At 50.5% G+C, this 144179-nt stretch overlaps 1 protein-coding gene and 1 non-coding gene across 4 annotated transcripts; one reads left to right on the top strand and one right to left on the bottom strand.

Annotated features, from left to right (window-relative positions):
- The first annotated feature begins 28850 nt into the window (after positions 1-28850).
- On the top strand, positions 28851-140870 carry prkag3a (protein kinase, AMP-activated, gamma 3a non-catalytic subunit). 3 transcript variants are annotated; one of them, XM_072469427.1, is made up of 13 exons: positions 28851-29117; positions 42048-42099; positions 44081-44187; positions 79098-79179; positions 93701-93759; positions 95358-95403; positions 101436-101490; positions 109814-109940; positions 113722-113887; positions 116308-116345; positions 121596-121742; positions 136890-136983; positions 140474-140653. In XM_072469427.1, the coding sequence occupies exons 1-13, from the start codon at positions 29085-29087 to the stop codon at positions 140497-140499; spliced, it is 1032 nt and encodes a 343-aa protein (XP_072325528.1). In that variant the 5' UTR covers positions 28851-29084; the 3' UTR covers positions 140500-140653. The 3 variants fall into 3 exon arrangements, with proteins under 3 accessions (XP_072325528.1, XP_072325538.1, XP_072325518.1); XM_072469437.1 differs by having other exon boundaries at positions 136890-137052; positions 140474-140631; XM_072469417.1 differs by lacking the exon at positions 136890-136983 and having other exon boundaries at positions 140474-140870.
- On the bottom strand, positions 123010-123120 carry LOC140408139 (U6atac minor spliceosomal RNA). Its single transcript, XR_011940056.1, has one exon. It is a non-coding gene; the product is annotated as a U6atac minor spliceosomal RNA (small nuclear RNA).
- Positions 140871-144179: the final 3309 nt, after the last annotated feature.

The raw sequence follows: 144179 nt of genomic DNA, 5'->3' as shown, positions 1-144179 counted from the left end.
CTGTACCCCAGTGTTACACAGTGACAGACAGGTCTCCACCAGTACTGTACCCCAGTGATTCACCGTTAACCGACCCGTCCCCACCAGTACTGTACCCCAGTGTTACACAGTTAACAGACCAATCTCCACCAGTACTGTACCCCAGTGTTACACAGTGACAGACAGGTCTCCACCAGTACTGTACCCCAGTGTTACACAGTTAACAGACCCATCTCCACCAGTACTGTACCTCAGTGTTATACAGTGACAGACCCGTCCCCACCAGTACTGTACCGCAGTGTTACACAGTGACAGACTGATCTCCACCAGTACTGTACCCCAGTGTCACACAGTGACAGACAGGTCTCCACCAGTACTGTACCCCAGTGTTACACAGTGACAGACAGGTCTCCACCAGTACTGTACCCCAGTGATTCACAGTTAACCGACCCGTCCCCACCAGTACTGTACCCCAGAGTTACACAGTGACAGACCCATCCCCACCAGTACTGTACCCCAGTGTTACACAGTGACAGACAGGTCTCCACCAGTACTGTACCCCAGTGATTCACAGTTAACCGACCCGTCCCCACCAGTACTGTACCCCAGAGTTACACAGTGACAGACCCATCCCCACCAGTACCGTACCCCAGTGTTACACAGTGACAGACCCATCCCCACCAGTACTGTACCGCAGTGTTACACAGTGACAGACTGATCTCCACCAGTACTGTACGCCAGTGTTACACAGTGACAGACTGATCTCCACCAGTACTGTACCCCAGTGTCACACAGTGACAGACAGGTCTCCACCAGTACTGTACCCCAGTGTTACACAGTGACAGACAGGTCTCCACCAGTACTGTACCCCAGTGATTCACAGTTAACCGACCCGTCCCCACCAGTACTGTACCCCAGTGTTACACAGTGACAGACAGGTCTCCACCAGTACTGTACCCCAGTGTTACACAGTGACAGACAGGTCTCCACCAGTACTGTACCCCAGTGATTCACAGTTAACCGACCCGTCCCCACCAGTACTGTACCCCAGAGTTACACAGTGACAGACCCATCCCCACCAGTACTGTACCCCAGTGTTACACAGTGACAGACAGGTCTCCACCAGTACTGTACCCCAGTGATTCACAGTTAACCGACCCGTCCCCACCAGTACTGTACCCCAGAGTTACACAGTGACAGACCCATCCCCACCAGTACCGTACCCCAGTGTTACACAGTGACAGACCCATCTCCGCCAGTACTGTACCCCAGTGTTACACAGTGACAGACCCATCCCCACCAGTACTGTACCCCAGTGTTACACAGTGACAGACCCATCTCCGCCAGTACTGTACGCCAGTGTTACACAGTGACAGACCCATCTCCGCCAGTACTGTACCCCAGTGTTACACAGTGACAGACTGATCTCCACCAGTACTGTACCCCAGTGTTACACAGTGACAGACAGGTCTCCACCAGTACCGTACCCCAGTGTTACACAGTGACAGACCCATCCCCACCAGTACTGTACCCCAGTGTTACACAGTGACAGACTGATCTCCACCAGTACTGTACCCCAGTGTCACACAATGACAGACTGGTCTCCACCAGTACTGTACCCCAGTGTTACACAGTTAACAGACCCATCTCCACCAGTACCGTACCCCAGTGTTATACAGTGACAGACCCGTCCACCAGTACTGTACCCCAGTGTTATACAGTGACAGACCCGTCCCCACCAGTACTGTACCCCAGTGTTACACAGTGACAGACTGATCTCCACCAATACTGTACCCCAGTGTTACACAATGACAGACTGGTCTCCACCAGTACTGTACCCCAGTGTTACACAGTGACAGACAGGTCTCCACCAGTACTGTACCCCAGTGATTCACAGTTAACCGACCCGTCCCCACCAGTACTGTACCCCAGTGTTACACAGTGACAGACCCATCCCCACCAGTACTGTACCCCAGTGTTACACAGTGACAGACTGGTCTCCACCAGTACTGTACCCCAGTGTTACACAGTGACAGACCCGTCCCTACCAGTACTGTACCCCAGTGTTACACAGTGACAGACCCGTCCCTACCAGTACTGTACCCCAGTGTTACACAGTGACAGACAGGTCTCCACCAGTACTGTACCCCAGTGTTACACAGTGACAGACAGGTCTCCACCAGTACTGTACCCCAGTGATTCACAGTTAACCGACCCGTCCCCACCAGTACTGTACCCCAGTGTTACACAGTGACAGACCCATCCCCACCAGTACTGTACCCCAGTGTTACACAGTGACAGACCCATCTCCACCAGTACTGTACCCCAGTGTTACACAGTGACAGACTGGTCTCCACCAGTACTGTACCCCAGTGTTACACTGTGACAGACCCGTCCCCACCAGTACTGTACCCCAGTGTTACACAGTGACAGACCCATCCCCACCAGTACTGTACCCCAGTGTTACACAGTGACAGACCCATCTCCGCCAGTACTGTACCCCAGTGTTACACAGTGACAGACTGGTCTCCACCAGTACTGTACCCCAGTGTTACACAGTGACAGACCCATCTCGACCAGTACTGTACCCCAGTGTTACACAGTGACAGACCCGTCCCCACCAGTACTGTACCCCAGTGATTCACAGTTAACAGTGCAAACCACTGCTCCGCCGTGTTGCCTGGGTGTTAGTACTGTTCGAGAATGCCAGACTGGACTGTGTGGAAGTGAAGAAAATCGTTCCCGATGTAAGATTTATTTTTAAAATTGTAAGCATTTGTAATGTGCTGTTTAAAAAATGTCTGCTACAAATCACATTACGAGTTGTGTTATTCTGTTGCACACCTGCTGTAACATGTAATAGTAACGTCGCAATCATTGAGTTGAATTGCAAGGTCCAAGTTATATATAGTTTGGAGGGGGGGAATGGGCGGTGGTGGGGCTGGGCGGGGGGGAGACTCTGCTAATTATAGCAGTACTGGGCTGGTAGGCATGCAGAACATGTTGGCTGACGGTGACTGGTTGTACTTTGTATCATTCCCTCAGCCACATGCGTTGCACGGCACAGGCACTCTACAGTCATTGGTCATTGATTCAGATTCATATATCCTCAGCCCAGTTTGTTCTGGACATTGTCGATCAAGACTATTTTCTTGATACCCTGTATTAGTGGCAACAGCAACATACATTTATAAATTGCCCCTTAGTGTCCAAAATTGCCCTTCGTGTTGGATGGGGTTGCTGGGTTATGGGGATAGGGTGGAGGTGTGGGCTAGGGGAGGGTGCTCTTTTCAAGGGCCGGTGCAGACTCGATGGGCCGAATGGCCTCCTTCTGCACTGTAAATTCTATGACGAACTGGAAAAAATTAATTGGGTACTCTAAATTTATTTGTTAAGAAAGGGAATGCGCAAGATGGCAGGTTTGAGGTGCACAGATATCGTGTAGGGCTGAAGGGGATTGCAAAGATGGGGTGCGGGGGTTGGGGGGGGGTGGTAAGGTCACGGACGGATTTGAAAACGGACAGAAAGTTTAAAACCAGGGTGCTGCTTAACTGGGCGCCAACGTGGGTTAGCAAACAAAAATTGATACCGAAACACAAATAATTGGGTCTGGTAATCACTACCTTGGTTTGGGCAGGTTTTGGGGAGTGGAAGTTTGGAAACGTGACCAACCACAAACAGATATGTTTTAAAATGGGGGGAAGGGGAGGTGGCAGATGCGTGACGTTGGTATGTCGTGGGTCTAACTGGATTGGTGTTGACACTGGCCTGAATGTAAGGCTTGGCACGTGCCCAAAGTTGGCGCAGTTAAGGCGATATTATGCTGGCAGGCCAACGAGTGGCTAACCAGTCTGAAATGGGCTCTGTGAAAGGCTGCCGGAGAGGGTGGGAGGAGGGTGGCCGCTGAGGACAGAGAACGTGCGGACTGGCGCTTCCGATGTGCTCCCTCGGGAGGAGAACCGCTTTGCCGAGATGTCTGAGGCCGCTGCTGATTTGCAAGAAAATAAATATCAGTGGGAAAAACTATGCCACGAGTACCTAGGGGACACAATCACACACAGACCTCAGTCCCCAGCTCATTTTATTTGAGCCCTGAACTTCATCCCACCCTGGATTGATGTTGCAGCTGAAACTTAAAGGCCGCCTGTCCGATCGACCAACCTTAAAGGCAGACGGGTCACGTAAAGTCACACTTTACGTGACCAATTGCTGCTTGATGAATTGAAATTGGCTCCTTGATTGTTGGCGGGCACGCCTGCCAACCAAAGTATCGCACGAGGGGGCAATGACAACGGCCAGATGGCGGCATCGTAGCACAGTGGTTAGCACCGTTGCTTCACAGCACCAGGGTCCCAGGTTCGGTTCCAGCCTTGGGTTACTTTCAGTGCAGAGTCTGCACGTTTCCCCCCGTGTCTGCGTGGGTTTCCTCTAGGTGCTCCGGTTTACTCCCACAAGTCCCAAAAGACGTGCTGTTTGGTGAATTTTGAAAAAAACTTTAGAGTACCCAATTCATTTTTCCAATTAAGGGGCAATTTAGCATGGCCAATCCACCTACCTTGATTAGAGATAGTCAACACGGTTTTGTGAAGGGTAGGTCGTGCCTCACAAACCTTATTGAGTTCTTTGAGAAGGTGACCAAACAGGTGGATGAGGGTAAAGCAGTTGATGTGGTGTATATGGATTTCAGTAAAGCGTTTGATCAGGTTCCCCATGGTAGGCTACTGCAGAAAATACAGAGGCATGGGATTCAGGGTGATTTAGCAGTTTGGATCAGAAATTGGCTAGCTGGAAGAAGACAAAGGGCGGTGGTTGATGGGAAACGTTCAGAATGGAGTCCAGTTACTAGTGGTGTACCACACGGATCTGTTTTGGGGCCACTGCTGTTTGCCATTTTTATAAATGACCTGGAGGAGGGTGTAGAAGGATGGGTGAGTAAATTTACAGATGACACTAAAGTTGGTGGAGTTGTGGACAGTGCGGAAGGATGTTACAAGTTACAGAGGGACATAGATAAGCTGCAGCGCTGGGCTGAGAGGTGGCAAATGGAGTTTAATGCAGAAAAGTGTGAGGTGATTCATTTTGGAAGGAATAACAGGAAGGCAGAGTACTGGGCTAATGGTAAGATTCTTGGCAGTGTGGATGAGCAGAGAGATCTCGGTGTCCATGTACATAGATCCCTGAAAGTTGCCACCCATTTGAGAGGGTTGTTAAGAAGGCGTACGGTGTGTTAGCTTTTATTGGTAGAGGGATTGAGTTTCAGAGCCATGAGGTCATGTTGCAGCTGTACAAAACTCTGGTGCGGCCGCATTTGGAGTATTGCGTGCAATTCTGGTCGCCGCATTCTAGGAAGGATGTGGAAGCATTGGAAAGGGTGCAGAGGAGATTTACCAGAATGTTGCCTGGTATGGAGGGAAGATCTTATGAGGAAAGGCTGAGGGACTTGAGGCTGTTTTCGTTAGAGAGAAGAAGGTTAAGAGGTGACTTATCATAGATCATCATAGAATTTACAGTGCAGAAGGAGGCCATTCGGCCCGTCAAGTCTGCACTGGCTCTTGGAACGAGCACCCTACCCAAGGTCAACACTTCCGCCCTATCCCCATAACCCAGCAACGCCACCCAACACTAAGGGAAATTTTGGACACTAAGGGCAATGTATCATGGCCAATCCACCTAACCTGCACATCTTTGGACTGTGGGAGGAAACCGGAGCACCCGGAGGAAACCCACGCAGACACGGGGAGAACGTGCAGACTCCGCACAGACAGTGACCCAAGCCGGATTCGAACCTGGGACCCTGGAGCTGTGAAGCAATTGTGCTATCCACAATGCTACCGTGCTGCCCGCATGGTACGCCCGCCCGCACGGTAATCAACCGACTTAATTGAGGCATACAAGATAGAATCATAGAATCATAGACGTTTACAGCATGGAAACAGGCCCTTCGGCCCAACCAGTCCATGCCGCCCAGTTTTTTACCATTAAAGCTAGTCCCAGTTGCCCGCACTTGGCCCATAACCCTCTATACCCATCTTACCCATGTAACCATCTAAATGCTTTTTGAAAGTCACAATTGTACCCGCTTCTACTACTACCTCTGGCAGCCCATTCCAGACACTCACTACCCTCTGAGTGAAGAAATTGCCCCTCTGGGCCCTTCTGAATCTCTCCCCTCTCACCTTAAACCTATGCCCTCTAGTTTTAGACTCCCCTACCTTTGGGAAAAGATGTTGACTATCTACCTTATCTATGCCCCTCATTATTTTATAGACCTCTATAAGATCACCCCTAAGCCTCCTACGCTCCAGGGAAAAAAGTCCCAGTCTATCCAGCCTCTCCTTATAACTCAAACCATCAAGTCCCGGCAACATCCTAGTAAATCTTTTCTGCACTCTTTCTAGTTTAATAATATCCTTTCTATAATAGGGTGACCAGAACTGCACACAGTATTCCAAGTGTGGCCGTACCAATGTCTTGTACAACTTCAACAAGACGTCCCAACTCCTATATTCAATGTTCTGACCAATGAAACCAAGCATGCCGAATGCCTTCTTCACCACCCTGTCCACCTGCGACTCCACCTTCAAGGAGCTATGAACCTGTACTCCTAGATCTCTTTGTTCTATAACTCTCCCCAACGCCATACCATTAACTGAGTAGGTCCTGGCCTGATTCGATCTGCCAAAATGCATCACCTCACATTTATGAGGTGATTTACAAGATGATCACAGGATTGGATAGGGTGGACAGTGAGAGCCTTTCTCCTCAGATGGTGATGTCTAGCACGAGGGGACATAGCTTTAAATTGAGGGGAGATAGATATAGGACAGATGTCAGAGGTAGGTTCTTTACTCAGAGAGTAGTAAGGGCGTGGAATGCCCTGCCTGCAACAGTAGTGGACTCGCCAACACTAAGGGTATTCAAATGGTCATTGGATAGACATATGGACGATAAGGGAATAGTGTAGATGGGCTTTAGAGTGGTTTCACAGGTCGGCGCAACATCGAGGGCCGAAGGGCCTGTACTGCATTGTAATGTTCTATGTTCTATGTTCTACCCTGCACATCTTTGGGTTGTGGGGGCGAAACCCACGCAAACACGGGGAGAATGTGCAAACTCCACTCGGACAGTGACCCAGAGCCGGGATCGAACCTGGGACCTCGGCACTGTGAGGCAGCAGAGCTAACCCACTGCGCCACCATGCTTCCCCCTGTTAGGTGAATTTGACATTCTGAATTCTCCCTCTGCGTACCCGAACAGGCGCCGGAGTGAGGCGACTCGGGGCTTTTCACAGTAACTTCATTGCAGTGTTAATGTAAGCCTACTTGTGACAATAAAGATTATTATTATTAATTTACACGCTTCTGGGTTAGGCACCCGTCCGCTCGAGCCAAGTCAAATTCTGGCCACTGTGTAACTGGACCTGAAGTAATAAACGGGATTTTGTCAAAACACATTTGAAAATGGAATTTTTTCCTGAGTTCTCTGTAAGGTGCAGAACATCACCAAAGTTGAAAAACATGGCAGAAAATTAGGAAGTGATGCGGAAAACACATTGCAGTTTCAGCTACACCTGAATCGAATCCTTAATGCCCAATTCAGCAAAGTGGGCAGGGCCTCCATTTGTCATTGCAGTGAAAGATCATCTCAATTTTTCCAAAAATTGCCCATACCGAATTGCCCTTGAGAAGGTGGCGGGGAACCACTTCCTTGAGCGACTGGAATGACAGGACCTGGGAGCAGTACCCCGGGTAGTGTGGACCTGGGGGCCGAAGTGTACAGACCTGATGCAGAATATTCTGTGCCTATTTAACTGCCTTTGCCTTGCAACTACAAACCCCTTTTCGTTACTGCTGGAGGCCTCCAGTGTCTGGCTCGAACCACCACAGGCGGACGCTTCATATGTTGTCCAATCCTGCTAGACTCTTCAAATTGATCCTTCCACTTTATCTGCCTTGTGTGATGGTTTAGCTTTGGGTATTCACACATCACACACGTCAAATTCACTAGTCAATCCCTTGGACATTCTGAATTCTCCCTCTGCGTACCCGAACAGGTGCCGGAGTGTGGCGACGAGGGGATTTTCACAGCAACTTCATTGCCGTGTTAATATAAGCCTACTTGTGACAATAATAAAGATTATTGTATTATGATTAAATGGGTTCCCCTATGAAGGTGAATGGACCTACTCAATATTAGGGTAAAGGCGATGACGATTAGGTTTGACTGGAGAACGATAATCAAAGTAGCCTTCGCTGGGTTTTGCCACCACATGATCTTGACTGTAGAAAGGCAGGATAAAGTTTCTATCAGACCACATCACTAGTATATAAAGCCATGATGTGGAGATGCTGGTGTTGGACTGGGGTGAGCACAGTAAGAAGTCTGACAACACCAGGCTAAAGTCCAGTATATAAAGCAACTGGTGAATTCATTAAACGTTAAATGAGCAGTTCTTAATATAGCCAGTATAACATAGAACATATAGAACAATACAGTGCAGTACAGGCCCTTCGGCCCACGATGTTGCACCGAAACAAAAGCCATCTAACCTACACTATGCCATTATCATCCATATGTTTATCCAATAAACTTTTAAATGCCCTCATATTGAAAATGTTGAGTCATTTTCAGCTAAAATTCCACTCCATCAAAACAACATTTCCTTCATTAACCCTCTGTATAAAATTGATATTTGAAATGAAATGAAAATCGCTTATTGTCACAAGGAGGCTCCAAATGAAGTTACTGTGAAAAGCCCCTAGTCGCCACATTCCGGCGCCTGTTCGGGGAGGCTGGTACGGGAATTGAACCGCGCTGCTGGCCTGTCTTGGTCTGCTTTAAAAGCCAGCTATTTAGCCCTGTGCTAAACCAGCCCCTTAGAACAATATCGCTGATCTCCGAAAAGGAAGCGTGCTAATAAAGAGTCTTCTGATCAGGCCTGAGACGTCTGTCTGCCTGTAGTGAAGCCCAAATGCAGAACTCACATCTCTGTTGAAGATATCACAGCACAAAAATAATTCAAAGCTACTTATGTTTGACGGCCTTGGGTGCGTAACAATTCACAGGTTTCCACAATGTGCCGATTTACACACACAGAAATCATTCACAGTTAGAAATGAAAGACAGCGGGCTGGATTCTCCGATTGCCGACGCCGAAATTGTGTTCGGCGATTGGCCGGAGATTCCGTTTTCACGCCGAAATCGGCGGTGGCGCCGTTTTTCGGAAGCTCTGCCCCCCTCCTCCCCGCAAAAGGCGTAATCGCTGAGTATGCCGCACACTGTTGGGACATCCTCAGGACAACACCTGAGGCCCTCCCCCGATGCTCCGCCCTCGATGGGCCGAGTCCCCGATGCCGTCGGCCGCGTGTCCTCACAGTTTTCGGGGACCTCGGGTGGGAGATGTTCTGCTGGGCGGGGGGGGGGGGGGCTTTTGCTGGGGTTGGGGGACTGGTGGGGCGGTGGTTCAGGGGCGGTGAGGAGGGTTACAGGAAGGCACTATCTAGCAGGTTGGGTCTGTCCGTGGCTGGCGCCATGTTGTATGGCACAGGCCAGCACGGTGGTTAAGTGGTTAGCATTGCTGCCTCACGCCACCGAGGTCCCAGGTTCGATCCTGGCTCTGGGTCACTGTCCGTGTGGAGTTTGCACATTCTCCCCGTGTTTGCGTGGGTTTCACCCCCACAACCCAAAGATTGTGCAGGCTAGGCGGATTGGCCACGCTAAATTGACCCTAAATTGGAAAAAAGGAATTGGGTTCTCTAAATTTTTGTTTTAACATTGTACGGCACGCCCGCTGCAGGTCGCTGTTATGCGCCTGCGCGGCCACGAACCTGGCCATTCTCCATCCGTACCTGCAGGTAAAGCCGGGGGCTTTAGTGGTGAGCCTGCTAGCCCCTCACCAGGCGGAGCATTGGTGCGGGGGTGCCGCCAACTTTTTTGTTGTAAAACTAGACACTTCCTCTGGACAGAGCCTTAAAATCGGAGAATCCAGCCCTATGGTCTCCTGCTGGGGTAGAATTGGAACCGGTTTACGAGCCCCCTGGAGTGAATTCAGTATTCCATGTCATGCAAATTTATGCAATGACATGGAATATGAGGGATTCCCAGGGAATCCCGCTATTCGGCTGCCGTCCTGAGTGAATGGCCGTTAGTGAGGTCCCACGACCACTCCCCTCCCCCACATCACAAATGAGAAAGAATTAAAGCAGCTTGAACACGAAAGAGAGAGGGAGGAAGAAGAAAGAGAAAGGGAAAGAGAGAGAGAGGAAAAAGAGAGAGAAGAAAGGAAAACGGAAAGAATAGCCTGAGCAGGACAAAACGAAAGAGAAAGGGAGATACTGATCAAGGAAAAAGATAAAGCGAGAGAGTTTGAACTTCAGAAAATGGCCATGAAACATGACAGCCAGTTAAAATTGGCAGACGTAAAGAGACATGTACAGTTGGATGATAGTGATGAGGATAGTGAGAAAGAGCATCAAAGTCGAAGGCTTGGTGGGAATCTATTTAAATATGTCCAAGCATTGCCAAGGTTTGACGAGAAGGAGGTAGAAGCCTTTTTCATTTCATTTGAGAAGGTGGCTAAACAAATGAAATGGCCACAGGACATGTGGGTATTTCTGATTCAAACAAAGCTGGTAGGTAGGGCTAGTGAAGTGTTTGCAGGAGGTATCTGGGACGTATGAGGAGGTGAAAAAATCCATCTTAGGTACATATGAACTAGTGCCTGAAGCCTACAGACAAAGGTTTAGAAATGTAAGGAAAGAATTTGGTCAAACATACATGGAGTTTGAAAGGCTCAAACAGAGTAATTTTGATAGGTGGATAAGGGCTTTGAAAATAGACCAAACGTATGAAGCTCTCAGAGAAATTATACTTTTGGAGGAGTTTAAAAATTCAATTCCTGATGTAGTGAGAACTCATGTGGAAGAACAGAGGGATAAAACTGTGAGATTAGCAGCAGAAATGGCAGATTATTATGAATTAGTTCATAAATCAAAGCTTGGTTTCCGACATCAGTTTCAGCCTGTGAGTGATAGAAACTGGGGACATGAGAAATACTCAAGTGGTAAAAGTAAAGGTGATCTGATGGGAGACAATAAAGAGAGTGTACCTCAGATTAAAAAAGAAATCCAGGAGGGTGGAAAAGAAATGAAAAGTTTCAGATGTTTTCACTGTAATAAACTAGGCCATGTAAAGTCACAGTGTTGGTGGTTGAAGAAAAGCACTGGGAAGGCTGATGTGGTAAAACAGGATAAGACAGTGGGGTTTGTTAGAGTGGTAAAGGAAAGCCCAAGGGAAGCGAAGGTGATGCAAACAATTGTACAGCCTGCTCAAGAAGTAATTGTTAAGAAGGTGCCAGATCTCTTTAAAGAATTTACTTGTGTGGGTAAAGTTTACTCATGTGTATCAGGAGGAGCAGGTAAAGAAGTCACAATTTTAAGAGACATGGGAGCCAGTCAATCTTTAATGGTATGAGATGAGAAATTATGTAGTTTGGGAAGAATGTTGCCAGAAAAGGTGGTGACATGTGGAATTCAGGGTGAGAGGACTAGTGGATAAAAGGAAATTACTGCGGATGCTGGAACCTGAAACGAAAGAGAAAATGCTGGAAAATCTCAACAAGTCTGGCAGCATCTGTAGGGAGAGAAAAGAGCGAACTTTTCGAGTCTGATGACTCTTTGTCAAAACGTTAGCTCTTTTCTCTCCCTACAGATGCTGCCAGACTTGGTGAGATTTTCCAGCATTTTCTCTTTCGTGAGAGGAGTAGTGTTCAATTATATAAGGTAAGGTAGGAAAGTCCAGTGAAGAGTGGTGAAGTGGTAGTAGGAGTAATAGAGAAACTATCTTGTCCAGAAATACAGTTTATCTTGGGTAATGATAAACTGGATCGCAGATGGGAGTGATGCCTACCGTGGTTGAGAGGTCAGTGGAAAATCAGACAACTGAAGTGTTGAAGGACAAATATCCTGGGATTTTTTCTGGATTGTTTAGTAACAAGGTCGCAAAGTCACAGGTCAAGACAATTATCAGAAACGATTTCTGATCAGGTGGTTGAAAAAGAACAAGAACAGGTGGAGGATGAGGTGGATAATTTTAGTTCAAGAAAATTGGCGGAGTTACAACAAAAAGATATAGAAATAAAACGGATGTATCAGAAAGCATACACGGAAGAGGAATCTGAGTGTATACCAGAGTGTTGTTACCGTAAAAGTGATGTCTTGATGAGAAAATGGTGACCTTTACGTATGCAGGCAGATAAAAAGTGAGCAGAACGTCATCAAGTAGTATTGCCGGTAGGGTATAGAAAGGAGGTATTGCGAGTTGCACATGAGGTACCAGTGGATGGTCATTTGGGAGTAAGGAAAACTCAAGCTAAAATCCAAAAACATTTTTTATTGGCCTGGACTACATAAAGATGTAGTTAAATTTTGTCAATCATGTCACACATGCCAAGTGATAGGGAAACCTCAAGCAGTGATAAAACCCTTAATACCCTTAATACCCTTTCCAGCATTTGAGGAACCTTTTACAAGGGTCCTGATTGATTGCGTAGGACCGCTTCCTAAAACAAAATGTGGGAATCAATATCTTTTGACTGTAATGGATGTGTCTACTAGGTTTCCAGAGGCCAGTCCAGTATGTAATATTACAGCTAAAATGATTGTGGAGGAGTTACTTAAATTCTTTACTAGATATGGACTACCCACAGAAATACAACCGGATCAAGGATCAAATTTTACCTCAAGGCTATTCAAAGAAGTTATGGATAGCTTAGGAATAAAACAATTTAAATCAACTGCATACCATCCAGCATCACAGGGAGTGTTAGAAAGATGGCATCAGACATTAAAGACAATGTTGAGGGCTTATTGTCACGATTATCCAGAGGATTGGGATAAAGGAATTCCATTCGTACTGTTTGTCATTAGGAATGCTGTTATGGGCCAGGATTTAGAGAACCCCAAAGTGTATCATGGAGTTCACCTGACCCACAACTTTTTCTAGATTGTGGTATGGGGAGCACGGCCCACCCTTCAGGTGTGGTAGAGCAGAAATGGAAAAGTATTTTTAAAAACAAAACACTGTTTATTCTATGAACTCAAGTCAACCTTTTTAAAACATACAGTGAACATCTTAGCAACCATTAATTCAAATACAACCCCCAAAAGACTACAACACCAAGTAAACCTTTAAGCTTTCCTTTTTAACATCCATACGACTTAAAAACCTTTATCGAAGCACATCAGGTTAAAGTCACGACTGAAAACATTTATAATTCTGAATTCACCAAATGATCAAGAGATAGTCTTTTGATGGCAGAGAGAACAGCAGTACACCTGCTTGACCTGGCTTCAGCTCCAACACTGAAAACGAAACTAAAACACACCCTGCAGCCTGCTCAAAAACGAAAGTAAAAAGCTGACAGACAGCCCAGCTCCACCCACACCCTGACATCACTGCAGTAGTAAACACCTATTTCTTAAAGGTACTCTCACTACAGATATTTATACACACACCCATTTGTAAACACCCATTTCTTAAAGTTGCTCTCACATGACACCTCCCCCCAGGAAAGAAAAATAAACCATCAACTTCAAGATGTTTTCATTTTTCACCTTTTCACTATCCTTTAAGAAATGCACACAGTAAATATACTTTTTCGTTTCAAAAAACAACACACACAAACAGGTATAATAATATAGTCCATTTTTTCCCGCTTTTCTTCCTCCAACTGAAATCCTTCTCGATTGACAGTCCTTTGAACAAGAAGGTCTCTGCACGATCCATCCATTTCTCTACGCCTCGGCATTTCTCTTTAAAGTCATATACTTTAGTTCAGTCTGATCACAGAGTCCCTTGCCCTTAATGATCCAACACAGGATCATTGGTTATCACAGCTTTCAGGCCGTCAAATGCCTGTTGAAAGTCCGCTGTCCACTGAAATTTTCGATGTTGCTTCAGCAAGTCCATCAGTGGAGCAACCACGCTACAAAACATTTGCACAAATGTTCGATCAAATCCACTCATGCCAAGAAATCCCATTATTTCCCTTCGTCTTGAGGGTATCGGAAACTCCTCAAGGAAAGTGACTTGGGCTTTTCCAAATTCACTTTCGGCTAGGTTTATCACCAAACCCGCCTCCTGAAGTCGATCGAATAACTCCATCAGATGTTTCAAATGTTCTGTCCATGTCTGGCTGAAAATTACCAGATCGTCGCTGTACACCGCACAATTGGATAATCCTGAAACAACTTTGTTAGTTAAACGTTGAAATGTGGCTGGTGCGTTTTTCATGCCAAATGGCATAACTTTGAATTGGTATATACCATCTGGAATCACAAAAGCTGAAATCTCCTTCGCCCTTTCGGATAAAGGTACCTGCCAGTAACCTTTAAGTAAATCCAGTTTGGAAATAAAAGTTGATTGTCCCACTTTCTCAATGCAATCCTCCAAACGTGGAATAGGATAAGAATCCGTTCTTGTAACTGCATTAACCTTTCTATAGTCCACACACAACCATTGGGTACCATCTGGTTTTGGTACCATCACTATGGGTGAGCTCCATTGGCTGCAACCCACTTCATTTATGCCATTTTTAAGTATACTCTCAATCTCTTTGTTAATCTGTGCCAATTTTAAAGGATTAAGTCTATATGGATGTTGTTTAATAGGAACAGCATTTCCTACATCTACATCACGTATAGCCATTTTAGTACTTCCCAATTTATCTCTACAAACTTGCCCATGTGATATTAATAACTCTTTCAGGTACATAGAACATAGAACATAGAAAATACAGCACAGAACAGGCCCTTCGGCCCACGATGTTGTGCCGAACCTTTGTCCTAGATTAATCATAGATTATCATTGAATTTACAGTGCAGAAGGAGGCCATTCGGCCCTTTGAGTCTGCACCGGCTCTTGGAAAGAGCACCCTACCCAAACTCAACACCTTCACCCAACACCAAGGGCAATTTGGACATTAAGGGCAATTTATCATTGGCCAATTCACCTAACCCGCACATCTTTGGATTGTGGGAGGAAACCGGAGCACCCGGAGGAAACCCACGCAGACACGGGGAGGACGTGCAGACTCCGCACAGACAGTGACCCAAGCCGGAATCGAACCTGGGACCCTGGAGCTGTGAAGCAATTGTGCTATCCACAATGCTACCATGCTGCCCTTGAGAACAATTAAATCTACACTATATCATTTAACCGTAATCCATGTACCTATCCAATAGCTGCTTGAAGGTCCCTAATGTTTCCGACTCAACTACTTCCACAGGCAGTGCATTCCATGCCCCCACTACTCTCTGGGTAAAGAACCTACCTCTGATATCCCTCCTATATCTTCCACCTTTCACCTTAAATTTATGTCCCCTTGTAATGGTTTGTTCCACCCGGGGAAAAAGTCTCTGACTGTCTACTCTATCTATTCCCCTGATCATCTTATAAACCTCTATTAAGTCGCCCCTCATCCTTCTCCGATCTAATGAGAAAAGGCCTAGCACCCTCAACCTTTCCTCGTAAGACCTACTCTCCATTCCAGGCAACATCCTGGTAAATCTTCTTTGCACCTTTTCCAATGCTTCCACATCCTTCCTAAAATGAGACGACCAGAACTGTACACAGTACTCCAAATGTGGCCTTACCAAAGTTTTGTACAGCTGCATCATCACCTCACGGCTCTTAAATTCAATCCCTCTGTTAATGAACGCGAGCACACCATAGGCCTTCTTCACAGCTCTATCCACTTGACTGGCAACTTTCAAAGATGTATGAACATAGACCCCAAGATCTCTCTGCTCCTCCACATTGCCAAGAACTCTACCGTTAACCCTGTATTCCGCATTCATATTTGTCCTTCCAAAATGGACAACCTCACACTTTTCAGGGTTAAACTCCATCTGCCACTTCTCAGCCCAGCTCTGCATCCTATCTATGTCTCTTTGCAGCCGACAACAGCCCTCCTTACTATCCACAACTCCACCAATCTTCGTATCGTCTGCAAATTTACTGACCCACCCTTCAACTCCCTCATCCAAGTCATTAATGAAAATCACAAACAGCAGAGGACCCAGAACTGATCCCTGCGGTACGCCACTGGTAACTGGGATCCAGGCTGAATATTTGCCATCCACCACCACTCTCTGACATCTATCGGTTAGCCAGTTTGTTATCCAACTGGCCAAATTTCCCACTATCCCATGCCTCCTTACTTTCTGCATAAGCCTACCATGGGGAACTTTATCAAATGCCTTACTAAAATCCATGTACACTACATCCACTGCTTTACCTTCATCCACATACTTGGTCACCTCCTCAAAGAATTCAATAAGATTTGTAAGGCAAGACCTACCCCTCACAAATCCGTGCTGACTATCCCTAATCAAGCAGTGTCTTTCCAGATGCTCAGAAATCCTATCCTTCAGTACCCTTTCCATGACTTTGCCTACCACCGAAGTAAGACTAACTGGCCTGTAATTCCCAGGGTTATCCCTAGTCCCTTTTTTGAACAGGGGCACGACATTCGCCACTCTCCAATCCCCTGGTACCACCCCTGTTGACAGTGAGGACGAAAAGATCATTGCCAACGGCTCTGCAATTTCATCTCTTGCTTCCCATAGAATCCTTGGATATATCCCGTCAGGCCCGGGGGACTTGTCTATCCTCAAGTTTTTCAAAATGCCCAACACATCTACCTTCCTAACAAGTATTTCCTCGAGCTTACCAATCTGTTTCACACTGTCCTCTCCAACAATATCGCCCCTCTCATTTGTAAATACAGAAGAAAAGTACTCGTTCAAGACCTCTCCTATCTCTTCAGACTCAATACACAATCTCCCGCTACTGTCCTTGATCGGACCTACCCTCGCTCTAGTCATTCTCATATTTCTCACATATGTGTAAAAGGCCTTGGGGTTTTCCTTGATCCTACCCACTAAAGATTGTTCATGCCCTCTCTTAGCTCTCCTAATTCCTTTCTTCAGTTCCCTCCTGGCTATCTTGTATCCCTCCAATGCCCTGTCTGAACCTTGTTTCCTCAGCCTTACATAAGTCACCTTTTTCCTCTTAACAAGACATTCAACCTCTCTTGTCAACCATGGTTCCCTCACTCGACCATCTCTTCCCTGCCTGACAGGGACATACATATCAAGGACACGTAGCACCTGTTCCTTGAACAAGTTCCACATTTCACTTGTATCCTTCCCTGCCAGCCTATGTTCCCAACTTATGCACTTCAATTCTTGTCTGACAACATCGTATTTACCCTTCCCCCAATTGTAAACCTTGCCCTGTTGCACGTACCAATCCCTCTCCATTACTAAAGTGAAAGTCACAGAATTGTGGTCACTATCTCCAAAATGCTCCCCCACTAACAAATCTATCACTTGCCCTGGCTCATTACCCAGTACTAAATCCAATATTGCCCCTCCTCTGGTCGGACAATCTACATACTGCGTTAGAAAAGCTTCCTGGACACACTGCACAAACGCCACCCCATCCAAACTATTTGATCTAAAGAGTTTCCACTCAATATTTGGGAAGTTAAAGTCGCCCATGACTACTACCCTATGACTTCTGCACCTTTCCAAAATCTGTTTGCCAATCTGTTCCTCCACATCTCTGCTACTATTGGGGGGCCTATAGAAAACTCCTAACAAGGTGACTGCTCCTTTCCTATTTCTGACTTCAACCCATACTACCTCAGTAGGCTGATACTCCTCGAACTGCCTTTCTGCAGCTGTTATACTATCTCTAATTAATAATGCCATTCCCCCACCTCTTTTACCACCCTCCCTAATCTTATTGAAACATCTATAACCAGCGACCTCCAACAACCATTTCTGCCCCTCTTCTATCCAAGTTTCCGTGATGGCCACCACATCGTAGTCCCAAGTGCCGATCCATGCCTTAAGTTCACCCACCTTATTCCTGATGCTTCTTGCGTTGAAGTATACACACTTCAACCCCTCTCCGTGCCTGCAAGTACTCTCCTTTGTGTAGGAGAGTACTTGCAGGTCAGTTCATTTTTCCTCTGGAAGGTAACTCAACAATTTATCCCAATTTTTAAGAACATCCTCATTTTCCAATTTAATTTGAGGTATGTCAAAATCACAGTCATCTGGATTTGGTTCATCACTTTGAGTTAGAATCATTAAAACCTCCTCCTTTTTCTCTCCTTCGCTTTCAAAGTACCTTTTAAGCATATTCACATGACACACTCGGTCAGTTTTCCTTCTATCTGGAGTTTTTACCACATAATTCACCTCACTTAATTTCCTTTCAACCTGATAAGGTCCACAAAGCCTCGCATTTAAAGGTTCACCTCCCACTGGTTACAACATTAAAACTTTATCTCCACTGGCAAAACTACGAACTTTGGATTTCCTGTCCGCTACCCATTTCATCACATTTTGAGCAACTTTTAAATGTTGTCTAGACAATTCACCTGCTCTATTTAATTGTTCCCTAAAATTTGACACATAATCCAATAGTGTAATTTCTGATTTCTCACTCACCAATTTTTCCTTCATCAATTTAAGTGGTCCTCTTACCTCATGACCAAAAATTAGTTCAAAAGGACTAAATTTGGTTGACTCATTAGGTGCATCCCTAATTGCAAACAATACGAATGGAATTTCTTGATCCCAATCCTCTGGATAATCTTGACAATAAGCCCTCAACATTGTCTTTAATGTCTGATGCCATCTTTCTAACGCTCCCTGTGATTCTGGATGGTAAGCAGTTGATTTAAATTGTTTTATTCCTCAGCTATACATAACTTGTTTGAATAACCTGGAGGTAAAAGTGATCCTTGATCCGATTGTATTTCTGTAGGTTGTCCATATCTCGTAAAGAATTTAAGTAACTCCTCCACAATCATTTTAGCTGTAATATTACATACGGGAATGGCCTCTGGAAACCTAGTAGACACATCCGTTATAATCAAAAGATATTGATACCCACTTTTTGTTTTAGGAAGCGGTCCTACGCAATCAATTAGGACCCTTGTAAAAGGTTCCTCAAATGCTGGAATGGGTTTAAGGGCGCTGGTTTTATCACTGCTTGAGGTTTCCCTATCACTTGACATGATTGACAAAATTTAACTACATCTTTATGCAGCCCAGGCCAATAAAAATGTTTCTGGATTTTAGCTTGAGTTTTCCTTATTCCCAAATGACCTCCCACTGGTACCTCTACCGGCAATACTACTTGATGAACTTCTGCCCACTTTTCATCCGCCTGCATATGTAAAGGTCTCCATTTTCTCATCAAGACATCACTTTTACGGTAATAACACTCTGGTATCCACTCAGATTCCTCTTCTGTGTATGCTTTCTGACACATCCGTTTTATTTCTATATCTTTTTGTTGTAACTCCGCCAATTTTCCTGAACTAAAAATATCCGTCTCATCCTCCACCTGTTCTTGTTCTTTTTCAACCATCCGATCAAAAATCGTTTCTGATAATTGCACTTCAACTTCATCTTCACTCTTTGATTTCTCCTCTTGTCTTAACCTGTGACTTTGCGACCTTGTTACTACACAATCCGGAAAAATCCCAGGATATTCGTCCTTCAACACTTCAGTTGTCTGATTTTCTACTGGCTTATCCACCACAGTAGGCATCACTCCCACTTGCGATCCAGCTATATCATTACCCAAGATAAACTGTATTCCTGGACAAGATAGTTTATCTATTACTCCTACTACCACTTCACCACTCTTCACTGGACTTTCCAACCTTACCTTATATAATGGAACGCTACTCCTCTCACCCTAAAATCCACATATTACCACCTTTTCTGGCAACATTCTTCCCAGACTACATAACTCCTCATCTCTTACCATTAAAGATTGACTGGCTCCCATATCTCTTAAAATTGTGACTTATTTATCTGCTCCTTCTGATACACATGAGTAAACTTTAACCCACACAAGTAAATTCTTTAAAGAGATCTGACACCTTCTTATCAATCACCTCTTGATCAGGCTGTACAATCTTTTGCACCTCCTTCGCTTCCCTTGGGCTTTCCTTTGCCACTCTAACAAACCCCACTGTCTTATCCTGTTTTACCACATCAGCCTTCCCAATGCTTTTCTTCAACCACCAACACTGTGACTTTACATGGCCTAGTTTATTACAGTGAAAACATCTGAAACTTTTCATTTCTTTTCCACCCTCCTGGATTTCTTTTTTAATCTGAGGTACACTCTCTTTATTGTCTCCCATCAGATCACCTTTACCTTTACCACTTGAGTATTTCTCATGTCCCCAGTTTCTATCCCTCACAGGCTGAAACTGATGTCGGAAACCAAGCTTTGATTTATGAACTAATTCATAATGATCTGCCATTTCTGCTGCTAATCTCACAGTTTTAACCCTCTGCTCTTCCACATGAGTTCTCACTACATCAGGAATTGAATTTTTAAACTCCTCCAAAAGTATAATTTCTCTGAGAGCATCAGGCACTAGTTCATATGCACCTGAGATGGATTTTTTCATCTCCTCATACGCCCCAGTTACCTCCTCCGGTAGTGACGCAAACACTTCACTAGCTCTACCTACCAGCTTTGTTTGAATCAGTGATACCCACATGTCCTGTGGCCATTTCATTTGTTTAGCCACCTTCTCAAATGAAATGAAAAAGGCTTCTACCTCCTTCCTGTCAAAACTTGGCAATGCTTGGACATATTTAAATAGATTCCCACCAAGCCTTTGACTTTGATGCTCTTTCTCACTATCCTCATCACTATCCTCCAACTGTACATTTCCCTTTCCGTCTGCCATTTTTAACTGATTGTCATGTTTCATGGCCATTTTCTGAAGTTCAAACTCTCTCTTTATCTTTTTCCCTGATCTGTATCTCCCTTTCTCTTTCTTTTTGTTCTGCTAGGGCTATTCTTTCTGTTTTCTGTTCTTCTCTCTCTTTTTCCTCTCTCTCTCTTTCTCTTTCTCTTTCTCTTTCCTCTCTCTCTCTTTCTCTTTCTCTTTCTTTTTCCGCTCTCTGGGGGCGATTCTCCGATATGGAGGCCAAGTGTTCGCACCGTCATGAACACTGTCGTGTTTCACGACGGCGCGAACAGGACCTGGGCACGACCTATTCTGGCCCCACGCCAACCCGCGCATGTGCAGTTCGGGCAGCCCAATTCTGCGCAAGCGCAGTTGGGCCGTGCCATCCTGCGCATGCGCGGGGAACATCTTACGCACGCCGGCCCCTCACCAACATGGCTCCGGTGTTTTGGGGCCGCACGTGGAAGGGGGTAGGCCTGGGGGGGGAGAGGCCGGCCCGCTGATCGGTGGGCCCCAATCGCAGGCCAGATCCCATCGAAGGCCACCCTGGTGAAGCAGCCCCCCTCCCTCCCCCACAGGCCGTCCCCCCCAGCGTTCCCGTAGAGTTCCCGCCGGCAGCGACCAGGGGTGGACGGCACCAGCGGAAACCTGTCGTGTAGTAGCGGCCGCTCGGCCCATCCGGGCCAGAGAATCGCCGCTCGCAGGTTCTCCGAACGACGCGGTGCGATTTGCGCGCCGCTGGTTTCCGGAGGGTGGGACAATCACATGCGGGGGTTGGGGCGGCGTGGCACGATTTGTGCGGCACCCTGGCGATTCTCCCACCCGGTGTGGGGGGGGGGGGGGTGAATAGCGCCCACTGTCTTTCATTTTCAAGCCGCTTTAAATCTTTCTCCTGTTCCATTTGTTTAATTTGCAACTGAATTTTTGCTATTTCCAATGAGTCAAACTGTATCTCAGGCTTAGCCACCGCCATAATGACCTCATCTTTTCGCATTTTGTCAGGTAATGTTAACTGCAATGATTTTGCCAAATCTAACAGTCTTCTTTTAGTCTTTGTCCGTAAGGTACTGCGTGTGACCGTCGCCACCACCAATAACTTCTGAGCCTCTGAAAGAGCCATTGTCCACAACCCTCCCCCTGCCCCCCAGTTAAACTAAAATACCACACCTGAAAAGCACCCACAATATGCTCAGCCCTCACTGTCTTTAAGTTCACGAAGCCAATCCAATAGATAGACTTTTATCCCCTCGAGCCCCCAATTTGTTATGGTCCAGGGTTTAGAGAACCCAAAGTGTATCACGGAGTTCACCTGACCCACAACTTGTAATAGATTGTGGTATGGGCAGCACATGGCCCACTCTACAGGTGTGGTACAGCAGAAATGGAAAAGTATTTTTTAAAGCAAAACAATGTTTATTCTATGAACTGAAGTTAACCTTGTTGAAACATACAGTGAACATCTTAGCAACCATTAATTCAAATACAACCCCCAAAGACTACAACACCAAGTAAACCCTTATGCTTTCCTTTTTAACATTCATACGACTTAAAACATCTTTTACCAGAAGCACATCAGGTTAAAGTCATTACTGTTATTAGTTTTAAATCACCAGGATCGATTTACAGTCTTTAGTTTACAGAGAGAGATTCATACACCTTCTGGCTGTGCCTGCAGCAATCCAGCTCTGAAAACGAAATTAAAACACACCCTGCAGCCTGCTCAAAAACGAAAGTAAAAAGCTGACAGACAGCCCAGCTCCACCAACTCTCTGACATCACTGCAGTAATAAACACCCATTTCTTAAAGATACTCTCACTACAGATATTTATATACACACCCATTTATAAACACCCAGTTACAGAGAACATAGAACATAGAAAAATATAGCACAGAACAGGCCCTTCGGCCCACGATGTTGTGCCGAACCTTTGTCCTAGATTAATCATAGATTATCATTGAATTTACAGTGCAGAAGGAGGCCATTCAGCCCATTGAATCTGCACCGGCTCTTGGAACGAGCACCCTACCCAAAGTCAACACCTCCACCCAACACTAAGGGCAATTTTGGACACTAAGGGCAATTTATCATGGCCAATCCACCTAACCTGCACATCTTTGGACTGTGGGAGGAAACCGGAGCACCCGGAGGAAACCTACGCAGACACAGGGAGGATGTGCAGACTCCGCACAGACAGTGACCCAAGCCAGAATCGAACCTGGGACCCTGGAGCTGTGAAGCAATTGTGCTATCCACAATGCTACCGTGCTGCCCTTAAGAACAAATACATCTGCACTATCATTTTACCATAATCCATGTACCTATCCAATAGCTGCTTGAAGGTCCCTAATGTTTCCGACTCAACTACTTCCACAGGCAGTGCATTCCATGCCCCCACTACTCTCTGGGTAAAGAACATACCTCTGACATGCCCCCTATATCTTCCACCATTCACCTTAAATTTATGTCCCCTTGTAATGGTTTGTTCCACCCGGGGAAAAAGTCTCTGACTGTCTACTCTATCTATTCCCCTGATCATTTTATAAACCGCTATCAAGTCGCCCCTCACCATTCTCCGTTCTAATGAGAAAAGGCCTAGCACCCTCAACCTTTCCTCGTAACACCTACTCTCCCTTCCAGGCAACATCCTGGTAAATCTCCTTTGCACCTTTTCCAGAGCTTCCACATCCTTCCTAAAATGAGGTGACCAGAACTGTACACAGTACTCCAAATGTGGCCTTGCCAAAGTTTTGTACAGCTGCATCATCACCTCACGGCTCTTAAATTCAATCCCTCTGTTAATGAACGTGAGCACACCATAGGCCTTCTTCACAGCTCTATCCACTTGAGTGGCAACTTTCAAAGATGTATGAACATAGACCCCAAGATCTCTCTGCTCCTCCACATTGCCAAGAACTCTACCGTTAACCCTGTATTCCGCATTCATATTTGTCCTTCCAAAATGGACAACCTCACACTTTTCAGGGTTAAACTCCATCTGCCACTTCTCAGCCCAGCTCTGCATCCCATCTATGTCTCTTTGCAGCCGACAACAGCCTTCCTCACTATCGACAACTCCACCAATCTTCGTGTCGTCTGCAAATTTACTGACCCACCCTTCAACTCCCTCATCCAAGTCATTAATGAAAATCACAAACAGCAGAGGACCCAGAACTGATCCCTGCAGTACGCCACTGGTAACTGGGATCCAGGCTGAATATTTGCCATCCACCACCACTCTCTGACTTCTATCGGTTAGCCAGTTCGTTATCCAACTGGCCAAGTTTCCCACTATCCCATGCCTCCTTACTTTCTGCATAAGCCTACCATGGGGAACCTTATCAAATGCCTTACTAAAACCCATGCACACTACATCCACATGCTTCATCACTTCCTCATATAATTCAATAAGACTTGTAAGGCAAGACCTACCCCTCACAAATCCATGCTGGCTATCCCTAATCAAGCAGTGTCTTTCCAGATGCTCAGAAATCCTATCCTTCAGTACCCTTTCCATGACTTTGCCTACCACCGAAGTAAGACTAACTGGCCTGTAATTCCCAGGGTTATCCCTAGTCCCTTTTTTGAACAGGGGCACGACATTCGCCACTCTCCAATCCCCTGGTACCACCCCTGCTAACAGTGAGGACGAAAAGATCATTGCCAATGGCTCTGCAATTTCATCTCTTGCTTCCCATAGAATCCTTGGATATATCCCAACAGGCCCAGGGGACTTGTCTATCCTCAAGTTTTTCAAAATGCCCAACACATCTTCCTTCCTAACAAGTATTTCCTCGAGCTTACTAGTCTGTTTCACACTGTCCTCTCCAACAATATGGCCCCTCTCATATGTAAATACAGAAGAAAAGTACTCGTTCAAGACCTCTCCTATCTCTTCAGACTCAATACACAATCTGCCGCTACTGTCCTTGATCGGACCTCGCTCTAGTCATTCTCATATTTCTCACATATGTGTAAAAGGCCTTGGGGTTTTCCTTGATCCTACCCACTAAAGATTGTTCATGCCCTCTCTTAGCTCTCCTAATCCCTTTCTTCAGTTCCCTCCTGGCTACCTTGTATCCCTCCAACGCCCTGTCTGAACCTTGTTTCCTCAGCCTTACATAAGTCTCCTTTTTCCTCTTAACAAGACATTCAACCTCTCTTGTCAACCATGGTTCCCTCACTCGACCATCTCTTCCCTGCCTGACAGGGACATACATATCAAGGACACATAGTACCTGTTCCTTGAACAAGTTCCACATTTCACTTGTGTCCTTCCCTGACAGCCTATGGTCCCAACTTATGCACTTCAATTCTTGTCTGACAACATTGTATTTACCCTTTCCCCAATTGTAAACCTTGCCCTGTTGCACACACCTATCCCTCTCCATTACTAAAGTGAAAGTCACAGAATTGTGGTCACTATCTCCAAAATGCTCCCCCACTAACAAGTCTATCACTTGCCCTGGTTCATTACCAAGTACTAAATCCAATATTGCCCCTCCTCTGGTCAGACAATCTACATACTGTGTTGGAAAAGCTTCCTGGACAAACTGCACAAACACCACCCCATCCAAACTATTTGATCTAAAGAGTTTCCACTCAGTGTTTGGTAAGTTAAAGTCACCCATGACTACTACCCTGTGACTTCTGCACCTTTCCAATTTCTGACTTCAACCCATACTACCTCATTAGGGTGATACTCCTCGAACTGCCTTTCTGCAGCTGTTATACTATCTCTAATTAACAATGCCACCCCTCCCCCACCTCTTTTACCACCCTCCCTAATCTTATTGAAACATCTATAACCAGCGACCTCCAACAACCATTTCTGCCCCTCTTCTATCCAAGTTTCCGTGATGGCCACCACATCGTAGTCCCAAGTACCGATCCATGCCTTAAGTTCACCCACCTTATTCCTGATGCTTCTTGCGTTGAAGTATACACACTTCAACCCATCTCCGTGCCTGCAAGTACTCTCCTTTGTCAGTGTTCCCTTCCCCACTGCCTCATTACACGCTTTGGCGTCCTGAATATCGGCTACCTTAGTTGTTGGACCACAAATGCGGTTCCCATTCCCCTGTTTAAACCCTCCCGAAGAGTACTAGAAAACCTCCCTCCCAGGATATTGGTGCCCCTCTGGTTCAGATGCAACCCATCCTGCTTGTACAGGTCCCACCTTCCCCAGAATGCGCTCCAATTATCCAAATACCTGAAGCCCTCCCTCCTACACCATTCCTGCAGCCGCATGTTCAGCTGCACTCTCTCCCTATTCCTAGCCTCGCTATCACGTGGCACCAGCAACAAACCAGAGATGACAACTCTGTCTGTCCTGGCTTTTAACTTCCAGCCGAACTCCCTAAACTCGTTTATTACCTCCACACCTTTTCCTAGCTACGTCGTTGGTACCAATGTGCACCACGACTTCTGGCTGCTCCCCCTCCCCCTTAAGGATCCTGAAGACACGATCCGAGACATCCCTGGCCCTGGCACCCGGGAGGCAACATACCTTCCGGGAGTCTCGCTCGCGACTACAGAATCTCCTATCTATTCCGCTAACCATTGCATCTCCTACAACTATTGCTTTTCTAATTCTCCCACCTTCCCTTCTGAGCCCCAGAGCCAGTCTCAGTGCCAGAGACCTGGCCACTAGGGCCTTCCCCCAGTAGGTCATCCCCCCCAACAGCATCCAAAATGGTATACTTGTTTTGAAGGGGAACGGCCACGAGGGACCTGCTAACCATCTCCACCTCGGCCCCGTTGATGTAGACAGGGATGTGTACAGTACTTTGCTTCCTGAAATCAATGACCAGCTCTTTAGTTTTGCTGGCATTGAGGGAGAGGTTGTTGTCGCTACACCACTCCACTAGGTTCTCTATCTCCCTCCTGTATTCTGACTCGTCGTTATTCGAGGTCCGACCCGCTATGGTCGAGTCGTCAACAAACTTGTAGATGGAGTTGGAACCAAGTTTTGCCACGCAGTCGTGTGTGTACAGGGAGTAGAGTAAGGGGCTAAGTACACAGCCTTGCGTGGCGCCGGTGTTGAGGACTATTGTGGAGGAGGTGTTGTTGTTCATTCTTACTTATTGTGGTGTGTTGGTCAGAAAATCTAGGATCCAGTTGCAGAGTGAGGAGCCAAGCCCTAGGTTTTGGAGCTTTGCTATGAGCTTGGATGGATTATGGTGTTGAAGGCAGAGCTGTAGTCAATAAATAGGAGTCTGATGTAGAAGTCCTTGTTGTCGAGATGCTCTAGGGATGAGTGTAGGGTCAGGGAGATGGCGTCTGCTGTGGACCGGTTGCGGCAGTATGCGAATTGCAGTGGATCAAGGCGTTTTGGGAGTATAGAGGTGATGCGCTTCATGACCAACCCCTCGAAGCACTTCATTACGACTGAAGTCAGGCCCCGGATGGTAGTCATTGAGGCACGCTACCTGGTTCTTCTTTGGTACCGGTATGATGGTGGTCTTCTTGAAGCAGGTGGGGGCCTCGGAGCAGAGTAGGGACAGGTTAAAGATGTCCGCGAACACCTCTGCCAGCTGGTCCGTGCAGGCTCTGAGTGAACAACCAAGAATCCCGTCCGGACCTGTCGCCTTCCGAGGGTTGACTTTCAGGAAGGCCAATCTGACTTCGGAAGCTGTGATGGTGGGTATGGATGAGTTCTGGGCTGCTGGCGGTCTCGACAGCGGATCGTTGGTGTCCTGCTCGAACCAAGCATAGAATGCATTGAGTTCATCGGGGAGGGGTGCGCTGCTGCCAGAGATACTGTTCGGCTTCGCTTTGTAGCCCGTTCTGTTGTTTAGTCCTTGCCACAGTCTGTAACACTAGTCTGTGACTCTAGCTTGGTCTGATACTCTCTCTTGGCATCTCGGATGGCTTTGCGGAGGTCGTACCTGGATTTCTTGTCTAGGTCAGGGTCGTCTGACTTGAACGCCTCAGATCTGTCCTTCAGTAGGGAGTCAATCTCGTGATTGAGCCATGGTTTCCGGTTGGGGAACGCACGTACTGCTTTCTTTGGCACGCAGTCGTCCACACATTTGCTGATGAAGTCTGTGACGGAGGTGGCATACTCATTTAAGTTTGTCGCTGAGTTCTTAAATATGGACCAGTCCACTATCTCTATGCAGTCACGTAGGAGCTCTTCTGTCTCCTCGGACCAGCACTGCACAACCTTCTTAGCTGGATTCTCTCGCTTGAGTTTCTGCTTGTATGCTGGGAGAAGGAGCACCGTCTTATGGTCTGATTTCCCAAAGTACGGTCGGGGGGATGGTACGGTAGGCGCCCTTGATTGTTGAGTAGCAGTGGTCAAGAGTGTTGTCGCCCTGGTGGGCTTTTAAGGAGGAGTTAGACAGATTTTTAATCAGTAATGGGTTGAAGCGTTATGGAGAACGGGCAGGACGGTAGAGGTGAGGCCGAGATGTGATCAGCCATTGAATGGCCGAGCAGGCTCGAGAGGCTAAATTGCCAACTCCTGTTCCTAGTTCTTGTTTTGCTATGAGGATGGACAGCTAAGAATAAATAGAAAGGCAACTGCAATGGGGTGGGATCAGCTTGTTTTTAATTCTGCAAGGTAGCAGAGCGATTAGCACAGTTGCTTCACAGCTCCAGGGTCCCAGGTTCGATTCCCGGCTGGGTCACTGTCTGTGCGGAGTCTGCACGTTCTCCCCGTGTGTGCGTGGGTTTCCTCCGGGTGCTCCGGTTTCCTCCCACAGTCCAAAGATGTGCGGGTTAGATAGATTGGCCATGATAAATTGCCCTTAGTGTCCAAAAGGGGTAAGTGGGGGTTACGGGGATAGGGTAGATACGTGGGCTTGAGTAGGGTGCTCTTTGTAAGGCCCGGTGCAGACTATGGGCCGAATGGCCTTATTCTGCACTGTAAATTCTATAATTCTGTAAATTCTATAATATAGAAACCATCTGAACACCTCAATTATATTTCAGCCTGTAATTCACTCCCGGGTATCCATTATTCCAAGGATGCCCCATCTGAACCCCTGGTCGAGAGTAACCTCTTGTAATCCTAAACTCTTCACTCTCGTATGCAACTTGAGCCTGGCCATTCAGTCACCGAGCAGTGTGCAGCAGGGTGCTCAGTGAAGCTCTGGCATGTATGTATATATCTAGCTACAAGCAGCTCAGTCCCAGCAAGGCGAACTCCCCAACACGTCTGCCAAAACAAGTGTGACAGATTTAGACAGTGAAGCAAGCTGTTTGCATTCCCGGTCAGGAATGGAAGTGCGATAGTATTTGGAGACACGCACATACTCTGAAGTTGAAACTCTGTCTCCACCAAGAAAGCCAGGAGCAGAATGCAAGAAACTAGTGAGGAGCCAATAGAAAAGGTACTGGTAATGTACAATGGAGGGTCAGTGGGGGCAGGGTCTTGTGATTTTGCCCCCGTATGTACTGTATTTAACTGTCTGTGAGGCACTCTCTGTTCCTCTCACTTCGCTTCTTCTCATCTGCCTCTCTTGTACGCACGCTTCTGATTTATGCCCGACTTGAATCTGCATCTTCCCCCCCCGCCCCCTCTCTTCCGAATTTTCCCCACCAAAAGTCTTTTTCTCACTGTTTCTGTCACTCTCTGCAATACGCTTCCAGTCTCCCTTCCCCTACTCTGCCTGCCTCTCTCTCACTCACTCTCAACTTCTCTGGAGTGGTCAGTCATTTGCTCCCAAGGCGCAGATCAATGCCTAAAAGCTTGTTTCGAAGACCAATTACCGACGTGATTTTCCTGACCTGTGCTTGCACAATGGGAAGTGGCGTAAATGGTCAGGGGGTAAACTGAGCCACGCAGTCTGCGATTTAAATGGGACTCATGTGAAGTTCACTGAAAATGAAACCTGTTCCCCATTCTCCACCACACATTGATTGCGGCTTGGGAACATTTTCCACAATGCTTTCTCTCTCTGATCCCGCTCCTTTCCCTCCAGCTCATAAACACACACACACACCTTCTGTCTTTATTCCTTCCTGATCCCCAGAAAAGGTGGAACTAATATCTGTCAGCCCAGTTGTATTATTTTGCACCTTTATTCTGTTACAGATTTTGATCTTTTAGCAGTGTTGCCTCTCCTGTTTTGGTCATTTTGCCAGCTTTCTCTCTGCTCTTCCTCTGCTGTTTGCACCTGTAACTGATTCACTCAATAATAATAATAATCTTTATTGTCACAAGTAGGCTTACATTAACACTGCAGTGAGGTTACTGTGAAAATCCCCTAGTTGCCACACTCCGGCGCCTGTTTGGGTACACAGAGGGAGAATTCAGAATGTCCAATTCACCTAACAAGCACGTCTTTCGGGACTTGTGGGAGGCAACCGGAGCACCCAGAGGAAACCCACGCAGACACGGGGAGAACGTGCAGACTCCGCACAGACAGTGACCCAGCAGGGAATCAAACCTGGGACCCTGGAGCTGTGAAGCAACAGTGTTAACCACTGTGCCACCCATGGACTGTGACAAACAGTCTTCTTGACCATTTTAAAAAAATTCCAGATTATTCTACACTGTACGCTGTCCCTCAGCAATTACCAGAAATTACAGTACTACATCTAAAGAGTGTCCACAGTGTCTCTTGTGAACTAGGATAAGAAATAAGTTATAGATCTGTAATGCTGAATTGTATTGGCTATCTTAAATGGTAAATTTAACCAAACTTGGAATGTTCACATGAATGCCTATTGAACTTCTAAATGGGTGGTAGATATTGGTGACCTAAATGATTGACAACCCTTGTCAGGAACAGGACCAATGCTACGATTCCGAGGAGGCGCAGGCATGAGGCATTTGTTGTTGATCCCTAATTGCCCCTGAGAAGGTGGTGCTGAGCTGCCTCCTTGAACCACTGCAGTTCACGTGGTGTAGGCACACCCGCTGTGCTGTTAGGGAGGGGGTTCCAGGAATTGGAACCAGCGACAGTGAAGGAACAGCCAATATATTTCCAAGTCAGGGTGGTGGGTGACTTGGAGGAGAACCTGCCGGTGGTGGTGTTCCCCTGCGTCTGCTACCCTTGGCCTTCTAGGTGGCCAAGGTCATGGTTTTGGAACCTTACAACACCAGGTTAAAGTCCAACAGGTTTGTTTCAAACACTAGCTTTCGGAGCGCTGCTCCTTCCTCGGGTGAATGAAGAGGTGACCTGAGGAAGGAGCAGCGCTCCGAAAGCTAGTGATTCGAAACAAACCTGTTGGACTTTAACCTGGTGTTGTCAGACTTCTTACTGTGCTCACCCCAGTCCAACGCCGGCATCTCCACATCATGGTTTTGGAAGGTGCGGTCAGAGGAGCCTTTGGTGAGTTGCTACAGTGCATCTTATATATGGTACACGCGACAGACATGGTGGTGGAGGGAGTGAAAGTTTAGGGGACGTATCGAGGGGTTATTGCATGGAAAGGAAATGCAGAGTTGAGCCCAAGTCATGCTGTGTGTGTGTGTGTGTGTGTGACTGCATGTGTTTTTATTCTGTCATTGTCATTGTGGGTCTTAGATGTGGTAGTCATGGATTGAGATTTACAGATTAGGCTAGAGGCTGGACGGTTGCTCAACAGTGTCATGCTATGCAGACATGCACTTAATGAGATACTGACAGGCAGCTAATGAACACAGAGAACAGGACATAACCAATCAGCAGGCAGAACACTTGGGGGTGGTTTCCCACTATAAAAGGCACGAGGCACTCACACTCCGCCTCTTTCCACTAGGGACATCTACAGAGTGAGTCCGGTGTATATATCACGTAACACCTACAGCATGTGGCTAAGAGCTAGTCTGGTTCAGTCAGACAGAGTAACCACACTTAGGTTAGCAGAGAGTCGAACTCACAGAGAACTGTGCTAACTGTGTGCCAGGTTCAATGAATCAAATTGAACTAACTTCAAGGTCTGGAGTCTATTTCAGTTATAGCTGCATCCAGTTGCAGCCCGTTGTATCTCAGTGTGCTTAACACGACAAACATTACCTTTATTTGAACATTAGGATAACAAGTACAAGCAGAACCAGCATGAGGCTCTACATAGAACTATCCCTCTCCATGCTCTGTTGTTTAAAAAAAAAATTTCCATGGGATGTGGGCATCGCTAGCAAAGCCAGCATTTGCTGCCCATCGCTAATTGCTCTTGAGTTGTGGTCCTGGAATCACATGTAGACCAGATAGAGGAAGGACGGCAGATTTCCTTCCCCAAAAGGACATTAGTGAACCAGATGGGTTTTTATGACAATCGATGATGGTCATAATTCGGTTCTGGGTCACTGTCCGTGTGGAGTTTGCACATTCTCCCCGTGTTTGCGTGGGTTTCGCCCCCACAACCCAAAGATGTGCAGGGTAGGTGGATTGGCCGCGCTAAATTGCCCCTTAATTGGAAAAAATGAATTGGGTCCTCTACATTTTTTTTTAAATGATGGTCACAATTACTGAGTCTAGCCCTTCACTTCTAGATTTTATTAAATTAATTCAAATTCCACCAGCCACCAGCGATGGTATTAGAATCTGTGTCCCCAGCACATTATTTAAAAAATATATATATTTATTCAAATTTTTCAACAAATTTTCAATATACCCCCCCCCCCCAACAAGAACACAACAATCAGAAATTATACATTGGATTTCCCCCATATACAATAACCCCCCATATAACAGTAAAAAAACACAAATAGGGAAAAGCCTTCACCCAAACGCCACCCCAAAAGAAACCCCCCCTCCCTCCCCCCCCCCCTCCGCCCTTGCCCTTGGGGGGCTGCTGACCTCCTCCTAACGCTCCGCGAGATAGTCTAGGAACGGTTGCCACCGCCTGAGGAACCCTTGCACAGACCCTCGTAAGGCAAACTTTATCCTCTCCAGCTTGATGAACCCTGCCATGTCATTGATCCAAGCTTCCACACTGGGGGGCTTCGCATCTTTCCATAATAACAAAATCCTCCGCCTGGCTTCCAGGGACGCAAAGGCCAGAATACCGGCCTCTTTCGCCTCCTGCACTCCCGGTTCGTCCGATACCCCAAATAATGCCAACCCCCAGCTCGGCTTGACCCGGGCGTTCACCACCTTGGACATAGTCCTCGCAAAACCCCTCCAAAGCCCATCCAGCGCCGGGCATGACCAGAACATATGGACGTGGTTTGCTGGGCTTCCTGAGCACCTCCCACATCTCTCCTCCACCCCAAAGAACCTACTCAATCTTGCCCCTGTCATAAGCGCTCTGTGAGTAACTTTGAACTGTATTAGGCTGAGCCTGGCGCAAGAGGAGGAAGAATTAACCTTACTCAGGACATCAGCCCACAGACCCTCATCTATCTCCTCCCCAAGCTCCTTCTCCCACTTGCCCTTTAACTCCTCCACCGAGGCCTCCTCCTCTTCCTTCAGCTCCTGGTAAATCGCCGAAACCTTGCCTTCTCCAACCCATACACCCGAAATCACCCTGTCCTGAATACCATGTGCCAGAAGCAGCGGGAATTTCCTCACCTGCCGCCTCACAAACGCCCTCACTTGCATGTACCTGAAAGCGTTTCCCGGTGGTAGCCCAAACTTCTCCTCCAGCGCCCCTAGGCTCGCAAACGTCCCATCGGTGAACAGATCCCCCATTCTTCTAATCCCTGCCCGATGCCAGCTCCGAAACCCCCCATCCATCCTTCCCGGGACGAACCGATGATTCTCCCGAATCGGGGACCAAACCGAGGCTCCCACCTCGCCCCTGTGTTGCCTCCACTGCCCCCATATCTTCAGCGTCGCCGCCACCACCGGACCCGTGGTGTACCTTGTCGGCGAGAGCGGCAGCGGTGCCGTTACCAGCGCCCTCAGGCTCATGCCCACACAGGACGCCATCTCTAGCCTCTTCCACACCGCCCCCTCTCCCTCCATTACCCACTTACGGATCATCGCCACATTGGCTGCCCAATAATAGCCACATAGATTCGGCAGCACCAGCACCCCCCTGTCCCTGCTACGCTCCCGAAACACCCTCTTCACCCTCGGGGTCTTATTCGCCCACACAAATCCCATGATGCCCCTGCTTACCCGTTTGAAAAAGGCCTTGGGGATCAAAATGGGAAGGCACTGGAACTCAAAGAGAAACCTCGGGAGGACCGTTATTTTGACCGACTGCACCCTACCCGCTAGTGAGAGTGGCAGCATATCCCATCTTTTAAAATCCTTCTCCATCTGCTCCACTAACCGCGTCAAATTGAGCCTGTGCAGGGCCCCCCAACTCCTAGCTACTTGGATCCCCAGGTGCCGAAAGCTCCTTTCCGCCCTCTTCAGCGGTAGCTCGTCTATCCCCCTTCCCTGGTCCCCTGGATGCACCACAAAGAGCTCACTCTTCCCTACGTTGAGTTTATACCCCGAAAAGTCCCCAAACTCCCTCAGGATCCTCCGCCATCCCCTCCGCTGGATCCGCAACATACACCAACAGGTCGTCGGCAGACAACGACACCCGGGGTTCCTCTCCCCCCCGGACCAATCCCCTCCATTTCCTAGATTCCCTCAGTGCCATGGCCAGCGGCTCAATTGCCAGCGCAAACAACAAGGGGGATAAGGGACACCCCTGCCTCGTCCCCCGGTACAGCCGAAAGTACTCCGACCTCCGCCAGATCGTAGCCACACTCGCCAACGGGGCTCTATATAGCAGCCTGACCCAACTGATGAACCCCTCCCCGAACCCAAACCTCCGCAACACTTCCCAAAGATACTCCCACTCCACCCGATCAAACGCCTTCTCCGCATCCATAACTGCCACTACCTCCGCTTCCCCCTCCACCGAGGGCATCATAATCACATTGAGGAGCCTCCGCACATTTGTATTTAGCTGCCTACCCTTCACAAATCCCGTCTGGTCCTCATGAATCACCCCCGGGACACAGTCCTCAATTCTCGTAGCCAGCACCTTCGCCAGCAACTTAGCGTCAACATTAAGGAGCCAGATCGGTCTATACGACCCACATTGCAATGGATCCTTGTCCCGCTTCAAGATCAAAGAAATCAGCGTCCTGGACATTGTCGGGGGCAAGGTCCCCTCCTCCCTCGCCTTATTAAAAGTCCTCATTAGCAACGGGCCCAGCAGGTCCACGTATTTCCTGTAAAATTCAACCAGGAACCTATCCAGCCCAGGGGCCTTCCCCGCCTGCATGCTCCCCAATCCTTTAACCAGCTCCTCCAGCCCAATCGGCGCCCCCAAACCAGCCATCTGCTCCCCCTCCACCCTCGGGAACCTCAGCTGATCTGGGAATCGTCGCATCCCCTCCTCCCCCGCTGGGGGCTCAGACCTGTACAGATCCCCATAGAAGTCCCTAAATACCTCATTTATTCTCACCGCACTCCGCACCGTATTCCCCCCTCTATCCTTAACTCCACCAATCTCCCTCGCTGCCTCCCTCTTACGAAGCTGATGTGCCAGCATCCGACTCGCCTTCTCCCCATACTCATACATCGCCCCCTGTGCTTTCCTCCACTGTGCCTCTGCTTTCCCCGTGGTCAACAGGTCGAATTCCGTCTGGAGGTTCCGTCACTCCCTAAGTAGCCCCCCTCGGGGGCATACCTCCTGTCTACCCTTAAAATCTTCCCCACCAACCTCTCCCTCTCCCTCCCCTCTCTCTTCTCCCTGGGGGCCCTAATGGAGATTAGCTCTCCCCTGAGCACCGCCTTCAACGCCTCCCAGTCTACCCCCACCTGCACCTCCCCATTGTCGTTGGCCTCCAAGTATCTTTCAATACACCCCCGCACCTGCCCGCACACCCCCTCATCCACCAACAGTCCCACATCGAGGCGCCACAGCGGGCGCTGGTCCCTCTCCTCCCCCAACTCCAGCTCCACCCAATGCGGGGTGTGGTCCGAGATGGCTATGGCCGAATACTCCGTTCCCTCCACTTTCGGGATTAGCGCCCTACTCAAAATGAAAAAATCTATCCGGGAGTAGGCTCTATGGACGTGGGAAAAGAAGGAAAATTCCCTGGCCAGTGGCCTGGCAAACCTCCATGGATCCACTCCCCCATCTGGTCCATAAACCCCCTGAGCACCTTGGCCGCAGCCGGCCTCTTACACGTCCTGGACCGAGAACAGTCCAGTGCTGGGTCCAGCACCGTGTTAAAGTCCCCCCCCCCCGCCATTATCAAGCTTCCTCCCTCCAGATCCGGAATCCGACCCAGCATGCGTTTCATAAATCCGGCATCATCCTAATTCGGGGCATTAACGTTCACCAGTACCACCCGCACTCCCTGCAACCTACCACTCACCATCACGTATCTTCGCATCCAGCCCTGAATGAAAGACCTGTCCTACCCATCCCTTTCTCAGCCTAACCTGATCTGCCACCTTCAGATGTGTCTCCTGGAGCATAACCACGTCTTCCTTCAGTCCCTTTAAGTGCGCGAACACCTGGGCCCTCTTGACCGGCCCGTTCAGGCCCCTCACATTCTAAGTTATCAGCCGGATTGGGGGGCTACTCGCCCCCCACCCCTGCCGACTAGCCATCTCCTTTTCTAGGCCAGCCACGTGCTCGCGCCTCCCGCACCCTCCAGTCCCCCAGGCGGCGGACTCCCGCCCCGACTACCTCTCCTATTTCCACCTCCCCTTTGGCCAATGCAGCAGCAACCCAGTTCCCCCCCCTCCCCCTCCCCCGCTAGATCCTCATCTAGCCATTTTGCTCCCCCCATGACACTCCCGTAAGTCAGCTGACTCCTGCTGACCCCGGCCTCTCCCGCCATTCCATCGACCCCCCAGTGTGAGAATTCCCCCACCCCTTGGCAGTCAGTGTGCGCTCCTCTCCAGCACTGCCCTTCCCCCGGCCCCGTCCCCATCCTTCCCTAACGCGGGAAAAAGCCCGCGCTTTCCTGAGCCGGCCCCGCCCCCTCTGGCTCAGCTCCTTTTGGCGGCCTTAGCCCAACTCCCCATCCCCGGGCCTCCACCCCCCCTCTTCCTCCGTGGGGCCCTGCCCCTCCAACACCGACGCCCACAGTCTCCCACAGCCCCCACATCAAATCCATTCACCCATCCCCACCCAGCACTCAAACCAAGAGAACATTCCCCAAACGCAGTAAACACGGTAAACATCCCCCCACGACAAACCCTCAGTTTGAGTCCAACTTTTCAGTCTGTATAAAGTTCCATGCCTCATCAGGCGTTTCAAAATAGTGGTGCCGATCTTGGAACGTGACCCAAAATCGCGCTGGCTGCAGCATCCCGAACTTCACCCCCTTCCGATGGAGCACCGCCTTAGCCCGGTTGAAACCAGCCCTCTTCTTAGCCACCTCCGCATTCCAGGCCTGGTAAATTCGGATCTCCGTGTTCTCCCACCTGCTGCTCCGCTCTTTTTTGGCCCATCTCAGGACGCACTCTCTGTCCATAAAGCGGTGGAACCTCACCACTGCAGCCCTTGGCGGCTCGTTGGCTTTGGGTCTCCTTGCCAGGACCCGATGAACCCCATCTAGCTCCAGGGGCCTCAGGAAAGCTCCCGCGCCCATCAGCGAATTGAGCATCGTGCTCATATATGCCCCGGCATCAGGCCCCTCCACTCCTTCAGGGAGACCCAGAATCCAAAGATTCTTCCACCTCGACCTATTCTCCAGGTCCTCAAATTTTTCCTGCCACCTCTTGTGCAGCGCCTTGTGCGCCTCCACCTTCACCGCCAGGCCCAAGATCTTGTCCTCGTTCTCCAAGGCTTTTTGCCGCACCTCCCGGATCACCGCCCCTTGGGCCTTCTGGGTCTCTACAAGCTTCTCAATCGCCGTCTTCATTGGCGCCAGCATTTCTGTCTTCAGCTCCGCAAAGCAGCGTTTAAGGAACTCCTGCTGCTCTTGCGATCACTGCGCCCACGCTGCTTGGTCTCCACCCGCCGCCATCTTGTTTTTCCTCCCTCGCACTTTCCGCTGCACCAGGATCACATTTTTAACCGCTCCACTCCTGGTCCAATCCATATAATGTCGGGGGGACCTTGCTGTCACCTTCCCACACTGGGAGCCGTCGAACAATTGCCGTTGGGGCCCCTCTGGAGAGCCCAAAAGTCCGTTCCCGGCGGGAGCTGCCGAACGTGCGACCTACCTAGGCATAGCCGCAACTGGAAGACGTCCCCAGCACATTACCCTGGGTCTCTGGATGACTACTCCAGCGATATTACCTCTACACCACTGTAGGCCCATGTCATGTGATCTTATGTTACTGATAATGTACCTGATGAAGGAGCGGTGCTCCGAAAGCTAAATAAACCTATTGGACTTTAACTTGGTGTTGCAAGACTTCTAACAATGTAGATCAGGGGCGGAATCCTCCGTAGCCCGATGGCAAAATCGGGATTGGCGATGGGGCGGAGAATGGCTTCCGAGGCCGGTGTCGGGGCAGGCGCCGGTTCGATGGTGATTGGCGAGGCTCTGCCCCCTCCAAATCGGCGCCATCGGGACGCGTGTCGCGCGTAGTTGCAAGGCGGTTGGCGGGTCATCAGCCGGCCCACCCACGATGCTCCGCCCCCGATGGGCCGAGTTCCCGACGGCGCGGGCCACGTGGGGTCCCAACGGTCGGGAACCTGGCGTGTCCCGGCTGCAGACGGTGTCCAGCGCCGCCACACTCGGCCGGGGTCCGTGTCGCTGGCTGGGGGGCTTCTGCTAGGGCTCGGGGAGTGGTAGTGGGGTGGCCAGGGGATGGGCTGAGGGGTTGGGGTGGGCGGGTACGCAGTGCAGCATGGACAGCGCCATGTTTCATGGCGCGACCGGTGGGGGTATAGGCGTGCGCAGCTTCAGCTTGTCAGCCCTGAGCTTTCGCGGCTCTGGACCCACAGATTCTCTGGCCGTTTTCCACGTGATCCACGGGTGCTCCACACAGCCAGCGCTAGCCCCTCACCAGTACCGGAATCGGTGAGGGATTAGTGCTGATTTCCCCGTCGGGGAGCATCATGGATTCTCCATTGGTACTGGCACTTAGTCTCAGTAATAGTGAATCCAGCCCCATATATTTACGCATTTAACACAAACCCTAAATACTACATCTCCCCTAAGTCTCTGACTCTAATAAATAGTATTTACATTAGCCTTCTTCTCCTCTGGAAATCTCTGTCTTCACCTCTGGTTATTGCCGATAAGCCTTGTCGTGGTTTCATCAAGCTCTCTGACCGCGTTCCCGTCTCTCCTGGGGGTTGTAAAGAATTCTGGTTCTCTCTGGAACTCTGTCGAGTGGCTTGTGAGCCTGCTCAGGTTTTATCCTGATCATCCGGATAGTTAGTCCACTCCATGGTCTTCTTGTAGATATGAGTCCATAATCTTCTTCCCATCAGAGGTTCTGACAGAGGCAAAACATTCTGAAGTGTTGTGGAGCAGCAACTCAACAGTGCTGAGTCGATATCATCATTCCTGTTTATCAAAGCTTTGACCATTCTTCCTTCTCTCTTGGCCTCCCCATTTAATTGCGGGCTCCTGGGTGAATTAGTTGTCTGGACCAATCCATAGTCTTCTGTAAATTTCTTGAACCCTTCATTCCCAAACTATGGCCCACTGCCTGATCCAGAATACCGTGAGTGTCAAAAATTTGTTCTGGTGGTTCCGTGAGGTTGCATCATGAAGAGGTTTAAAGTCAATCCACCTGGAGTAATGGTCAACAGCTGTGAGCAATGTCATCCTCTAGAGCTCAAAAATGTCCATTCCGAAATGTTTCCACATCTGGATGGAAAGAGGGTACCACCAGGGGTTCTTTTCGCCCTTGGCGATGGATTGCACAGGTGATGCAGCTGAAATGATGTCCTCTCATGATTTTGAGATCCCAGGCCACCAGATTAACTTCAGTTCCCTGGCACCACATTCTGTAATGCCAAGATGTCTCTGGTTTGTTTATCGAGGGATCTCGAGTCTGACAACTCTTGGTCTGACTCATCACCCATCATAGATTAATAGGTCCCCCACAATACCGAGATGCCTGCATTGCTCAGAGTACTATTTTCGGGTGAAATTGTTTGGCACACATTCTGGACATCCATTTTTGCAGTGTTCTCTAATTTTAGCACTTTCTTCATCGGTTCCCTGTCCTTGCTGTTCTTTGCTCAGCCCTTATCTGGTTGCTGGTAGGAATTTTGTGGCCAGTGAGCAGCAAAACTCTATATCTTGAACAAGATTGATGTCCTCTTGTTCAGGCCAGACCAGCATTGCCGTTGTGTGACAATGCATCTGCTGTTGACTGCTGCTCATCTTCTGTATTCGGTCTTTGCACCTAACCTCATGTGTCTCAGCAGGAATCTCTGGACTCTCGATAACATCTAGTGCCTTGTTATTAAATAAAGTGACTTGTGGTCTGTTTGGATTGTTAGCTGGAGACTGGAGGCACAAGGTGTGGCTAGCAAACCTCTCACAGACCCACGGGCTGCCAAAGCTTCCTTCTCAATTACAGCGAATCTTCGTTCCTGTTCAATCAATGATCGAGATACATAATATACTGGTTACTCTATCTTTCTGCATTCTACCCCTGCCATGATACATCTACAGCGACTATTGCGAGCAGTCATGGGTCATAGTGTGCCAATATGTCTGGCGAAATAAGCATGTTCTTGATACTCTAGAAGATATTTGGTGATATTCCCCCCCATCACCATGCTTGGTCTTGGCTGAGCAAGTGCCAGAGCGGTTTGTTTTGTCAATGCCTGATTATGGAGGAATGTTCCTACCTGATGGACCACCCCCCATGAAGTGTTGGAGCCGCAAACTGTAGTGGGCAGCTGGCATAGCGATATTGTCACTGGACCAGTAATCCAGAGGCCCATCTCGAGGGTCCCAGGTTCAAATCCCGCTACTGCAGATGGTGAAATTTGAATTCAATAAAAAATCTGTAATTAGAAGTCTAGCGATGACCATGAAACCATTGCCCATTACAACACTTAGGAGAAGGGGTCATCTGCCTCAAAAAACTCATCTGGTTCACTAATGTCCTTCAGGGAAGGAAATTTGCCATCCTTACCTGGTCTGACTAATGGGTAGCACGGTAGCACAAGTGGTTAGCACTGCTGCCTCACAGCTCCAGGGTCCCAGGTTCAATTCCGGCTTGGGTCACTGTCTGTGCAGAGTCTGCACATCCTCCCCGTGTGTGCGTGGGTTTCCTCCGGGTGCTCCGGTTTCCTCCCACAGTCCAAAGACGTGCAGGTTAGGTGGATTGGCCATGATAAATTGCCCGTAGTGACCAAAAAAAAAGGTTAGGAGGGGTTATTGGGTTACGAGAATATGGCTTAAGTGGGTCGGCGCAGACTCGATGGGCCGAATGGCCTCCTTCTACACTGTATGTTCTATGTTCTGACCTACATGTGACTCCAGACCCACAGCAATGTGGTTGACTCTTAACAGCCGCCTCAAGGGCAATTAGGGATGGCCAATAAATGCTGGCACAGCCTGCGACGTCCACGTCCCATGAACACATTTTTTTTTTAATTGCCTCGGTCTTTTGGTCGAAGGCCTGATGTGTGAGTGATGTGTCCCTGAAATTCTGTGATGGGTTGTGAAAACTCTCATTGACTGGTGAGAGTTATCCCCATTTCTCCCAACTGTCCTCTCACTCTTATCTCACATAGACCATAGAACATAGAACATTACAGCGCAGTACAGGCCCCTCGGCCCTCGATGTTGCGCCGACCTGTGAAACCACTCTAAAGCCCATCTACACTATTCCCTTATCGTCCATATGTCTATCCAATGACCATTTGGATGTTCCCGTGTGGTGGACCCATGGATCAGGATATCGCCCATGAGGCAGATAACCCCTTCTACTGCCCCCAAATACCTGCCACTGTCTTATGAAAGATTTCAGGAGCTGATGTGATTTCAAAGGCTAGACAATTGGGGGCGATTGGGGAGATTTTCCAGCCGTGTTGCGCTTGGCGCAAATCCCGTTATGTCGGGAAAACTGCACGAGAGGCATGACCTAAGCTGACAATCTATATTCAGTGGTGGGCGGCGAAATCAGGCACCGAGGCACAGTGGTTAGCACTGCTGCCTCACAGCGCCAGGGACCCAGGTACGATTCTGACCTCAGGTGACTGCGTGCAGTCTGCACTCCCCCCCCCACCCCGTGTCTGTGTGGGGTTTCCTCCAGGTGCTCCGGTTTCCTCCCACAATCTGAAGACATGCCAGTTAGGTGGATTGGCCACGCTAAAATCGCACCTAAGTGTCCGAACGTTAGGTGGGGTTACGAGGATAGGGTGGGCTGTGGGCCTAGGCAGGGTGCACTTTCGGAGGATCAGTGCAGACTCGATGGGCCGAATGGCCACCTCGTGTACTGTCGGGGAATTCTACGATTCTATGAATAATCTGCAGCTCTCATTCTGTTGCACAGCTTCCAGATCTGGACAGCAGTCTGTTTGAGAAGTTTCTGCCTGACAAGATTGGTGAGTACGGAGTTCAAATCAATAACTGTTTTGAAAATGGCCAGGCATTAACCATCTGAGATTTGTTGCTTGAGCTGCAAAATGCATTTCCTGCTCTTGGATTTAATGCCACATTAAAATGAATAGTTTAATTGAATATCCTCATAGATCCCTGAATGATGTTAGCTTTTGATGGGAGAATTTACCAATTTATGAAGTTACGATGGGCAGGAGCCAAACTCCAGCAATAAGGGGTGATAAATCCATCATTCCTGAATGTTTATGTATTCTTCTTTACTTTTAAAATGTTTTTGTGGAATGTGAGCATTGCAGGCCAGGTCAATATTTATTTCCCATCCCTAATTGCCCTTGAGAAGGTGGTGGTGAGTCACCGTCTTGAACCACTGCAGCCCCTGAGGTGTAGGTACACCCACAGTGCTGTTAGGGAGGGAGTTCCAGGATTTTTACCCAGCGACAGTGAAGGAACGGCCGATATATTTCCCAAGTCAGGATGGCGCGTGGCTTGGAGGGGAACCTGCAGGTGGTGGGTTCCCAGGTGCCTGCTGCCCTTGTCCTTCTAGATGGTAGAGGCCATTGATTTGGAGCCTTGGTGAGTTGCTGCAATGCAGTTGGCGCACACGGCTGCCACTGTGCTCGGTGGTGGAGGGAGTGAATGTTTAAGGTGGTGGATGGGCTGCCAATCAAGCGGGGCTGCTTTATCCTGGATGATGTCAAGCTTCTTGAGTGTTGTTGGAGCTGCAGTCCTCCAGGCAAGTGGAGAGTATTCCATCACACTCCTGACTTGTGCCTTGTAAATGGTAGGTGGGCTTGGGGGGATTCAGGCGGTTAGCTACTTGCTGCAGAATTGCCCCCATGTTCAGGGGAAGTTAACGAGCAGGAAATACCAGCCAGTTTACCAAACCTTGCCTTCACCCTGGTGGTTGAAACTTCATGTTGGACATCTCTTCCCTCCCCTTCATTTTACACCCCCCCCACCCCCCTCTACCCATCGGCGGCCGAGCGATCTCCTGGGCGATACAAAATAAAAATAAAAAGCTAATGCTTTTAAGCATTAAGGGGTGAGGCAATGGGTGTGAGGGAAGGAACATTAGCTAAGGGGGGGAAAAATGACTCTGCCAATCCCTCTACTACACTCCCAGGTGATACAAGCTTGTCCAGCAGACTTCACAACCAAGGGTTATTTATGAAGACACTGGCCTTCTGGATCTTTGTCCTCGTCAAGAATTGGACATGTCCAATTTCCAGGGTTGCCAATTGTGATTAAATGTATTCCTGGAGGTTTCATCACATGACCTGCCCCCATGTTCCATCCATTAGTCGACCAACACATCCATCCTCGTGGTGCATGGCCTTCTTAGACCAATCGGAAAGCAAAAAGACTCTTTATCCAATTGGATGGACGTTGTCGACCAAACAACCCTTTTATCCCTATTTTCAATATTTTATATCTGGCATAGAGAAATGCTCAAAAATAAATGACAGGGGAAAGAAAATCAATTATTTAAATGTCCCGATGATTTTTCTCCAGGGTTACACACAGCAGTATCCTGGAGATTGTTCTTCAATCCCTGGAGACTCCAGGCCAATCCTGGAGTCTGGGAATCCCTAATAATACCCTCCCCTTGCTACCACACACCTATGTTCACCCTCAGCTTCACGCTTCAACATCATCAACAAGAGCATGGTTTACATAGAATTTATGGCAAGGGAATAGGCCGTTCAGCCCAGCTTGTGACGAATGGTGAAGTAGGCTCGAAGGGCCGAATGGCCTCCTCCTGCTCCTATCTTCTATGTTTCTATCATGGGATCTCCACGCTTCCCAGTTTCTGCAGCTCAGGTGTTCAAGACGCAACTTGAAGTTTGACAGTTTGAGACATCAGAGCAAGGCACATGGACAGGGCCGAATGGACAGAGGCCCAATCTGGGGGTTTAGTGTTGACGATGAAAGCGGTTTAATCTGATACCGTTTCTTCCCGGACAGGGCTGGAACCTGATGCCGACATCTACATGAACTTCATGAAAGCCCATGAGTGCTACGATGCAATCCCAACCAGTTCCAAACTTGTCGTGTTTGACACGACTTTGCAGGTGAGAGAAGGGGTGAGGCAATGGGTGTGAGGGAAGGAACATTAGCTAAGAGCATGGTTTACATTTAATTTATGGCAAGGAAATAGGCCATTCAGCCCAGCTGTTCTGTTCTGGTGTTTATACTACATAAATTTCTCCTCTCAACTCACCCCATCGACATGACCTTCTGTCACCCTCGTGCAATTAACCAACGTTTAATTTGAAAATGAAAATTCAGTGTAGTCTCCTGAACCACTCCCTGTGGTAACAGGTTCCACATTCTCCCCACTCTCTGGATAAAGACGTTTCTGCTGAATTTCCAGCTGGATTTATTTGTGACCATTTTGTGGCCTGTAGTTTTTAGTCTTCCCCGGAAGTGGAAATGTTTTCTCTGCCCCATCAACATGGATTTGTAAGAGGTTGTTCCGTGCATCCTGCTCAGACTAACGAAGACGTGCTGGAAATGGCTGGAGAAAATGGGGCGGCACGGTGGCGCAGTGGTTAGCACTGCTGCCTCACAACGCCGGGGACCGGGGTTCGATTCCCGCCTTGGGTGACTGTCTGTGCGGAGTCTGCACTTTCTCCCCGTGTCTGCGTGGGTTTCCTCCGGTTTCCTCCCACGCTCCAAAGACGTGCAGGTTAGGTCAATTGGATATGTTATATCGCCCCCTTAGTGTGAGCTTACACGATGAGGGATTGGGCCTAGGCTAGGTGGGGTGGTCTTTCAAAGGGCCGGTGCAGACTCGATGGGCCAAATGGCCTCTTTCTGTACGTAGGGATTCTACGATTCTATGAAAAGAGGCAGTTAGTGAAGAACATCAAAGAGAGGAAGATACAACAGGAACAAAGGATATTGGAGCATGAGGAGGCCATTCCTCCCATCGAGCCTGCTCCGCCATTCAATACGACCATGGCTGCTGATCCACTTCGATGCCTTTAACCCCACACAATCTCCATATTCCTTTGTGCCATTAGTACTCAGAAACCTGTCAATCTCTACTTTAAGCAAACTCGATGACTGAGTTTCCACAGCCCTCTGGGCTCGAGGATTCGTAAGGTTCACAACCCTCTGAGTAAAACAATTCCTCCTCATCTCAGTCCTGTGTCGCTCCCCTTATTTTGAAATTGAATCCCCAACAAGGGAGACATCTTACCTGCATCTCACCTGTCTATTCCTTTTAAGTATTTTGTAGGTTTCGATGAGGGGACCTCTCATTCTTCGAATCTCCAGAGAACACAGGTCCAGTTTGCCCAATCTCTCTTCATAGGACAGTCCCGCCAACCCCGGAGCAAGTCTGATGAACCTTCGTCCACTCCCTTCAATGGCAATAATATCCTCTCTATGGTCAGGGGACCAAAGCTGCTCACAGTGCTCCAGGTGCGGTCTAGCCAAGCTCCTACACAATTGAAACAAGACCTCACTACTCCTGTACTCAAATCCTCTTGCAATAAAGGCCAATGTTCCATTAGCCTTTCTAACAGTTTGCTGCACCGTCATTCAGTGACTTATTGACAAAGCCACGCAGGTCCGTTTGTACATCGACACTTTCTAATTTCTTACCATTCAGGAAAGACATTTGTTTCTTCTACCAAAGTGGATTACCTCACGTTTTTCAATATTCTATTCCATCTGCCATGCCCTTGCAGACTCACTAAATCCGTCCAAATCCTCTTTGCATCTTCCTCACAACACACATTCCCACCTAGCCTTGTCTCATCTGCAAACTTGGAAATATTACATTTGGTTCCCCACATCCAAATGGTAAGATTCTTGGCAGTGTGGATGAGCAGAGAGATCTCGGTGTCCATGTACATAGATCCCTGAAAGTTGCCACCCAGGTTGAGAGGGTTGTTAAGAAGGCGTACGGTGGGACTTCCGGGTGCGGCGATGACCAGCTAAGTCGCACGTTTCGGCAGCTCCCGGTGGAACGGACTTTTGGGCTCTTAATAGGAGCCCCAACTGCAATTTTAACGGCTAAAAACACTGTGCGGTAAACCAGAAGGGAATTCCCCCTGGACACAGATGGAAAAAGGAGAGGAAGGTGGCCGGATTGCGGAGGATCCTCTAGAGCAGCGGCAAGGAAAGCAAGCACAAAGCAAGATGGCGTCGGAAGGTGGCCGTCTAGTATGGGGCCCTGACCAACAAGAGTTCCTGCGGCGCTGTGTGGAAGAACTTAAAAAGGAGATGAAGAAGGAGCTGCTGGCCCCAATATTACAGGCGATTGAAGGGCTAAAGGAGGAACAAAACACCCAGGAGCAGGAGCTTCGGGTCGTGAAGGCAAAGGCCGCTGATAATGAAGACGAAATACAGGGCCTGGTGGTGAACACAGAGATGCACAACACAAAAGGTGTGTGGAAAGGCTGGAGGTGTTGGAGAATAATGCGAGGAGGAAGAATTTAAGGATTCTTGGTCTTCCCGAAGGTGCGGAGGGGGCGGACGTCGGTGCACATGTGAGCACGATGCTTCACTCGTTAATGGGATCGGAGGCCCCGACGGGCCCATTGGAGGTGGAGGGAGCTTATCGAGTTATGACGCGAAGACCGAGGGCTGGAGAAAGACCTCGAGCCATAGTGGTGAGATCTCTCCGATATAATGACAGAGAGATGGTCCTCAGATAGGCGAAGAAAACTCGGAACAGTAGGTGGGAGAACGCGGTGATCCGCGTATATCAAGATTGGAGTGCGGAGGTGGCGAGAAGGAGGGCGAGTTTCAATCGGGCCAAGGCGGTGCTTCACAAAAGGAAGGTCAAATTTGGAATGCTGCAACCGGCAAGACTGTGGGTCACACACCAAGGGAAGCACCACTACTTTGAGACGGCAGAAGAGGCGTGGACATTTATTGTGGAGGAGCAGCTGGAATAGGCGGGCCAGAAAAAGAATGTTTGGGACAAAGTGGTGGTGTGATTACGTGGGGTGAAGGGGGGGAAAAAGTGTGAAGGGATGATTTCTCAAGTTGTTAATCTTGCGACCCTGTAACTTTTCTCTCTTCCCCATGTCGTGGGGGAGGGTGGGGGGAAGGATGAGGAATTGTGGGCGCCGGCCATTAGGCGTGGGGCCAAGTGGGAAATGCGGGCTTTGTTCCCGCGCTATGGTAATCATGGCGGGAACAGGGAAGCAGGAAGGAGGGGGCCTCGCACAGTGGGGGCCGAGGTTACGGGGGGAAGCCGAGGTCAGCCAGAGTTTGCTGACTTCTGGGAGCAACATGGGGGGTGCAATTACGCTAGAAGAGGATCTAGCGGGGGGGGGGGGGATTAACTGGGTTGCTGCTGCTGGGGAGAATGGGGAGCTGGTACGGGGTGGGGTGGTCGAGGCGGGAGGGTGCCGTCGCGGGGAGATACGGCTACGTGGGAACCGGGTGAGGAGCTGGATTAAAAAAGGGGATGGCTAGTCGACAAGGGGGGGGGGGGGGTAAAGAGCCCCCCAACCCGGCTGATCACGTGGAATGTGAGAGGGCTGAACGGGCCGATTAAAAGGGCACGGGTACTCGCACACCTAAAGAAATTAAAGGCAGATGTGGTTATGTTGCAGGAGACGCATTTGAAACTGATAGACCAGGTCAGACTACGCAAAGGATGGGTGGGGCAGGTGTTTCATTCGGGGTTAGACGCAAAGAACAGGGGGGTGGCTATCTTAGTGGGGAAACGGGTACTGTTTGAGGCAAAGACCATAGTGGCGGATAGCGGGGGTAGATACGTGATGGTGAGTGGCAGATTGCAAGGGGAGGCGGTGGTTCTAGTGAACGTATATGCCCCGAACTGGGATGATGCCAATTTTATGAGGCGAATGTTGGGACGTATCCCGGACCTAGAGGCGGGAAAGTTGGTAATGAGGGGAGACTTTAATACAGTGCTGGACCCAGGTCTGGACAGATCGAGGTCCAGGACCAGGAGGAGGCCGGCTGCAGCTCGGGTGCTCAAGGACTTTATGGAGCAGATGGGAGGAGTAGACCCCTGGAGATTTAGCAGGCCTAGGAGTAAGGAGTTCTCGTTTTTCTCCTATGTCCATAAAGTATATTCACGGATAGACTTTCTTGCATTGGGAAGGGCGCTGATCCCGAAGGTGACAGGGACGGAGTACACGGCAATAGCTATCTCGGACCACGCTCCACATTGGGTGGACCTGGAGATAGGGGAGGAAAAAGAACAGCACCCGCCCTGGAGAATGGACATGGGATTATTGGCAGATGAGGGGGTATGTTTAAGGGTGAGGGGGTGTATTGAAAGGTACTGGAGCTTAATGACAATGGGGAGGTTCAGGTGGGAGTGGTCTGGGAGGTGTTGAAGGCAGTGGTTAGAGGGGAGCTGATATCTATTAGGGCACATAAAGGAAAGCAGGAGGGTAGGGAAAGGGAGCGGTTGCTGAAAGAACTTTTGAGGGTGGACAGACAATATGCGGAAGCACCGGAGGAGGGACTGTACAGGGAAAGGCAAAGGCCACATGTAGAATTTGACTTGTTGACTACGGGTAATGCAGAGGCACAATGGAGGAAGGCACAAGGTGTACAGTATGAATATGGGGAGAAGGCGAGCCGGTTGCTGGCCCACCAACTGAGGAAGAGGGGAGCAGCGAGGGAGATAGGGGGGGTGAGAGACGAGGAGGGAGAGATGGAGCGGGGAGCGGAGAGAGTGAATGGGGTGTTCAAGGTATTCTACGAAAGATTATATAAAGCTCAGCCCCCGGAAGGGAAGGAGAGAATGATGTGCTTTCTGGATCAGCTGGAATTCCCTAAGGTGGAGGAGCAGGAGAGGACGGGACTGGGAGCACAGATTGAGATGGAGGAGGTAGTGAAAGGGTTTGGGAGCATGCAGGCGGGGAAGGCCCCGGGACCAGATGGATTCCCGGTGGAATTTTATAGGAAGCATATGGACTTGCTGGCCCCGCTTCTGACGAGAACCTTTAATGAGGTGAGGGAAAGGGGGCAGTTGCCCCCGACTATGTCAGAGGCAAAGATATTGCTCCTCCTAAAGAAGGAAAAAGACCCGCTGCAATGCGGGTCCTATAGGCCCATTTCTCTTTTAAATGTAGATGCTAAGATTCTGGCCAAGGTAATAGCGACGAGGATAGAGGACTGTGTCCCGGGGGTGGTACATGAGGACCAAACTGGGTTTGTGAAGGGGAGACAGCTGAACACGAACATACGGAGGTTGCTAGGGGTAATGATGATGCCCTCGCCAGAGAGGGAAGCGGAGATAGTGGTGGCGATGGATGCCGAGAAAGCATTTGATAGAGTGGAGTGGGATTATCTGTGGGAGGTGCTGAGGAGATTTGGCTTCGGAGATGGATATATCGGATGGGTACAGCTGCTGTATAGGGCCCCGATGGCGAGTGTGGTTACGAATGGACGGGGGTCTGATTATTTCTGGCTTTACAGAGGGACGAGGCAGGGATGTCCCCTGTCTCCGTTATTGTTTGCACTGGCGATTGAGCCCCTGGCCATGGCACTGAGGGGTTCCAGGAAGTGGAGGGGAGTGTTTAGGGGAGGAGAAGAACACCGGGTATCTCTGTATGCGGATGATTTGTTGTTGTATGTGGCGGACCCGGTGGAGGGGATGCCAGAGATAATGCGGATACTTGGGGAGTTTGGGGATTTTTCGGGGTATAAATTGAACATGGGGAAAAGTGAGTTGTTTGTGGTGCATCCGGGGGAGCAGAGCAGGGAAATAGAGGATTTACCGCTGAGGAAGTTAACAAGAGACTTCCGATACTTGGGGATTCAGATAGCCAAGAATTGGGGAACCTTGCACCGGCTTAATTTAACACGATTGGTGGAACAGATGGAGGAGGACTTCAAGAGATGGGACATGGTGTCCCTGTCACTGGCGGGTAGGGTGCAGGCGGTTAAAATGGTGGTTCTCCCGAGATTCCTTTTGTGTTTCAGTGCCTCCCGGTGATGGTCACGAAGGCTTTTTTTAAGAGAATTGAGAAAAGCATTATGAGTTTTGTGTGGGCCGGGAATACCCCGAGAGTGAGGAGGGGGTTCTTGCAGCGTAGTAGGGATAGGGGCGGGGGGGGTTGGCACTACCGAGCCTAAATGATTATTACTGGGCCACCGATATTTCAATGGTGTGTAAGTGGATGGGAGAAGGGGAGGGAGCGGCGTGGAAGAGATTGGAGAGGGTGTCCTGCAAGGGGACCAGCTTACAAGCAATGGTGACGGCACCGTTGCCGTTTTCACCGAAGAAATACACTACAAGCCCGGTGGTGGTGGCAACATTAAAAATTTGGGGGCAGTGGAGACGGCATGGGGGAAGGACGGGAGCCTCGGTGCGGTCCCCGATAAGAAATAACCATAGGTTTGTTCCGGGGAGAATGGATGGGGGATTTGGAGCATGGCAAAGAGCTGGGGTAGTACAACTAAGAGATCTGTTCATAGATGGGACGTTTGCGAGTCTGGGAGCGCTGACGGAAAAATATGGGTTGCCCCAAGGGAATGCATTTCGGTATATGCAACTGAGGGCTTTTGCGAGGCAACAGGTGAGGGAATTCCCGCAGCTCCCGACGCAGGAGGTGCAGGATAGAGTAATCTCAGAGACATGGGTGGGGGATGGTAGGGTGTCGGACATATACAGGGAAATGAGGGACGAGGGGGAGATCATGGTAGATGAGCTGAAAGGGAAATGGGAAGAAGAGCTGGGGGAGGAGATTGAGGAGGGGCTGTGGGCTGATGCCCTACGTAGGGTAAACTCGTTGTCCTCGTGTGCCAGGCTAAGCCTGATACAATTCAAGGTTCTACACAGGGCGCACATGACTGGAGCACGGCTCAGTATATTTTGCGGGGTAGAGGATAGGTGTGGGAGATGCTCGAGAAGCCCAGCGAATCACACCCACATGTTCTGGTCATGCCCGGCACTACAGGGGTTCTGGGTGGGGGTGGCAAAGGTGCTTTCGAAGGTGGTGGGGGTCCGGGTCGAGCCAAGCTGGGGGTTGGCTATATTCGGGGTTGCAGAAGAGCCGGGAGTGCAGGAGGCGAGAGCGGCTGATGTTTTGGCCTTTGCGTCCCTAGTAGCCCGGCGCAGGATATTGTTAATGTGGAAGGAAGCTAAACCCCTGGGCGTGGAGACCTGGATAAACGTCATGGCAGGGTTTATAAAGTTAGAACGGATCAAGTTCGTATTAAGGGGTTCGGCTCAAGGGTTCACCAGGCGGTGGCAACCGTTCGTCAACTACCTCACAGAACGATAGAGGGAATGAAAAGAAAGAAAGACAACAGCAGCAACCCAGGGGGGAGGGGGGGGGGGGGGGGCGGGTGGGAGGAGGATCCGGGCGGGCTCTTAGGGATGTCATTGTATATGTATAGACATTTGTTATAGGTCATGTATATTGGACTGTTGGATTGTATCTTTGGAGAGTAACTATTTTTGACAAGGCAGTTGCCATTTAGTTTTGTTTTTGTTTCTGTTTATATATTATTTATTTACTTGTTTAAAACTGGCCGCTGTTATTTATATTGCTTTATTGTTGTTTAAAAGAAAAACTATGTACTGTTATGTTTGGCCAAAAAATCTTGAATAAAATATATTTTTTTTAAAAAAAGAAGGCGTACGGTGTGTTAGCTTTTATTGGTAGAGGGATTGAGTTTCGGAGCCATGAGGTCATGTTGCAGCTATACAAAACTCTGGTGCGGCCGCATTTGGAGTATTGCGTGCAATTCTGGTCGCCACATTATAGGAAGGATATGGAAGCATTGGAAAGGGTGCAGAGGAGATTTAACAGAATGTTGCCTGGTATGGAGGGAAGATCTTATGAGGGAAGGCTGAGGGACTTGAGGCTGTTTTCTTTAGAGAGAAGAAGGTTATGAGGTGACTTAATTGAGTAATACAAGATGATCAGAGGATTGGATAGGGAGGACAGTGAGAGCCTTTTTCCTCGGATGGTGATGTCTAGCACGAGGGGACATAGTTTTAAATTGAGGGGAGATAGATATAGGACAGATGTCAGAGGTAGGTTCTTTACTCAGAGAGTAGTAAGGGTGTGGAATGCTCTGCCTGCAACAGTAGTGGACTCGCCAACACTAAGAGGATGCAAATGGTCATTGGATAAACATATGGACGATAAGGGAATAGTGTAGATGGGCTTTAGAGTGGTTTCACAGGTCGGCACAACATCGAGGGCCGAAGGGCCTGTACTGCTCTATGTTCTATGTTCTATGTTCTATATTGTGGGCAGCTGGGCCCAAGTACTGATCCTCGCGGTACCCCACGAACCACAACCTGCCAACGGGAGAATGATCCATTTATTCCTATTCTCTGTTTTCAGCTCATCAACCAGCTCTCAATCCACAGCAGGATATTGCCTCCCATCTCACATGCTTCAATTTTGAAAATCATTCTCCTGTGGGGGGCTTTATAAAAAGCCTTTTGAAAAAACCTTCTCATAGATTATCATATCATAGAATTTACAGGGCAGAAGGAGGCCATTCGGCCCATCGGGCCTGCACCAGCTCTTGGAAAGATCACCCTACCCAAGGTCAACACCTCCACCCTATCCCCATAACCCAGTAACCCCACCCAACACTAAGGGCAATTTTGGACACAAAGGGCAATTTAGCATGGCCAATCTACCTAACCTGCACATCTTTGGACTGTGGGAGGAAACTGGAGCACCCGGAGGAAACCCACGCACACACGGGGAGGATGTGCAGACTCCGCACAGACAGTGACCCAAGCCGTAATCGAACCTGGGACCCTGGAGCTGTGAAGTAATTGTGCTATCCACAATGCTACCGTGCTGCCCAACTAGTCTGAACTAGTCCGGCAGGGGAAAGGGACAGAGTGTTCATGCAATAGGGACACAGCATGTTGATCTTCAAGGGAGTAACGCAAAGCTGGATGGCATCTACTTAAATGCTCGGAGTATCTGGGTAAGACAGATGAGTTAAGAATGTGTATTGATACTTGGAGTTGTGATGTTGTTGCCTTCACAGAGACATGGTTAAGGGAGGGGCAAGACTGGCAGCTCAACGTTCTGAGATTTAGGATCTTCAGACAGGTCAGAGGAGGGCGTAAAAGAGGAGGCCATGTTGTATTATGAAGGAAGGAGTCTATTATGCAGTAAGGAGGGACAATATCTTGAAAGGGTCTTCAAATGAGGCTTTAAGGGTAGAATTTAGGAATAAAAAGGGGGCAGTCACACCCAGTCAGCGGGCATTAGAGGAGCAGATGTGTAGGCAATTCACTGCGATATGTAAAGAAAATAGAGTAATTATATTAAGGGATTTCAAATTAGAACATAGAACATAGAACATACAGTGCAGAAGGAGGCCATTAGGCCCATCGAGTCTGCACCGACACACTTAAGCCCTGACTTCCACCCTATCCCCGTAGCCCAACAACCCCTCCTAACCTTTTTGGACACTTAGGGCAATTTAGCATGGCCAATCCACCCAACCTTCACGTCTTTGGACTGTGGGAGGAAACCGGAGCACCCGGAGGAAAGCCACGGACACGGGGAAAACGCGCAGACTCTGAACAGACAGTGACCTGGCGCGGAATCGAACCTCGGACCCCGGCGCCGCGAAGCAACAGTGCCAGCCACTCGCGCCACCGTTCGCCCAGGACGGCATGGAGCTCAGTCATTGCAAAAAAGAATAAAAGCCAGATTGCCAGGACTTTATGAAAACAGATGATTTGTTCTACAAGACAGGAAACCACTAGCATAAGTTGTCTTTGGTATTTTTAAACGTCAGCCATGGCTCAGTATTACCATTCTCTCAAAGGAGTCAGGAGATCTTTATTTCAAGCCCCACACCGCTGACCTGAGCACAACATCGATGCTGACACACCAAGTGCAACAGCCGAAGGAGTGCTGCTCTGTCGGTGGTCCCACCTTTCAGAAAGGGCTGTGTACCCTTTGAAGTGTAGTCACTGTGGTTAACGTAGGATAAGTGGCAGCCAGGTTGGCATGCAGCAAGCTCCCATAAACAGCAAGATAATGACGGAGGAGAGTGCCTAGGGGGTGGGGCCAGTACTGCCAACTGAGCTACAGCTTAAAGTCCAACTCTCATGAGCAGGGATGAATGGGAATAAGGGAAAACAAATTTTGAGCCATCCAACACTAGAGGCTCATGCTCTGAATTTCAGAATTCTTGCACATATTGTGTCATGAGAATGTCGCTTTAAGAAATGTTTGGCTGCTCATGTGATGTCAGAGTGTGGGCGGAGCTGAGCTCTGGCTCTGCTTTTTAGTTTCACCTTGAGAAAATCTTAGGTGTGTCTGTTTGTTTGGTTTCGTTTTTCAGTGTGTTGCAGCTGAAGTCAGACAAAGCAGCTGTACTGTTGAGCTCTCTGCCATGAAGGACTATCTCTTGATCATTTGGTGAATTCAGAATTATAAATGTTTTCAGTATTGAATGTAGACCCTGATGTGCTTCTGTTTAAAGGGCTGTTAAGTCTTCTGGATGTTAAAAGGACAGCATTCAGATTACTTAGTGTTGTATTCTTTGGGGAGTGTATTTGATTTACTGGTTGGTAAAATGTTCACTGTTTTAGAAAGGTTAACTTGAGTTCGTAGAATAAACATTGTTTTGCTTTAAAAAATACTTTTCCATTTCTGCTCTACCACACCTGTCGAGTGGGCCGTGTGCTCCCCATACCACAATCTAGTAAAAGTTGTAGGTCAGGTGAAATCCATGATACACTTTGGGGTTCTCTAAACCCTGGCCCATAACAATTGATAGGGTGAAACTTCAAATTAATTTAGATTAATGCCCTTTAGAGGTTGCAGATTTCTTGAAATGTATTTCAAGAGAGCTTTTTATATCAACATGTCGAAGGTCCAACAGGGACATGGCGCAGGGCTAGACCTAATTTGGGGGAACAAAGTCGGACAGGCGTTCGAGATAGCAGTGGGGAGCATTTTAGTAATAGTGACCGCAACACAGCACATTTTAAATTTGTCATGGAAAAGGAAAAAGATTGTCTTCCAAAAAAGGGTTTTGGATTGGGGGGAAAGCTGATTTTATTAAAATAAGGCAGGATCTGATCGAAGTAGACCGGGAACAGCGGCTTCAGGGCAAGTCTGCAGCAGAATGGGGGTGGGGGGGGGGGGGGGCAGAGGGAGAGGTAGCGAGGGGGGGGGGGCGGGATGAGAGGGGGTGTTCAAAATGGAATTGGTGAGAGTACAGTTCCAACATGCTCCCTTCAGGATGAAATGTAGGAGCAACAAGTCCAGAGAACCTTGGGTGTCAGGGAGTATTCAGGACTGGTTGGGAAGGAAGAGAGAGGCTTTTAGCGGTTACAAAGGGAGCTAATCTACAGAGGCCCTCGTGGAGTGTGGAAGGTGCTGGGGGGGGGAACTCAAAAAAGCAATTAGGAGGGCAAAGAGAGAGTATGAAAAAGCACTGGTGGGTAAGATTAGGGAAAATCATAAGATATTCATTCAGCATATCAAGGGGAAGAGAATAACGAGGGAAACAGTAGGGCTCATTAGGGACCAAGGGGGCAATCTGTGCCTTGAGCTTGGATAACATTGGCAGGGTGTGAAACTAATATTTCACATCTGTCTTCACTTTGAAGAAAGAGGATGTAGGGGCAGAATTCAGACAGAGGTTTTGGCGGGCCTCAAAGTGGACCAATCCACAGGCCTGGATGAGTTGTACCTCAGGCTGTTGTGGGAGGCAAGGGAGGGAATTACATGAGTTCTGATCCAAATTTATAATTCCTCTTTGGCCACGGGGGAGTTTTCACAGGACTGGGGACTGCTGATGTTGTCCCATTTTTCAAGAAGGGTGGTAGAGATAAACCAAGGAATTACAGACCAGTAAGTCTCCCATCAGTGGTAGGGAAACTATTGGAGAAAATACTGAAGGACAGAATCTATCTGCACTTGGAGAGGTAAGGTTTGGTCAGGAATAGTCAGCATGGCTTTGTCAGAAGTAGGCCATGACTAATACATTTTATTGAATTTTTTGAGGAGGTGACCAGGTGTGTAGATGAGGGGATGTAGTTTACATGGATTTCAGCAAAGCCTTTGACAAGGTTCCACACGGGAGGCTTATAAAGAAGGTAAAAGCACATGGGATCCAGGGTAACGTGACAAGTTGGATCCAAAATTGGCTTAGTGGTAGGAGACAGAGGGTGGTGGTAGAGTCTTGTGTACCACAGGGATCTGTGCTAGGTCTGGTTGGGATATATATAAATGATATAGAAGAAAAGGTGGGGGGTGGGGCGATGATAAGTGAGTTTGCAGATGACACGGAGATTGGCCGGGTGGTTGAGAGTGAAGAGGAAGGTCTTAGGTTGCAGGAGGATATAGACGGGTTGGTCAGGTGGGCAGATCAGTGGCAGATGGAATTTAACCTTGAAAAGTGCGAGGTGATGCACTTTGGAAGGAGTAACAAGATAGGGGAGCACTCAATGAGTGGTAGGATACCAGGAAACTCAGAGCAACAGAGGGATGTTGGGTTGCTTGTCCACAGATCCCTGAGGGTGGCAGGACAGGTTAATACGGTAGTTAAGAAGGCGTACGGTACACTTAACTTTATCAGTCGTGGCATAGATTATAAGAGCAGGGAGATTATGTTGGAGCTGTACAGGAATTTGGTTAGGCCACAGTTCAGTTCTGGTCGCTACACTATAGGAAGGAAATTATTGCACTGGAGCGGGTGCAGAGGAGATTCACCAGGATGTTGCCGGGGATGGAGTATTTGAGCTACGAAGAGAAGCTGAATAGGCTCAGGTTGTTTCCTTCGGAGCAGAGAAGGCTGAGAGGGAACCTGATTGAGGCGTATAAGATTATGAGGGGCATGGACGGGGTGGATAGAAAACAGCTGTTCCCCTTTTGAAGGGTCAATGACAAGGGGCTTAGAGGGGATGTGAGGAAAAACTATTCACCCAGAGGGTGGTGGGAATCTGGAATGTGCGGCCTGGGAGGGTAGTTCAGACATGAAACCTCACAATCTTTAAAAAATACTTGGATGAGCACTTGAAATGTCGTAACATTCAAAGCTATGGGCCAAATGCTGGGAGGTGGGGTTAGTGTAGATTTAGAGTAGCTTTTTGTCAGTGCAGACTGGCTGGGCTGAAGGGCCTCTTCTTGATTCTACCTTCACTTCCTCCCCTTTATCAATTCTTTCAGTAACATTCTCCAAAAACCCCAACAGGTTCATTAAACATGATTCCCCATTCATAAATCCATCTTGTTGACTACGTCAAACCAGATCATTATTATTCAAATGCCCATTTATCACATCATTCTGGGGCAGCACGGTGGCACAGTGATTAGCACTGCTGCCTCACAGCGCCAGGGACCTAGATTCAATTCCGCCCTTGGGTGACTGGGTAGAGTTTGCACGTTCTCCCCGTGTGTGCGTGGGTTTCTTCCGGGTGCTCCGGCTTCCTCCCACAGTCCAAAGCTGTGCAGGTTAGGTGGATTGGTCATGCTAAATTGCCCCTTGGTGTCCAAAGATGGTTAGGTTAAGGGCTTATTGGGATAGGGCAGGGGAGTGGGCTTGGGTTGAGTGCTCAATCAGAGGATCAGTGCCGTCTCGATGGGCCGAATGGTCTCCTTCTACACCATAGGGATTCTATTCTAGCATTTTTCCTACCACTGATGTCAGATGTCAGGTCTGTATTTCCCTGATTTCTCTCTCCCTCCTTTCTTAAATAGTGGGGTGACATTTGCTACCTTGCAATCTTCAGGAACCATTCCAGAATCTAAAGAATTTTGGGAAGATGATTGAGTCTGGAGAAGGGGGTGTAGATAGCTGGGTCACATTGAGATCCAAAAAGACGAGGTGCTGGGCGTCTTAAAACATATTAAGGTAGATAAGTCCCCAGGGCCTGATGGGATCTACCCCAGAATACTGAAGGAGGCGGGAGAGGAAATTGCTGAGGCCTTGACAGAAATCTTTGGATCCTCTCTGTCTTCAGGTGATGTCCCGGAGGACGGGAGAATAGCCAATGTTGTTTCTCTGTTTAAGAAGGGTAGCAAGGATAATCCAGGGAACTACAGGCCAGTGAGCCTTACTTCAGTGGTAGGGAAATTACTGGAGAGAATTCTTCGAGACAGGATCTACTCCCATTTGGAAGCAAATGGACGTATTAGTGAGAGGCAGCATGGTTTTGTGAAGGGGAGGTCGTGTCTCACTAACTTGATAGAGTTTTTCGAGGAGGTCACAAAGATGATTGATGCAGGTAGGGCTGTGGATGTTGTCTATATGGACTTCAGTAAGGCCTTTGACAAGGTCCCTCATGGTAGACTAGTACAAAAGGTGAAGTCACACGGGATCAGGGGTGAGCTGGCAAGGTGGATACAGAACTGGCTAGGTCATAGAAGGCAAAGAGTAGCAATGGAAGGATGCTTTTCTAATTGGAGGGCTGTGACCAGTGGTGTTCCACAGGGATCAGTGCTGGGACCTTTGCTCTTTGTAGTATATATAAATGATTTGGAGGAAAATGTAACTGGTCTGATTAGTGAGTTTGCAGACGACACAAAGGTTAGTGGAATTGTGGATAGCGATGAGGACTGTCAGAGGATACAGCAGGATTTAGATTGTTTGGAGACTTGGGCGGAGAGATGGCAGATGGAGTTTAATCCAGACAAATGTGAGGTAATGCATTTTGGAAGGTCTAATGCAGGTAGGGAATATACAGTGAATGGTAGAAACCTCAAGAGTATTGAAAGTCAGAGAGATCTAGGTGTACAGGTCCACAGGTCACTGAAAGGGGCAACACAGGTGGAGAAGGTAGTCAAGAAGGCATATGGCATGCTTGCCTTCATTGGCCGGGGCATTGAGTATAAGAATTGGCAAGTCATGTTGCAGCTGACTTCCGGTTGGGGCGATGCACTGCTAAGCCGCACGTTTTGGCAGCTCCCGTTCTAACGGACTTTTGGGCTCTTTTCGGGAGCCCCAACGGAAATTTTATCGGACCAAACCCAGTGTGGGGTGGCGAAGGAAGGTGTCCCCCCGGGTGTGTATGGAAAGGACCAGTGGCAGTGGCCAGATTGCGAAAGATCCTCTGGAGCAGCGGCAGAGAAGAGAAGGAAGAAGCAAGATGGCGGTGGATGGAGCCCAGACGACATGGGGCCCGGACCAGCAGGAATTCCTCCGACGGTGTGTGGAGGAAATAAAGAAGGAGGTGCTTGCGCCGATGTTATTGGCAATCGATGGGCTAAAAGAAACACAAAAGGCCCAGGCGATAGAGCTCCGTGAGTTGAAGGCAAAGGCAGCCGAAAACGATGATGAGATACAGGGCATGGTGGTAAAAATGGAGACGCATGAGGCGCTACATAATAGGTGTATCGAAAGGCTCGAAGTCCTGGAGAACAGCACGAGGAGGAAGAACCTCCGGAATCTGGGTCTCCCCGAAGGAATGGAGGGAGCTGACGTTCTGGCTTATGTGAGCATGATGCTCCATACGGTAATGGGAGCTGAGGCCCCCTCGGGCCCCTCGGAGGTGGAAGGGGCTCACTGGGTCCTTGTGAGAAGACCAAAGGCGGGAGAACTACCAAGGGCGATAGTGGTGAGATTTCACCGCTTCACGGACAGAGAGGCGGTCCTGAGCTGGGCCAAGAAGGTACGGAGTAGCAGGTGGGAGAATGCGGTGATACGAGTGTATCAGGACTGGAGCGCGGAGGTGGCGAGAAGGAGGGCGAGCTTCAATCGGGCCAAGGCGGTGCTTCACAGGAAGAAAATAAAATTTGGGATGCTGCAGCCGGCGCGATTGTGGGTCACGCACCAGGGCAAGCACTACTACTTTGAAACGTCGGATGAGGCATGGATCTTCATCCAAGAGAAACTGGACCAGAACTGAGGGACTGATGTTGGGGGGGGCAGACAACGAGGTTGATGTACAGAAGTGTAAATTGGGGAATGGGAGGTTTATAGTATCGAGACGACAGACAGGGATTTTTTCTCCTCTTGATGGGGGGACACTGAGAAATGTGGGCGCCGGTGGAAAAAGGGACTGAGAGGGGGGATGGGGAATGGGGGAGCTGCGCCATGGGAGGCGGGGCCGATCCAGGAAAGCGCAGGGTTTTTCCCGCGCTAGGGAGATGATGGCGGGAAGATAGGCGCAGGAAGGAAGAAAGTTCCATGCACAGGGGGGTCAAGGAGAGAACGAGGGAAGCCGGGGTCAGTTAGAGTTAGCTGACTTTCGGAAGCATCATGGGGGGAGTAACCATGCTAGATGGGGATCTAGCGGGGGGTGGGGTGGGGGGGATCAACTGGGTTGCTGCTGTTGGGAGCGAGGGGGAGCTGGCAAGAGAAGAGGTGGTCGGGATGGGAAGGCGCCGCCTGGGCGACGGGTGGGTGCGCGGGACCCGGATGGGGGGCTGGCCCAAAACAGGGGATGGCTAGTTGGCGGGGGGGGGGGGGGGGGGGGGGGGGGCGGGTGGCCCCCCAATCCGGCTGATTACTTGGAATGTGAGAGGCCTAAATGGGACGATTAAGAGGGCTCGAGTGTTCGCGCACTTAAATAGACTGAAGGCAGATGTGGTCATGCTTCAGGAGACGCATCTGAAGGTGGCGGATCAGGTTAGGTTAAGGAAAGGATGGGTGGGACAGGTGTTCCACTCAGGGTTGGATGCGAAAAATAGGGGGGTGGCGATATTGGTGGGGAAACGGGTGTCGTTCGAGGCTCGGAATATAGTGGTGGATAACGGGGGTAGATAACGTGATGGTGAGTGGTAGATTGCAGGGAAAGGAGGTCGTGCTGGTAAATGTATATGCTCCGAACTGGGATGACGCGGGATTTATGAAGCGGATGTTGGGACGTATCCCGGACCTGGAGGTGGGAAGCCTGGTAATGGGGGGGGATTTCAATACTGTGCTGGATCCAGGGCTAGACCGGTCTAGATCCAGGACCGGAAGAAGGCCGGCAGCGGCCAAGGTGCTTAGGGGATTCATGGAGCAAATGGGGGGAGTAGATCTGTGGAGATTTGCTAGGCCGTTGGCCAAAGAGTTTTCCTTTTTCTCCCATGTCCACAAGGTATACTCCCGGATAGATTTCTTTGTTTTGAGCAGGGCATTGATCTCGAAGGTGGCAGGAACGGAGTATTCGGCCATAGCCGTTTCAGACCATGCCCCGCACTGGGTGGATCTGGAATTAGGAGAGGAGAGGGAGCAGCGCCCACTCTGGCGACTGGATGTGGGATTATTGGCGGATGAGGGGGTCTGTGGAAGGGTGCGGGGATGTATTGAGAGGTACCTGGAGGCCAATGATGATGGTGAGGTCCAGGTGGGGGGTAGTATGGGAAGCGCTGAAGGCAGTGGTTAGGGGAGAGTTGATCTCCATTAGGGCTTACAAGGAGAAAAAAGAGGGCAAAGAATGGGAGAGATTAGTGGGGGAGATTTTGAGGGTGGATAAAAGATATGCGGAGGCCCCGGACGAAGGACTATATAGAGAGAGGCGAAGACTTCAGACGGTGTTTGACCTGCTGACCACAGGGAAGGCAGAGGCACAGTGGAGGAAGGCACAAGGGATGAGATACGAATATGGGGAAAAGGCGAGCCGGCTGCTGGCCCACCAACTTCGCAAGAGGATAGCGGCGAGGGAAATTGGGGGAGTTAGGGATGAAACGGGAACTTCGGAGCGGAGAGCAGGGAAGGTAAATTAGGTGTTTAAGACCTTTTATGAGAGGCTATATCGGTCCCAACCCACAGAGGGAAAAGAGGGAATGCAACAGTTTCTGGACCAACTAAGGTTCCCGAGGGTGGAGGAGCAGGAGGTGGCAGGTCTGGGGGCGCCAATTGAGGTGGATGAGGTGACTAAAGGGCTGGGGAACATGCAGGCAGGGAAGGCCCCGGGACCAGACGGGTTCCCGGTGGAATTTTACAGGAAATATGTGGACTTGTTGGCCCCGCTGCTGCAAGAACCTTTGAAGAGGCCAGAGAAGGGGGGACCCTACCCCCGACAATGTCGGAGGCGACGATATCACTAATCCTGAAGCGGGATAAAGATCCGCTGCAATGCGGGTCTTATAGGCCTATCTCACTTCTGAATGTAGACGCCAAGCTGCTGGCAAAAGTGCTGCCGATGAGGATCGAGGATTGTGTCCCGGGGGTGGTGCATGAAGACCAGACAGGGTTTGTAAAGGGGAGACAACTGAATGTTAACGTGCGACGGCTGTTGGGGGTGATAATGATGCCCCCAGTGGAGGGGGAGGCAGAGATAGTGGTGACGATGGATGCAGAGAAGGCATTCAATAGGGTAGAGTGGGAGTATCTATGGGAGGTGGTGAGGAGGTTTGTGTTCGGGGAGGGGTTTGTCAGTTGGGTCAGACTCCTACATGGGGCCCCAATGGCAAGTGTAGTCACAAACCGGCAAAGATCGGAGTATTTTCGGCTACACAGGGGAACAAGGCAGGGGTGCCCCCTGTCCCCATTACTGTTCGCGTTGGCAATTGAACCACTGGCCATAGCGTTGAGAGACTCTAAGAAACGGAGGGGGGTGGTTAGAGGGGGGAGAGGACCATCGAGTGTCACTCTACGCAGATGACCTACTGCTATATGTGGCGGATCCTGTAGAGGGGATGACAGAGGTTATGCAGATATTGAGGGAGTTTGGAGATTTTGCGGGATACAGACTAAATATGGGGAAGAGCGAGCTTTTTGTAATACACCCCGGGGACCAGGGAAGAGGAATAGACGCTCTGCCGTTAAGGAGAGTGGAAAGGAGCTTCCGATATTTGGGGATTCAGGTAGCTAGGAGCTGGGGAACTCTACACAGACTTAATCTGACATGGCTGGTGGAGCAGATGGAGGAGGATTTCAAGAGGTGGGATATGCTGCCGCTCCCACTGGCGGGCAGAGTGCAGGCGGTAAAAATGATGGTCCTCCCAAGGTTTCTTTTTGTGTTTCAATGTCTCCCCATTCTGATCACAAACGCCTTTTTCAAGAAAATAGGCAGGAGCGTTATGAGCTTTGTGTGGGCAGGGAAGACCCCGAGGGTAAGGAGGGGGTTCCTGCAGCGTACCAGCGACAGAGGGGGACTGGCGTTGCCGAATCTGGATGACTACTACTGGGCCGCCAATGTGGCGAAGGTTTGTAAGTGGATGAGGGAGGGAGAGGGGGCGGCGTGGAAGAAGCTGGAGATGGCGTCCTGTAAAGGAACGAGCCTAAAGGCGCTGGTGGCGGCGCCGCTGCCGCTCTCCCCGAAAAGGTATACCACAAACCCAGTGGTGGTGGCAACCTTAAGGATCTGGGGGCAATGGAGGCGACACAGGGGGGTGACGGGTGCCTCGGTGTGGTCCCCGATCAGGAACAATCATAGGTTTGTCCCAGGAAGGATGGACGGAGGGTTCCAGAGCGGGCATCGGGCAGGAATTAGGAGATTGAGAGATTTGTTTATTGACGGGACGTTCGCGAGCCTGGGAGCGCTGGAGGAAAAGTATGAGCTGCCCCCGGGGAATATATTTAGATACATGCAAGTGAGGGCATTTACGAGGCAACAGGTGAGGGAATTTCCGCTGCTCCCGACACAGGGGATCCAGGATAGAGTGATTTCTGGGGTATGGGTTGGGGAGGGCAAAGTGTCCGAAATATATCAGGAAATGAGAGACGAGGGGGAGGCGCTGGTAGAGGAGCTGAAGGGAAAATGGGAAGAAGAGCTGGGGGAGGAGATTGAGGAGGGGCTGTGAGCTGATGCCCTGAGTAGGGTAAATTCCTCGTCCTCATGTGCCAGGCTTAGCCTGATACAATTCAAGGTTCTACACAGAGCACATATGACGTGAGCAAGACTGAGCAGGTTCTTCGGAGTGGAGGACAGGTGCGGGAGGTGCTTGGGAAGCCCGGCGAACCACACACACATGTTCTGGTCGTGTCGGGCACTGGATGAGTACTGGAGGGGAGTGGCAAAGGTGATTTCAAAGGTGGTGAAGGTCCGGGTCAAGCCAGGCTGGGGGTTAGCTATATTTGGGGTAGCGGAAGAGCCGGGAGTGCAGGAGGCGAAAGAGACCGATATTCTGGCCTTTGCGTCCCTGATAGCCCGGCGAAGGATCCTACTTATGTGGAAGGAAGTGAAGCCCCCCGGCGTGGAGACCTGGATAAACGATATGGCAGGGTCCATAAAACTGGAACGAATTAAATTTGCGCTGAGAGGATCGGCTCAGGGGTTCTCCAGTCGGTGGCAACCGTTCCTTGACTATCTCGCGGAATGTTAAGGGAAAATAGATCGTCAGCAGCAGCAGCCCAGCGGGGGGGTGGATGGGGGGGGGGAGGGGAGGGGAGAGGGAAGGGGGGGTGGGGGTGGGGGGAGGGAGGGGAGAGGGAAGGGGGGAGCACTATTTTTTGTTACTTTGTTAGTTCACTATTTTATTTAAATAATGTTATTTATCAGCTATTGTGTTATTTTTATGTTAGAACATAGAACATAGAACAATACAGCGCAGTACAGGCCCTTCGGCCCACGATGTTGCACCGAAACAAAAGCCATCTAACCTCCACTTTGCCTTCTCATCCATATGTTTATCTAATAAACTTTTAAATGCCCTCAATGTTGGCGAGTTCACTACTGTAGCAGGTAGGGCATTCCACGGCCTCACTACTCTTTGCGTAAAGAACCTACCTCTGACCTCTGTCCTACATCTATTACCCCTCAGTTTAAAGTTATGTCCCCTCGTGCCAGCCATATCCATCCGCGAGAGAAGGCTCTCACTGTCCACCCTATCCAACCCCCTGATCATTTTGTATGCCTCTATTAAGTCTCCTCTTAACCTTCTTCTCTCCAACGAAAACAACCTCAAGTCCATCAGCCTTTCCTCATAAGATTTTCCCTCCATACCAGGCAACATCCTGGTAAATCTCCTCTGCACCCACTCCAAAGCCTCCACGTCCTTCCTATAATGCGGTGACCAGAACTGTACGCAATACTCCAAATGCGGCCGTACCAGAGTTCTGTACAGCTGCAACATGACCTCCCGACTCCGGAACTCAATCCCTCTACCAATAAAGGCCAACACTCCATAGGCCTTCTTCACAACCCTATCAACCTGGGTGGCAACTTTCAGGGATCTATGTACATGGACACCTAGATCCCTCTGCTCATCCACACTTTCAAGAACTTTACCATTAGCCAAATATTCCGCATTCCTGTTATTCCTTCCAAAGTGAATCACCTCACACTTCTCTACATTAAACTCCATTTGCCACCTCTCAGCCCAGCTCTGCAGCTTATCTATATCCCTCTGTAACCTGCTACATCCTTCCACACTATCGACAACACCACCGACTTTAGTATCGTCTGCAAATTTACTCACCCACCCTTCTGCGCCTTCCTCTAGGTCATTGATAAAAATGACAAACAGCAACGGCCCCAGAACAGATCCTTGTGGTACTCCACTTGTGACTGTACTCCATGTTGATTTGTAAAGTGGAAATATTCTGTTTGAAAACTTTAATAAAATATATATTTTTTTTAAAAAGTCATGTTGCAGCTGTATAGAACCTTAGTTAGGCCACACTTGGAGCATAGTGTTCAATTCTGGTCGCCACACTACCAGAAGGATGTGGAGGCTTTAGAGAGGGTGCAGAAGAGATTTACCAGAATGTTGCCTGGTATGGAGGGCATTAGCTATGAGGAGCGATTGAATAAACTCGGTTTGTTCTCACTGGAACGAAGGAGGTTGAGGGGCGACCTGATAGAGGTCTACAAAATTATGAGGGGCATAGACAGAGTGGATAGTCAGAGGCTTTTCCCCAGGGCAGAGGGGTCAATTACTAGGGGGCATAGGTTTAAGGTGAGAGGGGCAAGGTTTAGAGTAGATGTACGAGGCAAGTTTTTTACACAGAGGGTAGTGGGTGTCTGGAACTCGCTACCGGAGGAGGTGGTGGAAGCAGGGACGATAGTGACATTTAAGGGGCATCTTGACAAATACATGAATAGGATGGGAATGGAGGGATACGGACCCAGGAAGTGTAGAAGATTGTAGTTTAGTCGGGCAGCATGGTCGGCACGGGCTTGGAGGGCCGAAGGGCCTGTTCCTGTGCTGTACATTTCTTTGTTCTTTGTAAATGTATTGACTATCTCCATGGCTATGTCCTTCGACCCTCTGAGGTGTAGATCATCAGGTCCTGGGGACTGAGTAACATTCAAACCCATTAATTCCTCCAATACCTCCTTCTTACAAAAATTCCTGATTCTTCGAAGACCATTGGCTCTCCTGTTCTGGGAGATTGCCTGTATCTTCCTCAGTGAAGACAGACACAAAGTAATCACTTGTCTTCCCTGCCATTTCTCGATTATAGAATCATAGAAGTTTACAGCATGGAAACAGGCCCTTCGGCCCAACCAGTCCATGCCGCCCAGTTTTTACCATTAAGCTAGTCCCAGTTGCCCGCACTTTGCCCATAACCCTCTATACCCATCTTACCCATGTAACTATCTAAATGCTTTTTAAAAGACACAATTGTACCCGCCTCTATTACTACCTCTGGCAGCAAATTCCAGACACTCACTACCCTCTGAGTGAAGAAATTGCCCCTCTGGGCCCTTCTGAAACTCTCCCCTCTCACCTTAAACCTATGCCCTCTAGTTTTAGACTCCCCTACCTTTGGGAAAAGATGTTGACTATCTACCTTATCTATGCCCCTCATTATTTTATAGACCTCTATAAGATCACCCCTAAGCCTCCTACGCTCCAGGGAAAAATGTCCCAGTCTGTCCAGCCTCTCCTTATAACTCAAACCATCAAGTCCCGGCAACATCCTAGTAAATCTTTTCTGCACTCTTTCTAGTTTAATAATATCCTTCCTATAATAGGGTGACCAGAACTGCACACAGCATTCCAAGTGTGGCCGTACCAATGTCTTGTACAACTTCAACAAGACGTCCCAACTCCTGTATTCAATGTTCTGACCAATGAAACCAAGCATGCGACTCCACCTTCAAGGAGCTATGAACCTGTACTCCTAGATCTCTTTGTTATATAACTCTCCCCAACGCCATACCATTAACTGAGTAGGTCCTGGCCTGATTCGATCTGCCAATATGCATCACCTCACATTTATCTAAATTAAACTCCATCTGCCATTCATCGGCCCACTGGTCTAATTGATCAAGATCCCGTTGCAATCCTAGATAACCTTCTTCACTATCCACTGTGCCACCAATCTTGGTGTCATCTGCAAACTTACTAACCATGCCTCCTAAATTCTCATCCAAATCATTAATATAAATCACAAATAACAGTGGACCTAGCACCGATCCCTGAGGCACACCACTGGTCACAGGCCTCCAGTTTGAAAAACAACCCTCTACAACCACCCTCTGTCTTCTGTCGTCCAGCCAATTTTGAATCCAATTGGCAACCTCACCCTGGATCCCGTGAGCTTTAACCTTCTGCAACAACCTACCATGCGGTACCTTGTCAAAGGCTTTGCTAAAGTCCATGTAGACAACGACTACTGCACTGCCCTCATCTACCTTCTTGGTCACCCCCTCAAAAAACTCAATCAAATTTGTGAGACATGATTTTCCACGCACAAAGCCATGCTGACTGCCCCGAATCAGTCCTTGTCTCTCTAAATGCTTGTAGATCCTGTCTCTCAGAATACCTTCTAGCAACTTACCTACTACAGACGTTAGGCTCACCGGTCTGTAGTTCCCAGGCTTTTCCCTGCTGCCCTTCTTAAACAAGGGCACAACATTCGCCACTCTCCAATCTTCAGGCACCTCACCTGTGGCTGCCGATGATTCAAATATCTCTGTTAGGGGACCCGCAATTTCCTCCCTAGCCTCCCACAACATCCTGGGATACATTTCATCAGGTCCCGGGGATTTATCTACCTTGATGTGCTTTAAGACTTCTAGCACGTCCTCCTCTGTAATATGCACACTTCTCAAGACATCACTATTTATTTCCCTTAGTTTCCTAACATCCATGCCTTTCTCTACCGTGAATACCGATGAGAAATATTCATTCAGGATCTCACCCATCTCTTGTGGCTCTGCACATAGATGTCCTTGTTGATCCTTAAGAGGCCCTACTCTGTCCCTAGTTACTCTTTTTCCCTTTATGTATCTGTAGAATCTCTTTGGATTCTCCCTTGCATTATTTGCCAAAGCAATTTCATGTCCCCTTTTTGCCCTCCTGATTTCCCTCTTAACTCTATTTCGACAATCTCTATACTCTTCAAGGGATCCACTTGATCCCAGTTGTTTATGTACGTCATATGCTTCCTTCTTCTTTTTGACCAGAGTCTCAATATCTCGAGTCATCCAGGGTTCCCTACTTCTACCAACCTTGCCCTTCACCCTAAAGGGAATGTGCTTACCCTGCACTCTGGTTAACACTTTTTAAAAGCCTCCCATTTACCAGCCGTCCCTTTGCCTGCCAACAGTCTCCCCCAATCTACCTCTGCAAGTTCCTGTCTGATACCATCAAAATTGGCCTTGCCCCATGGCGGCCGTGTAGGACTGGCATTCGGTGCTGGAGCATCGCACAGCGCTCCGGCGCCATTCTAGCCCCCCCCGAGGTCGGGGAGAATGACTGGGCCTGGAGGCCTGTTGACGCCGGCGCCGTTCGCGCCGGTTTTGACGCCGGCGGGAACACTTAGCCGGGATTTCAGAGAATCCCAGCCAGAGAGTTTTTAAACTGGGTTTCGCTGGCTAGGCCAGCAATTGTTTCCTTTGAACCGCTGCAGTCCATGTAGGTACACCCACAGTGCTGATAGGGAGAAGGTTCCAGGGGCGAAATTCTCCGTTATCGGCGGAAACTCCGCCGATCGGCGCAAAAAACGGCGCAAATCCCACTTGCGTCACGTCATAAAAATGGGCCGATAGTCTGCGGCCCGAAATGGGCTAGCAGCGACGTAACGGGATCCGCGCTTGCGCAGTGGTTCACGCCGTGCAGCGTCATATGCGCTGCACGGCGTGACGGCTCATAAGGCCGCGCAGCTCCCCCCCACCCGACCGGAACAGCCGACCGCAACACCCGACTTGATGGCTGGCCGTCGCTCAGCCCCGAGGTTCGAGTCACGCGATGTGGAGGCGCTCCTGGATGCGGTGGAGCAGAGGAGGGACTCCCTGTATCCCGGGCACGGCCGCAGAGTTGCCCCACGCCACAGCCGGCGTCTGTGGAGGGAGGTGGCAGAGGCCGTCACCGCTGTGGCCCTAACACCACGGACAGGCACCCAGTGCCACAAGAAGGTGAACGACCTCGTCAGAGCAGGCAGGGTGGGCGTCCCCCATATCCCCTCTCCCCCAAATCCCCCCCTCCCCATATCCCCCCTCCCCCATATCCCCCCTCCCCCATATCCCCCCCTCCCCCATATCCCCCCTCCCCCATATCCCCCCTCCCCCATATCCCCCATATTCCCCCCTCCCCCATATCCCCCCTCCCCCATATCCCCCCCTCCCCCATATCCCCCCTCCCCCATATCCCCCATATCCCCCTCCCCCATATTCCCCCTCCCCCATATCCCCCTCCCACATATCCCCCTCCCCCATATCCCCCCTCCCCCATATCCCCCATATTCCCCCCTCCCCCATATCCCCCCTCCCCATATCCCCCCTCCCCCATATCCCCCCCTCCCCCATATCCCCCCTCCCCCATATTCCCCATATCCCCCCTCCCCATATCCCCCCTCCCACATATCCCCCCTCCCCCATATCCCCCATATTCCCCCCTCCCCCATATCCCCCCTCCCCCATATCCCCCCTCCCCCATATTCCCCCTCCCCATATCCCCCCTCCCACATATCCCCCCTCCCCCATATCCCCCCTCCCCCATATCCCCCCTCCCCCATATTCCCCCTCCCCATTTCTCCTCTCCCCATATCCCCCCTCCCCCATATCCCCCATATTCCCCCTCCCCCATATTCCCCATATCCCCCCCTCCCCATATCCCCCCTCCCACATATCCCCCCTTCCCCCCCTCCCCCATATCCCCCATATCCCCCCTCCCCCATATCCCCCCTCCCCCATATCCCCCCTCCCCCATATCCCCCATATCCCCCCTCCCCCATATTCCCCCTCCCCCATATCCCCCCTCCCACATATCCCCCCTCCCCCATATCCCCCCTCCCCCATATTCCCCCCTCCCCCATATCCCCCCTCCCCATATCCCCCATATTCCCCCCTCCCCCATATCCCCCCTCCCCCATATTCCCCATATCCCCCCTCCCCATATCCCCCCTCCCACATATCCCCCCTCCCCCATATCCCCCATATTCCCCCTCCCCATATCCCCCCTCCCCCATATTCCCCATATCCCCCCTCCCCCATATCCCCCCCTCCCCCATATCCCCCCCTCCCCCATATCCCCCATATCCCCAAGTGAATCCAGCCCTAACCTTAACCTCTGCAATGCACGCGCAACCGATGGCGTGCATTCATATACCTGCCTAACACTGTTGCCTTTTACCCCTGCCACCACCCCCCCCCCCTAGGAGAAGCGCGCACACAACAATAGGGAGCATGTGAGGACTGGAGGAGGGCCCGCTGATGAGAGGCCACTGACCGTACACGAGGAAAGGGCCCTGGAACTGGCTGGCGGACCTGAGGACCGGGAGGTTGCTGATGCAGAGGTCGGGGCCCCACGAGCAAGTGAGCCACCAACAGCCCGTCCCCATATCCCCCCTCCCCTATATCCCCCTCTCCCGTATCACCTGATCACTGCCTGATGTCTAACCATGCATGCTTCATTGTGTATCGAAGGACCAAACGTCCAGGCACCCATCCCCGCAGATGCAGACCGCCCGCAGGATGCCCCTCGGAGACCACGGGAGACGGAGAGACCCCGAACCCTCCAGCATGCGACGCCCGCAGGATGCCCCTCGGAGACCACGGGAGACGGAGAGACCCGGACCCTCCAGCATGCGACGCCCGCAGGATGCCCCTCGGAGACCACGGGAGACGGAGAGACCCGGACCCTCCAGCATGCGACGCCCGCAGGATGCCCCTCGGAGACCACGGGAGACGGAGAGACCTGGAGCAACAGGGAGACGACACCCCCGTCACGTGCGGGAGCGACCACCCAGCGATGAGGGGGGCAGCCACAGGCCCCCGTCACATCCGAGCCAGGACACCACTACCCAGGACACCACTATCCAGGACACCCCTACCCGGGACACCACTACCCAGGACACCCCTACCCGGGACACCCCTACCCGGGACACCACTACCCGGGACAGCACTACCCGGGACAGCACTACCCGGGACAGCACTACCCGGGACAGCACTACCCGGGACAGCACTACCCGGGACACCCCTACCCGGGAAGACGAAATACCGGACAGTGACTCAGAGTGGATGGGTGGAGACGAACCCCCACCCCAAAGTGCCATGGACTCAGAGTGGGACGAAGAGCACGACACAACGCCACTGCTGTCACCAACACCCTCCACCATCGCAGAAACACTCACCACGGTTGGGCACTTTAGTGATGAGGCGTCTGGTACACTCACTGGTGCGCACAACACAGCCGTCCCGGTACAGCAGGTGGAGGTAGGAGCAGCAGAGGGACCGGGCGGTCGGAGGGCAGCCCAGGCCAAGCGAACATCTGCCGCCCAGATGGATCCCGGGTTCCTGCAGTTACCACACCCACACATAGATCCGATGCAACACCGACACGGAGACGAGCGAATAGGGTGACGGGTGGCTTGCGGCGGCTGCGGTCGCAGGTGGAGGAGTCCACCCGCGTCCAGGAGCTGGGAGTGGTCCCGGTCATGCGTGCCACCCAGGCTGACACCGCACGGGTGGCGTCCGCGGTGGAGGCAATGGGTGCGACGGTGTCAGACATGGGGAACGGTTTGCGAGGCCTGGGGCCTTCCGTGCAGGCGGCGTCTGTGGCCCAGGAAATGGCTGCCCTCTCACAGGAGGCCATGAGCCAGTGCCAGCGCCAGATGGCAGAGGCGCTCAACGCCATAGCCCAGTCTCAGCAGGCCATGGCCCAGTCTCAGCAGGCCATGGCCCAGTCTCAGCAGGCCATGGCCCAGTCTCAGCAGGCCATAGCCCAGTCTCTGCAGGCCATGGCCCAGTCTCTGAAGGCCATGGCCCAGTCTCTGCAGGCCATGGCCCAGTCCTCAGCAGGCCATCGCTGAGGGCATCGGCGCCAGTGGCCATGTGCGAGCTGGCGTCGCACTGTCGCAGACAGGGTTCGACAACCCCCTGGGCTCCATGGCTGCAAACCTGCAGACCCCTGTCGATACCAGCACGGGCCTCCTGGACTGGCAGCGCCAGATGTCGGGGGCGCGTCGGATGGCCAGTCCGTTCGCATCCCCCACCCATGTAGAGGCCTGGGGGCCATCGGGCACCCCGAGGGAGGAGGAGGTGGTGTGGTCCGTCCCGGCTCCCTCTGTAGGGGAGGTCCCGGTACACCGCGACACCTCGGACTCCCCCCCTTCCGTCCCAGGTGCATCGGGTGGGCAACGGGCAGGACAGGCTGGCAGCTCGCCATCCCAGTCGCCCGGGCCGCAGCCTGGCCCATCTAGGCCAGGACGCCCCAGGAAACGGCCGCCAAAGGGATCCAGTGTCAGAGGGCAGGAATCACAGGAGTCCACCTCCAGTTCTGCTGTACCGTCTGGGGAACCACGTAGACGTAGTCAAAGGGCCCGTAAGGCCAAACAATTAGACACTGAGTAAGTTGGCACGGGTGCAGGGCACAGATGAGTTTTAGGCGCTAGGGCACGTGCATGAACTCCTTTGGTTATTAAAGTCAATGTTACACCTACCGAAGCTGCCTTTGTGCTCTGTCCAAAGTGTGCGGGGGTGTCATGTACGTTGAGCGCAAGTGTGTGTGTGAGGGGTGGTCTTACCTCAGCTCCAGGTGAGTCTGCCCCCTTCCCCCTGGGCCGCCATCAACATCCCCCGGGCAGAGGACGGGACCGTGCGCTGCAGTGTCACAGCCGCATGCAGGGATGGTCCGGGTGGATGGTGGTACTGTGGCCATGGGTCAGACATAGTCCAACGATGTAGAGCCAGGAGCTCATCGGAGGCGGGTTGTCATCATTCTCCATGGCCTGCGATAGACACGCGTCCACCCGCAACTGGGTGAGCCCGGCCCGTTGTGCCGCCGGTGGATCGGCAATTGGGAGTGGGGGGGTGGTGTGCATGCGGGTGGGGTGTGTGGGGTTGGGGAGGGGGGTGAGGGTGCTGGGTGGGTGGATGGGTGGGGGGTGTGGGTGGTCGGCTGTTGTCATGGTGTGCGGTCTGTGGCCATACTACCCGATTCCCACGCCCATCTAGTCAGTGAAGCGGGCGTCTATCAGTCTGTCCCGTGCCCGCTGGGCCAGCCGGTAACGGTGGACAGCCACCCGTCTGTGTCTACCCCGTCTGCCCTGACCATTGCCCCCATCCCCCTCATCTGGGGAGGACTGGGCCTCTTCCTGCTGCTCCTCCACTCCGCCCTCCTCTGCCTGCGGCACATCGCCCCTCTGCTGGGCTATGTTGTGCAGGACGCAGCACACCACAATGATGCGGCCGACCCTATCTGACCGATACTGGAGGGCGCCCCCAGAGAGGTCCAGGCACCTGAAACGCATCTTCAGCACGCCAAAGCACCTCTCGATCACTCCCCTTGTCGCTACATGGGCATCATTGTCGCGGTTCTCCGCCTCATTGCGTGGCCTCCGTATAGGCGTCATCAGCCACGATCGCAATGGGTAGCCCCTGTCGCCCAGCAACCAGCCCCTCAGCCGGGGATGGCGTCCCTCGTACATGCCGGGGATGGATGACCGCGACAACACGAATGAGTCGTGTACACTGCCTGGGTGACGGGCGCAGACGTGCAGGATCATCATGCGGTGGTCGCAGACCACCTGTACATTCATCGAATAGGTCCCCTTCCTATTAGTGAACACGGCCCTGTTATCTGCAGGTGGCCGCACGGCGACGTGCATCCCATCGATCGCGCCCTGGACCATGGGGAACCCGGCAATGGCAGAGAAGCCCACGGCCCGGGCATCTTGGCTGGCCCGGTCCACGGGGAAGCGGATGTAGCGGTGCGCCATGGCATAAAGGGCATCTGTCACTGCCCGGATGCACCGATGCACCGATGTCTGCGATATGCCGGACAGGTCCCCACTCGGTGCCTGGAATGACCCCGTTGCATAAAAGTTCAGGGCCACCGTAACCTTGACGGACACGGGGAGAGGGTATCCCCCGCCAGTGCCACGCGGTGACAGGTGTGCCAGCAGGTGGCAGATGTGTGCCACGGTTTCCCGGCTCATCCGGAGTCTCCTCCTGCATTCCCGGTCCGTGAGGTCCTGGTATGACTGCCGGGGCCGGTACACACGGGGCGCCCTCGGGTGCCTCCGTTGCCGTGGGGCCGCGACGTCCTCCTCCCCCTCCTCGTCCTGTCGGTCAGGTGTCCCTCCAGCCTGGGCGGCTGCCGCCTGCCCCTCTGCGGCAGCCTGCGCCGCCTCTCTGGCACGCTCCTCCTCCTCCTCCTCCTCCTCATCCAGGGCAACATAGACATGAGCGGCTGCCACCACGGCGGCCAACATCGCTGGATGGTCTGAAAACATGACGGCCTGGTGGGGGGGAGGGGAACGACGACATGTCATCATTGCCCATATCCCCTCCTCCCCCCAGCCAGGTGGCATGGACCGCATGGGTCCAACTGTTGGAGGCTGGCACCTGGCCAGGTGGACCAACTCATTTGCCCTCCCATCACCCACCCCGGCACGGACCCCCCCCCCCCCCCAACCTCCACCCCGGCACGGACCCCCTCCCCAACCCCCAACCTCCACCCCAGCACGGACCCCCCCCAACCTCCACCCCAGCACGGACCCCCCCCCGACCTCCACCCCGGCACGGACCCCCTCCCCAACCTCCACCCCGGCACGGACCCCCTCCCCAACCTCCACCCTGGCACGGACCCCCTCCCCAACCTCCACCCCGGCACGGACCCCCTCCCCAACCCCCAACCTCCACCCCACCACGGACCCCCCCCCCAACCTCCACCCGGCACGGACCCCCTCCACAACCCCCAACCTCCACCCCGGCACGGACCCCCTCCCGGCACTCCCCCGGAGCCCAGCCTACTCTAACCACCCCCCCCCCCCCCGCCGCACACACACACAAGCCGAGACACACCTCTCCTCACGCAATCAGTCTGCGGCCACGCCATTTCCTGCCCAGAGCCAACCCCCCAGGCCGTCACTCACCTCCTCGCTGGTCGGCGTGAGCCTGGAGCACCGGGTCACGCCGATGAAAAGGAGGTTTGATTCACGTCGACGTGAACGGTCATCACGTCGACGGGACTTCGGCCCATCCGGAAGGGAGAATATCGGCAGGCCGAAAATCGGCTGCCTTGCGCAGACCCGTGACATTCTCCGCGGCAGCGGCGCCATTAACGCCCCGCCGACTTTTCTCCCTTCGGAGACTTCGGCGGGGGCGGGGGCGGGATTCACGGCGGCCAACGGCCATTCTCCGACCCGGCGGGGGGTCGGAGAATGACGCCCCAGGTTTTTGACCCGGTGACAGTGAGGGATCGCTGATCTATTCAGCAGACTCAAGCTAGGGGCTGGTTTAGCACACTGGGCTAAATCGCTGGCGTTTAAAGCAGACCAAGCAGGCCAGCAGCACGGTTTGCCCATTATAAATTCTCCTGGCTCTACCTGTAATGGACCCACATTTGTCTTAGACAAGTGTTTGTTTTTCACATAACTTGAGAAACTTTTACAGTCTGTTTCTATGTTTCTTGGCAAGTCCACATTCACTTTCTATTCTCCTTTCTTCATCAGTTTTCTGGTGCTCCTTTGTTGGATTCTAAAATCCTCCCAATCCTCAACTTTATTCTAAAATCCTCCCAGTACATCGGTCACATTCTGAGAGTGGATGGTAGACAGAGGGCGGGATTCTACATCCCGCGCCGGGTGGGAGAATCCCCGGGGTGCGTGCAAATCGCGACACGCCGCTCCGACGGCGGGCTGCCGGGTCTCCGTCGACTGGAGAATCGGTGGAATTGCGGCGGTGCGGTTGCCGCAGTGACGGTCGGGGGCCATTGTATGCGCCCCCCCCGCCCCCCCCCCGCAATTCTCCGCGCTCGACGGGCCGAGTGCCCGCCGAGTCCCGCCGGCATCGTTTGCGTACGGTCCTTCCCGGCGGGACGTCGGCTTTCTGGCTGCGGGGGCCGTCCTGGTGGGCGGGGGGGGCGCCGACTCCGGGGGGCCTCAATGGTGGCCAGGTCCACGATCAGTAGCAACCGATCGGCGGGCGGACTCATTCCCGGGGGGGGGCGGGTCAATGTTCCATCGCGCCGGGCTCCGCCAGATTGCCCGCGGGCCGGCGCGGAGACGACTGTGGCGCGCATGCGCGGACCTATGGTGGCCGTGTAGGACTGGCATTCGGCGCTGGAGCATCGCACAGCGCTCCGGCGCCATTCTAGCCCCCCCCGAGGACGGGGAGAATGACTGGGCCTGGAGGCCTGTTGACGCCGGCGCCGTTCGCGCCGGTTTTAACGCCGGCGTGAACACTTAGCCGGGATTTCAGAGAATCCCAGCCAGAGAGCATTTAAACTGGGTTTCGCTGGCTAGGCCAGCAGTTGTTTCCTTTGCACCGCTGCAGTCCATGTAGGTACACCCACAGTGCTGATAGGGAGAAGGTTCCAGGTTTTTGACCCGGTGACAGTGAGGGATCGCTGATCTATTCAGCAGACTCAAGCTAGGGGCTGGTTTAGCACACTGGGCTAAATCGCTGGCGTTTAAAGCAGGCCAGCAGCACGGTTCAATTCCCGTACCAGCCTCCCCGAACAGGCGCCGGAATGTGGAGACTAGGAGCTTTTCACAGTAACTTCATTGAAGCCTACTTGTGACAATAAGCGATTTTCATTTCATTTCATTCATTTCATTTCATAAAGTGCGCAGAACGGTACATTTAGCTGGTGTGTTCCTCAGTTCCTGCAGCGCTGTGACGGACCCTGCTATTCAATGGCATTTGCCGTTTTATGGCCTTGGCGAGGAACTCCCTGTCGAGGCCAGCTCGCCAATGCAGGAAGACAACGCCCGCATCACCATTTTTAAAGGCAGTCCCAATCTTACAACCCCCCCCCACTCTCTGCGCCCCCCACTGCAGCCTCAGGACTTCCCATCCCCTCCACCCAACTTACTTTTTCCGAGCCCCTCTGGACCCTTGGCACAGGAAACCTGGCACCTGGGCACCTTGGCACTGCCAGCCTGGCACCACTCGGGCCTCAATTCCTCAGCGAACCCCCCACCCCCCGAGGTGCCATCATGACTGGTTCACGACTTTGTGAACCAGTGCCACACTGCGCCCAATTGAGGTGTCGCTGGCGGGGCCCCTGAAACCCAGACCCTGGGTGAACTGGGCAAGTGAATATTTGAGTGAGCCTAAATATGTGCGCTTGGATCTTGCTCAGCGAGAGCAAGACCTTGATCGTGGGGCCCCTCTCGCTTGACGTTTCGTGAGTCGCAATTCCCGCTGGAAGCCTTCTGGGAGATTCAATGGCCTCACCCCGTCACCAAGTCGGGCGCGACACGGCCGTTGAATTGGGCCCAAGGTCACTTTGGGGGGAACTTGCAAATGGTGGCATTCCCATGCTTCTGCTGTCCTTATCTTTCTAGGTGGTAGCGGTCATGGGTTTGGAAGGTCCTGTCGAAGGACCCTCAGTGTTTTGCTACACTGCATCTTGTAGATGTTATACACAGCTGCCAATGTACATTGGTGGTGGAGGGAGTGAATGTTGAAGGCAGTGAACAGAATGCCAATAATGCATGCTGCTTTGTCCTGGATGGTGTTGAACTTCTTTTATTTAAAAAAAATTCCAATTAAGGGGCAATTTAGCGCGGCCAATCCACCTATCCTGCACATCTTTGGGTTGTGGGGGTGAAACCCACGCAAACACGGGGAGAATGTGCAAACTCCACACGGACAGTGACCCGGGGCCGGGATCGAACCCAGGTCCTCAGCGCCGTAGGCAGCAGTGCTAACCACTGCGCCACCGTGCCACCCCTAGGTGTTGAGACTCTTGGGTGTCGCTGGAGCTGCACTCATCCAGGCAAGTGGACTGGATACAGTTGACTTTTGCGGAATGTGTGAGGACAGTGATGTGTTGGGTGCTCTGGATCCGTGCAACACTATTTTATTAAGTCAGAAACTGTTGAACATACTTTCACTGTGGGTTAACACGATATTAGATTGAACTAAAGACCTATGCCTTGTCCTAACCAGTCTATGCACTCAGCACATGGTGAAGATCTGTGCTGCAAGCTGTAAGCTCTGTCCTACTAGGAGGCTGTAGCTCGAATGAGCGGGAACTCTGATGCCCCCTGTCTTTCTAGTGCGTGTGCTCTCACTGGTGATTGGCTGCGGTGTTGTGTGTGTTGATTGGTCCCGCTGTGTGTCCATCAGTGTGTGTGTCTGCACCATGATATACTGGTGTATATTATGACAGACAGTAAAGGACAGACAGACGTGGAGTCAACATTCTGGGACGAAGATGACACCTAGAAATAAATGAACAAATTCTATCATAATTTTAAAGGCCTCCATCTGGACAAAGCCCAGTCTTCTCGTTTCTAGAGACAAAGGCCGCAACCTGTTTAATGCTTCATGAGTGATAGAACCTCTCAGTTTTGGCAGTTATTCTGGGAAATCATTTGTGCATCTTCTCCAGTACCTCAATGTCCTTCTCCTACAGACCAGGAATGTTTACAGTAACTCCATCAAACTAAGTTTAATGCAATGTCTCTGCCCTAACTTCCATCCCTCTGGAAAGGGACCCCAGCTGCTGGTTACTTTGTGCATGACTGTGTTAAGCTGGATCATTACTGTCCGTGGCCGTCATTTTGGTACCCCCAGATCACTCAGTTCCTCTACCCACTCAGACACATATTTTCCAAGGAATTTGTGGCTTTTTGAACGACCTCAAAATGATTTCTATTGAGGTTCAACCGGCAATTCCGTGTCACAGAGTCGACATTGATCCTGGTTCTAGGCAACGGTGAGAGATGCAACCTTCAGGGGGAGTTGGGGGAAGCGGGGGAAAAAACTCCAGAACTAGAGGAAAGTTGTTTTCTGGTTTCTACACAGGTGAAGAAAGCGTTCTTGGCAATGGTCGCAAACGGCGTGAGAGCAGCTCCACTCTGGAACAATAAAGAGCAGTGCTTTGTCGGTGAGTTTTAAACCTGTTCATCTGAACGTGACGGGAACAGAATCTGGGAGATTTAATTGTCGGTAAGCATTGACCCACAACATCAAACTTGCGTTTCCAAAGGGTCTTTCATTTAAAAAAATTATTTTTAAAATATTTTTTTTAAATTAAAGTTTTGCAAAGTTTTTCATAATAAATAGTAATAATCCTAACACAGCAAAATAGAGTGAACATTAACATAGTGCAAAAAGAGAATATACAATAGCAATTGACTAGACGTGACCCCACGCGCCTCAGTCTTCCCACACCCTCCCAACGGAGCACTCACCCCCACTCCCCTACGGGTCGCTGCTGCTGCTGACGTTTTAATTTTCCCTGAGAAGCCATCGGACGGTATTATGCCCCCGCTCAACAGCAGCAGCTCTGTACGCTTGGCAAAATTATTTACGCACATAAGTAGGCATCTGTTCGTGGTGTTGTCGTCCCTTGCTTCTCCCAGACGGAGTTCGCTGCCGTTGTCGTTTCATTCCGCTTCTGCGCACTTCCGCTTCTGCGGCCCTCCCGTCTTCCCCGTTTTCTCTGTTCCTGTGGACGTTAAGTTTGTTAATGTTTCCCTGCCTCCCCCCCCCCCCCCCTCCCCCTCCCTGGCTCTCCTCTATTGTTCCGTCTCTTCCCTCTACCCCCCCCTCTCCCCGCTCCTTCCACCCCCCCCCCCCCCCCCCCCCCCCCGGGCTCGCCTTTCCTTCCTCTTAGATTTGGCTGTTCCCCCCCCCACCTCCTCCCGGTCTATCTCTTCCCCTCATGCTTTGGCTACTCTCCCCTGTTTCTTGGCTACCTGGCTATTCTTCTGCTTGTTTGTTGGCCACAAACAGGTCCCGGAACAATTGGGTGACTGGCTCCCACGTTCTGTGGAAGCCGTCGTCTGACCCTCGGATGGCGAATTTGATTGGGCCTTTCATAAATGACCGCAGGACGTCCAAAAGTACTTTACAGGCCATGGTCTGTTTTGAAATGTCGTCACTGTTGTCATTGCATTTATATAGCACCTTGCCAACTAGTCACTGTTGTAATCTTGGAAACACAGCAGCCAATCTTCACACAGCAAGTTCCCACAAACAGCAATGTGACAATGGACAGCGAATCTGTCACACTGATCTTGGCTGAGGGATAAATATTGACCAGGGATAAATATTGTGAGAACTCCCCTGTTCTTCTTCAACGTACTGGCTTTGGGAACTTTCACACCAATCTTCTGAAGGGCAACTCGGGATGGGCAATAAATGTTGGTCGAACCAGTGACGCCCACATCCCGTAACTGAATTTTAAAAAACCTGAGAGGAGAGAGAGGGGGCAGGATTCTCCGACCCTCCACGCCGGAATCGCGGCTGGCGCGGGGTTGGAGGATAGCCGTTCACGTCGTAAATCCAGCGCGATGGTGCTTCCGCGATTCTCCGCGGCCCCGCCAGCCCCGCGCGCGAGGTCGATCCGGCGCCGGTCGGGGGCCGTGGGAACAGGCCCCCGCGGCGATTCTCCGCGGTCGACCGGCCGAACTCCCGCCGGCGTGGTTTACATGTGGTACCGCCCGACGGGAGGTGGGGCCCGCGGCCGCGGTGGCGGTCCTGGTGGGGGGGGGGGGTATCTGACTCCGGGGGAGCCTCACCGGTGGCCAGGCCCGCGATCGGGGGCCACCGGTCGGCGGGCCATCGCGATCTGGGAGGGACCGACCTTCCTCCGCGCGGGCCCGCTGCGTGGGTCCGCCATGTCTGCGAGGTGGCCCGCCGTGCGCATGCGCGGCCGCATGGTCTCGCTAGCAGGGCACCGCCGGCGGCCAGAGGTGCAGGATGCAGGCCGGGGTTCTGCTAGCCCCCTGGAAAACGGAGAATCACCCCAGACCTTCGAGTAAAAAGTCCTGAGTGATTCTCACCCGTTTTCCGGCGGGCGTGGGGCTTAGTCTCCAGAAGCAGAATCCCGCCCAGGATCTTGGTTTACAGTCTCGTTCAGAAGACAGCATCTCTGACAGTGCAGCACTCCCTCAGTACTGACCCTCTGACAGTGCAGCACTCCCTCAGTACTGACCCTCTGACAGTGCAGCACTCCCTCAGTACTGACCCTCTGACAGTGCAGCACTCCCTCAGTACTGACCCTCTGACAGTGCGGCACTCCCTCAGTACTGACCCTCTGACAGTGCTGCACTCCCTCAGTACTGACCCTCTGACAGTGCAGCACTCCCTCAGTACTGACCCACTGATAGTGCAGCACTCCCTCAGTACTGACCCTCTGACAGTGCGGCACTCCCTCAGTACTGACCCTCTGACAGTGCAGCACTCCCTCAGTACTGACCCTCTGACAGTGCAGCACTCCCTCAGTACTGACCCTCTGACAGTGCTGCACTCCCTCAGTACTGACCCTCTGACAGTGCAGCACTCCCTCAGTACTGACCCTCTGACAGTGCAGCACTCCCTCAGTACTGACCCACTGATAGTGCAGCACTCCCTCAGTACTGACCCTCTGACAGTGCGGCACTCCCTCAGTACTGACCCTCTGACAGTGCAGCACTCCCTCAGTACTGACTCTCTGACAGTGCAGCTCTCTCTCAGTACTGACCCACTGATAGTGCAGCACTCCCTCAGTACTGACCCTCTGATAGTTACGCAGTCCCTCAGTACTGACACTCTGACAGTACAGCTCTCCCTCAGTACTGACCCTCTGACAGTGCTGCACTCCCTCAGTACTGACCCTCTGACAGTGCAGCACTCCCTCAGTACTGCCCCTCTGACAGTGCGGCATTCCCTCAGTACTGACCCTCTGACAGTGCAGCACTCCCTCAGTACTGACCCTCTGACAGTGCTGCACTCCCTCAGTACTGACCCTCTGACAGTGCAGCACTCCCTCAGTACTGACCCTCTGACAGTGCAGCACTCCCTCAGTACTGACCCACTGACAGTGCAGCACTCCCTCAGTACTGGCTCTCTGACAGTGCAGCTCTCTCTCAGTACTGACCCACTGAGTGCAGCACTCCCTCAGTACTGACCCTCTGATAGTTACGCAGTCCCTCAGTACTGACACTCTGACAGTACAGCTGTCCCTCAGTACTGACCCTCTGATAGTACTGCACTCCCTCAGTACTGATCCTCCGACAGTGCAGCATTCCCTCAGTATTGACCCTCTGACAGTGCAGCATTCCCTCAGCACTGACCCTCTAACTGTGCAGCACTCCCTCAGTACTGACACTCTGACAGTGCAGCATCCCCTCAGTACTGACCCTCTGATAGTACTGCACTCCCTCAGTACTGACCCACTGATAGTGCAGCACTCCCTCAGTACTGACCCTCTGATAGTACTGCAATCCCTCAGTACTGACCCTCCGACAGTGCAGCATTCCCTCAGTATTGACCCTCTGACAGTGCAGCATTCCCTCAGTACTGACCCTCTAACAGTGCAGCACTCCCTCAGCACTGACCCTCTAACTGTGCAGCACTCCCTCAGTACTGACACTCTGACAGTGCAGCATCCCCTCAGTACTGATCCTCTGACAGTGCAGCACTCCCTCAGCACTGACCCTGTAACTATGCAGCACTCCTTCAGTACTGACCCTCTAACTGTGCAGCACTCCCTCAGTACTGACCCTCTGACAGTGCAGCATCCCCTCAGCACTGACCCTCTAACTGTGCAGCACTCCCTCAGTACGGGACGTCTGACAGTGCAGCATTCACTCAGTACTGACCCTCTGACAGTGCAGCTCTCAGGGGCTGGTTTAGCACAGAGCTAAATCGCTGGCTTTTAAAGCAGACCAAGGCAGGCCAGCAGCACGGTTCAATTCCCGCACCAGCCTCCCTGAACAGGCGCCCGAATGTGGCGACTAGGGGCTTTTCACAGTAACTTCACTTGAAGCCGACTTGTGACAGTAAGCGATTTTCATTTCATTTCATTTCCCTCAGCACTGACCCTCCAACAGTGCAGCACTCCTTCAGCACTGACCCTCCAACAGTGCAGCACTCCCTCAGTACGGAACCTCTGACAGTGCAGCACTCCCTCAGTGCGGAACCTCTGACAGTGCAGCACTGCCTCAGTACTGACGCTCTGACAGTGCTGCACTCCCTCAGTACTGACCCTCTGACAGTGCAGCACTCCCTCAGTACTGACCCTCTGACAGTGCAGCACTCCCTCAGTACTGACCCTCTGACAGTGCAGCACTCCCTCAGTACTGACCCTCTGACAGTGCAGCACTCCCTCAGTACTGACCCTCTGACAGTGCAGCACTCCCTCAGTACTGACCCTCTGACAGTGCAGCACTCCCTCAGTACTCCTCAGTACTGATCCTCTGACAGTGCAGCACTCCCTCAGTACTGACCCACTGATAGTGCAGCACTCCCTCAGTACTGACCCTCTGACAGTGCGGCACTCCCTCAGTACTGACCCTCTGACAGTGCAGCACTCCCTCAGTACTGACCCTCTGACAGTGCAGCACTCCCTCAGTACTGACCCTCTGACAGTGCTGCACTCCCTCAGTACTGACCCTCTGACAGTGCAGCACTCCCTCAGTACTGACCCTCTGACAGTGCAGCACTCCCTCAGTACTGACCCACTGATAGTGCAGCACTCCCTCAGTACTGACCCTCTGACAGTGCAGCTCTCTCTCAGTACTGACCCACTGATAGTGCAGCACTCCCTCAGTACTGACCCTCTGACAGTGCAGCACTCCCTCAGTACTGACTCTCTGACAGTGCAGCTCTCTCTCAGTACTGACCCACTGATAGTGCAGCACTCCCTCAGTACTGACACTCTGATAGTTACGCAGTCCCTCAGTACTGACACTCTGACAGTACAGCTCTCCCTCAGTACTGACCCTCTGACAGTGCTGCACTCCCTCAGTACTGACCCTCTGACAGTGCAGCACTCCCTCAGTACTGCCCCTCTGACAGTGCGGCACTCCCTCAGTACTGACCCTCTGACAGTGCAGCACTCCCTCAGTACTGACCCTCTGACAGTGCTGCACTCCCTCAGTACTGACCCTCTGACAGTGCAGCACTCCCTCAGTACTGACCCTCTGACAGTGCAGCACTCCCTCAGTACTGACCCACTGACAGTGCAGCACTCCCTCAGTACTGGCTCTCTGACAGTGCAGCTCTCTCTCAGTACTGACCCACTGATAGTGCAGCACTCCCTCAGTACTGACCCTCTGATAGTTACGCAGTCCCTCAGTACTGACACTCTGACAGTACAGCTGTCCCTCAGTACTGACCCTCTGATAGTACTGCACTCCCTCAGTACTGATCCTCCGACAGTGCAGCATTCCCTCAGTATTGACCCTCTGACAGTGCAGCATTCCCTCAGTACTGACCCTCTAACAGTGCAGCACTCCCTCAGCACTGACCCTCTAACTGTGCAGCACTCCCTCAGTACTGACACTCTGACAGTGCAGCATCCCCTCAGTGCTGACCCTCTGATAGTACTGCACTCCCTCAGTACTGACCCACTGATAGTGCAGCACTCCCTCAGTACTGACCCTCTGATAGTACTGCACTCCCTCAGTACTGACCCTCTGACAGTGCAGCTCTCCCTCAGTACTGCCCCTCTGATAGTACTGCACTCCCTCAGTACTGACCCTCCGACAGTGCAGCATTCCCTCAGTATTGACCCTCTGACAGTGCAGCATTCCCTCAGTACTGACCCTCTAACAGTGCAGCACTCCCTCAGCACTGACCCTCTAACTGTGCAGCACTCCCTCAGTACTGACACTCTGACAGTGCAGCATCCGCTCAGTACTGATCCTCTGACAGTGCAGCACTCCCTCAGCACTGACCCTGTAACTATGCAGCACTCCTTCAGTACTGACCCTCTAACTGTGCAGCACTCCCTCAGTACTGACCCTCTGACAGTGCAGCATCCCCTCAGCACTGACCCTCTAACTGTGCAGCACTCCCTCAGTACGGAACGTCTGACAGTGCAGCATTCACTCAGTACTGACCCTCTGACAGTGCAGCTCTCAGGGGCTGGTTTAGCACAGAGCTAAATCGCTGGCTTTTAAAGCAGACCAAGGCAGGCCAGCAGCACGGTTCAATTCCCGCACCAGCCTCCCTGAACAGGTGCCCGAATGTGGCGACTAGGGGCTTTTCACAGTAACTTCACTTGAAGCCGACTTGTGACAATAAGCGATTTTCATTTCATTTCATTTCCCTCAGCACTGACCCTCCAACAGTGCAGCACTCCTTCAGCACTGACCCTCCAACAGTGCAGCACTCCCTCAGTACGGAACCTCTGACAGTGCAGCACTCCCTCAGTACGGAACCTCTGACAGTGCAGCACTGCCTCAGTACTGACGCTCTGACAGTGCTGCACTCCCTCAGTACTGACCCTCTGACAGTGCAGCATTCCCTCAGTACTGACCCTCTGACAGTGCAGCACTCCCTCAGTACTGACCCTCTGACAGTGCAGCACTCCCTCAGTACTGACCCTGTGACAGTGCAGCACTCCCTCAGTACTGACCCTCTGACAGTGCTGCATTCCCTCAGTACTGACCCTCTGACAGTGCAGCACTCCCTCAGTACTGACCCACTGATAGTGCAGCACTCCCTCAGTACTGACCCTCTGACAGTGCGGCACTCCCTCAGTACTGGCCCTCTGACAGTGCAGCACTCCCTCAGTACTGACCCTCTGACAGTGCAGCACTCCCTCAGTACTGACCCTCTGACAGTGCTGCACTCCCTCAGTACTGACTCTCTGACAGTGCAGCTCTCTCTCAGTACTGACCCACTGATAGTGCAGCACTCCCTCAGTACTGACCCTCTGATAGTTACGCAGTCCCTCAGTACTGACACTCTGACAGTACAGCTCTCCCTCAGTACTGACCCTCTGACAGTGCTGCACTCCCTCAGTACTGACCCTCTGACAGTGCAGCACTCCCTCAGTACTGCCCCTCTGACAGTGCGGCACTCCCTCAGTACTGACCCTCTGACAGTGCAGCACTCCCTCAGTCCTGACCCTCTGACAGTGCTGCACTCCCTCAGTACTGACCCTCTGACAGTGCAGCACTCCCTCAGTACTGACCCTCTGACAGTGCAGCACTCCCTCAGTACTGACCCACTGACAGTGCAGCACTCCCTCAGTACTGGCCCTCTGACAGTGCAGCACTCCCTCAGTACTGACCCTCTGACAGTGCTGCACTCCCTCAGTACTGACCCTCTGACAGTGCAGCACTCCCTCAGTACTGACCCTCTGACAGTGCAGCACTCCCTCAGTACTGACCCACTGACAGTGCAGCACTCCCTCAGTACTGGCTCTCTGACAGTGCAGCTCTCTCTCAGTACTGACCCACTGATAGTGCAGCACTCCCTCAGTACTGACCCTCTGATAGTTACGCAGTCCCTCAGTACTGACACTCTGACAGTACAGCTGTCCCTCAGTACTGACCCTCTGATAGTACTGCACTCCCTCAGTACTGATCCTCCGACAGTGCAGCATTCCCTCAGTATTGACCCTCTGACAGTGCAGCATTCCCTCAGTACTGACCCTCTAACAGTGCAGCACTCCCTCAGCACTGACCCTCTTACTGTGCAGCACTCCCTCAGTACTGACACTCTGACAGTGCAGCATCCCCTCAGTACTGACCCTCTGATAGTACTGCACTCCCTCAGTACTGACCCACTGATAGTGCAGCACTCCCTCAGTACTGACCCTCTGATAGTACTGCACTCCCTCAGTACTGACCCTCTGACAGTGCAGCTCTCCCTCAGTACTGCCCCTCTGATAGTACTGCACTCCCTCAGTACTGACCCTCCGACAGTGCAGCATTCCCTCAGTATTGACCCTCTGACAGTGCAGCATTCCCTCAGTACTGACCCTCTAACAGTGCAGCACTCCCTCAGCACTGACCCTCTAACTGTGCAGCACTCCCTCAGTACTGACACTCTGACAGTGCAGCATCCCCTCAGTACTGATCCTCTGACAGTGCAGCACTCCCTCAGCACTGACCCTGTAACTATGCAGCACTCCTTCAGTACTGACCCTCTAACTGTGCAGCACTCCCTCAGTACTGACCCTCTGACAGTGCAGCATCCCCTCAGCACTGACCCTCTAACTGTGCAGCACTCCCTCAGTACGGAACGTCTGACAGTGCAGCATTCACTCAGTACTGACCCTCTGACAGTGCAGCTCTCAGGGGCTGGTTTAGCACAGAGCTAAATCGCTGGCTTTTAAAGCAGACCAAGGCAGGCCAGCAGCACGGTTCAATTCCCGCACCAGCCTCCCTGAACAGGCGCCCGAATGTGGCGACTAGGGGCTTTTCACAGTAACTTCACTTGAAGCCGACTTGTGACAATAAGCGATTTTCATTTCATTTCATTTCCCTCAGCACTGACCCTCCAACAGTGCAGCACTCCTTCAGCACTGACCCTCCAACAGTGCAGCACTCCCTCAGTACGGAACCTCTGACAGTGCAGCACTCCCTCAGTACGGAACCTCTGACAGTGCAGCACTGACGCTCTGACAGTGCTGCACTCCCTCAGTACTGACCCTCTGACAGTGCAGCACTCCCTCAGTACTGACCCTCTGACAGTGCAGCACTCCCTCAGTACTGACCCTCTGACAGTGCTGCACTCCCTCAGTACTGACCCTCTGACAGTGCAGCACTCCCTCAGTACTGACCCTCTGACAGTGCAGCACTCCCTCAGTACTGACCCACTGATAGTGCAGCACTCCCTCAGTACTGACCCTCTGACAGTGCGGCACTCCCTCAGTACTGACCCTCTGACAGTGCAGCACTCCCTCAGTACTGACCCTCTGACAGTGCAGCACTCCCTCAGTACTGACCCTCTGACAGTGCAGCACTCCCTCAGTACTGACCCACTGATAGTGCAGCACTCCCTCAGTACTGACCCTCTGACAGTGCGGCACTCCCTCAGTACTGACCCTCTGACAGTGCAGCACTCCCTCAGTACTGACTCTCTGACAGTGCAGCTCTCTCTCAGTACTGACCCACTGATAGTGCAGCACTCCCTCAGTACTGACCCTCTGATAGTTACGCAGTCCCTCAGTACTGACACTCTGACAGTACAGCTCTCCCTCAGTACTGACCCTCTGACAGTGCTGCACTCCCTCAGTACTGACCCTCTGACAGTGCAGCACTCCCTCAGTACTGCCCCTCTGACAGTGCGGCACTCCCTCAGTACTGACCCTCTGACAGTGCAGCACTCCCTCAGTACTGACCCTCTGACAGTGCTGCACTCCCTCAGTACTGACCCTCTGACAGTGCAGCACTCCCTCAGTACTGACCCTCTGACAGTGCAGCACTCCCTCAGTACTGACCCACTGACAGTGCAGCACTCCCTCAGTACTGGCTCTCTGACAGTGCAGCTCTCTCTCAGTACTGACCCACTGATAGTGCAGCACTCCCTCAGTACTGACCCTCTGATAGTTACGCAGTCCCTCAGTACTGACACTCTGACATTACAGCTGTCCCTCAGTACTGACCCTCTGATAGTACTGCACTCCCTCAGTACTGATCCTCCGACAGTGCAGCATTCCCTCAGTATTGACCCTCTGACAGTGCAGCATTCCCTCAGTACTGACCCTCTAACAGTGCAGCACTCCCTCAGCATTGACCCTCTAACTGTGCAGCATCCCCTCAGTACTGACCCTCTGATAGTACTGCACTCCCTCAGTACTGACCCACTGATAGTGCAGCACTCCCTCAGTACTGACCCTCTGATAGTACTGCACTCCCTCAGTACTGACCCTCTGACAGTGCAGCTCTCCCTCAGTACTGCCCCTCTGATAGTACTGCACTCCCTCAGTACTGACCCTCCGACAGTGCAGCATTCCCTCAGTATTGACCCTCTGACAGTGCAGCATTCCCTCAGTACTGACCCTCTAACAGTGCAGCACTCCCTCAGCACTGACCCTCTAACTGTGCAGCACTCCCTCAGTACTGACACTCTGACAGTGCAGCATCCCCTCAGTACTGATCCTCTGACAGTGCAGCACTCCCTCAGCACTGACCCTGTAACTATGCAGCACTCCTTCAGTACTGACCCTCTAACTGTGCAGCACTCCCTCAGTACTGACCCTCTGACAGTGCAGCATCCCCTCAGCACTGACCCTCTAACTGTGCAGCACTCCCTCAGTACGGAACGTCTGACAGTGCAGCATTCACTCAGTACTGACCCTCTGACAGTGCAGCTCTCAGGGGCTGGTTTAGCACAGAGCTAAATCGCTGGCTTTTAAAGCAGACCAAGGCAGGCCAGCAGCACGGTTCAATTCCCGCACCAGCCTCCCTGAACAGGCGCCCGAATGTGGCGACTAGGGGCTTTTCACAGTAACTTCACTTGAAGCCGACTTGTGACAATAAGCGATTTTCATTTCATTTCATTTCCCTCAGCACTGACCCTCCAACAGTGCAGCACTCCTTCAGCACTGACCCTCCAACAGTGCAGCACTCCCTCAGTACGGAACCTCTGACAGTGCAGCACTCCCTCAGTACGGAACCTCTGACAGTGCAGCACTGCCTCAGTACTGACGCTCTGACAGTGCTGCACTCCCTCAGTACTGACCCTCCAACAGTGCAGCAGTCCCTCAGTACTGACCCTCTGATAGTGCTGCACTCCCTCAGTACTGACCCTCTGACAGTGCAGCACTCCCTCAGTACTGACTCTCTGACAGTGCAGCTCTCTCTCAGTACTGACCCACTGATAGTGCAGCACTCCCTCAGTACTGACCCTCTGATAGTTACGCAGTCCCTCAGTACTGACACTCTGACAGTACAGCTCTCCCTCAGTACTGACCCTCTGACAGTGCTGCACTCCCTCAGTACTGACCCTCTGACAGTGCAGCACTCCCTCAGTACTGCCCCTCTGACAGTGCGGCACTCCCTAAGTACTGACCCTCTGACAGTGCAGCACTCCCTCAGTACTGACCCTCTGACAGTGCTGCACTCCCTCAGTACTGACCCTCTGACAGTGCAGCACTCCCTCAGTACTGACCCTCTGACAGTGCAGCACTCCCTCAGTACTGACCCACTGAGAGTGCAGCACTCCCTCAGTACTGGCTCTCTGACAGTGCAGCTCTCTCTCAGTACTGACCCACTGATAGTGCAGCACTCCCTCAGTACTGACCCTCTGATAGTTACGCAGTCCCTCAGTACTGACACTCTGACAGTACAGCTGTCCCTCAGTACTGACCCTCTGATAGTACTGCACTCCCTCAGTACTGATCCTCCGACAGTGCAGCATTCCCTCAGTATTGACCCTCTGACAGTGCAGCATTCCCTCAGTACTGACCCTCTAACAGTGCAGCACTCCCTCAGCACTGACCCTCTAACTGTGCAGCACTCCCTCAGTACTGACACTCTGACAGTGCAGCATCCCCTCAGTACTGACCCTCTGATAGTACTGCACTCCCTCAGTACTGACCCACTGATAGTGCAGCACTCCCTCAGTACTGACCCTCTGATAGTACTGCACTCCCTCAGTACTGACCCTCTGACAGTGCAGCTCTCCCTCAGTACTGCCCCTCTGATAGTACTGCACTCCCTCAGTACTGACCCTCCGACAGTGCAGCATTCCCTCAGTATTGACCCTCTGACAGTGCAGCATTCCCTCAGTACTGACCCTCTAACAGTGCAGCATTCCCTCAGTATTGACCCTCTGACAGTGCAGCATTCCCTCAGTACTGACCCTCTAACAGTGCAGCACTCCCTCAGCACTGACCCTCTAACTGTGCAGCACTCCCTCAGTACTGACACTCTGACAGTGCAGCATCCCCTCAGTACTGATCCTCTGACAGTGCAGCACTCCCTCAGCACTGACCCTGTAACTATGCAGCACTCCTTCAGTACTGACCCTCTAACTGTGCAGCACTCCCTCAGTACTGACCCTCTGACAGTGCAGCATCCCCTCAGCACTGACCCTCTAACTGTGCAGCACTCCCTCAGTACGGAACGTCTGACAGTGCAGCATTCACTCAGTACTGACCCTCTGACAGTGCAGCTCTCAGGGGCTGGTTTAGCACAGAGCTAAATCGCTGGCTTTTAAAGCAGACCAAGGCAGGCCAGCAGCACGGTTCAATTCCCGCACCAGCCTCCCTGAACAGGCGCCCGAATGTGGCGACTAGGGGCTTTTCACAGTAACTTCACTTAAAGCCGACTTGTGACAATAAGCGATTTTCATTTCATTTCATTTCCCTCAGCACTGACCCTCCAACAGTGCAGCACTCCTTCAGCACTGACCCTCCAACAGTGCAGCACTCCCTCAGTACGGAACCTCTGACAGTGCAGCACTCCCTCAGTACGGAACCTCTGACAGTGCAGCACTGCCTCAGTACTGACGCTCTGACAGTGCTGCACTCCCTCAGTACTGACCCTCCAACAGTGCAGCAGTCCCTCAGTACTGACCCTCTGATAGTGCTGCACTCCCTCAGTACGGAACCTCTGACAGTGCAGCACTCCCTCAGTACGGAACCTCTGACAGTGCAGCACTGCCTCAGTACTGACGCTCTGACAGTGCTGCACTCCCTCAGTACTGACCCTCCAACAGTGCAGCAGTCCCTCAGTACTGACCCTCTGATAGTGCTGCACTCCCTCAGTACTGACCCTCTGATAGTGCTGCACTCCCTCAGTACTCACCCTCTGACAGTGCGACTCACCGTCCACAAAGCTTCTGACTTAGAGACAGGCGTACTGCCCATCCTGAACCTGTGATGTGGAGATGCCGGTGTTGGACTGGGGTGAGCACAGTAAGAAGTCTTACAACACCAGGTTAAAGTCCAACAGGTTTGTTGTGAAGCACTAGCTTTCGGAGCACTGCTCCTTCCTCAGGTGACTGGATTCACCTGCTGGAGCACTGCTTCGAAAGCTAGTGATTCGAAACAAACCTGTTGTACTTTAACCTGGTGTTGTAAGACTTCTTACTATCCTGTAGCACGCCACAATGAGCAAAAATGGTTCAAGAAGATTGTTAAACATTTCAGGTACAGTAAGTAATTGTGTAGTGCAGTTTGTATTGGGTGGATAAGTGAATATCCCACAGACTGCTGAATCATAGAATTATAGAATGCCTACAGTTCAGAAGGAGGCCATTCAGCCCATCGAGTCTGCACCGATCCTTCGAAAGAGCACCATACCTAGGCCCAATCCCCTGCCCCATCCCTTTAACCCCACCTAATCTTTGGACACTTAGGGACAATTTAACATGGCTAATCCATCTAACCTGGACTGTGGGAGGAAACCGGAGCACCGGGAGGAAACCCCACGCAGACACGGGGAGAAAGTGCAAACTCCGCACAGGCAGCCACCCGAGGTCGGAATCGAACCCGGGGTCCCTGGCGCTGTGAGACCGCAGTGCCAACCACCGTGCCACCATGAGCCCTCAGTTCTCCAGAATGTGACTTCAGATTGTTTGCTCAATTCCCTGGAATAGGCCTTGTGGCAAGAGTGCTCCTCACCCGGGCAATCGGGCGCAGAGCGCAGCCAGACTGCAGAGCGATGAAGGGTGACTTGGTTTGGCTCGTTGCTTTCCCAGTCAGAGCAGGTAAAGTCCCAAATGGGGTTGGGGTGGTGGGATTAGGACTGGAGATTCTTTGCCAATTTATTCCAGCGACTCTGGGCCAAGTTCCCTGTTTTCTCCTGTTCCCTGACATTACTGACAATGAGAATCTCCTGTATATCTTCCAGATGTTATGGGCCCAGGGTTTAGAGAACACCAAAGGGTATCATGGAGTTCACCTGACCCACAACTTTTAATAGATTGTGGTATGGGGAGCACACAACCCACTCTACAGGTGTGGTACAGCAGAAATGGAAAAGTATTTTTTAAAGCAAAACAATGTTTATTCTATGAACTCAAGCTAACCTTTTTAAAACATACAGTGAACATCTTAGCAACCATTAATTCAAATACAACCGCCAAAGAATACAACACTAAGTAATCCTTGGAGTTTTCCTTTTAACATCCATAAGACTTAAAACACCTTTCACCAGAAGCACATCAGGTTAAAGTCACTACTGTTATTAGTTTTAAATCACCAGGATCGATTTACAGTCTTTAGATTACAGAGAGAGATTCATACACCTTATGGCTGTGACTGCAGCTATCCAGCTCTGAAAACGAAACTAAAACACACCCTGCAGCAAACAGCCTAAAACGAAAGTAAAAAGCTGACAGACAGCCCAGCTCCACCCACTCTCTGACATCACTGCCGTAATAAACACCCATTTCTTAAAGGTACTCTCACTACAGATACTTATATACAAACCCATTGATAAACACCCATTTCTTAAAGGTACTCGCACATGACACAGAGCCACTGCTATACAGGCAGAACTGCTTCTGCAGACAGTGATCAGAATCAATGGCAACACTGACTGAATAATTCAATTTCTAATTTGGATTTGGGGGATTTGTTTTGCCAATATGGCAGGATTGAATGTTTCAAGACTGTGCCATGGTAGGGAAGAGCGGTCCCTCTCTCTCTCTCTCTCTCTCTCTCTCTCCTACGCTTGCTTGCCCTGTTGATGTTAATGCTGATCCATAGCCATCTTTCTTCTCCCCAGGCATGCTGACGATTACCGACTTCATCAACATATTGCACAGATATTACACATCTCCGATGGTAAGGGACAATTTTAGTCCTTCTCTTTGACCAAGGATTAGCTTTTCTTGGGTTGAACAGAGGCTAGAAGGGGTTGTAGTCAATGGTACCTGCCCCCATGTTGTCTCCTTAGAGCCGACAACTGCGTCGCTTAGATTGGACCCCTTTGTTTGGGCACCACGTAAGGAGCAGGGGTTGGGGGGGGGTCTTGTGGTGCAGTGGATAGAGTCCCGAACTCTGTCCTCTACTCCTGGTCAGAAGCTGAAGTGTCAAGTCCCACTCGAGGGCTTGATGGCCACATGAGATGCACTCCTAATGTAGTCAAACAGCCTCTTTCCAATGCACCTGATGGCAGCTGGTAAAGAGTGGGAGAGTTTCCTGGTCAGCTTCATTGCAAAAGGCAATGGTAAAGCACTTCCACGCTTTGCCAAGTGTAATGATGGACCTTTCCAATGGTGCAAACTCTCTCTCTTCGAGGCTGGTAGCTGAAGAGATGTGAGGAGCAGAGAGAAAGGTCACCTTGCCGACACACTGTTGGGTACACATTATCAACAAATTACATTTACATTGCGGTTTTAACTGAAGTGCTTCACAAGAGCATAAACAGGCAAATATTTAACATTGTTTCAACCAAGGAGATATTAAAATAGGTGCTCAGAAACGTCAAGGCAGTAAGTTTAGGGAGTGGTCGTGGTTTCCGGAGGATGTTCCAGAGTTTGGGGTCCAGCCAGCTGAAACCCCTGGCCGCCAACCGGGAAGCTCCAGAGGATAGGGGCAGCTTAGAGGTTTGGAGAGCCGGAGGAGGTTGCAGAGAGGAGTGGGGAGGGGCCTGAGGCCGTGGAGGAATTGAAGGTTAGAATTGGTATGAGGAACACTGTGCTGGATTCTCCGTAGCCCCGTGCCGGAATCGGGCCCGCCGCCAGTCCAGCCATGCTCAGGGACCCGAGAATCAGCGTTTTTGTGGAGTTACGGGCAGCATGGTGGCACAAGTGGTTAGCACTGCGGCTTCACAGCGCCAGGGTCCCAGGTTCGATTCCCCGCTGGGTCACTGTCCGTGCGGAGTCTGCACGTTCTCCCCGTGTCTGCGTGGGTTTCCTCCGGGTGCTCCGGTTTCCTCCCACAGTCCAAAGACGTGCAGTTTAGGTGGATTGGCCAAGCTAAATTGCCCTTCGTGACCAAAAAAAAAGGTTGGGAGGGGTTATTGGGTTACGGAGATAGGGTGGTAGTGAGAGTTTAAGTGGATCGGTGTGGACTCGATGGGCCGAACGGCCTCCTTCTTCATCTGCCTCCACGGTCCGTGTCCTCTATGGCACTCAGCGAGGCCGCTGGAGGCACCCGCCACGTGCATGCGCGTCTTGAAACCAGAAGTGCGGGGGCCGGTATCCGCAGCTAGAGCTGCATGAATCACTCCAGGTCCCTGCTAGCCCCCTGCAGGGCATTGAATCAGCTCAACCGTTCTTCAGGAAACTTCGGAGTGAAACGCCAGCGGAGTTACGCGGCGTGGAGGACATAGCCCCATTTTGGGAGAATCCAGCCCACTTTTTAGCCCGTTGTGAAAAGCTGCTTTGATTTTTTTATTCGATCAAGGATAATATTTGATCTCCAACTTTCTCTTTCAGGTGCAAATCTACGAATTGGAGAATCACAGGATTGAGACTTGGCGAGGTGAGTGGGTAGGGGCACAGTTGTGGTTAAGTGTGTGCTGTGCGGAGTGTGTGCGTGTGATTGTGTACTTCATTCAGAAGAGAGTGAATCATTGGGCTGGTGCTGATTGTACGGAGCTGCTCTGTCCTGAACCTTGTCGAGCTTCATCAGCGTTGACGGAGCTGCACCCATCCAGGGTAGTGGAGCGTATTCCATCACACTCCTGATGTGGGTTTTGCAGATGCTGGACAGGCTTTGGGTAGTCAGGAAGTGAGTCCCTCTCTGCAGGATTCTCAGCTTTTGACCTGCTCGTGTAGCCACAGTATTTATAGGGCAAGGGAATACCTGATAAATAGCAGGACCCTGGATCGGAGGGACCTCTGTATGCACATACACTGGCCCCTTCATGTAGCAGTGCAGGTACATACAGTGGTTAAGAAGGCATATGGTAGAATTTCCTTTATTAGCTGAGACACAGGACGCAATCTATCAGCCGCGTTGCACCCGAACGGGGCGCGACGCTGCCAGTAGATGCTGGGAGAGGCCTCCCACGGGCTTTCCGGCAGTCAGTACGCGTTGCAAGATCTAACCAGATCTCGCGAGGCGCACAATGTGTGGGACCAAGCCTCACATGCCTAAGGAAGTACAAAACCCGATTGGGCCCCTGGATCTGCCAGCCTCCCCAGGGTGTCCCAGTTAGGCGCCGTTTAGTACTGGCCCACGCAAAGGTGGACCAGGTGGAACGGAACCCAGGGGGTCTTCCAGGCCATCGGAGGCACCTGAGAGGTCAGGGACAGGGCAGGGTAGCCCCCAGACCCTCCCCCTTGAACATGGGCACCTTGGTGCTTCCAGGCTGGCACCTTGGCACTGCCACCCTGGCAATGCCCAGATGCCCAGGTAGCACTGAAAAGCTGGCAGGAGCACGGCCAGGATGCCATGGTGGCAGTGCCACAGTGGCCTGCCCAAGGGTCAGGGCCTGAGTGGGGGCCATACCCATGAAAGGAGGGTGGAGGGGGGTATGAAGGGTGGGCGGGGGGCTGCAGGACTGGTATGAAAGGGCCTCCGGAATGTTGGGGGTAGTGAAGGGTAGGTGTCCTTGAAGGGGGTGCTGGAAGGCCTGAAAAGGGGGGCCTCTTAGCGACCCCATAGCACATTGTCATCACTTGGGGGGGTATGGGGTAGTGCCCATGTGTGTGTGTGGGGGGATAACATTGACCGTGGGTGGGGGACGTGGGGGTCCTCAAACCCACAGAGATCAGGCACCCTTTCATAATGGAGGCCCGGTCTCCGAGAAGCCGGTCTGGTTTGTGAGTTCAGCTCCCCAGTGATGAAAATAATTCCAAGCGTGGGCAAGTCCGAAGAGAAACTTCCCAGGGCCCCCAAAAAGTGACTAAGTGTGGTTAGATAGCGGAGGGGAACAACTCACTGACAGAGCCAGGGAGAAATTCCCAGCAAAACCTGCCACAAATGACACTTAGGGCAGGATTTACCAGCTTCCCCCCCCCCCCCCCCCCCCCCCGTGTGTTTCTCGGCAGTGGAGGCAGCCCACCAGCGAGATCTACCAGTTCCGCCGTTGTCAACGGGATTTCCCATTGGCTGCACCCCTCACCGCCGGGAAACCCGTACACCGGCCTGGGACCGGAATATCCTGCCGGCATGAACAGCCAGTAAACCCCGCCCTTAGAAACCTTTTTGTTAGATCCCGCCCATAGGGCAGCACGGTGGCACAGGGGAGAGTATGGAAGCAGACACATTCACGGCGTTCAAAAGGCATCTTGACAAACACACGGATAGGATGGGTATAGAGGGATACGGCACAAGGAAGTGCTGAGGGTTTTGGGCAGGGTTGGTATCATGACCGGAACAGGCTTGGAGGGCCGAACGGCCTGTTCCTGTGCTGTATTGTTCTTAATTCTTTGTTCTTTGTTCTTTTGACCTGCCACCCATCTTTGCACAATGATGTGTTTTTTCTTTAAGTTTGATACTGCCTTTAACTTTTTTAGTTAACCTCTGATGGTGTGTCGTCTCATTGGAATTTTTCTTTTGCTTTTAAATGTATCCATTCTGCGTGCTCTGAAATATTCCTTTAAATGTTCACCACTGCACTATTGGCCTTTCCTTTAACCTCATTTGAAAATTCACTTTAGCTACTTAAATGTCTTCACAATTGTACTTACTTAAGTTTAAAGTACTGCTCTTGGACCCACTCTTCTCTCCCTCAAACTGAATATAAAATTCAATCATAGTATGATTGCTGTTCCCTGGGGGATGGGGCTTCACTCGGAAGTTATCAATTAATTCTATCTCATTGCACAGTACCAGACCGAGTACAGTCTACTCCCTGGTTGGCTTCAGAACAGGCTGTTCTAAGAAACTATCCCCCCCAAATATCCAATAAACTCCTCACTACGTTTGCCCACCTGATTATTTCAGTCTATATGTAGATTAAAGTCCCCCATGATTGACACCGTACCTTACTGACTAGCTGCCATTATTTCTTCCTACATATGCCGCCGTATCGTGTGGTTACTGTTTGGGGGGCGTATACGCCACTCCCACAAGTGACTTCTTGCCGTTATCATTTCTCGTCTAAACCCAGACTGGTTCTACACCCTGATTCCCTGAAATGGGTCATCCAAATTGAGACGTGAACTGGAAAATGATGAATGGATGCAGCTACCAGAAGGGAAAACAGTGTCAAATCAGTGGAAGGTATTCAGAAGCCAGATTCTACGGGCACAGTGTACACATGTCTCCGCAAGGAAAAAGTGTGGCAGTGCCAAATCTAGAGTCCTCTGGCGAGCCAGGGGACAGAGAGATAAAGCAGAAAAAGAAAGCTCTCGCAGTCACAAAAAGCTGAGTATTATAGAGAGCGTAGAAGAGGATAGAAAGGACAGGGTAAAGTAAAAAAAGAAAAACAAAGAGAGGATACAGAAAAATACTGGCAGATATAATCAAAGAAAATGTAAATATATTTTACCGGTACATTAAGAGCAATACAGGAACATGGGAACATAGGAATTAGAGGCAGAAGTAGACAATTCAGCCGTTCGAGCCTGCTCCGTCATTCAATCAGACCATGGCTGCTCTCTTCCTGGTCTCCAATGCCCACCTGTTCCCCATATGCCTTTAACCCGTTTTTAAAATCAGAAATATATTTATCTCTTTCTTAATGACTCAGACTCCATCGCACTGTGGGGCAGCGAGTTCCTCAAATTCACCTACCCTGCACATCTTTGCATTGTGGAATGAGACCCACGTAGACATGGGGAGAATGTGCAAACTCCAAAGGACAGTGACCCGGGGCCGGGAACAAACCCGGGTCCTTGGCACTGAAAGGCAGTAGTGCAAACCACTGCGCCACCATGCTATCCCGGGACCCGTATCCTTGACGGGTGATAAATGACCAGGGCCAGATGGATTGTATCCCAGGCTGTTAAAGGAAGCCAGGGAGGATATAATAGCCTCCCCGAACAGGCGCCAGAATGCGGCGACTAGGGGCTTTTCACAGTAACTTCATTTGAAGCCTACTTGTGACAATAAGCGATTTTCATTTTTCATTTTCATGTAGCAAATGCTCTGAGAATCATTTTCCAATCCTCACTAGGTACAGGTAAGGTCCCGGAGGATTAGAGGTCTTCAAATGTTGTACCGTTATTTAAAAAGGGTACAAGGAACAGACCAGTAAATTATAGGCTGGCCTGTCTGACTTTAGTTGTGGGTAAATTATTGGAATCAACTCTGAGAGACAGGATAAACTGTCACTTATAGATTGATTGGGGATAGTCAGCATGGATTTGTTTGGGGAAGATCTGGTTTTCAAAGAATTTACAGTGCTGAAGGAGGCCATTCGGCCCATCGAGTCTGCACTGGCTCTTTGAAAGAGCACCCTACCCAAGGCCCACACCTCCACCCTATCCCCATTACCCAGTAACCCCACCCAATACTAAGGGCAATTTTGGACACTAAGGACAATTTAGCATGGCCAATCCACCTAACCTGCACATCTTTGGACTGTGGGAGGAAACCGGAGCACCCGGAGGAAACCCACGCACACACGGGGAGAACGAGGCAGTAACAAGGAGGATTGATGAGGGTAGTGTAGTGGATGTTGTCCACATGGATTTCAGTAAGACATTTTACAAGGGCCCACGTGGCTGACTGGTCAGAAAGGTGAGATCTGATGGACACAGGGGAAGGTGGCAGGTTGGATCCCTGATTGGTTCAGTGAGAGGAAACAAGGGGAATGGTCGATGGATGTTTCTGTGAATGGAAGACGGTTCCAGTGGTGTTCCACAGGGTTCAGTGTTTCGACCCTTGCTGTTTGTTGTATAGATTAATGATTTGGACTTAAATGTGGGTGGCGTGATTGGGAAGTTTGCAATGACACAGGAATGGGCTGTGTAGTTGATAGTGAAGAGGAAGCTCGCCGTTGACCCCAGAATGATATCAATGGTTTGGTTGAACGGGCAGAAAGTTGGCAAATGTAATTCAATTCGGAAAAGTGTGAGGTGATGCATTTGGGGAGGGCAAACAAAGTAAAGGAATACTCCATAAACGGGAAGGTATTGTGAGGGATTGAGGAAGTGGGAGACATTGGAGAGCATGTCCACAGGGCCCTGAAGGTGGCAGGACAGGTGGACAAGGTGGTCAAGGAAGCATATGGAATGCGTTCCTTTATTGGGCGAGGTACGGCATACAAAAGCAGGGATGTAATGCTGGAACTGTGTAAAACACTGGTTAGACTGGAGTTTTGTGCACAGATCTGGTCAGCAGATGACAGGAAGGACATAATTTCTCTGGAGAGAGGGCAGAGGAGATTTACAAGAATGTTGCCAGGCCAGATAATTGCAGTTATGAGGAGAGATTGGATAGCCTGGGGTTGTTTTCCTTAGAACAGAGGAGGCGAAGGGATGACCTAATTGAGGCTTATGAAGTTTTGAGGGACCTAGACAGGGCAGACAGGAACAACTTGTTTCCCCTAGTTGAGGGGTTAATTATCTGGGGGCATGGATTTCAGGTGATTGGTAAAAGGATTAGAGGGGACATGAGGAAAAGCTTTTTGACCCAGAGGGTGGTCAGCGTCTGGAATTCACTGCCTGAATTGGTGGTTGATGCAGAAACACTGAAGTTATTTAAAAGGTACCCAGACCTGTATCTGAAGTGCTGGAACATGTAAGGCCACGGTCCAGGTACTGGAAAATGGGATCAAAATGAGTCGCTGGTTTCTTTTCTTCTCTCTTATAGTGGCCGACATAGACACACTGGACTGAAAGTCCTCTTTCTCTGCCGTAACCTTTTTATGGTTCTCTAGTTCTTGAAAAAAAGATTGGGTTTGGATTCATAGTCTTTGTATTGAGTGATTCAATCATTTTATTTTCTTATAAATGTTTTTTATTGGGTTTTTCATGATTCAATCATAATGAGTAATTATCTAACACGGGCAGCACGGTAGCATTGTGGATAGCACAATTGCTTCACGGCTCCAGGGTCCCAGGTTCGATTCCGGCTTGGGTCACTGTCTGTGCGGAGTCTGCACGTTCTCCCCGTGTCTGCGTGGGTTTCCTCCGGGTACTCCGGTTTCCTCCCACAGTCCAAAGATGTGCAGGTTAGGTGGATTGGCCATGATAAATTGCCCTTAGTGTCCAAAATTGCCCTTAGTGTTGGGTGGGTTTACTGGGTTATGGGGATAGTGTGGAGGTGTTAACCTTGGGTAGGGTGCTCTTTCCAAGAGCCGGTGCAGACTCGATGGGCCGAATGGCCTCCTTCTGCACTGTAAATTCTATGATGACACATCCTGCGGGATTCGCAGTCAGCGGGATCCTCCGCTTCGCCGGCAGCGCACCAATGCCTGCGGGATTCCTGACGGCGTGGGGTGGCCACAATGAGAAACCCCACAGGCCGGCTGCGGGAACGGAGAATCCCGCTGCCGGCGGGGACGCGCCGTGCCGGGAAACGGGACTAGCGGGATGGGGAATCCTGCCCATTGCTCAGCTGATGATGTACCTGGGCTTGGTTCAGTTTCAATGATTTTACTTTCTTCTTTTTTCCAGAGATTTATTTACAAGGTTCCTTTAAGAAACTGGTCAGTATCTCCCCAAATGACAGGTAAAATGATTATTCTGTGCAGTGTACCCAGTTTAATCTCACTGTTACAGGGCGGTCGTAGAAACTAGTTTTATTAGGGAGAAATAGCAGATACTGGTTGTCATTTATTTTAAATAAATTTAGAGTGCCCAATTCATTTTTCCCAATTAAGGGGCAATTTAGCGTGGCCAATCCGCCTACCTTGCACATCTTTGGGTTGTGGGGGCGAAACCCACGCAAACACGGGGAGAATGTGCAAACTCCATACGGACAGTGACCCGGGGCCGGGATCGAACCTGGGACCTCGGCCCCGTGAGGCAGCAGTGCTAACCACTGCGCCACCCTGCTGCCCTGGCTGTCATTTTTTACATATTCTTGGGATGTAGGCACCACTAACAAGGTCCATCGTTTGAGAAGTTGGCAGTGGAACCTTCTTCCTGAACGGATGCAATCCTTGAGGTGACATTTCCCTGACCGTGCAGTTTGGGAAGAAGCTCCGGGGTTTGGCCCAACAGCAATGAAGGAATGGTGGTGATATAGATCAATGCTAGGATGGCTTTTGACTTCCAGGGCTTTGGGGTTGGGGGTGGGTGGGTGCGGGAGCTGGGGTGGAGCTTGCAGATTGTGACGTTCTCATCCACTTGCTGCCCTGGTTCTTCTCTGTGGTAGAGGTGACGGGTATCGGAAGATGCTGTTGAAGCACGGAGCCTTGGCCAGTTGCTACATGGTATGGATTGGATAGAACATAGAACATAGAAAAATACAGCACAGAACAGGCCATTCAGCCCACGATGTTGTGCCGAACCTTTGTCCTAGATTAATTATAGATTATCATAGAATTTACAGTGCAGAAGGAGGCCTTTCAGCCCATTGAGTCTGCACCGGCTCTTGGAAAGAGCACCCTACCCAAACTCAACACCTCCACCCAACACCAAGGGCAATTTTGGACACGAAGGGCAATTTATCAAGGCCAATGCACCTAACCTGCACATCTTTGGACTGTGCGAGGAAACCGGAGCACCCGGAGGAAACCCACGCAGACACGGGGAGGATGTGCAGACTCCGCACAGACAGTGACCCAAGCCGGAATCGAACCTGGGACCCTGGAGCTGTGAAGCAACTGTGCTATCCACAATGCTACCGTGCTGCCCTTAAGAACAAATTAATCTACGCTATATCATTCTACCGTAATCCATGTACCTATCCAATAGCTGCTTGAAGGTCCCTAATGTTTCCGACTCAACTACTTCCACAGGCAGTGCATTCCATGCCCCCACTACTCTCTGGGTAAAGAACCTACCTCTGACATCCCCCCTATATCTTCCACCATGCACCTTGAATTTATGTCCCCTTGTAATGCTTTGTTCCACCTGGGGAAAAAGTCTCTGACTGTCTACTCCATCTATTCCCCTGATCATCTTATAAACCTCTATCAAGTCGCCCCTCATCCTTCTCCGTTCTAATGAGAAAAGGCCTAGCACCCTCAACCTTTCCTCGTAAGACCTACTCTCCATTCCAGGCAACATCCTGGTAAATCTCCTTTGCACCTTTTCCAAAGCTTCCACATCCTTCTTAAAATGAGGCGACCAGAACTGTACACAGTACTCCAAATGTGGCCTTACCAAAGTTTTGTATAGCTGCATCATCACCTCACGGCTCTTAAATTCAATCCCTCTGTTAATGAACGCTAGCACACCATAGGCATTCTTCACAGCTCTATCCACTTGAGTGGCAACTTTCAAAGATGTATGAACATAGACCTCAAGATCTCTCTGCTCCTCCACATTGCCAAGAACTCTACCGTTAACCCTGTATTCCACATTCATATTTGTCCTTCCAAAATGGACAACCTCACACTTTTCAGGGTTAAACTCCATCTGACACTTCTCAGCCCAGCTCTGCATCCTCTCTATGTCTCTTTGCAGCCGACAACAGCCCTCCTCACTATCCCCAACTCCACCAATCTTCGTAACGTCTGCAAATTTACTGACCCACCCTTCAACTCCCTCATCCAAGTCATTAATGAAAATCACAAACAGCAGAGGGCCCAGAATTGATCCCTGCGGTACGCCACTGGTAACTGGGATCCAGGCTGAATATTTGCCATCCACCACCACTCTCTGACTTCTATCGGTTAGCCAGTTCATTATCCGACTGGCCAAATTTCCCACTATCCCATGCCTCCTTACTTTCTGCATAAACCTACCATGGGGAACCTTATCAAATGCCTTACTAAAATCCATGTACACTACATCCACTGCTTTACCTTCATCTACATGCTTGGTCACCTCCTCAAAGAATTCAATAAGACTTGTAAGGCAGGACCTACCCCTCACAAATCTGTGCTGACTATCCCTAATCAAGCAGTGTCTTTCCAGATGCCCAGAAATCCTATCCTTCAGTACCCTTTCCATTACTTTGCCTATCACCGAAGTAAGACTAACTGGCCTGTAATTCCCAGGGTTATCCCTAGTCCCTTTTTTGAACAGGGGCACGACATTCGCCACTCTCAAATCCCCTGGTACCACCCCTGTTGACAGTGAGGACGAACAGATCATTGCCAACGGCTCTGCAATTTCATCTCTTGCTTCCCATAGAATCCTTGGATATATCCCGTCAGGCCCGGGGGACTTGTCTATCCTCAAGTTTTTCAAAATGCCGAACACATCTTCCTTCCTAACAAGTATTTCCTCGAGCTTACCAGTCTGTTTCACACTGTCCTCTCCAACAATATGGCCTCTCTCATATGTAAATACAGAAGAAAGGTACTCGTTCAAGACCTCTCCTATCTCTTCAGACTCAATACACAATCTCCCGCTACTGTCCTTGATCGGACCTACCCTCGCTCCAGTCATTCTCATATTTCTCACATATGTGTAATAGGCCTTGGGGTTTTCCTTGATCCTACCCACCAAAGATTGTTCATGCCCTCTCTTCGCTCTCCTAATCCCTTTCTTCAGTTACCTCCTGGCTATCTTGTATCCCTCCAGCGCCCTGTCTGAACCTTGTTTCCTCAGCCTTACATAAGTCTCCTTTTTCCTCTTAACAAGACATTCAACCTCTCTTGTCAACCATGGTTCCCTCACTCGACCATCTCTTCCCTGCCTGACAGGGACATACATATCAAGGACACATAGTACCTGTTCCTTGAACAAGTTCCACATTTCACTTGTGTCCTTCCCTGACAACCTATGTTCCCAACTTATGCACTTCAATTCTTGTCTGACAACATCGTATTTACCCTTCCCCCAATTGTAAACCTTGCCCTGTTGCACGCACCTATCCCTCTCCATTACTAAAGTGAAAGTCACAGAATTGTGGTCACTATCTCCAAAATGCTCCCCCACTAACAAATCTATCACTTGCCCTGGTTCATTACCAAGTACCAAATCCAATATTGCCTCCCCTCTGGTCGGACAATCTACATACTGTGTTAGAAAAGCTTCCTGGACACACTGCACCCCATCCAAACTATTTGATCTAAAGTCTCCACTCAATGTTTGGGAAGTTGAAGTCACCCATGACTACTACCCTGTGACTTCTGCACCTATCCAAAATCTGTTTCCCAATCTGTTCCTCCACATCTCTGCTACTATTGGGGGGCCTATAGAAAACTTCTAACAAGGTGACTGCTCCTTTCCTATTTCTGACTTCAACCCATACTACCTCAGTAGGCAGATACTCCTCGAACTGCCTTTCTGCAGCTGTTATACTATCTCTAATTAACAATGCCACCCCCCCCCCACCTCTTTTACCACCCTCCCTAATCTTATTGAAACATCTATAACCAGGGACCTCCAACAACCATTTCTGCCCCTCTTCTATCCAAGTTTCCGTGATGGCCACCACATCATAGTCCCAAGTACCGATCCATGCCTTAAGTTCACCCACCTTATTCCTGATGCTTCTTGCGTTGAAGTATACACACTTCAACCCATCTCCGTGCCTGCAAGTACTCGCCTTTGTCAGTATTCCCTTCCCCACTGCCTCACTACACGCTTTGGCGTCCTGAATATCGGCTAGCTTAGTTGCTGGACTACAAATCCGGTTCCCATTCCCCTGCCAAATTAGTTTAAACCCTCCCGAAGAGTACTAGAAAACCTCCCTCCCAGGATATTGGTGCCCCTCTGGTTCAGATGCAACCCGTCCTGCTTGTACAGGTCCCACCTTCCCCAGAATGCGCTCCAATTATCCAAATACCTGAAGCCCTCCCTCCTACACCATTCCTGCAGCCACGTGTTCAGCTGCCCTCTTTCCCTATTCCTAGCCTCGCTATCACGTGGCACCGGCAACAAACCAGAGATGACAACTCTGTCTGTCCTGGCTTTTAACTTCCAGCCTAACTCCCTAAACTCGTTTATTACCTCCACACCCCTTTTCCTACCTATGTCGTTGGTACCAATGTGCACCACGAGTTCTGGCTGCTCCCCCTACCCCTTAAGGATCCTGAAGGCACGATCCGAGACATCCCTGGCCCTGGCACCCGGGAGGCAACATACCTTCCGGGAGTCTCGCTCGCGACCACAGAATCTCTTATCTATTCCCCTAACCATTGAATCTCCTACTACTATTGCTTTTCTATTTTCCCCCCTTCCCTTCTGAGCCCCAGAGCCAGTCTCAGTGCCAGAGACCAGGCCGCTAGGGCCTTCCCCGGTAGGTCATCCCCCCCAACAGCATCCAAAATGGTATACTTGTTTTGAAGGGGAATGGCCACGAGGGATCCCTGAACTGTCTGCCTGTTTGTTTTTTTCCCCCTGACTGTAACCCAGCTATTCTTGTCCTGTACCTTGGGTGTGGTTACCTCCCTGTAACTCTTCTCAATCACCCCCTCTGCCTCCCGGATGATCCGAAGTTCATCCAGCTTCAGCTCCAGTTCCCTAAGACGGTCTTTAAGGAGCTGGAGTTGGGTGCACTTCCCGCAGGTATAGTCAGCGGGGACGCCTGTGGTATCCCTCACCACCCACATCCTACAGGAGGAGCATGCAACTGGCCTAGCCTCCATCCCCTCTTACCTTACAGAATATAGCTGCCCTGTGGACCAACTGGACCTCCGCCCTCCGACTCTGCTCCCGGTCAGCTGCACTCTCTGCAAACTTCCAGCTCCCTTCTCGCTCTTTGAGGAAATGTAGGAAATGGAAATGAAAGGAGCATCTTACTCCCTCCTCACCTAACTCCCTCAGTCACCAAACTCTCACTATAGCACTCAAATGCACCAAATTCAGCACTCCCTCAGTCACCAAACTCTCACTAGAGCACTCAAATGCACCAAATTCAGCACTCAGTGCAAACAAAGTCTGCACTGTAGGGGATCACTTTTATACTGTGAATAGCAGCCACTGTACGCCAGTTGTGGAGGGGATGACTGTTCAAGCCATTGGTGTGGCACTACTCAACAGTAAATGACAGAACCCTTCAGAGTATTGACAGGCAGAGGGATCTGGTTGTACAGGTCCACAGGTCACTGAAAGTGGAGAAGGTAGGTGGAGAAGGTAGTCAAGAAGGCATACGGCATGCTTGCCTTCATCGGCCAGGGCCTTGATTATAAGAATTGGCAAGTCATGCTGCAGCTGTATCGAACCTTAGTTAGGACACACTTGGAATATAGTGTTCAATTCTGGTCGCCTCACTACCAGAAGGATGTGGATGCTTTGGAGAGGGTGCAGAAGAGGTTTACCAGGACGTTGCCTGGCATGGAGGGCATTAGCTATGAGGAGAAGTTGGATAAACTTGGTTTGTTCTCACTGGAACGACGGGGGTTGAGAGGCGATGTGATAGAGGTCTGCAAGATTATGAGGGGAAGAGTCAATTACTAGGGGACATAGTTGTCATGTTGTAAGACATCTTACTGTGCCTACCTCAGTCCAATGCCAGCATCTCCACATCATAGGGGACATAGGTTTAAGGTGAGAGGGGCAAGGTTTAGAGTAGATGTACGAGGCAAGTCTTTTACACAGAGGGTAGTGGGTGCCTGGAACTCGCTACCGGAGGAGGTGGTGGAAGCAGGGACGATAGTGACATTTAAGGGGCATCTTGACAAATACATGAATAGGATGGGAATATAAGAACATAAGAACTAGGAACAGGAGTAGGCCATCTGGCCCCTCGAGCCTGCTCCACCACTTAATGAGATCATGGCTGATCTTTGTGGACTCAGCTCCACTCTCCGGCCTGTACACCATATCCCCGAATCCCTTTATTCTTTAGAAAGGTATCTATCTTTTTCTTAAAAACGTTTACAGAAGGAGCCTCAACTGCTTCACTGGGCAAGGAATTCCAGAGATTCACAACCCTTTGGGTGAAGAAGTTCCTCCTACACTCTGTCCTAAATCTACTTCCCCTTATTTTGAGGCTATGCCCCCTAGTTCTGTTTTCCTCGACCAGTGGAAACAACCTGCCCGCATCTATCCTATCTATTCCCTTCATAATTTTATATGTTTCAATAAGATCCCCCCGCATCCTTCTAAACCCCAATGAGTACAGTCCCAGTCTACTCAACCTCTCGTCATAATCTAATCCCCTCAACTCTGGGATCAACCTAGTGAATCTCCTCTGCACTCCCTCCAGTGCCAATATGTCCTTTCTCAGGTAAGGAGACCATAACTGAACACAATACTCCAGATGCGGCCTCACCAACACCCTATACAATTGCAGCATAACCTCACTAGTCTTGAACTCCATCCCTCTAGCAATGAAAGACAAAACTCGATTAGCCTTCTTAATCACCTGTTGCACCTGCACACCAACTTTTTGCGACTCGTGCACCAGCACACCCAGGTCCCTCTGCACAGCAGCATGTTTTAACATCTCACCGTTTAAATAATAATCCATTCTGCTGTTATTCCTCCCAAAATGGATAGCCTCACACTTGGCAACATTGAATTCCATCTGCCAGACCCTAGCCCATTCACCTAACCTATCCAAATCCTTCTGCAGACTTCCGGTATCCTCTGCCCTTTTTGCTTTACCACTCATCTTAGTGTGTCTGCAAACTTTGACACACTGCACTTGGTCCCCAACTCCAAATCGTCGATGTAAATTGTGAACAACTGCTGGCCCAACACTGATCCTTGAGGGACCCCACTAGTTACAGGTTGCCAACCAGAGAAACACCCATTTATCCCCACTCTCTGCTTTCTGTTAGTTAACCAATCCTCTACCCATGCTACCACTTTACCCTCAATGCCATGCATCTTTAGTTTATGCAGCAACCTTTTGTGTGGCACCTTGTCAAAAGCTTTCTGGAAATCCAGATATACCATATCCATTGGCTCCCCGTAGAGGGATACGGACCTCGGAGGTGTAGAATGTTTTCGTTTCGACAGGCAGCATGGTCGGCGCAGGCTTGGAGGGCCGAAGGGCCTGTTCCTGTGCTGTACTTTTCTTTGTTCTTTGTTCTTATTAGTACCTGTACAGGAATAACATATCCAGTTGGGAGAGGAAGAGTCTGAACCTGTTAGAATTCAAAGTTAACAAAGTTTGCATTTATCACCTTTCATAACCTTGTCCCAAAAAGCTTTACAGCCGATGAGGTAGTTTCGAAGTGTAGTCACTGTTGTAATGTAAGCTCCCACAAGCTAAGGGTGATAATAGTCAGAGCATATTAGGTACTAGGCAATGGATAAATATTGGATGAAATACTGGGGTCAGAATTCTCCTTCGAGCGGTACAGGAATTGGTTTGAAAGCTCCTTGAAAGGCAGCACCTCCGACAATGCAGAACATCCTACATTCCACACTGGAGTATCAGTACAGAGTATAGACTGAAGTCCTGCAGTGAAGGATTTGAACCCCCAAACGTCCTGGCTCAGAGGTAAGAATGCTACCGACTGAGCTCTCGTTGGTCAGCTTTCCGTGGTGTGGTACTGATAGCTGACATAACCCTCTTACTAAGCCCACACCTGGAAAAGGTTGAGTGGAGGTGAACACTCTGGGCTAATAACAAAGTCGCAATGAATAATGTGCAGTTTACAAAGGAGACAATTAACCCTCGCCATCCCATTGGGGGCGGGTGTAGGCCCACCTCTGCCTTCCCTGCCCTTCTCTTGATGATGTGGAGATGCCGGTGTTGGACTGGGGTGGGCTCAGTAAGAAGTCTTACAACACCAGGTTAAAGTCCAGCAGGGTTTGTTTCGAATCACTAGCTTTCGGAGCACTGCTTCACCTTCATATTGATTCACCTGAGGAAGGAGCAGTGCTCCGAAAGCTAGTGTTTGAAACAAACCTGTTGGACTTTAACCTGGTGTTGTAAAACCTCTTCTCTTGATGTGAAAGATTCATTCTTTTGAAGTACCGGCTGTTTCTTGTTCTTGGATTTTAACCCATTCATCCTGCTTCCTCCCCCTTAGCCTATTTGATGCAGTTTACTCCTTGATTCAGAATAAAATCCATCGGCTACCAGTCATCGACCCTGTGTCCGGGAACGTGCTCTACATCCTGACACACAAACGCATCCTGAAATATTTCCACCTCTTTGTAAGTTTCTCATCTGCATTGTGTTCGGAGATAAGTACGGGATCCGTGAAAGCCTATCCTTTTCGTTCAAAGTTGGGAGGAAATTGTTTATGGGGCTGAGAAGGTTAAGGGGAGCTTTTAACGAGATGTTCAAGATTGTGAAGAGTTAGCACGGTGGCGCAGTGGGTTAGCCCTGCTGCCTCACGGCACCGAGGTCCCAGGTTCGATCCCGGCTCTGGGTCACTGTCTGTGTGGAGTTTGCACATTCTCCCCGTGTTTGCGTGGGTTTCGCCCCCACAACCCGAAAGATGTGCAGGCCAGGTGGGTTGGCCATGCTAAATTGCCCCGTAATTGGAAAAAATGAATTGGGTACTCTCAAGAAAAAAATTGTGAAGAGTTTGATAGAAGGCGTAATTAGCAACAGTTTTCATTGGTAAGCAGGGGATACAGACTTTTTCCTTCTTTCACGGGATGTGGTCATCTCTGGCAAGGCCCGTATTTGTTGCCCATCCTCAATTGCCCCATGAATTGAGTGGTTTGCTGTGGGTCTGAATTCACATGTAGGCCAGACCAGGTGAGGTTTGAGGATTTCCCTCTCTAAAGGGCATTAGTAAACCAAATGGGTCTTTACGACGATAGTTTTGCGGCTCCTTATATTGAAAAAAATGAAATGAAAATCGCTTATTGTCACAAGTAGGCTTCAAATGGAGTTACTGTGAAAAGCCCCTAGTCGCCACATTCCGGCACCGGTTCAGGGAGGCTGTTACGTGATTCGAACCGTGCTGCTGGCCTGCCTTCAAAGCCAGCGATTTAGCCCTGTGCTAAACAGCCCCTCCCCGATTTATAACTGAATTCAAAGTCCTCCAGTTGCCACGGTGGAATTTGAACCTTTGTTCCCAGTCAGTAGCCTGGGTTGCTGGATTACTGAGTCCGTCCATGAATGACTCAGAAAAATAACCAGAGGGCAGATGAGGAAAGTATTTTCCTACAGCAAGTTGTGACCTGGACGTGCTTTCTGAAAGGACGGTGGGGAAGCAGATTCCAATGGGAGTTGGATAAATTGCGTGAAAAGTAGCGATTTGTAGAGATATTGAGAAAGAAGAGCTGAGTAGGACTAATTAAATATCTCTTTCAAAGAGCTGTCACAGGCATGGCGGGTTCAATGACTTTGGCTACACTGGACAATTCCGTGTTTCATTACAATTGGAGCAGGAATAAGAACATTGATCTTGGGGATGGGGCCATTTTGGTCCACCAACCCTACTTCACCATTCAACAAGGCCATAGCTTACCTTCCACCTCAGCTCCACCGTCCCGCCCGATCCCCACATCCCCTTGGTGACTAAATATCCATCGATCTTTGTTGTTAACCACACTTAAGGATTGAGGATCAACAGCTCTCCCAGGTAGAGAATTCCAACAACACCCGCCCTCACCTCCATCCTAAACGGTCAACCAATTAATCTACTGTGACCCGTGTTCTAAATTCGCCTGCCAGGGGAAACATTTTCTCACATCAAGACCCTGCAGAATTAAAGTGTTTAAATGATATCACCTCTCATTCTGCTAAACGCCAGGGAATATAGGCCCAATCTACTCAATCTCTCCCCATAGGACAATTTCCTCATCTGAGGAAGCATGGTGAACATTTTTGTTACACCCCCTCTAGGGCAAATCTATCCATAAGACTTTCGGGTGGGGGGGGGGGGGGGGCGTTGACAGGGTAGATACCGAGAAGATGTTTCTCCTTGTGGGAGAGTCGAGGACCAGAGGGCAGAATCTCAGAGTAAGGGGGTCGTCCATTTCAGACACAGATGAGGAGGAATTTCTTCTTTCAGAGGGTAGTGAATCTGTGGAATTCTTTACCGCAGAGAGCAGTAGAGGCTGGGTCGTTAAGAATGTTCAGAGCTGAGATGGACAGATTTTTAATCAGGGAATGAAGGGTTATGGGGATAAGGCGGGAAAGTAGAGTTGAGGATTTTACATCAGATCAACCATGATCTGGGGCTGGTTTAGCACACTGGGCTAAATCGCTGGCTTTTAAAGCAGACCAAGGCAGGCTAGCAGCGTGGTTCAATTCCTGTATCAGCCTCCCCGAACAGGTGCCGGAATGTGGTGACTAGGGGCTTTTCACAGTAACTTCATTTGAAGCCTACTTGTGACAATAAGTGATTTTCATTTCATTTCATGATCCCATTGAATGGTGGAGCAGATTCAATGGGCCGAATGGCTTCTGTTCCTCTATCTTTTGGTCTCCTGGTCTAATATAAGAAGTAAGAGCAGGACAAGTTTCTCTCTCAGCAACATAAAGGGATAATGGAACAAGGGACCAAGACCCTGATCAACTTTTAAGGACAGTTTAATGGAAGAGAGAGAGGTGGAAAGGTTCGGAGGAAGAACCCCAGAACTTAGGGTGCAAGCAGCTGAAGCGGTCGCCGCAATGGTGGAACAGTTAAAATTGGAGATGGGCAATAGGGCAGATATGGGAGGTGGCGGAGAAATCCTGGGGTGTTGTAGGGCTGGTGGTGGTGATTGGGAGGGAGAGGGGGTGGTCATGGAAAGGATGAGGATTTTAAAATTGAAGCATTGCCAGATCAAGAGTCAATGTAGGTCAGTGAACACGGGATGGTGGGTGAACAGGAATTGGTGCAAGTTAGGATATAGGTATCAGAATTTCAGAACAGCTCCAGCTTATCATAGATTACCATAGAATTTACAGTGCAGAAGGAGGCCATTCGGCCCATCGGGTCTGCACCAGCTCTTGGAAAGAGCACCCTACCCAAGGTCAACACCTCCACCCTATCCCCATAACCCAGTAACCCCACCCAATACTAAGGGCAATTTTGGACACTAAGAGCAATTTATCACGGCCAATCCACCTAACCTGCACATCTTTGGACTGTGGGAGGAAACTGGAGCACCCGGAGGAAACCCACGCACACACGGGGAGGATGTGCAGACTCCGCACAGACAGTGACCCAAGCCGGAATCAAACCTGGGACCCTGGAGCTGTGAAGCAATTGTGCTATCCACAATGCTACCATGTTGCCCTTATTTAGACAGATATGTATTAGCCACATTCTGGAGATAGTGTAGATAGAAACTAGCTTAAATCATCTTAAATGCGGAGATTAGATCACCCCTCAATCTGTTAAACCCTGACTGAGGTTCATTAACTCAGACCAGGAATTGGAAATGAATCTTTCAGGGACTGTGTCGACTCAGTCTATTACATTTGATCTAATTTTAAGTTTATTTTAAAATCTTTTTTCATTCATTCACGGGATGTGGGTGGCGCTGGTTGGGCGCTGGTTGGGCGCTGGTTGGGCGCTGGTTGGGCGCTGGTTGGGCGCTGGTTGGGCGCTGGTTGGGCGCTGGTTGGGCGCTGGTTGGGTGCTGGTTGGGCGCTGGTTGGGTGCTGGTTGGGCGCTGGTTGGGTGCTGGTTGGGCGCTGGTTGGGCGCTGGTTGGGTGCTGGTTGGGCCAGCAGCCATTGTCCAGATGGTGGTGATGAGCCATCTTTTTGAACCGCTGCAGTCCACATGGTGTAGGTACACCCCCAGTGCTGTTAGGGAGGGAGTTCCAGGATTTTGACCCAGCGACAGTGAAGGAACGGCCGATATATTTCCCAAGTCAGGATGGTGAGTGGCTTGGAGGGGAATTTCCAAGTGGTGGGGTTCCCAGGTATCTGCTGCCCATTGTCCCTTCTAGACGGGTAGCAGTTGTGGGTTTGGAAGGTGCTGCCTTTCCGCTCTGACAATACCCATTTGGCTGACCTCCCTTGCGTTTCCCTTTGCCCCCAGGCCTCGAAGCTCCCCAAGCCGAGCTTCATGAAGAAGACACTTCAGGAGCTTGGAATTGGAACGTACAAAGATGTGGCTCTGATAGAGGAGACATCATCGGTTTACCAAGCACTCGGGGTCTTTGTGGCAAGAAGGGTGTCCGCTCTCCCCGTGGTTAACAATCTGGGTAAGTGATAGGGTGGCATTGGATGGGACCATGGGGTTTGAGGGATGAATGAATGTTGGCCCTGGCATGGCAGACATAGTAAAGAGAGCAGAATTGGGCTTACTGAACTGCTATAGCTGAGCTGTTGAATTTGGAGGGAATTTAACCTGCAGAGGTGCATGCGATGCTTTGCAACCATTCACTCGCAAAAGGCAATGAAGGGTCAATTGAAGTTTTCATGATTGAGATTTTAAGGTTTTCATTTTGCAGAGGAGATTCACTCGGTTGATTCCGTAGTTGAGAGGATTAGCTTATGAGGAGAGTCTAAGTAGACTGGGACTATACTCACTGGAATTTAGAAGAATGTGGGGGGGATCTTATAGAAACAAGGAGGTTGTTTCCACTGGCGGGTGAAACTAGGACTGGAGGGCATAGCCTCAAAATAAAAGGGGAGCAGATTTAGGACTGAGTTGAAGAGGAACATCTTCACCCAAAGGGTCGTGAATCTGTGGAATTCCGTGCCCGGTGAAGCAGTTCAGGCTCCCTCATTGAATATTTTGAAGGCAAAGGTAGATTTTTGAACAGTAAAGGGATAAAAGGTTACGGTGAGCGGGCGGGTAAGTGGAGCTGAGTCCACAAAAAGATCAACCGTGTTCTCATTGAATGGTGGAGCAGGCTCGAGGGGCCAGATGGCCTACTCCTGCTCCTAGTTCTTATGTTCTAATGTTCTCATGTGGAGTTGTGGGTAACTGGGATTGAAGTATAGATTAGCCATGATCAAATGAAATGTTGTAGCGGGTTGGTGGGGTTGAATGGTGATGTGAGGACATTGTGAGTTCAAGTCCCACTTGAGAGTTTGCATTCCTTCCTGGGATCTGCGCCTCGCTGGCAAGGGCAGTGTATGTTGCCCACACCTTCTTGCCTTTGAACTAAGTGGGTTGCTGGACCATTCAGAGGATTGCAGTGGCCGTGGAGTCACATTTAGGCCAGACTGGTTAAGGACGGCAGATTTCCTTCGCTGAAGGATATCAGTGAACCCGATGGGGTTTCACGAGAATCATTGATAGTTTTATGGTCACAATTACTGAGGTCAGCTTTATATTCCAAAAATTTAGAAAAAACCCTGGTGGGATTTGGACCCACGCCCCCAAAAGATTATCCTGGCCCTCTCAATTACCAGTCCAGGGACATTACCATTGCACCATCATCTCCCCTAAGACATGAGAAATTCTAGGCAGGCACTCCCAGTACAGTACTGAGTGAGAGTACTGTCTGGGCAGTGGTTCCATTTTGGGGATAAGGCTCAAACTGCCCTCCCAGGCGGATGTGTAAGATCCTCCGGCCACTATTTTGAAGATGAGCATAGGGTCCCTCAACCAGCATGGCTGAGAGAAGCACATCTGACCATTGATCTCATCCATGTCCATGGGAGCTTGCTGTGTACAAAATGGCGGCTGTGTGTCCAACATTACAACAGTGACCGCAATTGAAAAGTACTTACCTGGGTGGAAAGTGTTGGGGTTGTGCAAGCTGCGATATAAAGGTAGTTTCTTTCTTCTTCCCAGCCTAAGACAGCTCAAGATTAATTAGTAACAGAAACTTGGATTTCTGTGAAACAATAAGAACATGAACACTGGGCTAGATTCTCCCAGAATGGGACTATGTGCCCACGCCGACGGACACACGCTGGCGTTTCACTCCCAAGTTTCCAATAAAATGGATTAGTCGATTCGCTCACCTGCAGGGGGCTAGCAGGGACTCGGAGTAATTCACGCAGGATTGGCTGCAGATACGGGGCCACGCACTTCCGGTCTGGAGTCCGCACATGCGCACGGCGGCGGCCTCCGACGGCCGCGCCGAGCGACACGGCGGACTCGGACCGTGGAGGCAGCTCCAGAATGTAAGCCCCCCCCCCCCCCGATCGGCCACGCGCTCGAAGATCCGACCCGCCCGATCTGTCCCCCAGCCGCCCAAAAGCCCCCCCCCCCCCGGTGCTCGACCCCCCCCCCCCCCCCCCCGCGGCCCCAACAGGGCGGCCGCCGACTCACGCGAAGTTCCCGAACGGCGATAGGTGGTTAGAACCTTGCCGTTGGGAACTCGGTCGGTCGGGAGCGGAGGATCGTTGGGCGAGCCTCTGGCGTAGCCCCCCCAGCCTTGCGGACTACTCTGCGACCACGCCGATTCTCGGGTCCTGGAGATTCACCGGACCGCCGCCGCGCCCGATTTCGGCGTGAAAGCTGATTCTCCACCCCCGCGCCGATGCCGATTTCTGCACGGGGCTGAGGAGGATCCAGCCCACTGTGTCTCCTTACCTTGATTCACATTATTACGCCACAGGAATGTATACAAAAAACACCTGGATACATCTGTATGCATGTACCTGCTCTCACTAGCTTCTAGTAGAGTGATCACAATCTGATTTACCTTTCCTTTTATTCCAGGTAAAGTGGTGAATCTCTATTCCCGATTCGACGCTATAGTAAGTATTGTATTTTGGAGATCCCAAAACAGAGGTGGAGCCATGTACGGTGAATTGAAGTTGGGCGGGAGCTAAGGGGAGGGGAGCATCAGGAATGGGTCAAACTCGTTGGAAAGCTCCACGCCCATAGTAATTGGAGGTGTGGGGGGGGGCGGGGGGCCGTAACTCTGCTCAGGGGCTGCCTCCCTCACCAGGAACCCAAAATGAAACTTCCCACTCTCCAGGGAGCTTTGACTGAGCTTTTTAGAAAGAAACCGCAGAGTGCAGAAGGAGACCATTCGGCCCATCGAGTTTGCACCGACCCTCCCAAAGAGCAGCCCAAAGAGCTCGCCCGCTCTCCCACCCTATCCCAGTAACCCCGTGCATTGTTCAGGACCAATCCACCTAACCTAACCTGCACGTCTTTGGACTGTGGGAGGAAGCCGGAGCACCCGGAGGAAACCCACGCAGACTCCGCACAGACAGTCATCCAAGCCGGGAATCGAACCTGGGACACTGGCGCTGTGAGACAGCAGTGCTAGCCATGGGTGGAACTGTGAGTAGCACTGCTGCCTCACGGCGCCGAGGACCCGGGTTCGATCCCGGTCCCGGGTCACTGTCCGCGTGGAGTTTGCACATTCGCCCCGTGACTGCGTGGGTCTCACCACCATAACCAGGGTAGGTGAATTGACCACGCTAAATTACCCCTTCATTGGAAAATAAAGAATTGGTTACTCTAAATTTATTTTTAAAAAAGCACTGCTGCCTCACAGCATTGTTATTGTATTTGATGGACACAACAACAATAACCTGCATTTAAATATCGATTTTAACAAGTCAAATGCCTCAAGGTGCCTCACAGGAGTGATTATCAAACAAAATCTGATACTGATGCACATTAATTGACAGGAGGATAGATGACTAAGTGCTTGGACAAAGAGGTATGTTTTAATGCGCATTTTAAAAGGGGGAGGAGGAGGTGGAGAGGTTTTAGGCAGGCTTAAGGCCTAAGCAACTGCAGGCATGGTGTCCAATGATGAAGGGATGGCAATCGAGGATGTGGAAGCTGACAGGTTTAGAGGAGGGCAGAGACCTCAGAGGATGGTAGGGCTGGAGGAAGGATTTGAGACCAAGGGCGAGAATTTATAGGCCAAAGACTGTCGCGTTTTACGACTACGTGAACGGGCCTTTGCCAGGACTAATTCTGGCCCCGACCGGGGCCAGCACGGCGCTGGAGCGGTTCGCGCCACTCCAGCTGTGTTCACTGCGCGAACTGTGCACCGGCGACAATGCGCGCATGGGCGGTGTCTCCATTCTCCGCGCCGGCTCCGACGCGACATAGCGCAGGGCTACAGGGGCAGGCACGTAGGAAAGGAGACCCCCAGGTAGAGAGGCCGGGCCGGCGATCAGTGGGCCCCGATCGCGGGCCAGGCCACATCGGAGGCCACCCTCTGTGGTTGGACCCCCCACCCCCCCCTCCGACCCTTCAACGCCGAGGTCGCGCCGTCTCAGAGCAAGTTAGAAGCTTTTCATTTAGCTGGGTAAAGTTGGCGAAGTGACCTGGGGCGAAATTCTCCGGTATCGGCGCGATGTCCGCCGACTGGCGCCCAAAACAGCGCAAATCAGTTGGGCATCGCGCCGCCCCAAAGGTGCGGAATCCTCCGCATCTTGGGGGGCGGAGCCCCAACCTTAAGGGGCTCGGCCCGCACCGGACTAATTTCCACCCCGCCAGCTGGCGGAAAAGGCCTTTGGTGCCCCGCCAGCTGGGGCGGAAATGGCATCTCCGGGCGGCGCATGAGCGGGAGCGTTAGCGGCCGCTCACGGCATCCCCGCGCATGCGCTGTGGAGGGAGTCTCTTCCGCCTCTGCCATGGTGGAGACCGTGGCGAAGGCGGAAGGAAAAGAGTGCCCCCACGGCACAGGCCCGCCCGTGGATCGGTGAGCCCCGATCGCGGGCCAGGCCACCGTGGGGGCACCCCCCTGGGCCAGATCGCCCCACGCCCCCCCCAGGACCCCGGAGCCCACCCACGCCGCCTTGTCCCACCGGTAAGGTAGGTGGTTTAATCTACGCCGGCGGGACAGGCATTCTAGCAGCAGGACTTCGGCACATCCGGGCTGGAGAATCGCGGGGGGGGGGGCCACCAACCGGCGCGGCGCGATTCCCACCCCCGCCGAATATCCAGTGCCGGAGAATTCGGCAACCGGCGGGGGCGGGATTCACGCCCCGATGTGCAAGTTAGGGTATCAGGGAGAGGATTTGGTGCAAATATTTTCACGGCTTCCATGGCTCAGGTGGTACCCCTCAAAACTCATGAGTCAGGAAGTGGTAGGGAAATTACTGGAGAGAATTCTTTGAAACAGGATCTACTCCCATTTGGAAGCAAATGGATGTATTAGTGAGAGGCAGCATGGTTTTGTTAAGGGGAGGTCGTGTCTCACTAATTTGATAGAGTTTTTCGAGGAGGTCACAAAGATGATTGATGTAGGTAGGGCAGTGGATGTTGTCTATATGGACTTCAGTAAGGCCTTTGACAAGGTCCCTCATGGCAGTCTGGTACAAAAGGTTAAGTCACACGGGATCAGTGGTGAGCTGGCAAGGTGGATACAGAACTGGCTAGGTCATAGAAGGCAGAGAGTAGCAATGGAAGGGTGCTTTTCTAATTGGAGGGCTGTGACTAGTGATGTTCCGCAGGGATCAGTGCTGGGACCTTTGCTGTTCATTGTATATGTAAATGATTTGGAGGAAAATGTAACTGGTCTGATTAGTAAGTTTGCAGACGACACAAAGATTGGTGGAATTGCGGATAGCGATGAGGACTGTCAGAGGATACAGCAGGATTTAGATCGTTTGGAGACTTGGGCAGAGAGATGGCAGATGCAGTTTAATCCGGACAAATGTGCGGTAATGCATTTGGAAGGTCTAATACAGGTGGAGAATATACAGTGAATGGTAGAACCCTCAAGAGTATTGACAGTCAGAGAGATCGAGGTGTACAGGTCCACAGGTCACTGAAAGGCAACACAGGTGGAGAAGGCATACGGCATGCTTGTCTTCACTGGCCGGGGCATTGAGTATATAAATTGGCAAGTCATGTTGCAGCTGCATAGAACCTTAGTTAAGCCACACTTGGAGTATAGTGTTCAATTCTGGTCGCCACACTATCAGAAGGATGTGGAAGCTTTAGAGAGGGTGCAGAAGAGATTTACCAGGATGTTGCCTGGTATGGAGGGCATTAGCTATGAGGAGAGGTTGAATAAACTTGGTTTGTTCTCACTGGAACGAAGGAGGTTGAGGGGCAACCTAATAGAGGTCTACAAAATCATGAGGGGCATAGACAGAGTGGATATTCAGATTTTCCCCAGGGTAGAGGGGTCAATTACTAAGGGGCGTCTGTTTAAGTCTGCGAGGGGCAAGGTTTAGAGGAGATGTACGAGGCAAGTTTTTTACACAGAAGGTAGTGGGTGTCTGGAACTCGCTTCCGGAGGAGGTGGTGGAAGCAGGGACGATAGTGACGTTTAAGGGGCATCTTGACAAATACATGAATAGGATGGGAATAGAGAGATACGGACCCCGGAAGTGTAGAAGATTTTAGTTTAGACGGGCAGCATGGTCAGCACAGGCTTGGAGGGCCGAAGGGCCTGTTCCTGTGCTGTACTTTTCTTTTCTTTGTTCTTTGAAGCTGCGTGTTGAAGTCCCATCTCAGGGATTCGAGCAGTAAACCTAGCTGGCACTACTGTAGAAGTGCTGCCTTGCCAGAGGTGCTGTGTTCTGAGCGAGACAGTAAACTGAGGGCCTGTTGGTCCTCTAAGCTGAGCAATGAAAGGTCTCACTATGCAGCTTGTAGACAAACAGGGGAGGTCTCCCCAGTGTTAACATTTATCTCAACCAATATCACAAAATAAAATGACCCGGTGAGTAACACATTGCTGTTTGTGGGATCTTGCTGTGAAAATTTAGTTGCTGCAGCTACACCTCAATAATAGCTACTTTCAGCTGTGAAGCCCATTGGGGTGTGTCGAGACTGGTTTTCTTTTAGTTATGCTATTGCGGAGTTAGATTGAGTGATCTTCTGTAAAGAAAACATCTACAAGTTGTTGTGGGTGCTGTTTGAAAATTTGAGAAGGTGCCGTCAAAGTGCAAGATTTTATTCCTTGCGCCGAGCTCCAGATTGAAAACGCAGACTTGATCAATTTCCTACAGACCTGTCGGTCTTTTAACTGCCATTGAATCTGGATGTTTGAGCCAGTTTTTTAAAATTTGTATTTACGAGGTTGATACCGGGAATGGGCGAGTTGTTTTATGAGGAAAGTTTGGTTAGGCCAGGGATGCATTCGCTGGAGTTTAGTAGAGTGAGGAGCGACTTGGGGTGAAGCGTGTAAGTTCCTGAGCGACCTTGACAGGGTGGGGGGGGGGGGGGGGGGGGGGGGGGTGCAGGGGGTGTTTCCTTTTGTGGGAGAATCCAGAACTCGTGTGTCACTGTTTGGAAATGAGGATTCATCCATTGAAGACGGAGATGAGGAGAATTCATCTTTCAGAGGGTCGTGAGTATCTGCAACTCTCTTCCAGAGGCAGCACGGTAGCACAGTGGTTAGCACTGCTGCTGCCTCACAGCACCTGGGTCCCCGGTTCGATTCCCAACTTGGGTCACTGTCTGTGTGGAGTTCTCCTCGTGTCTGCGTGGGTTTCCTCCAGGTGCTCCGGTTTCCTCCCACAAGTCCCGAAGGGCGTGCAGGTCAGGTGGATTGGCCATGCTAAATTGCCCCTTGGTGTCAAAAAGGTAAGGTGGGGTTACGGGGATAGGGGGGAGACGTGGGCTTAAGTAGGGTGCCCTTTCCAAGGGCCGGTGCAGTCTCGATGGGCCAAATGGCCTCCTTCTGCTCTGTAAATTCTATAATTTCCAGATCAATCAACCTATGATGTCCTCAAAATGTGGTTGTCGCAGAATCTTTGAATATTTTTAAAGCGTTGGTAAGCAAGGGGGTGAAAGGTTATTGAGTGAGGCAGGTGGTTACAATCAGATCAGCCATGATAGTATCGAATGGCGGAGAAGGCTGGAGGGGCCGGGTGGCCTCTACTCCTGCTCCTAATTCGCATGTCCGGATGTTAACAATGACTTAAAATCTCTGACTGATAAGCTGAAATATAATCGGCCATCATGGGGAGACAGAGCTACGGGAAGGCATTTGGTTGGAGCTTGGCGATTAAACATGATGATTAGAGGTGAGCAAAACATGCAAACCTATGGACAAACGCTCCACTCTGTTTCTCCAGAATCTTGCCGCACAGCAAGCCTACAACAATCTGGATGTCAGCATCATGGATTCGCTCCAGCAGCGATGGCATTGCTTCGAAAATGTCCTCAAGTGCTACGCACATGAAACACTGGAAGTCATTATTGAGCGTCTTGTAGAGCATGAGGTAAGGAACTGTCAAAGTCAACCACTCGGGATCTCTCCCCCTTACAACCACAGGTAAATGCCCTTCATTGTAAATATTTCACTTCCTGCTGTCACATGGTGGGGTGGGGTGGGGCGGGGGGGGGGTGCAGCAGTAAACTGGAATTTAGTCATAGGGTTCCATGGCCTTTTATCAAATAGTCACTCCAAGGGTCCAAGGGTGAGTTACAGACTGGATTCTACTCAGAAGGTGGGGGGGGGGGGGTGAAAATTGGGGCCAGTTATATATAGAATCGCAGTTACCTGGGATTGAGTTACAGACTGGGGGCGGGATTCTCCGCAATCGGCGCGATGTCCGCCGACCGGCGCCAAGAACGGCGCGAATCAGTCCGGCATCGCGCCGCCCCAAAGGTGCGGAATTCTCCGCATCTTGAGGGGCCGAGCCCTCACCTTGAGGGGCTAGACCCGCGCCGGACTGATTTCCGCCCCGCCGGCTGGCGGGAAAGGCCTTTGGTGCCCCGCCAGCTGGCGCGGAAATGACTTTGCCGTGCGGCGCATGTGCGGGTGTGTCAACGGCCGCTCACGGCATCCCCGCGCATGCGCAGTGGAGGGGGTCTCTTCCGCCTCCGCCATCGTGGAGGCCGTGGCGAAGGCGGAAGGAAAAGTGTGCCCCCACGGCACAGGCCCGCCCGTGGATCGGTGGGCCCCGATCGCGGGCCAGGCCACCGTGGGGGCACCCCCCGGGGCCAGATCGCCCCGCGCCCCCCCCAGGACCCCGGAGCCCGCCCGCGCCGCCTTGTCCCGCCGTTCGAAAGGTGGTTCAATCCACGCCGGCTGGCGTGGGTTGACAGCGGCGGGACTTCGGCCCATCGGGGACCGGAGAATCGCCGGGGGATTTCCGCCGACCGGCGTGGCGCGATTTCCGCCCTCGCCGAATCTCCGGTGGCGGCGAATTCGGGACACGGCGGGGGCGGGATTCACACCGGCCCCCGGCGATTCTCCGACCCGGTGGGGGGTCGGAGAATCGCGCCCTGGATTCTAATTGGATGGTTCAAATCTTCCAAACCTTGATTGATTGATTTAATTGATTTGATTTATTGTCACGTGTACCATGGTACAGTGAAAAGTATTGTTCTGCGTGCAGCTCAGACGGATAGTTCCATACATGAAAAAACATAGGACATACGATAAATACACAATGTAAATACAGAGACACAGGCAGCGGGTGAAGCATACAGGAGTGTAGTACTACCCAGTAGAGAAGATGTGCGAAGAGATCAGTTCAGTCCATAAGAAAGTCATTCAGTCTTAACCATTTTTGTTTGTGCACTGTCAGGCCACTAGGGCCCCTTCCATCTTTATCAAGGGGAGTACTAACCATCTCTCCTTTCATACAACACCAGAGGGCCACTCAGGAGTCTGGTAACAGCGGGGAAGAAGCTGTTTTTGAACCTGTTCGTGCGTGTTCTCAGACTTCTGTATCTCCTGCCCGATGGAAGAGGTTGGAAGAGAGAATAACCCGGGTTGGGAGGGGTCTTTGATTATGCTGCCCGCTTTCCCCTGGCAGCGGGAGGTGTAGATGGAGTTGATGGATGGGAGGCGGGTTCGCGTGATGGACTAGGATACGTTCACGATTCTCTGTATTTTCTTATGGTCTTGGGCCGAGCAGTTGCCATACCAGGCTGTGATGCAGCCCGATAGGATGCTTTCTGTGGTGCATCTGTAAAAGTTGGTAAGAGTCAATGTGGACATGCCGAATTTCCTTAGTTTCCTGAGGAAGTATAGGCGCTGTTGTGCTTTCTTGGTGGTAGCGTCGACGTGGGTGGACCAGGACAGGTTTTTGGAGATGTGCACCCCTAGGAATTTGAAACTGCTAACCATCTCCGTTATGCCCGTTGATGCTGACAGGGGTGTGTACAGTACTTTGCTTCCTGAAGTCAATTACCAGCTCTTTAGTTTTGCTGACGTTGACGGAGAGATTGTTGTCGTTACACCACATTTAACTTGACGTTTAATTAAGGGTTCAGATAGTTATACAGAGAGTCTTCACTTAAAGTTGTAGCTGTGCTCCTGAGAATCATGACTTTAAGTTAAGTTACTTTAAGTGAATCATAGCTTCCATAGAATCAATTATTCAAAGAATCAATGTTAAAGCCTGGAGTTAGGTTCCTTTGGACATTTTTCAACTGTAAAATGTCAATGTACAAGTTCAAATAATGTATTGTACATGTACAGAACAGGTCATCCTAGCTGAAATAACTTGCAAAATAAAATACATCACTAAATATAATAGAAATACAATTCTGCAGACAATATTTAAGAAAGGACACTCGCCGACAGTACTTTTAGATTGACCAGGCTCCATCTTGTGGCAGACGCTGGTCAGTGCAGGTCGTAACTGAAACCGCCAGGATTACTTGCGTTGATCAACATCAGACACTAGATGGAGACCAGGACTTCAGTGCAAGTTCAGAACCAGAAACAGGAGCAACTGAAGAACAGACGCTAGAGAGTAAAGCAGAAGCAGAGGGTGGGACACAAAGTAGGTGCCTTTCGCCCCGTGTCTGCGTGGGTTTCCTCTGCGTGCTCCAGTTTCCTCCCACAGTCCAAAGATGTGCGGGTTAGGTGGTTTGGCCATGATAAATTGCCCCTTGGTGTCCACAAAGTTAGGTGGTGGTTACTGGGTTACGGGCATAGGGTGGAGGTGTGGGCTTGGGTAGGGCGCTCTTTCCAAGGTCTGGTGCAGACTCGATGGGCCGAATGGCCTCCTTCTGCACTATAAATTCCATGCTTCTATATTGACACAACTTTAGGAATGACAGTAAACTGAAACAATGTTTAATGGAGACTTACTGTATGTAGAATTTTAATTTTTTTTTTGATTACCCAATTTTTTTTAAATTAAGGGGCAATTTACCGTGGCCAATCCACCTACCCTGCACACCTTTGGGTTGTAGGGGTGAGACCCACGCAGACACGGGGAGAATGTGTAAACTCCACACAGACAGTGACCCGGGGCCGGGAACGAACTTGGGACCTCACGCCTTGAGGCAGCAGTGCTAACCACTGTGCCACCGTGCTGCCCTTACTGTATATAGAATTACAGATAGAATCATAGAATTTACAGTACAGAAGGGGGCCATTCGTCCCATCGAGTCTGCACCGGCCCTTAAAGAGTACCTTACTTAAGCCGACACCGCCAAGCTATCCCCGGAACCCAGTAACCCCATCTAACCTTTTTGGACACTAAGGGGCAATTTAGCGTGGCCAATCCACCCAACCTGCACATCTTTGGACTGTGGGAGGAAACCGGAGCACCCGGAGGAAACCCACACACACGGGGGGAGAACATGCAGACTCCGCACAGGTCCGAGAGTGAGTTCCAAACTGGAATCTAATCTAGGGATTCAGGGGTTTATATTCAGGGTTTATATGTAGAATAACAGATGTTAATAATAATAATCTTTATTGCATTAACACTGCAATGAAGTTACTGTGAAAATTCCCGAGTCACCACACTCCGCCGCCTGTTCGGGTACACAGAGGGACAATTCAAAATGTCCAATTCACCTAACAGCACGTCTTTCGAGACTTGGAAGTGAGCTACTGACTGGAATCTAATTGAGGGATTGAGGTTTTTTTGTTTCACATAGAATAACAGATACCGGGAGTGGGTTACAGTCTGGAATCTAATCAAGGGGTTTTGGGGGCTTTATATTGTGGTTAACAGATACCCGGGAGTGAGTTACAGACTGGAATCTAATCGAGAGGTTCGGGGTGGTTTATATATAGAATAACAGATACCCGGGAGTGAGTTACAGACTGGAATCTAATCGAGTGGTTCAGGATGGTTTATATATAGAATAACAGGTACCCGGGAGTGAGATACAGACTGGAATCCAGTCGATGGGTTCGGGGTGGTTTATATATAGAATAACAGATACCGGGAGTGAGTTACAGTCTGGAATCTAATCAAGGGGTTTTGGGGGCTTTATATTTTGGTTAACAGATACCTGGGAGTGAGTTATAGACTGGAATCTAATCGAGGGGTTCGGGGTGGTTTATATATAGAATAACAGATACCGGGAGTGAGTTACAGTCTGGAATCTAATCAAGGGGTTTTGGGGGCTTTATATTTTGGTTAACAGATACCCGGGAGTGAGTTACAGACTGGAATCTCATCGAGGGGTTCGGGGTGGTTTATATATAGAATAACAGATACCCAGGAGTGAGTTACAGACTGGAATCTAATCGAGTGGTTCAGGATGGTTTATATATAGAATAACAGGTACCCGGGAGTGAGTTATAGACTGGAATCTAATCGAGGGGTTCGGTGTGGTTTATATATAGAATAACAGATACCCGGGAGCGAGTTACAGACTGGAATCTAATCGAGGGGTTTTGGGGGCTTTATATTTTGGTTAACAGATACCCGGGAGTGAGTTACAGACTGGAATCTAATCGAGTAGTTCAGGATGGTTTATATATAGAATAACAGGTACCCGGGAGTGAGTTATAGACTGGAATCTAATCGAGGGGTTCGGTGTGGTTTATATATAGAATAACAGATACCCGGGAGCGGGTTACAGACTGGAATCTAATCGAGGGGTTCGGGGTGGTTTATATATACAATAACAGGTACCCGGGAGTGAGTTACAGACTGGAATCTAATCGAGTGGTTCGGGGTGGTTTATATATAGAATAACAGGTACCCGGGAGTGAGTTACAGACTGGAATCTAATTGAGGGGTTCGGTGTGGTTTATATATAGAATAACAGGTACCCGGGAGTGAGTTATAGACTGGAATCTAATTGAGGGGTTCGGGTGGTTTATATAGAGAATAACAGATACTCAGGAGCGAGTTACAGACTGGAATCTAATCGAGGGGTTCGGGGTGGTTTATATATAGAATAACAGATACCTGGGAGTGAGTTACAGACTGGAATCTAATCGAGTGGTTCGGGGTGGTGTTTATATAGAATAACAGATACCCGGGAGTGAGTTACAGACTGGAATCTAATCGAGGGGTTCGGGGTGGTTTATATATAGAATAACAGATACCCGGGAGTGAGTTACATACTGGAATCTAATCGAAGGGTTTGGCGTGGTTTATGTATCGAATAACAGATACCCGGGAGTGAGTTACAGACAGGAATCTAATCGAGGGGATCGGGGTGGTTTATGTATAGAATAACAGATACCTGGCAGTGAGTTACGGACTGGAATCTAATCGAGGGGTTCGGGGTGGTTTATATATAGAATAACAGATACCTGGGAGTGAGTTACAGACTGGAATCTAATCGAGGGGTTCAGGGTGGTTTATATATAGAATAACAGATACCTGGGAGTGAGTTACAGACTGGAATCTAATCGAGGGGTTTGGCGTGGTTTATATATAGAATAACAGATACCCGGGAGTGAGTTACAGACAGAAATCTAATCGAGGGGATCGGGGTGGTTTATATATAGAATAACAGATACCCGGCAGTGAGTTACAGACTGGAATCTAATCGAAGGGTTCAGGGTGGTTTATATATCGAATAACAGATACCCGGGAGTGAGTTACAGGCTGGAATCTAACCGAAGGGTTCAGGGGGTTTATATATAGAATAACAGATACCCGGGAGTGAGTTACAGATTGGAATCTAATCGAGGGGTTCGGGGTGGTTTATATATAGAATAACAGATACCCGCGAGTGAGTTACAGGCTGGAATCTAACCGAAGGGTTCGGGGGGGCTTTATATATAGAATAACAGATACCCGGGAGTGAGTTACAGATTGGAATCTAGTCGAGGGGTTCGGGGTCATTTTTCTATAGAATAACAGATACCCGGGAGTGAGTTACAGACTGGAATTTAGTTGAGTGGTTCGGGTGGTGTATATATAGAATAACAGATACCCAGGAGTGAGTTACAGATTGGAATCTAATCGAGGGGTTCGGGGTGCTTTATATATAGAATAACAGGTACCCGGGAGTGAGTTACAGACTGGAATCTAATCGAGGTATCGGGGTGGTTTATATATAGAATAACAGGTACCCGGGAGTGAGTTATAAACTGGAATCTAATCGAGTGGTTCAGGGTGGTTTACATGTAGAATAACAGGTACCCGGGAGTGAGTTACAGACTGGAATCTAATCGATGGGTTCGGGGTGGTTTATATATAGAATAACAGATACCGGGAGTGAGTTACAGTCTGGAATCTAATCAAGGGGTTTTGGGGGCTTTATATTTTGGTTAACAGATACCCGGGAGTGAGTTACAGACTGGAATCTAATCGAGGGGTTCGGGGTGGTTTATATATAGAATAGCAGATACCCAGGAGTGAGTTACAGACTGGAATCTAATCGAGTGGTTCAGGATGGTTTATATATAGAATAACAGGTACCCGGGAGTGAGTTATAGACTGGAATCTAATCGAGGGGTTCGGTGTGGTTTATATATAGAATAACAGATACCCGGGAGCGAGTTACAGACTGGAATCTAATCGAGGGGTTTTGGGGGCTTTATATTTTGGTTAACAGATACCCGGGAGTGAGTTACAGACTGGAATCTAATCGAGTGGTTCAGGATGGTTTATATATAGAATAACAGGTACCCGGGAGTGAGTTATAGACTGGAATCTAATTGAGGGGTTCGGTGTGGTTTATATATAGAATAACAGATACCCGGGAGCGAGTTACAGACTGGAATCTAATCGAGGGGTTCGGGGTGGTTTATATATAGAATAACAGGTACCCGGGAGTGCGTTACAGACTGGAATCTAATCGAGTGGTTCGGGGTGGTTTATATATAGAATAACAGGTACCCGGCAGTGAGTTACAGACTGGAATCTAATCGAGGGGTTCGGTGTGGTTTATATATAGTATAACAGGTACCCGGGAGTGAGTTATAGACTGGAATCTAATCGAGGGGTTCGGTGTGGTTTATATATAGAATAACAGATACCCGGGAGCGAGTTACAGACTGGAATCTAATCGAGGGGTTTTGGGGGCTTTATATTTTGGTTAACAGATACCCGGGAGTGAGTTACAGACTGGAATCTAATCGAGTGGTTCAGGATGGTTTATATATAGAATAACAGGTACCCGGGAGTGAGTTATAGACTGGAATCTAATCGAGGGGTTCGGTGTGGTTTATATATAGAATAACAGATACCCGGGAGCGAGTTACAGACTGGAATCTAATCGAGGGGTTCGGGGTGGTTTATATATAGAATAACAGGTACCCGGGAGTGCGTTACAGACTGGAATCTAATCGAGTGGTTCGGGGTGGTTTATATATAGAATAACAGGTACCCGGCAGTGAGTTACAGACTGGAATCTAATCGAGGGGTTCGGTGTGGTTTATATATAGAATAACAGGTACCCGGGAGTGAGTTATAGACTGGAATCTAATCGAGTGGTTCAGGGTGGTTTACATATAGAATAACAGGTACCCGGGAGCGAGTTACAGACTGGAATCTAGTCGAGGGGTTCGGGGTGGTTTATATATAGAATAACAGATACCCGGGAGTGAGTTACAGACTGGAATGTAATCGAGGGGTTCCGTGCGGTTTATATGTAGAATAACAGATACCTGGGAGTGAGTTGCAGGCTGGAATCTAATCGAGGTATCGGGGTGGTTTATATATAGAATAACAGGTACCCGGGAGTGAGTTATAAACTGGAATCTAATCGAGTAGTTCAGGGTGGTTTACATATAGAATAACAGGTACCCGGGAGTGAGTTACAGACTGGAATCTAATCGATGGGTTCGGGGTGGTTTATATATAGAATAACAGATACCGGGAGTGAGTTACAGTCTGGAATCTAATCAAGGGGTTTTGGGGGATTTATATTTTGGTTAACAGATACCTGGGACTGAGTTATAGACTGGAATCTAATCGAGGGGTTCGGGGTGGTTTATATATAGAATAACAGATACCCAGGAGTGAGTTACAGACTGGAATCTAATCGAGTGGTTCAGGATGGTTTATATATAGAATAACAGGTACCCGGGAGTGAGTTATAGACTGGAATCTAATCGAGGGGTTCGGTGTGGTTTATATATAGAATAACAGATACCCGGGAGCGAGTTACAGACTGGAATCTAATCGAGGGGTTTTGGGGGCTTTATATTTTGGTTAACAGATACCCGGGAGTGAGTTACAGACTGGAATCTAATCGAGTGGTTCAGGATGGTTTATATATAGAATAACAGGTACCCGGCAGTGAGTTACAGACTGGAATCTAATCGAGGGGTTCGGTGTGGTTTATATATAGAATAACAGGTACCCGGGAGTGAGTTATAGACTGGAATCTAATCGAGTGGTTCAGGGTGGTTTACATATAGAATAACAGGTACCCGGGAGCGAGTTACAGACTGGAATCTAATCGAGGGGTTCGGGGTGGTTTATATATAGAATAACAGGTACCCGGGAGTGAGTTACAGACTGGAATCTAATCGAGTGGTTCGGGGTGGTTTATATATAGAATAACAGGTACCCGGGAGTGAGTTACAGACTGGAATCTAATCGAGGGGTTCGGTGTGGTTTATATATAGAATAACAGATACCCGGGAGTGAGTTACAGATTGGAATCTAATCGAGGGGTTCGGGGTCATTTTTCTTTAGAATAACAGATACCCGGGAGTGAGTTACAGACTGGAATTTAGTTGAGTGGTTCGGGTGGTGTATATATAGAATAACAGATACCCAGGAGTGAGTTACAGATTGGAATCTAATCGAGGGGTTCGGGGTGCTTTATATATAGAATAACAGGTACCCGGGAGTGAGTTACAGACTGGAATCTAATCGAGGTATCGGGGTGGTTTATATATAGAATAACAGGTACCCGGGAGTGAGTTATAAACTGGAATCTAATCGAGTGGTTCAGGGTGGTTTACATATAGAATAACAGGTACCCGGGAGTGAGTTACAGACTGGAATCTAATCGATGGGTTCGGGGTGGTTTATATATAGAATAACAGATACCGGGAGTGAGTTACAGTCTGGAATCTAATCAAGGGGTTTTGGGGGCTTTATATTTTGGTTAACAGATACCCGGGAGTGAGTTACAGACTGGAATCTAATCGAGGGGTTCGGGGTGGTTTATATATAGAATAACAGATACCCAGGAGTGAGTTACAGACTGGAATCTAATCGAGTGGTTCAGGATGGTTTATATATAGAATAACAGGTACCCGGGAGTGAGTTATAGACTGGAATCTAATCGAGGGGTTCGGTGTGGTTTATATATAGAATAACAGATACCCGGGAGCGAGTTACAGACTGGAATCTAATCGAGGGGTTTTGGGGGCTTTATATTTTGGTTAACAGATACCCGGGAGTGAGTTACAGACTGGAATCTAATCTAGTGGTTCAGGATGGTTTATATATAGAATAACAGGTACCCGGGAGTGAGTTATAGACTGGAATCTAATCGAGGGGTTCGGTGTGGTTTATATATAGAATAACAGATACCCGGGAGCGAGTTACAGACTGGAATCTAATCGAGGGGTTCGGGGTGGTTTATATATAGAATAACAGGTACCCGGGAGCGAGTTACAGACTGGAATCTAGTCGAGGGGTTCGGGGTGGTTTATATATAGAATAACAGATACCCGGGAGTGAGTTACAGACTGGAATGTAATCGAGGGGTTCCGTGCGGTTTATATGTAGAATAACAGATACCTGGGAGTAAGTTGCAGGCTGGAATCTAATCGAGGTATCGGGGTGGTTTATATATAGAATAACAGGTACCCGGGAGTGAGTTATAAACTGGAATCTAATCGAGTGGTTCAGGGTGGTTTACATATAGAATAACAGGTACCCGGGAGTGAGTTACAGACTGGAATCGAATCGATGGGTTCGGGGTGGTTTATATATAGAATAACAGATACCGGGAGTGAGTTACAGTCTGGAATCTAATCAAGGGGTTTTGGGGGATTTATATTTTGGTTAACAGATACCTGGGACTGAGTTATAGACTGGAATCTAATCGAGGGGTTCGGGGTGGTTTATATATAGAATAACAGATACCCAGGAGTGAGTTACAGACTGGAATCTAATCGAGTGGTTCAGGATGGTTTATATATAGAATAACAGGTACCCGGGAGTGAGTTATAGACTGGAATCTAATCGAGGGGTTCGGTGTGGTTTATATATAGAATAACAGATACCCGGGAGCGAGTTACAGACTGGAATCTAATCGAGGGGTTTTGGGGGCTTTATATTTTGGTTAACAGATACCCGGGAGTGAGTTACAGACTGGAATCTAATCGAGTGGTTCAGGATGGTTTATATATAGAATAACAGGTACCCGGCAGTGAGTTACAGACTGGAATCTAATCGAGGGGTTCGGTGTGGTTTATATATAGAATAACAGGTACCCGGGAGTGAGTTATAGACTGGAATCTAATCGAGTGGTTCAGGGTGGTTTACATATAGAATAACAGGTACCCGGGAGCGAGTTACAGACTGGAATCTAATCGAGGGGTTCGGGGTGGTTTATATATAGAATAACAGGTACCCGGGAGTGAGTTACAGACTGGAATCTAATCGAGTGGTTCGGGGTGGTTTATATATAGAATAACAGGTACCCGGGAGTGAGTTACAGACTGGAATCTAATCGAGGGGTTCGGTGTGGTTTATATATAGAATAACAGATACCCGGGAGCGAGTGACAGACTGGAATCTAATTGAGGGGTTCGGGGTGGTTAATATAGAGAATAACAGATACTCGGGAGCGAGTTACAGACTGGAATCTAATCGAGGGGTTCAGGTTGGTTTATATATAGAATAACAGATACCTGGGAGTGAGTTACAGACTGGAATCTAATCGAGGGGTTCGGGGTGGTGTTTATATAGAATAACAGATACCCGGGAGTGAGTTATAGACTGGAATCTAATCGAGGTATCGGTGGGGTTTATATATGGAATAACAGATATCCGGGAGTGAGTTACAGATTGGAATCGATTCGAGGGGATCGGGGTGGTTTATGTATAGAATAACAGATACCCGGGAGTGAGTTACAGACTGGAATCTAATCGAGGGGATCGGTGGGGTTTATATATAGAATAACAGATACCCGGGAGTGAGTTATAGACTGGAATCTAATCGAGTGGTTTGGGGTGGTTTATATATACAATAACAGATACCCGGGAGCGAGTTACAGACTGGAATCTAATCGAGGGGTTCGGGGTGGTTTATATATAGAATAACTGATACCCGGGAGTGAGTTACAGACTGGAATCTAATCGAGGGGTTCAGGGTGGTTTATATATAGAATAACAGATACCCGGGAGTGAATTACAGACTGGAATCAAACCGAAGGGTACGGGGGTGGTTTATATATAGAATAACTGATACCCGGGAGTGAGTTACAGACTGGAATCTAATCGAGTGGTTCGGGGTGGTTTATATATAGAATAACAGATACCCGGGAGTGAGTTATAGACTGGAATCTAATCGAGTGGTTTGGGGTGGTTTATATATACAATAACAGATACCCGGGAGCGAGTTACAGACTGGAATCTAATCGAGGGGTTCGGGGTGGTTTATATATAGAATAACAGATACCCGGGAGTGAGTTACAGATTGGAATCTAATCGAGGGGTTCGGGATGGTTTATATATAGAATAACAGATACCCGGGAGTGAGTTACAGACTGGAATCTAGTCGAGGGGTTCGGTGTGGTTTATATATACAATAACAGATACCCGGGAGTGTGTTACAGACTGGAATCTAGTCGAGGGGTTCGGAGTGGTTTATATATAGAATAACAGATACCCGGGAGCGAGTTACAGACTGGAATCTAATCGAGGGGTTCAGAGTGGTTTATATATAGAATAACAGATACCCGGGAGTGAGTTACAGACTGGAATCTAGTCGAGGGGTTCGGTGTGGTTTATATATAGAATAACAGATACCCAGGAGTGAGTTACAGACTGGAATCTAATCGAGGGGTTCGGGGTGGTTTATATATAGAATAACAGATACCCGGGAGTGAGTTACAGACTGGAATCTAATTGAGGGGCTCGGGGGGTTCTATATATAGAATAACAGATACCCGGGAGCGAGTTACAGACTGGAATCTAGTCGAGGGGTTCGGTGTGGTTTATATATGGAATAACAGATACCCGGGAGTGAGTTACAGGCTGGAATCTAATCGAGGGGTTCGGGGTGGTTTATATATAGAATAACGGATACCCGGGAGTGAGTTACAGATTGGAATCTAATCAAGCGATTTAGACTGGAAACATTGGGCGAGATCCTCCGACCCCCCGCCGGGTCGGAGAATCGCCGGGGGCTGGCGTGAATCCCGCCTCTGCCGGTTGCCGAATTCTCCACCACCGGATATTCCCGCCCCGCCGATTGGCGGCCCCCCCCGTGATTTTCCGGCCCGGATGGGCCCAAGTCCCGCCGCTAAAATGCCTGTACCGCCGGTGTAAATTAAACCACCTACCTTACCGGAGGGACAAGGCGGCGTGGGCGGGCTCCGGGGTCCTGGGGGGGGGGGCGCGGGGTGATCTGGCCCCAGGTGGTGCCCCCACGGTGGTCTGGCCCGCGATCGGGGCCCACCAATCCGCGGGCGGGCCTGTGCCGTGGGGGCACTCTTTCCCTTCCGCCTCCGCCACGGTCTCCACCATGGCGGAGGCGGAAGAGACTCCCTCCACTGCGCATGCGCGGGAAAGCCGTCAGCGGCGGCTGACGCTCCCGCGCATGCGCCGCCCGGAGATGTCATTTCCGCGCAAGCTGGCGGGGCACCAAAGGCCTTTTCCGCCAGCTGGTGGGGCGGAAATGAATCCGGCGCGGGCCTAGCCCCTTAAGGTTGGGGCTTGGCCCCCAAAGATGCGGAGCATTCCGCACCTTTGGGGCGGCGCGATGCCCGACTGATTTGCGCCGTTTTGGGCGCCAGTCGGCGGACATCGCGCCGATACTGGAGAATTTCGCCCATTAGCTCTTTTCTCTTTCTACAGATGCTGCCAGACCTGCTGAGATTTTCCAGCATTTTCACTTTTGGTTTCTGTAATCATGAGGCAGAGTTGGAGGCCAATCAGCCCATCATGCCTATGCTAGCTCTTTGTAGAGCTATACAGTTAGTCACACTCACCTGATTTTCCCTCAGAACCTTTCCCGGCAAGGATTTATCTCATTTTCTTCTGAAGTTTTCCATGGAATCTGCTTGCACCATCCTTTTGGGATTTGCATTCCAATTCATAGCAACCTGGGCCGGGATTCCCTCCTATCCGGCGGGGCAGGGGGTCCTGGCGGGATGGAGTGGCGGGAACCACTCCGGCATCGGGCCGCCCCAAAGGTGCGGATTTCTCCGCACCCTTAGGGGCCGGCCGGCGAAAGTCCGCGCATGCGTGGGAGCGTCAGCGGCCACTGACGTCATCCCCGCACATGCGCGGGGGGGGGGGTCTCTTACGCGTCGGCCATCGCGGAGGCTGTGGCCGAGGCGGAGGGAAAAGATTGCCCCCACGGCACAGGCCCGCCCGCGGATTGGTGGGCCCCGTTCGTGGGCCAGGCCACCGTGGGGGCACCCCCCGGGGCCAGATAGCCCCGCACCCCACCAGGACCCTGGAGCCTGCCCGCGCCGCCTGGTCCCGCCGGTAAGCGAGGCGGTTTGATTCTCGCCGGCGGGACTGGCGTGACAGCAGCGGGACTTCGGCCCATCGCGGGCCGGAGAATCGCCGTGGGGGGGAGCCCGCCAACCAGAGCGGCGCGATTCCCGCTCTCGCCAAATATCCGGTGCCGGAGAATTCGGCAACCGGCGGGGGCGGGATTCACGCCAGCCCCCGGCGATTCTCTGACCCGGCGGGGGGTCGGAGAATCCCTCCCCTGATGTGTAATAAAATGTGTTGCCATCTCATGTCTGTTTTTTTAACCAATCACCCTCGATGTGTGCTCCCTATTTACTCACCTTCCTGCCAGTGGAAGCAGTTCCATCAAAACCCCTCATAAAATTGGACTGCTCGATTGACTTTCTCCTGAACCTACTCTGCTCTAAGGTGAACAATCCCAGCTTCTCCAGCCTCTCCAAGGAACTGAAGTCCCTCATCCCTAATACCATTCGTAGAAGTCAAAGAATTTACTGTGCAGAAGGAGGCCACTCGGCCCGTCGAGTCTGCACCACCCTTGGAAAGAGCGCCCCACCCTAGCCCATGTCTCCACCCTATCCCCGTAACCCAGTAACACCACCTAACCTTTTGGACACTAAGGGGGAATTTAACGTGGCCAATCCACCTGACGTGCAGCACGGTAGTACAGTGGTTAGCACGATTGCTTCACAGCTCCAAGGTCCCAGGTTCATTCCCACCTTGGGTCACTGTCTGTGCGGAGTCTGCACGTTCTCCCCGTGTGTGCGTGGGTTTCCTCCGGGCGCTCCGGTTTCCTCCCACAGTCCAAAGATGTGCAGGTTAGGTGGATTGGCCATGGTCAATTGTCCTTAGTGTCCAAAAAGGTTAGGTGGGGTTACTGGGTTACGGGGTTGGGGCGGGTTTAAGTGGGGTGCACTTTCCAAGGGCCGGTGCAGACTCAATGGGCCAAATGGCCTCCTTCTGCACTGTAAATTCTATTATTCTATGATCTTCGCACTGTGGGAGGAAACCGGAGCACCCGGAGGAAACCCATGCAGACACTGGGAGAACGTGCAGACTCCGCACAGACAGTGACCCAGCGGGGAATCGAACCTGGGACCCTGGTACACCTCTTCCGTATTCTCTCCAAATATTTGACATCCTTCCTTTTTTAAAATAAATTTAGAGCACCCAATTATTTTTTTTCCAGTTAAGGGGCAAATTAGCGTGGCCAATCCACCTACCCTGCACATCTCTGCGTTGTGGGGTGAAACCCACGCAGACACGGGGAGAATGTGTAAACTGCACACGGACAGTGACCCAGGACCGGGATTCGAACCTGGGTCCTCGGCGCCGCAGTCCCAGTGCTAACCACTGCGCCACATGCCGCCCCTTGACATCCTTCCCAAAGTGTGGTGCCCGCTGTTGAGAGCTAGCCAGCGGCTTATAAAGGATCACTTTGTGAATGGACCTCCTTTGTTTGGCCACATCTGAAGCCTGGTCATATCAAGGTGCCTTAAAACTACGGATACCTGGTTAAGATGGATTGTCAACGGGCTTCTTCCTGGTCCGCCTACCTCACCCTGCTGTTGTCTCTTTCCTCAGGTTCATCGGTTGGTATTGGTAGATGAGGAGGATGTTGTGCAAGGAATTGTCTCACTGTCTGACATGCTCCAAGCATTGGTCCTGTCTCCAGCAGGTATAAATGCTCTTGACTCCTGAACACTCACGAGTCCCCTCTCTTCTGTATCATTCTAGAGTGATTCAGGTAGGTAGTGAGCTGCCTGTCTATTGGGCTTGATCTAGACTGCACTCGAGTGACAGGGAGGAATCAGCCCTGGTCTACAGCAGGCCCAACATACAATGTAGTTCGAATCCATACACACCCAATTTCCAATGGTCAACTCCTGTCCCAAAATTGTACGGACTCTTGCAAAGAGTAGGGATCCGCACTACATTTTATTTTGACCTGATTGTACATTGTGTAAATTAAGAGCTTGGTCGTTTTTTTGACTTTGACCTTAGCTTACTGCACACTGCCTATGGTTAACCCAATGCACCTTGATGTGATTGATACCTATCGTCATTTTGGGGACGTGGAGGCCACTTTAGGCCCAGGTGGCTTTCCGTATCTCTGTCACGGGTCTTACCGCTCCTGTGCAAGACTCTAAGCATTCCCCCAACACTTGAGCAAACCGGGAGGTCTTCCCCAGCAGCAGATGTTGCCCGCCCCCCTCCCCCGGACAGTTGAAAGTCCTTCAACACCCTTCACGGAAGTCATTTAATCTTTTAGAAGAGACATAAAATGGGGCAAAACAGGGCAAATGAGGAAAAAGAAGGCTGGAAAATTGATCTCTGAGCACTGTCCCGTCCAGCTATTTTTATAAACACCCATTTCTTAAAGGTACTCTCACATGACACTTAATAACTAAGGTGCTTCAAACCCGGCATTAGTCTAAAGACCATCCCCGACACGCTTTCCAAAGCTCCAATATCGCCCATTGTGTGAAGAGGCCAAAACTAAACGCAGTGTTCTAACTGAGGTCTGGCCAGGATTTCGTACAAGGACAAGATAATATGCGTTGCTTCACAGTCAATATTGCTATAAATACACCCCCAAACTCTCTTCACTTGAGCTTCCGCTTCATATCATCAAACCTTTACAGGTCCTGGCAGTAGAGGTCCCAGGCCTCTTTCTCACTCAACTGAGTTCAGGAATTTTCCCTCAACATAACATAAGAACGAGGAACAGGAGTCGGCAATTCAGCCCCTCAAACCCGCTCCACCATTCAATACGATCGTGGCTGTTCTCCTCTCGCCCTCAACTCCACTTTCCCTGCCCATTCTCCATCACCCTTCAACCCATTACTAATTAAAAATCTGTCTAACTTTTCCTTAAATTTACTCAAAGTCCTGGCATCCACCGCTCTCTGGGGTAGTAAATTCTGCACATTCTCGATCCTTGTGAGAAGGAATTTCTCCTCATCTCTGTTTCAAATCCCCCTTTCCTAAAACTGTGACCTCTGTTTCTAGATTGCCCCACAAGAGGAAACGTCTGCTCTATGTCTACTTTGTCAATGCCGTTTATCATCTTATATTTCTCAATTAGACCATCTCTCATTCTTCTTCTAAACTCGAGCGAGTATCGGTCTAAACTGCTCAGTCTCGCCATGTCTCCAGCACGGACGCTATCCGCAGGTTAACGCTGCCCTTTGCTCAGTCAAAATTATTTGTCATTCGAGAACCCAATCCTCAAGTGCTTCTAGATCTAGTTGAGCACCATCCATGGTGCTGACACCTGCACATATCTCTGTATCATCTGCAAACATGCAATTCATACCCCCAATACCGACATCCAGATTTCTGGATTATTTCTGTCTTGTCCTGTTTAGAAATGATTGGTTGGGGTTGGGGTGGGTGGGGGTTGTGGCCGGGGGGGGGGGGGTGGGGGGGGTGGTGGGGGTGGGGGTGGGGGGGGGTGGGGGGATGGGTTGCAGAGGGAGGCAGCAGAACATGGGGTGCTGCAGGGAAGTAAAGAGTGTCTCCATTAATATTGGGACAAAATTATGCCTTCCATCATTATTATCTACCCTTCCCTCCTTACCTTAACTAGGTACTGGGATAACCTGTTTATATACTATTGTATCTACGGCAATGTAAATGGTATGCAATGATAAACAGACTGCTAATCTACTAACACAGCATCACGTCTTGGCTACCAACCTCTGTCTGCTTCAGTGCGATTTACATGCATGGAGCTTGATTTGAGAAATTGTCCCCAATTGCAAGTATAAAGTGGGTGCCCTTTGTAAGAGGGTGTTTATTTATATTTCATTGTCGCTCGGTTGCACAGAACTTGAGCATTGCTGAAAAAAGTGACAAGTTGTCAAAGCTTTTCACCTTGCACTCATCAGGACTGGAGCAAGAGCAGTAAATTTCAAAGGGCACAACACTTCACACTGCAAGAGAAAAGGCTGCTCGTTGGATGGCAAGTCGACTCGGATTGGTTGAGGCATTGCCATGGCGAATGAACCAGGGAACAGAAAGCAGAATGTGTTAGTGGCAGAAGAAGGGTCAGCACACTGCGAAAGCAAAACATAAGAACAAGTTACAGACTGGCCCTGTGGACGGAGGGGGTTAGGAAGAAGGTCAAAATGGAGGACAGAGTATTTCTACTACTCTCTCACCTACAGCTTATTTAATCTACTTAATAAGAAAGTAAAAGGAACCTAATTAAAATGGTATTGATGAGAACATTAAGTGTCCAGAGTTTGCCTGAACAATTTATGTTAATATCCTATCGTGCTCAACATTTTCTTTTGAATGTGTTGAGTCTTATCGAACTGATTAATCCTTAACATTGTCAAGATGACCCCTAAGAAACCTGGCGCTCAAGCATGATTGGATCCCTGCCTTAGTTTAAGAGCCAGCTGGAGTGATAGACTGACCCCAATTTACAATGGCCATTGGAGGAAAGCTTCAAGAGGGTGCAAAGAGTTCCCCTTCGAAGGAGAGCTATCCCTCAATGGCTGTCACTCAACGTCCTCTCACTCAAGCTGGATCTCTCACTTGTACCTGCCTTTATTTTCACACGCTCTCAAAATTCCTGCTTTATAAAGTTCTTAATCTTCCTCCATTACAAGCTCACTCTGCAACATAGACTGTAGAACAGACTCTATCAACGTCCGCTACCAGCTTTGTAAAAAAGAGCATAAAAATCCCACTCTCCTCCATTCCATCGATGGAGGAGTGCACCAAGAGGGAAGTTGCATTCTTATACAACAATCATAACTTGCCTTCCCATAATCTCTTACCACATACTTACATACCCTAAAATTGCTTTAATTAATAAAATTAATTGAATTAATCACTTATTGTTATTGACAAACATATCAGCCAACTTTACATAATGCTGCCATGGACTCTTGTATCTAAGCAGGTAGAGAAATAGGGAGCAATGTTCCATGAGCATTATTTGATGTCTAGTCTATTCCGATCTCTGCATGTGTGAATGCCATTGATGTTACCTAGCGAAGTGCCTGACATTGAAGCATAGCAAGAGTTTTTTTGCCACGGCCTGGAGGGGTGACAAAGCATCGTGGTCATGGTGGCAGGCTAAAGTCAACGATAGACGCATGATCCAACACGGAGATCCAAGTATTAAAATTTCTTTTGGATTGATTCTGTAGGTGTTAATGCGAGCTCCCGTACCTGAGCGTCAATGGGCTGCCAGGGAAAGAGCAGATCCCGAGTTTGTGGAATGTCAATGGACCTCAAGAGAAGAAAGAAATGACTCAATGAAGCCACCAGCAGGTCCTTGTCTTGGCTTAGCGTCCTACTCGCAGACTCCAATTTCCAAATCCCAATGGGAAGGATGCTCCACATAAGAATCCGTTGATTTAATTCCTATTTTTAAGCTCACTAATTAATGCTTTATTCCGATCTGTGCTATTTTAGTCACTTTGGGTTAATGACTTTAATTATGAAAATTAAAGTGAAAGTAAGGAGGACGAAGAAAAATGTACGAAGGAAGCAACGGGCCTTTGGAAGTGGAATGCGGTTTATAAAAAATGTTTAATTCTAGAATGCCGTGTTTGAGTCTGTGCTGTTGTATTTAATTCCAGCCAAGTGCTGCCACAAACCTTATACACCAAGGCTGTGGGTCAAATTGAGACACTGGTTTTCACTGTCATCATAGAATTTACAGTGCAGAAGGAGGCCATTCAGCCCATCGAGTCTGCACCGACTCTTAGAAAGAGCACCCTACCCAAGGTCCACACCTCCACCCTATCCCCATAACCCAGTAACCCCACCCAACACTAAGGGCAATTTTGGACACTAAGGGCAATTTATCATGGCCAATCCACCTAACCTGCACATCTTTGGACTGTGGGAGGAAACCGGAGCACCCGGAGGAAACCCACGCACACAAGGGGAGGATGTGCAGACTCCGCACAGACAGTGACCCAAGCCGGAATCGAACCTGGGACCTTGGAGCTGTGAAGCAATTGTGCTATCCACAATGCTACCGTGCTGCCCCTCAAATATCTTTCAAATATCCACTCTCTCTGCCACCAGTGAATCAAGGCTACAGTTTGTAACATTTAAAGGATGCACTGTAGAATCTCACCAAGGATTCACCTACCAAACCGGTAATCTCCACTAAATGGAAGGACAATGGTAGCAAATATATGGGGACACTGCGATCTCCAAGACACACGCACCATCCCAATTTGAACGGAAGTTGGCAGTATATAATCAGAGAATGGTTACATTACAAGAGGGTGGGCCATTGTGGCCCTGTTGGTTCTCTGTAAGAACATAGAACATACAGTGTAGAAGGAGGCCATTTGGCCCATCGAGTCTGCACCGATCCACTTAAGCCCTCACTTCCACCCTATCCCCATAACCCAATAACCCCTCCTGACCTAACCTGCATATCTTTGGACTGTGGGAGGAAGCCGGAGCACCCGGAGGAAACCCACGCAGACACGGGGAGAACATGCAGACTCTGCACTCTCAGTGGCAGTAGTGGTTAACACTGTCAGTGGGGCCAGGAATTATGACAATCAGAAGATAACTGGTTACAGGCTAAAATTGCTAATCAGATTTATTCAAACAAAAATAATATGGCAACAAATTAGGCAGCTGCTGAGCCGGGCCGGAGAATCGCCGCAACCGCGCCTCGACGCCCCGACGCAGGCGCGCGATTCTCCGAGGTGCGGAGAATCGGCGCCATTTGCGCCGGCATGTTTGGCGCGGTGCTGGAATCGGCGGGGCCACCGATTCTCCGGCCCGGATGGGCCGAGCGGCCGTGGGGAAACGGCAGAGTCCCGCTGGCGCCGTTCAGCCCTGGTCGCTACCGGCGGGAAATCTGCGCGAAGGGTCGGGAGGCGGCCTGTGGGGCAGGGAAATTTGCTCCTTCACCGGGGGGGGGGCTCCGATGGGGTCTGGCCCGCGATCGGAGCTCACCGATCGGTGGGCCGGCCTCTCCCCGCCCCCCCCCCCCCACCCACACCCCCCGAGCCTACTTTGTTGCACGGCCGCCGTGAATCCCCACGCCATGTTGCATAGGGGCAGGCACGCTAAAGAAGTCCCCCGCGCATGCGTGGGTTGGTGCGGTGCCCATTTGGCGCCGGGAAGGGTGGCTGGAGCGGCGTGAACTGCTGACGACGTTCACGACGGCGTGAATACTTAGTCTCCTTTTCAGAGAATCTCCTACACTTCCTGGGTCCGTATCCCTCTATTCCCATCCTATTCATGTATTTGTCAAGATGCCCCTTAAATGTCCCTATCGTCCCTGCTTCCACCACCTCCTCCGGTAGCGAGTTCCAGGCACCCACTACCCTCTGTGTAAAAAACTTGCCTCGTGCATCTACTCTAAACCTTGCCCCTCGCACCTTAAACCTATGCCCTCTAGTAATTGACCCCTCTACCCTGGGGAAAAGCCTCTGACTATCCACTCTGTCTGTGCCCCTCATAATTTTGTAGACCTCTATCAGGTCGCCCCTCAACCTCCTTCGTTCCAGTGAGAACAAACCGGATATAAATGTGTTAGAAGCAGTTCAGAGAAGTTCATTCTACTGATACCTGGGAAGAGGAGGTTATCCCACGAGAAACATAAAAGGTCATGAAGGGACTTGACAGGGTGGGTGCTGAGAGGGTGTCACCCCTTGTGGGGGAGGCTAGAATCAGGGGACAGAGTTAAAGAATAAGGCGCTGGATTCTCAGCACCCCAACGCCGAAATCGCGTTCGGCAACGGGGCGGAGAATCCGTTTTCCCGCAGGAAATCGGGACCGATGCCGGCCCCGCTATTCTTCCCCTCCCCCCCCCAAAAGCGGCGTACTCGGGGAGTACGCCAGACCGAGTATCCACCACCTGAGGCCTGAGGCCCGCCCCGCTATTCTCCGCCCCCGACCGGCCGAATTCCCGACAGCATGTTTCTAATGTGGTCGTGCCGCTCATGAACCTCGCTTGACGGCTGCAGACTCAGTCCGGGGCTGCCACTGTCGGGGGAGGGCTGATCGGAGGGGGGGGTGGGGCCTCATTTGGAACTGGGGGCTATGTGTGCGGGTGATCCGGGGCGGGCGGGCGGCCGATCGGGGCACTATTTCCGCGGTCCAGGTCCGCGGGCTGAGTCCGCCATGGAGCACAGCGTGGCCTCTGACCCGGGCGTGCGGGGGGGGCGCCATATCGGCAGCTGGAGCTGCGAGCACCACGACAGCTTCCTGCTAGCCCCCTGCAGGGCTGGGAATCTGAGGCCTTTTGACGCCAGTTTTCCTGCCGTAAAAGACTACAGTTCTCACAAAGGCGTGGGGACAAAGTCCCCAAAACAGAGAATCCAGCCCCAGGGCTCTCCCATTTAAGACAGAGATGAGGAGATGAGGGTTGTGAGGCCTTGCTCCAGAGAGTGGTGGAGGCAGTGTCAGTGAATATTTTTAAAGCAGCGGTGGATGGATTCTTGACGAACAAGGGAGTCAAAGGTTATTGGGAGTAGTTGGGTATGTGGATCAACCATGATCTTATTGAATGGCGGAGCAAGCTCGAGGGGCCGAATGGCCTACCCCTGTCCCTAATGTTCATATGTTCAAAGCTAGACGAGCAGATGGGAGAAAAGGGAACAGAGGGTCACGGTGATCGATTCTGGTGCATGAAGATGGGAGCAGACTTGATTGGAGCATTAACAGCAGCATGGAGTGGTTGGGCCGAATGGTCTGTGAAAGCAGTTGGTCCACTTAATTACTACCCCATCCATCACCTTGGACATTCACTCCCTCCATCACAATGCACAGTGGCAGCAGTGTGTATTGTGTTGTTGACTTGGAGTCATTTCAGTCACTCCCAAAGGCTGCCAGTTGCAAACAATAACTTTACTGGATCATATTTACGAAAAT

This window comes from Scyliorhinus torazame, chromosome 2, assembly GCF_047496885.1.
Source record: "Scyliorhinus torazame isolate Kashiwa2021f chromosome 2, sScyTor2.1, whole genome shotgun sequence".
NCBI lineage: Eukaryota > Metazoa > Chordata > Chondrichthyes > Carcharhiniformes > Scyliorhinidae > Scyliorhinus > Scyliorhinus torazame.
This window is presented reverse-complemented; position numbering and strand designations above follow the sequence as displayed.

What these genes read in the sequence shown, in the direction of transcription:
- prkag3a (XM_072469417.1), top strand. Translation starts at nt 29,085, where the DNA reads ATGCAAGAAACTAGTGAGGAGCCAATAGAAAAG. An exon ending in GTTTCTGCCTGACAAGATTG is followed by an intron (nt 42,100 to 44,080) that starts GTGAGTACGGAG and finishes CTTCCCGGACAG; the next exon opens with GGCTGGAACCTGATGCCGAC. An exon ending in TGAAATATTTCCACCTCTTT is followed by an intron (nt 109,941 to 113,721) that starts GTAAGTTTCTCA and finishes CTTTGCCCCCAG; the next exon opens with GCCTCGAAGCTCCCCAAGCC.